This window comes from Vigna umbellata, chromosome 7, assembly GCF_029865625.1.
Source record: "Vigna umbellata cultivar VRB3 chromosome 7, Vumbellata_1.0, whole genome shotgun sequence".
Lineage (NCBI taxonomy): Eukaryota > Viridiplantae > Streptophyta > Magnoliopsida > Fabales > Fabaceae > Vigna > Vigna umbellata.
Genome location: NC_142171.1, coordinates 19,632,891 through 19,777,069, shown reverse-complemented (window position 1 = coordinate 19,777,069; position 144,179 = coordinate 19,632,891). Strand labels below are relative to the sequence as shown.

The 144,179-nt window shown below is 37.3% G+C and overlaps 7 protein-coding genes, 1 long non-coding RNA gene, 1 other non-coding gene and 2 pseudogenes across 15 annotated transcripts in view; 7 read left to right on the top strand and 4 right to left on the bottom strand.

The window, feature by feature from the left end:
* The window catches only part of LOC124844799 (uncharacterized), a 16,889-nt gene extending 5,360 nt beyond the window's left edge, over positions 1 to 11,529 (top strand). The window contains exons 2-11 of one of the 3 annotated variants that reach the window (XM_088094311.1): positions 1 to 1,530; positions 1,642 to 1,709; positions 1,790 to 1,864; positions 2,003 to 2,034; positions 2,133 to 2,206; positions 6,700 to 6,762; positions 7,247 to 9,552; positions 9,630 to 9,938; positions 10,028 to 10,112; positions 10,204 to 11,529. The exon at positions 1 to 1,530 is cut by the window's left edge and continues 1,106 nt beyond it. In XM_088094311.1, the coding sequence (XP_087950437.1) occupies positions 7,250 to 9,552; positions 9,630 to 9,938; positions 10,028 to 10,112; positions 10,204 to 10,938 (3,432 nt within the window). In that variant the 5' untranslated portion in view covers positions 1 to 1,530; positions 1,642 to 1,709; positions 1,790 to 1,864; ... (2 more) ...; positions 6,700 to 6,762; positions 7,247 to 7,249 and the 3' untranslated portion in view covers positions 10,939 to 11,529. Of the gene's footprint in view, positions 1,531 to 1,613; positions 1,710 to 1,789; positions 1,865 to 2,002; positions 2,035 to 2,132; positions 2,207 to 6,699; positions 6,763 to 7,246; positions 9,553 to 9,629; positions 9,939 to 10,027; positions 10,113 to 10,203 lie in introns of all 3 variants that reach the window. The other 2 variants (XM_088094309.1, XM_088094310.1) reach the window with 2 other exon arrangements.
* Positions 11,530 to 15,926: 4,397 nt separating this feature from the next.
* LOC148195351 (uncharacterized) lies at positions 15,927 to 17,945 on the bottom strand. Its single transcript, XM_088095167.1, has one exon. It carries the CDS (start codon positions 17,943 to 17,945, stop codon positions 15,927 to 15,929), a length of 2,019 nt encoding a protein of 672 aa, XP_087951293.1.
* Positions 17,946 to 18,024: 79 nt separating this feature from the next.
* LOC124839234 (uncharacterized) lies at positions 18,025 to 21,946 on the top strand (annotated as a pseudogene). The gene is made up of 5 exons (XR_015780781.1): positions 18,025 to 20,363; positions 20,445 to 20,571; positions 20,671 to 20,950; positions 21,033 to 21,137; positions 21,221 to 21,946. The product of XR_015780781.1 is annotated as an uncharacterized LOC124839234 (transcript).
* A 7,262-nt stretch (positions 21,947 to 29,208) lies between these two features.
* Positions 29,209 to 56,912, top strand: LOC148195350 (uncharacterized). The gene is made up of 5 exons (XM_088095166.1): positions 29,209 to 29,307; positions 29,463 to 29,621; positions 55,960 to 56,183; positions 56,273 to 56,518; positions 56,588 to 56,912. Exons 1-5 carry the CDS (start codon positions 29,209 to 29,211, stop codon positions 56,910 to 56,912), a joined length of 1,053 nt encoding a protein of 350 aa, XP_087951292.1.
* On the top strand, positions 55,011 to 55,082 carry TRNAC-GCA (transfer RNA cysteine (anticodon GCA)). Its single transcript has one exon. It is a non-coding gene; the product is annotated as a tRNA-Cys (tRNA).
* A 2,781-nt stretch (positions 56,913 to 59,693) lies between the features above and the next one.
* Positions 59,694 to 63,370, bottom strand: LOC148195349 (sucrose-phosphatase 1-like). The gene is made up of 9 exons (XM_088094511.1): positions 63,229 to 63,370; positions 62,727 to 62,808; positions 62,234 to 62,533; positions 61,999 to 62,100; positions 61,649 to 61,843; positions 61,269 to 61,550; positions 60,294 to 60,480; positions 60,064 to 60,110; positions 59,694 to 59,980 (listed from the first exon to the last, which is right to left on the bottom strand). The coding sequence occupies exons 2-9, from the start codon at positions 62,793 to 62,795 to the stop codon at positions 59,903 to 59,905; spliced, it is 1,260 nt and encodes a 419-aa protein (XP_087950637.1). The 5' UTR covers positions 62,796 to 62,808; positions 63,229 to 63,370; the 3' UTR covers positions 59,694 to 59,902.
* A 20,234-nt stretch (positions 63,371 to 83,604) lies between these two features.
* Positions 83,605 to 99,872, top strand: LOC148195348 (prolycopene isomerase, chloroplastic-like). Of its 2 annotated transcripts, none has more exons than XM_088095485.1 (13): positions 83,605 to 84,069; positions 84,608 to 84,814; positions 84,906 to 85,005; positions 86,458 to 86,540; positions 86,876 to 86,932; positions 87,761 to 87,913; positions 87,995 to 88,073; positions 88,202 to 88,350; positions 88,443 to 88,577; positions 88,686 to 88,799; positions 98,458 to 98,568; positions 98,670 to 98,778; positions 99,461 to 99,872. In XM_088095485.1, exons 1-13 carry the CDS (start codon positions 83,620 to 83,622, stop codon positions 99,532 to 99,534), a joined length of 1,821 nt encoding a protein of 606 aa, XP_087951611.1. In that variant the 5' UTR covers positions 83,605 to 83,619; the 3' UTR covers positions 99,535 to 99,872. The 2 variants fall into 2 exon arrangements, with proteins under 2 accessions (XP_087951611.1, XP_087951612.1); XM_088095486.1 differs by having other exon boundaries at positions 83,872 to 84,073.
* Positions 94,611 to 98,309, bottom strand: LOC124822039 (uncharacterized). The gene is made up of 3 exons (XM_088095487.1): positions 97,336 to 98,309; positions 96,030 to 96,194; positions 94,611 to 94,935 (listed from the first exon to the last, which is right to left on the bottom strand). Exons 1-3 carry the CDS (start codon positions 97,353 to 97,355, stop codon positions 94,752 to 94,754), a joined length of 369 nt encoding a protein of 122 aa, XP_087951613.1. The 5' UTR covers positions 97,356 to 98,309; the 3' UTR covers positions 94,611 to 94,751.
* Positions 99,873 to 113,366: 13,494 nt separating the features above from the next.
* LOC148195347 (uncharacterized) lies at positions 113,367 to 114,388 on the top strand. The gene is made up of 2 exons (XR_015780546.1): positions 113,367 to 113,890; positions 114,022 to 114,388. It is a non-coding gene; the product is annotated as an uncharacterized LOC148195347 (long non-coding RNA).
* A 6,323-nt stretch (positions 114,389 to 120,711) lies between these two features.
* LOC148195346 (APO protein 3, mitochondrial-like) lies at positions 120,712 to 127,807 on the top strand (annotated as a pseudogene). Its single transcript, XR_015780621.1, has 6 exons — positions 120,712 to 120,923; positions 120,997 to 121,126; positions 121,252 to 121,332; positions 126,046 to 126,442; positions 126,745 to 127,175; positions 127,268 to 127,807. The product of XR_015780621.1 is annotated as an APO protein 3, mitochondrial-like (transcript).
* Positions 127,808 to 136,858: 9,051 nt separating this feature from the next.
* Positions 136,859 to 142,614, bottom strand: LOC148195345 (prolycopene isomerase 1, chloroplastic-like). 2 transcript variants are annotated; one of them, XM_088093879.1, is made up of 3 exons: positions 141,514 to 142,614; positions 140,774 to 140,980; positions 136,859 to 140,682 (listed from the first exon to the last, which is right to left on the bottom strand). In XM_088093879.1, the coding sequence occupies exons 1-3, from the start codon at positions 141,952 to 141,954 to the stop codon at positions 140,545 to 140,547; spliced, it is 786 nt and encodes a 261-aa protein (XP_087950005.1). In that variant the 5' UTR covers positions 141,955 to 142,614; the 3' UTR covers positions 136,859 to 140,544. The 2 variants fall into 2 exon arrangements, with proteins under 2 accessions (XP_087950005.1, XP_087950006.1); XM_088093880.1 differs by having other exon boundaries at positions 139,392 to 140,682; positions 140,758 to 140,980; positions 141,514 to 142,607.
* Between the last annotated feature and the right edge of the window lie 1,565 nt (positions 142,615 to 144,179).

Here is a 144,179-nt window from a genome sequence, read left to right as displayed (position 1 = left end):
CGGGAATGAGGAGATGAAGTAGTTAAAGGCGGAAATGGAAAAACTGAGAGAGCAAAATGTCAGGTTGGCTAATGAATTACAAAGCGCACAAACGATTTCGTAGATATGAGGAATGCTAAAGAGGAAAAAGCAGGGCTATGAAGAAATTGTTAGAAGCCAGAAGGCCGAAAGAGACTATACATCCTGATTAAAGCAAGATCTTGCAGCTGCAACCATGGAGCTAGCAATGAGGGTTAAGGAGAGGAATGCGACGTTAGAAGAGGGAAAACAATGGAAACACCTCTACGAAGAAGCACAAATTTTGGTTGAAGAAGTGGGGCGTCAGAAGAAGGAGATAGCCATGTCATTTGAGGCAGATTTGAACCATGAACGCTAGAAGCTAGTGGAGGCAGAGGAAAGGCATCAGGCCATGATAAAGCGAATGGAGAATTATATTGAAGAGCAGGAGGTGCGGTGGAGGTTAATGGAGTTTGAAGAAAGGCATCAGGCCTTGATGAAGCGGATGGAGGATCACATCGCGGAACAAGAAAGGGTTGTGAAGCATTGTAAGGAGAGTTTCTCCCATTTGGCTGCTTTAGCAAATGGGGCAATTAAGGATATTCCCAAAATGGTGTTGGATGCTGAAGCGAGTACTCACTTTTGTAGCCCGCCTGAAGAGATAAAGCTTTTTATTAATCATTGTAAATGGCTAGTAGGTGAAATGAAAGCCTTCATCGCTCGAGCTAGGGAATGATGTAAAAAATGAGATACTCGTACTTTGTTCCTTTTAGGCAATGTAATGAACTGAGTTTCTTTAAATGAAAGATGTGGGATGTTTGTTTGGTATCGACTTGTGTTAATTTCCATCAGTAATGTCATTGTGATCCTGTGATTTCAACCTATCACTAGCATGCATCATGTCACTACAAGAAATAATGGATTTATATACAGAAGTTTATATACGGATTTAAATCTGTATATAAAGCAGATATTATATACGGAATTGATATACAGAATTTAGAAAAAATGTTATATACGGTTTCTTATATACGGATGTTTCGTATATAAATTCTGTATATATGGTTGGCACGTCATAGTGGGAAAATTACCCAAGGATGGAATCCGTATATAAGTGGTATTATCTGTTTGTAATTAGAGGCAGGTGTTACATGCGAATATTATATACGGATCAGAGAAATAATTATTTTAAAAAAATATATTTCTGATTAAGGGGAAGCTGGGTGTCATTTCTCAACCTCGAGCTTTCCTCTCTTTGTTGAACCCTGGACATTTCTTCTCTGTCGAACCATCACGCTTTACTTTCTCTTTCGAACCATCTTCGGTCTCAGTTCGGTGTCCTCCTGTGGAGCCATCTTCGGTGTGGGTGTTGGTCTTTGGAGTCGTCTTCGGTGTGGGTGTAGATCGTGCTTTGGTTCTTCGTCGCCTCTCTCTGTCTATTATTGTGACCTTCATCAATCCTTCATCAAGCACTGTGGTTGGGGCTCATTGTTGGGTGCGGTGTCGTAGTTCGGCGTTGAGTAGCTTAATCGGGTAAGTAAATCAAACCCTAATGCTTAGTAAATTTGGTTCTTCTCTGGCCATTCTTGTCATCAAGCGATTGTCATCAATCATAGGCTTAATCTCGCACTCTTCCAGTTGCAGAGGAACCCTAGGACTGTTGTTCTCGCACTCCGATTTTGGATCGCCGTCATTCAGTCTCAGTAACTGTGGTAAGTCCAGAATGTTGTTCCTTTAATATATATCTTTATTTCTTTGGTGTGTAGTGGTTTAATGTTGCGGTTATTCACAGAGAAGAAGAAGTTAGAATGTCTAAGCATCTTTTAGTGTTCGATGTTGTAGATATGCTGAATTGCTGATTGTTGTGGTAAGTAAATTTTGTTCATTCCTAAGTGATTTCATTTGTAAAAGGAGAAAATCCTAAACCTTTGTTCTTTGGTTTTTCGGGCACAAAATGGGGTTTGGTTTGGTTGGTGTGCTGTGGAATACTTTGGTGCATTGTTAGGACATTGAGTGAACATTAAGAGGCGTGTTAAGGTATGTTTACGCAATCTTTAAGGACTATAACATATAATTTATATTATTAATTATATATGTTTTATATGGTTTTCTCTGGTTGAATTTGTGTGATATAGGACTGCAAAGGATTCGAAGGGTAAGATAAGTGGAGGAAGCTTTTGGGATTCAAAAAGGAAAGTACCACAAAAGGGTAAGTAGTTATTACGTTTTGTTTAATGAGTAAATAGCTATTCTATTCAGTTTAATGGTTTTGATGTGATTACCATATACATTGTTAATTGAGAAGCCATAAGTTAAAATACTCTAGCTTTACATACCTAATCTACATCAGGTGACTGCTACACAAAAGATTGTCCTCTGCTAATTTTATAAACAAATAAAAACCAAGGAAGGAAAAAAAAATTAAAACTAAAAGCCATTGGCAATTCTCACTACTTGAATGCCCCTTTGCAAGAAATCAAATACAATTTGAAGGGTCAAAGAATATATGTTTAGAACCATTTACATTTCACAACTCCCTTTGCTTCAATCTCTGTCTGAGGTGTATTAGTTTTCCTTGGACCTGTTTAGGTATATCATCATCAGATAAGCCAATTTCAATCCCTTCTACTTGTTTTCTCTGTATAATATCATGGTACATTGGAAGAAACCGAGTTTGGAAAGACCTATAGGAGAAATAGGGTAGCAACACACACAACAACCAAAAGGGTTACTAGCCAATAGAGACCACTGGGAGCACATGCTTCTACAAAAACCCTGTAAGATGTTGTGGATATTGCTGCAGATAAGTAACCATAGACCAACACAAATACATACCAGAAAGCGATGCTGCCCCATATAAAAAAATGTTGTATCCAAGTAAAGTAATTTATGGATATTGCCATTTGGCAATTCACAGTCCACACCACACATGTATACATTGTCACCCCAAGTATTTCAAAATCAACCACTTTACCATCTCTTCTGAAGGCTTGATTGAACACAAAATTAGTGGTTAAGAAGAATATCAGTAAAGAACTAAGGACTCCATTCAACATCCACCCTAGAATCCGAGGCCAGCTGAACAGGGTGTCTTGTACTCCCTCTAGATATAGAAAGGGATATTGTAAGACAGACCGTTTGATTATTGATTAGCGTAGAATCTTGGCTTTCAACCAATCTTTATTTAAAATCAAGAGCCAAAAAAGAAATTCAGTACACATGTCAGCCACACAATAGCATCAAAACTTTACAGAGTAATGTGTTAGCTAGATTTCATCCTAAAATCAATGTTGCTATACAACCATTATAGTTCCACCATAATGCTTAAAATCACTGCTGCAAACCCCTTACGGCAGAACCAAGACTTTTACAAAAAGAAGTAATAAATATAAACTTTTGTGTGAACACAATTAATCAAAAAAGGTCAAAGATAAACTGGTAATATAAACAGCCTAGAGAAAAAATGCAAAATTTAAAAGAAAAATGTCTTCTAAGAAGAAGAATTGTATATGTCTACGTGTTGCTTCTTCAAGAACCTTTAAAAGCAAAATTTAAAGAAATAAAAGGCAATATATATAGTACCTTTAGGCAAAGTTTGGCAGAAAATCCTGATCAAAAACACCTAGAGCGATAACTGGAAGTGAAGTGAAGAAGACATTGTAAAGTGACATGTACCAATCATTGTAAGTAGCTTGACCAGAGAAAGAAGCATACGCCTCAAACCAAAAAAGGGTAAATCCAAATGCAATGTTTTTATAAAAAAAATCATTGGTAATATAAACTATATTATATATTCCTATATTTTTATAGAAAAAATCATTGGTAAATCCAAAATCATAAAAATTATATATTCCTATATTTTAATGAAACATTTTACTCTTTGACACCATTCACCATTGTTAAAGAATTTTTAGCAGTTTTCTCATAATAAAATAGAATAGATGGATGTTATTTGGATCATAGGAGTATTCTTTACATCAGCCATTTCTCACAAAAATAGTTTAACCAATTGCAACCATATTTGATGAGACTAGTTTTAGTTTATCTAATTTCTTTGAAGCTTACTGGAATAAAAAATAGCAGAGAAAAAACTTACCTTACTAGTAGTGTTTATTTTAAATGTTAATCATTTGATGTCATGAGTTAACTTCTCTTTTTTGTTTTGTATAGTTATTCCTTGCTTGTTAACTGTAATAGATCCTTATAGGTCATGGTATATAATCTTTGGTGATAACGAATTCTCATTTACACTATCAATTTCATTTCATAAAAATATTTTTAAAATGGGAATAAAATAAACAAGTTTTAGTTTTAGATGATAAATTATTCGGGGAAAAGAATATACACAAAAACGATAATATGATAATATAAAAAAATTGCAAAAATATTACTCATATTTTCAGAAACCTTTGGTTTTAATTATCCGGTAACGTGATTTGATTCTGAATAAGATGAATACAATGACTATAGGGGCAGGTATTGATGGTTTTGAATTTTCATGTAACATACATACACTTACATGCTTCTTTAAATATAGTACATTGCTCTGCTTGAGTTTCAGAGTTTTGATGTTCAATTGCTTTGTCCTGGTTTCTACTTCTCTTTAAGATTAATCAATGGTTGTTTTGCACAAGCTTATAGCATATGGTGATGTATTTATTAATGTAGCTGTTTTCCTTTCATCTTTGGTCAGGTTTTATTTTTGCCATTTTTTTTGTTTAAAACTGTCAAAATGGTTAAACTGTTATTAAACCATTAAAACATTTAAAAATAAGTTTCTAAAGACTGCTAAGTAAATAAGAACAGAGATCAGATCAATAGCTAAATAGGAAAAAAGAAATCCTCTTGAACAAATGGCTAAATCTGAAATACAAGTTTGATCTGATGATTGAATAAGTTGCTTTTTATCCACAAATCCATTGATTTCCCTCCTAATATTATTTAGAGAGCGAAATTAGTTTGAAAACTATCAAATGCATTCAAATATTAAACAAAAAAATCAATCTTATGTTAAATGTTATTACAATGAATTTTATAATTAATTTTGTAAATCCTAAAATTAACTTGAAATAGTAATAGTTCAAACATTTTTTAACTAATTGTTTCACTCAAAATATACTTTTTTTTAAGTGACAATGATCATATGAACTCTGTCATATCATTTGTTGAGTCACTGTTTTTTGCTAAACAACTCTGATTAACTTCAAGAGCATTTATAAACAACTGATGAAGATAAGTGTTTGTTTAGTGGTCATGCAAGATCTCAACCATTAGTTTATTATTAAGTAATCGAGGATAATATTATGGACAGTGTAATGTTTTTAACAGTATTGGTGGGGACTGGAATCTGCATGGCCTTGGTAATATTATAGCATTTTGATTTCATTTTGGGGTTTGTCTTGTGACCAAGGTAGCTGATCCTTTCAGCAGTGAAGAAGATGCCTTTAGCATCCATCATTTTCTTGTGTTTCTTATTACTTATGGGTGTCCAGTACACGCATTCACTGTCCCTCATTTCTGAATCAATAATAGGGAGATATATGATTCCATATCTTGTGTTTCTTATCACTTCCTTTGCCACTACCATTTCCACCCTTTTTTTTACTATTCACTTCAAATTTTATTACAGATGAGAGGAGAAACCATCTACTTCAATCTTTTTTAGTTCGAAAGTAGTCACTATAATACTAAAAGTTCAACTCCTCACTCCTTTAAACATGCACTGTTCCCACACTAATATCTACCCCAATATCTTCAAATTTTCATAGTATTACACAGATGCACAATAAACATGAAAAACAGGTTCTAAATTAAACAAACTAGTCTTCATTTATTCATCCGTTCCTTGGTGGAGAGCTAAGTTTGTGATTTACCAACCTCGTCCACTGCCACTGCTAATGACACATGTTTCTGTCCTTCTGCTAAAGAAGAAGAACCTGTTATTCTCCTCCACTTTTTTTTATCAATATTTCAACCTCATTCCTAAAGAAGAACCTCAATAAAATATTACTGTTTAATTAGAAAAAAAACAAAACACATGGGGGAATAGTTTTTATTATTACTTTGTATATTTAAAGACTTATATAATGAAAATTGTCCATTATATGATGAGATTTTGAAATATTTGATTAATTTAAACTTGAAGTATTTGACTTGTTTGAACTTCAACTTCAAGTACAATTTAGTGCATAACACAATTAGTCCATGAACTGTTGTTCAAGCATGGAATGTTGTTCAGACATAGAACTTGTGTTTGTAATCAAACCTTCGCATGCAAAGCATTGATATAGAGGAAATAAAAGTAGGCTTTTTTTTTCTCGGTCCAGAAAAAAGCCACCTTGAAAGCTCTTATATACTTTAGATACCCACTCTATAGTATAGCTTGGATTAAAGTAAAGACTATAACTTTTTCTGTACAGTTCAAGAAGTCATAATTTCTTGTTAGGTGATTAAATTTAAACAAATTCATATTACAATATAAATATAAATATAAATATAGAATAATTGTTGTTAGGTAATTTTTTGTTACATTTTAAATAATTTCACGTGCCAATTTTGGCATGGATTTTCCTATTCCTAATATTCTTTGGGTTTTACTTAGTGGAATGTTGTTAAAATGTTTCCCATTGATAGAAAAGTAGTTGAAATTCGCCTCCCCTCCAATACTTTGTTATAAATTGATATGCCATGTTTCTTTTGTAGTTGCACTCGGTACCAGCAATCCAGTATAGAACAAGTCATTTTGACAATCAACCAAAGCTCCTAGTAAGACCTAAACCTTCAAATAATTGTCCTTTTCCAAATGTATGCTTATGCAACTGTATGTAACATATTAGGAGGGTTGTTTAGTTCTTTAAATGTTGATTTTTTAATTAAAATTATTTAGCTAAACAATTAAACACATCAAGCACTATCTACTGTAATTTGATATTTCTTTAACTATGCTAGGTTGTAGTGAAAGTTATAGCTCAACTTGTAGGTTGGCCAATATCCTTCTATCTTGAAAGCTTAAAACAATATTGTACATAGTGATTAATATAAAACAATAACATTGTACATAGTGATTTACATGTACAAAACAAGTATTAAGATAGAGACATGTTGAAAAACATTCTAAGATATTGTGCAGAGAAGAGGACCTAAATTAATTTAGGTTATTGTTTAGGAAGCCATTTGATAGGGCACGTGTCCTACTATGGAGACGTGTATTAACCATTGGCTAATTGTTTTGTAATCGATTTATGTACAGAACATGGATGATGCTCAACCAAATCGTTCATGGATGTACGATAGGTGTCATAGAGGAAGAGGTGCTTTGAAAGAGTCTTTTGTATTGGGTGTTGAAGAGTTTATAAGTAAAGCTTGTGAACAAGAACGTTATCGTAGAGACGGGGGTCTTCGATGTCCATGTTTAAAGTGCGATTGTACAAAGATTCTGCACGAAAGAGTTGTAAAGGTTCACCTTTACAAGAACGATTTCAAGCCTAATTATTTCATTTGGGAGGATCATGGGGAAAGATTGCCAGAAGATCATGTACAAAATCATGAAAGTTCGATGGCTGTAGAGACGGAAGGTGGTCAAATTAACCAATTTCAAACAATGGAAGACATGGTGCATGATGCTCTTAGGCAAAATGAGTCGTGGCAAGCATCTACTTCTAATAACATTGAAGAGGCTCCGAATGAAGAAACACAAAGGTTTTTTAATATTTTGTTGGATGCAAACCAGCCGTTGTATGGAGGAGCATCAGACTCGAAATTATCAATGTGTGTCAGACTATTAGCTTGCAAGTCAAATTGGAATATTCCTAACCAATGCATAGATTTTATTGCAAAAATGGTTATGGATGCAACACCCATCAAATCAGGTTTGCCTAAAACATACTACGATGCAAAAAAGTGTGTATCAAAGTTGGGATTACAATCGCAGAGGATTAATTGTTGCGTGGATGGTTGCATGCTCTTCTATGATAATGAATATGGTAAGAATGATGGCGCGTTGCTTGAATGCAAATTTTGTGGAAAGCCAAGATATCAACCACGTAACACGGGAGCAACTACTAGCAAAAAAGTTCCTATGAAATCAATGTTCTATTTGCCATTAATTCCCAGACTACAAAGAATGTATGCCTCAACACAAACGGCAGGACAAATGACATGGCACTATCAGAACATGTCGACGAATGGTGTTTTGCGTCATCCATGCGATGGAGAGGCTTGGAAGCACTTTGATAGAGTATATCCTGACTTTGGTATCGAGCCACGCAATGTTCGACTCGGTTTATGCTCTGACGGTTTTAACCCATATGTACAGGCATCAAATATACCATATTCATGTTGGCCAGTTATTGTCACTCCTTATAATCTTCCTCCAGAAATGTGCATGTCTAAACCTTACATGTTCTTAACATGTCTCATTCCCGGGCCATTCAATCCAAAGGTTGGCATAGATGTGTACTTAGAGCCCTTGATAGACGAATTGAAGAAGCTGTGGACGGGTGTGATAACATATGATATTTCAAGGAAACAAAACTTTATTTTGAGGGCCATGCTAATGTGGACAATTAATGATTTTCCTGCTTATGGTATGTTGTCCGGCTGGAGCACTCATGGTAAACTGGCATGCCCACATTGCATGGAGCATACCAAGGCTTTTAGATTATATCATGGGGCAAAAAATTCATGGTTTGACTCTCATCGGAGGTTTTTACCGAAAGACCATGCTTTTAGGAGGAATAGGAATGCTTTCAAGAAGGGGGAAGTGGAGATGGATGACGCACCACCATATCTTACAGGACCAGAAGTTTGGAATAGAATCAATGGTTATCCTAAAATAACTGAAAATGGTGCACCAAGAATTGATGGATACGGTGAGTGGCATAATTGGACGAAAAAAAGCATCTTTTGGGATCTACCCTATTGGAAGGATAATTTGTTAAGGCATAATCTTGACTTCATGCACATTGAAAAAAATTTCTTTGACAACATCTTTAATACTGTGATGAATGTTGCGGGGAAGACAAAAGACAATGACAAGGCCCGAATGGATATAGGTTTGTACTGTAGACGAAAAGATTTGGAGCTAAAAATTCATAGCAATGGAAACATGTATAAGCCAAAAGCAAATTATACACTATCAACAGACCAAATAAAACAAGTCTGTCATTGGGTAAAAGGTCTTAGGATGCCTCATGGATATTCTTCTAACTTGTCAAGGTGTGTTGATGTGAATAGGGGAAAGCTCATTGGGATGAAAAGTCATGATTGCCATGTGTTTATGGAATGCTTACTTCCTATAGCGTTTAGTTCTTTACCGGCTCATGTTCTGAATCCCATTACAGAGATAAGTCATTTCTTTAGAGATTTGTGTTCTACAACATTGAACAAGGATGACCTGGCGAAGATGGAAGAAAACATTCCCATCATTCTGTGCAAGATGGAGAGAATATTTCCTCCCTCATTCTTTGATTCTATGGAACATCTCCCTATCCATCTTCCATATGAGGCACGACTTGGTGGACCAGTCCACTATAGGTGGATGTACCCATTTGAAAGGTACCCATATGACATGTTATTGTTCAATTTACCAGGCATAATTCAAAAACCCTAACACATCAATTTCAAATTTGTAGGTTCATGGGATATGCTAAACGTTCAGTAAAGAATAAGGCTAGGGTTGAAGGATCTATTTGCGCATCATACTTGCACAGAGAAACAACTCATTTTTGTTCCCACTATTTCAAAAACTTCATGTTAACACCACAAAGCAATAGAAATGAAGTAGACATTGAAATAGAAAGCTTTACGACAACATTATCAGTGTTTAACCAACCTGGCCGTCATTCTGGAAGGGAATCAACACATTGGTTAAGTGATGAAGAATTGAGATCAGCTCATGTTCATGTATTGATCAATTGCAATGAAGTTGAACCTTACCTTCAGTAAGCCTCCAAAATAAATTATATTTCCCAATTCTTTCATTTGATATAATTAATTTTCTTTGATCTAATCTGGACGTACATGTTGACAGCTCATTCTTACATGTCTATCAACTATCTGAGTCAAACAGTTCGACATACGTACATGCTAATTTCCCCTTGTGGTTCAGGCAAAAAGTATGACTTCCTATCAATCTTACACATTCATTTCTTCCTTAATTTTTTAAGATTACATTGTTGAATAGTTTCATATCATGAATGGTTGTAGGTTCATAACGATCCTTTAAGTGTGAGAAACCAACATCTTAGAGATTTATCACTTGGTCCTTTAAGGTGTGTAAAGGAATGGCACACCTTCTTTGCTAATGGATACAAATTTCATACCCATGCATGGAGTCAGGGCAAGAGGACAATAAATAGTGGGGTTCATGTTAAAGGGCTAACAGAAGGAGGTCAAGATGATTTTTATGGTGTCATTAAACACATCTATGAGTTGGAATACAATTCAACAACCACTGAAAAGAAAATTGTATTATTTTATTGTGATTGGTTTGATCCATCGAGAGTAGGTACAAGGGTGGATTCAAAGTATGGCATTGTGGATATTCGAATGGATAAAAGATATGTGTTGTTTGATCCTTTTATCATTGCACATAATGTACAACAAGTGTATTATGTACCATATCCTACATCACGCACGGACAAACGAGGTTGGTGTGTTGTGATAAAAACGAAGCCTAGAGGTCGCATTGATTCTAATGATGTAGAAGCCGATGTGCCATACCAAGTGGAGGAAATGTCACATGTTAATGACATCATTGAAGTTGAAGAAGTAGTCCGATTACAAGATGTAGAAGCTGGTCTTGAAGAAGTTGACCCTAACAATATTTCATCATTGCAAGGGCAAATAGATGAAGATACAACGGAATCAGAAGAATACAATGCAGAAGGACAGGGTGAAGATGACAATGAAGATGAATTTCATAGTTCTAGCACTGAATAGAGTTAGGGTGTATTGCTCCTTATTTTTGTCGCTTTATTATAATGATGTCCACAATCTTAAGAGTTAGGGTGTATTGCTCATTATTTATTTAACTTTATTAATTTAGAAAGTGTTTGATAGAAACAGTAAAACAGTAAAAACAAAAAAAAAAAATTAAATTACAGCAGTAAATAATAACAGTACAAACAGTAAGTACAGAATTTTCAAAATCAGTAAAACAGTAACAACAACATACATAAAACAAAAATACAGAAAACAGTAAATACAGAAAACGGTAAATTTGGAAAACAGTAAAAGGACCAATTTGAATTTTATTCTCCACAACATAAGCAAGGTGCACATCATTACATTCCACTGTATTCTTTCTCAAAAACACTAAAGAAGAGTCAAATTTAAATGCTAGAAAAGGTCCCTCATGGACTAAATGCTCATGAAATTTTAAGAAGAAGAAAGTTGATGACTTCTTACCAATCAAGGTTGCTTTTCACGTATCTACTTCCCACTAAATTACTTCTTCATCTTCAAACAATTAATTATATGCTTACCATTCCAGCCATGATATCAACTCTTTGGTTCGGGTTTTAAGTCCATTACGAATTGTGGGGGGGGGGGGGGGGGGGGGGGGTTTGATGGTTGTTTTTGTATAGAAAATTAAATTTTTGTTGTGAAATGCAAATGACGAAATTAAAAATTAAACACAACCGAATAAAATTAAAAACATTGAATTGCATGAAAACATCAAACTAATTCTGTAACAGATAAAAATTCATACAGAGCTACACAGTGAAATTTTAACACTTAAATCTTAGACAGAAAATGCACAAGGTTTTAAAAGTATATGTTCAAGGTTTGAATTGCAAATTAAAAAGCTTGGTTACACAGTTAAAAACAACAAAACATTACAAAATGCACAATTGACCAAGATTTGAATTAAAATACAGAAACAGTAAACGCGTAGAAAACATACAGTTACGGAAATTAAATTTTTAAAGTGAAATTGCTTCTAAAAATCATCTAAATGCCGTGACATAATTGCTTTGGTTTTATTAAAAGGAAAGATGCAAATGGGACATCCAAAACCGTGACCTTCTTACATCCATATCAACTTCATTTTACAATAAAACATTTGAATTCCACTTACATTTTTTTGTCTTTTTCTTAAATGAAAAGCAAATCTCCACATGCACACCCTTCTAGCTACGGTACTCGTTCTCCAAAACAACAAATTACAATTCAATGCAAGAAAAGGTTCCACATAATGCTAATGAAATTTTTTTAGAAGAAAATCATTGGATTACTTACAAGAGAAAGAAGGTTTTGCACGTACATAACACTATTCTTCTCAATAATTAATGATCATTCAAGAAACAAGAAGAGTTCAAAACAAAACAAAGATGCTGGAAATTAATTTTTAACTGAGAGCTTCATTAGCTACACATTCAAAACAAGTCATCTACTTCTTCTCCTTTCAACGTTTTTATCACTTTTTCTTTGCTTTCTTTTCACTTTTACAACAACAAAATAACATGAAACAAGACTTTATTCTCTCCTCTAGAACAACCGTGAACATTCAAGCTTTAAACAAGGAGAACATCCAACCAAATTCATCAAAGAAAAACAAAATGAAAGAAGCATAAATAACACTACACAGCCGTGACTTTTATAGCACAAATGAAGAAGAAATGAAGTACTTCAAAATGAAATTACAAGGCTTCAAATTACAATAACAACTAGCACAACATAATATAAGTTACAGTTCATAAAATACACAGCTGAATATGTTACGTGCCTGACCACGTAACTTGCCTCTCACAGTGAACAAACATACTTAACTGAATAAAAACTCTTTATTATTGCAACTTTGGTAATCACAAAACACAACCAATGACTGGGAGCAGGGTCTCCTTCAGTCACACGAGAGCATAACCTCTCTTACAGTACTCGAATAATCAAAAACATACCCTAAGCTCTAGGTGCCTCCTTTATTAATACTAATCACTCCTTCCAGAAAAGGTAGGGAATAATAGTAATTGCCTATTTATTATAATTATCTGGAAAGAATCATTCTATCCTTATTTACTATAGTAATTGCCTATTTATTATAATTATCTGGAAAGAATCATTCTATCCTTATTTACTATATTTATTGTATTTATTACTGTAATACTCTGTTGACGTCCCTTGGGTCCCGCCTGTCCTTCCGCTTGCCAGTTAGACGCTCGTTGTCGTCTTCCTTTGTTCAAGACGCTCGTCCTCACTTAGGACGATCGTCCTCACTCCCTGTTGTCCCGTTCGCTCCGACCGTACGTCCTCGCTCTGCTCGCCCAGGGCGCTCGGCCTCACTCCTTGTTGCCCCGCTCGCTCGGCCTCCCCTCGCTGAGGACGTTCGTCCTCGCCCCTCGTCATCTCCGGCCCAGAACGCTCGTCCGTTACCGTACGATTCCCCTCTTGCTCAGAACGCTCGTCCTCTCCCCTATCCCTCCTATATCTTCTTCTCTCGTACACTCGCCAGGCCCTAACATTACCCACCTCCTGAAGATCAACCTTGCCCTCAAGGTTGAAGTCGGGATATTGATCTTGGATGGTGAGGGCATCTTCCCATGTCGCCCCGTCAGGACCTCCCTCTTGCCATTCGATCAAGACTTCCTGCCGCTCGTCCTCTCCCTGATGCACCTGCCTTCTATCCAAAACTCTGACCGGCCGTGGAGACGGTTCCTCCATCTCTAAGTCTATTGGTAACTCCTGTTCGATCCGGTGGTCCCCTACTGCCTTCTTCAGCTGTGACGCATGGAATACGGGATGTATCCGTGCGGATTCTGGTAATTGCAGCTTAAAAGCGACTGCCCCCACCTGCTGAATGACCAAGAAAGGTCCAAAATAACGAGCGGCCAGTTTAGATTGTACTGTGGTCGACATCGTAGTTTGTCGGTGAGGTCTAATCTTCAGATAGACCCAATCTCCCACCCCTACCTGGGACGGCCTCCTTGCCTTGTCGGCCTGCCTCACCATTAATTCTTGAGCCCTGGCTAGATGGAACTTTAGTTGGTGGAGTGCTTCATCTCTTGTTTGTAACTCCTGATTGACTGCTTCCACTAAGGTTTCCCCCGGAACGAACCTGTGCAGTGAGGGAGGCGGCCTCCCATAGACGGTTTCAAATGGAGTGCATTTGGCCGACTCCTGGTAGCTGGTGTTGTACCAGTATTCCGCCCATGGTAATACGATGCTCCAGCCCTTGGGCTGTTCGGAACAAAAGCATCTTAAATACCCCTCCAAGACCCTGTTGACAACCTCCGTCTGCCCATCAGATTCAGGGTGATAGGCGGTGCTCATCTTTAGTTGAGTGCCTTGTAATTTGAACAACTCCTTCCAAAAATTACTCAAGAACAGTGGATCCCGGTCACTTACTATAGATAGCGGCACTCCATGCAACCGGACGATCTCCTTCACAAAGACTTCGGCTATGGTGCGTGCGGAATAAGGGTGTTTTAAGGGTATGAAATGTCCGTATTTGCTGAGACGGTCCACCACCACTAACACAGCATCATATCCTCTAGACTTGGGTAATTTGACGATAAAATCCATGCTTATCTCCTCCCAAATTGCGTTGGGAATGGGTAACGGTTGCAGCAACCCTTGCGGTGATGAGGTCAAATATTTATGTTGTTGACAGACCAGACAGCTTGCAACGAAGTCGGTCACGGCTTTCTTCATTCCCACCCAATAAAGAGATTGCGCCACCTTGCGGTACGTTCGGTAGACCCCCGAGTGGCCTCCTGTCTGTGTGGTATGGAATTCGGCTATCAATTTGGGCACCCAGGCCGAACGGGCTGACAGCACGAGCCTCCCTTTATAGTGCAAGCGCTCGTTCTCCAGCGTGAACGAAGGGTGGGAGTTGGGGTCTGTCTTCAAATCGTCAATCACATTCCTTAGCTCCTCATCCGCCTCGACTTCTTCCAAGATTTCCCTGAAATCTTGCCAGTACGGGCGAGCAATCACCGTCAATTCCTTCTCTTCCTGCAGTTCATCCTCATCCTTGCGTGATAGGGCGTCCGCCACCTTGTTGGTTACCCCGGATTTGTACACAATCTCAAAGTCGTATGCCAGGAGCTTTGCCAGCCAATTCTGCTGATTCTGAGTGGTGATGCGTTGCTCCAAAAGATACTTCAAACTCCTCTGATCAGTGTGGACCACAAACCGTTGCCCTAGCAGGTACGGCCTCCAGTGTTGTATGGCTAAAACCAGCGCCATTAATTCCTTCTCATATATTGACTTCCCCAACGACCCCTCAGATAGCGCTTTGCTGAAGAAAGCTATGGGCTGCTTCCCTTGCATGAGTACCGCTCCAATTCCCCTTCCGGATGCGTCACACTCAATGTGAAACGGCTGGTCAAAATCAGGCAGAATCAATACAGGAGCAGTCGTGATTGCCTTCTTCAACCTTAACATGGCTTCCTCTGCTTGTTCCGTCCATGCAAACTGCCCCTTCTTAAGAAGGTCGGTCAAGGGTCTGGCAATCTTTCCATAATCCTTTACGAACCTCCTGTAGTATCCCGTCAGTCCCAGAAATCCCCTCAAAGCCTTCACCGTCTTCGGTTTCTCCCACTCCAGCACAGCGCGTACCTTGTCTTCGTCCATCTCTACACCCTTCTCGGATATCCGGTGGCCCAAATAACCTATTTGAGTTCTGCCGAACTCACATTTCTTCCTGTTGGCTACCCATCTATTTGCCACGAGCTCCCTTAGCACCGTCCCCACATGCTCCAAGTGCTCCTCCCAGGTACGGCTATACACCAGTATATCATCAAAGAATACCAGTACGAATTTCCGCAGATAAGGCTGCAATAGTTGGTTCATGGCACTCTGAAAAGTGGCTGGTGCGTTGGTTAGGCCGAACGGCATCACCATGAATTCGTAGTGACCCTGGTGTGTCCGGAAGGCCGTTTTCTCTATGTCGCCTGCTCCCATTCGTATCTGATGATAGCCTGACTTCAAATCCACCTTTGAAAAATATTTGGCCCCCTTAGTTCGTCTAGCAACTCCTCTATCAAGGGAATCGGGAATTTATCAGGTACAGTGGCTCGGTTTAAGGCCCTGTAGTCCACACAAAATCTCCAGCTGCCATCCTTCTTCTTTACCAAAATTACAGGGCTCGAATATGGACTGTTGCTCGTCCTTATAACGCCCGTTTTCAGCATTTCCCCCACCTGTTTCTCAATCTCCCCCTTCATCACATGGGGATATCTGTACGGCCTTATATTCACGGGGTCCGTACCTTCTTTTAAGGGAATTTGATGAACCATTCCCCTATCTGGCGGTAGTCCGGACGGCTCGTGAAATACGTCCCCGTACCTGTCCAAGATTCGTATCATGTCGAGCGTCTGCTTCCTTGTCAACTCCGGACCGAACGTTTCTTTTTCCTGAGCGTACGGTCTTTGCTCCTCTTCCTTTTCTGTCTCCCTAAGCTCCCACATTAGCAACCAGACCTCTACTTCCTTCATCTTAAGCAACGCTGCAGGTTCCACTAATCTCCGAGTTAGAGTCGGGTCTCCTTTAATTGTCATTTTGCGCCCTGCTTGCACGTACGCCATAGTTAGCTGCCCCCAATTTAAGGTTACCTCGCCCAGCTTGGCCAACCATTCTACCCCCAGTATCACATCCACTCCGCCCAATTCGAACAGGTGAAATCGTTCATTGATCACCACCTCTCCCATGTGGATCGTTACTGCCTCACAGCACCCCCTCGTCTCCTTTCTCTGTCCATCCCCCAAACTCACCCTGTAGGGTGGTGTATCTACTACGGGTAATGCCAGGTCTTCTACCAATTTCCTGCTTATGAAATTGTGGCTGGCGCCACTGTCAATCAGAATCAGAACCTGCTTCGTCCCTATCTGCCCATACAGCTTCATCGTTCTGGGCTGGGTGAGCCCTCTTGCCGAGAAAGCAGATAGCTCCATTTGTTCGAGTTCAACCTCGACCTCTTCTTCCCCTCCTGGCTCCTCGTCTTCTGCCAATATCAGCATCCGAAGTCCCCTTTCTGGGCAGTGATGCCCCGGACCGAACGGTCCTCCGCACCTGAAACACCTCCCTTCCTCCCTACGTTTGACGTACTCAGCGTACGGTAAATCCCGTACGTTCCTGCCTTGAGCGTTAGAGAACGTACGTGCGCCTTCTCTCCTTGGGCCTCCTTCCTTCTCAACTGTACCCGTTCGGTTCTGATTGTGGCGGCTAGGATCCACCCTTGCCACTGAACCGCTCGGTTTTCCCCACGTTTGTCCTTTGCTGCTGATTCCCCCTCTTGCCCTTGCTCCAGCTTGGAATGCCTCCACGTCCCTTGCTAGTCTCATGACGTCCATGAACTCCTTCGGGTCAAGCAACCTGAGTTGGTTACGAATCCCCTCCTGTAGTCCGGCCATGAAATACCCCATCAACTGTGCCTCGGGTATTTTTTCTGCTTGGCCCACCAACACCTCGAATTCTTGGATATAGTCTCCCACGGACCCTGATTGTTTACAGGATGCTAGCCTCTCGAAGACCGTTCCTTGATTTCGGCCTCCAAACCGAACCACCAACGCCTCTTTTAATCCTGCCCATGTTCGGTTCCTGGCTTTCTCCCTCCAAAACCGAAACCAGTGTCCTGCTATCCCTTCCATGCTGATGTATGCCAGGCGCAACTTTTCGTCCTCTGGTACCCCTTGTAGTTCGAAAAATTTATCCGCCCTATAAATCCAGTTCATAGGCTCGTTACCTTCGAATACGGGTAACTCAACCCTCCTCCTCCAGTACGGCTGCTCCTCTCGGTGGCCACCCTCCAAGCCGCTACCGTCCTTCTCCTCCTCGTCATTCCTTCTTCCATTGACCGATCCCTGACTACCGTCAAGGTGGCCATCCTCCCGTCGACCTCGCTCCCCTATCACCCTCACCAGTTCCTGGACTGCCGATTCCAGACCGCCCATGGAGATTTCTAGGGTCTCCATTCTTCCTTCCATAGCATTCAGCCTTCCTTCCATGACGCTTTCCTCCCTTCAATAGGATCCGGCAGGTCGGACCAATTGTTACGTGCCTGACCACGTAACTTGCCTCTCACAGTGAACAAACGTACTTAACTGAATAAAAACTCTTTATTATTGCAACTTTGGTAATCACAAAACACAACCAATGACTGGGAGCAGGGTCTCCTTCAGTCACACGAGAGCATAACCTCTCTTACAGTACTCGAATAATCAAAAACATACCCTAAGCTCTAGGTGCCTCCTTTATTAATACTAATCACTCCTTCCAGAAAAGGTAGGGAATAATAGTAATTGCCTATTTATTATAATTATCTGGAAAGAATCATTCTATCCTTATTTACTATAGTAATTGCCTATTTATTATAATTATCTGGAAAGAATCATTCTATCCTTATTTACTATATTTATTGTATTTATTACTGTAATACTCTGTTGACGTCCCTTGGGTCCCGCCTGTCCTTCCGCTTGCCAGTTAGACGCTCGTTGTCGTCTTCCTTTGTTCAAGACGCTCGTCCTCACTTAGGACGATCGTCCTCACTCCCTGTTGTCCCGTTCGCTCCGACCGTACGTCCTCGCTCTGCTCGCCCAGGGCGCTCGGCCTCACTCCTTGTTGCCCCGCTCGCTCGGCCTCCCCTCGCTGAGGACGTTCGTCCTCGCCCCTCGTCATCTCCGGCCCAGAACGCTCGTCCGTTACCGTACGATTCCCCTCTTGCTCAGAACGCTCGTCCTCTCCCCTATCCCTCCTATATCTTCTTCTCTCGTACACTCGCCAGGCCCTAACAGAATATAACAGAGATGAATAAAAACTTTAAATGAAAGGGTTGTACAAAACCACATGAGAAGAGAACAAGATCTTCAAGCCATCTTCCATTCCAGCAGTAGTGGTTTGTTCCTTCTTTCAACTCCCCATGGAGCTCACGGCCTCCTTCTCCCAGACTCACGGCCTTCCACTCTCTCCACTCAAATTGTTTCTTCCTCACACTCAGAATTTTCTCCCTGCCTACCGTCCACCACTCAGAACCCCAAAATGTGAAAACTAAAACTTCCTTCTTGACCGTGCACTTTCCTCTGCTATATGGAGTCTCCACTCAATTTGCAGAATGATGATTATCTCTTAAGTGGATGGAGCCCTCAGGATTAATGGCTATAACACTAAGGATTAATGCATGGAGCACTGAAGATAATGCTTTGAGCACTTAGGATTAGATGACCTACCTCCACTAGCTGCCTTATCTGCTGGACAAAGAAGTGATGCAGTTTGGAACGTGAATTTTTCTGGATGAAGCTCCCTTGCTGGATGAAGCTCCTTTGTTGGACCGTGTGTGTGAAGAGTGGTGCAGCTGGAACGTATGAAGGTGTGAAGGCTGGATGCTTTCCTTGTGTGTGTAGCACTTCCTTAGTGTGTGAATGGTTGGACTATTTTTTTGGCAGCGGCTGTATGCTTTGTGTTGGTTAAGGAAAATGAATTCCCATTCAAATGTGCAGTTGGAAAAACCGTGAGGTGCTATCCTTGGTGGTCCCTCCTTTTGTCTTATGTGCTTCCACATCTACAAGGAACGTTATATTCCTTTGCTGACTACCGTGAGGTGCTTCGAAATGTGGACCTCCACCAAATTCTTTCACTAATCAAAACAAAACAAGGAAGACCCTCCACTTTGTTGTGTGCCGTGTGGTTTGTTCCAAGTCAAATTGTCTAACACTTTTGTGAAACCGTGGCATGTGCACACCAATTCAATACACACCCTTTGAAATTCTGAAAAGCTTGCTCCCCATGTGCAGCATGTACTAATAAAATAAAGGAGACAAGACTTCTTACTTTCTTGCATGCAGTACACTTGTTCCTTACATATCATTGTGCAGTAATTTTAGAAGAAAGAAATCATGTGTTGCTTCATGCTTTTGCTAGCTATGTGCAGTAATTTTTGAAATAACATTAATAAGTCTATTTCTAAATTTTCTTTTCTTGTATTGTATAAAAATATATATTATGTTCAAGAATATGGCATCAGGTGGTTCTGGCCCTCCTAATCCACCTTCAGGAAATCCCGATAAGGGGAAGGGGAAGAAATCTTATGTAGTGAAGTTGATGACACGTTTCAATAATGAAATTGGTTCAACCAGTCAGCCAACTACACCTACCTCTACCTCCACTGCTAGATCTGTTCCACCTCCATTAGTTGTTCCTGCCTTCACTCCCACTCCACATCAAGTTCCTACATCTACACCCACTCCATACCAAGTGCCTCCTCATGGAATGGCTTCACTCTCTCCCAATGTTGGTTCTAACCCATCAACTCCCACAAATATTGCACCATCACCTGGTACAGACGATGCAAATCCACATTCCAGTTCAGCCGCCAATTATGTCGAAGAATGTTTCAATAGTCGTCCAATGATTACACCTGTTGGAGGAGGGTAAGAAAAAAATTAACTCAACTAATATATAGACAAATCATTGTTGTATTACTGTAATGTTTGAGTTCAATTTTGGTTTAGGTTTTATCCTACAAAAACTGCATCGAAGGCAATCACAGCCACCATCAAGCAACAGTTTGATGAGCCATGGCTAACATGGGGCTCAATCCCTAAGTCAACCAGAGATGTCTTCTTCGAACGTTTTAAGGTACACACTTTTCAATCCCAATCCTATTACACTAAGCAATTATTCTCTGTATGTGTAAATCAAACATATTATTCAAACCTATTATTTTTAATATAACAGAGAAAGGTTTCATGGAAGCCTGAAGATGAGGAAAAGGTAAAAAAGAATTATCACACCAAGGCATCTCATAGACTCTCTGAGATGTATAAAAAAGCTAGAACTATTGGAAAAAAACCTGATTGGCTGGGGGACGATACTTGGAATGCTCTTTTGGAAAAGTGGAACATGCCACTTTATAGACAAAAAGTGTGAAACAACAAAGAAGAATCAGACATCTGAAAAGGGTGGTTGTTTGCACATTGGAGGGTCTATAAGCGTGCATGAGCATGCTATTCGTTTGGTATGTAACTTGTACATTTTTTTTCTTATATTTGTAATCATAAACTTTAAAAATATTTATTAACAACTCATTTTGTTTGCAGTCACAGGAGCTTGGTCGGTCTGTGCATGTTGATGAAATATTTCAGCAGACACATATTCGTCAATCAACAGGGGAATTTGTGGACGAAAGGTCTAGGCGGACCCATGTAAGTTTCTACTAACTGTATCCCATTACAAAATTTTGGTTTTTAAACCTCATGTTTAATATTAATATTTATTCATTTAACAGGAACAATTTGTTGCAAAATTTTCTCAAATAAGATCTGAGACTGCATCTGTTGGTGTCTCAGCATCTTCTTCTCTAGACCCTACGGAGGAGGAAAGATTGAGAAACCGATGTTGGTTAGAGGCTGCTGGTGGAAGATACAAGGGACGCGTATATGGCATTGGAAATGTCAGTTCCCAAGATGACTGTGTCGATAGTTACATCCAACAGACACAAGCATCTTCTTCTGCTCAACAACAAAATTTAGAAGAAATTGTTAATCTGAAATCGCAGTTACAACAATATGGTCAGCAGCTTCAAAAGTTTGAAGGCTTTATTGGCGTCCTCCTGCCATTCCTTCCGCCTTCAGCAGTCGCAGCTGCACAAGACTTTTTAAACCTTCAAAATCCTCAACTTCAAAATGAAGTACCCAATGATGTCCAACCAGAACAGCAACCTCCAGAACAGCAACCACCACACCAGCAACCAACAGATGAACAACCAGAAGATGGAAATGATTATATGCATTATTAGGCATTTTATAGAACTTATTTCCATTATTGTTGAACTTATTTAGAAGCACAATCACAATCCGTTTATGAACTTACCTGATGTTTATTCTTGCACTTATATTGATGTCAACAATATTTATGTATTCATATACAATGTTTCCTTTATGGATTAAGTGTATTTGAAAAGCTTTATGGATTTATATGTCAATGTGCAATGTATAATGTCCAGGATTGCTTATATCAATTGTGAATGTTCACTATAATGTCCAGGTCTGTTTGTATATTGTGTATGGGAAACTGCCATATACAGAGTATATATTTAGCTCTGCTTAAACCATTATATACGGATATATCCGTATATACTGTTCGTATATAAATTATATACGAAAATTATATACGGAAATTATATACAAAAATTATATACAAAAATTATATATGGAAATTATATACGAAAATTATATACGGAAATTATATATGGAAATTATATACAAAAATTATATACAGAAATTATATACAAAAATTATATACAGAAATTATATACGGAAATTATGTACGAAAATTATATACGGAAATTATATACGGATAAATCCGTATATAATTTCCGTATATAATTTCCGTATATAATTTCCATATATAATTTTCGTATATAATTTATATACGGATTTATCCGTATATAAACCTAGCTACGATGGTATTATATACGGATTTTTGCCCGTATGTAATCCGTATATAACCAAGTATTATATACGGATTTTAGGTCTTATATATGAATTTTGGCTGTATGTAATTCACTTTTTTCTTGTAGTGTGTTTTCTTTTGTTTAACATATTTCATTCTCACCTAATTCAAATTTATTTAAATAATAAATAGTACGAAAGTGAAGAACAACGACCAAATTTCCACAACATCCTTACAGGACTCAGGAAAATTCGAGAATTATGAATAATTGGGAGGATGCACATGAATCCATCAAAGCTGATGTTAGCCAGCTGAAGGACCAAGTTGGCCAGAGTCTGTGAAAACTACTAGAGAGTCCTCGTCGGCACGAGTTGAGGGAACTGCCCACTCTTATCCCCCAATGTTAAACGTCCTAGGCTAGTCGATTCCTTTCCCAATGTATGGTTTACCCCCGAGTTACACTCCTCCCATAGGAGATTTTTCAGAAATAGAGCATGCTTCATTTTCCTTTCCCACAACTGTTAATGTACCGCCAATCGGCACTCGAGGTCTTGTTAATGTACCACCAATCGACACCCATGGCGAGTATAGGGATGAATGAGACAACTACACTTGTGGGAACGCGAGTGACTGTAATGCCACACATGGTCACTGGGGAAGACTCTTCAACCAGGGCCATACCGCATACTGCTTTACATAGGGTAATTAATAGCGTTGATGGGGCTAAAATCAGGCTGGAAATTCTAGAAGAAAGACTGAGGGATGTTGAAGGAGTTGAAAGTTATGGGTCCAGTGATGTTGCAAGATTGAGTTTGGTTCCTAGTGTGAAAATACCGCATAAGTTTAAGTCACCGAAATTTGAGAAGTACAAGGGTAGTACATGCCCAAGAGGCCACTTGACCATGTATTGTAGAAAGATGGCTGCATACGCTTATGATGAAAATACTCATCCATTTTTTCCAAGATAGCTTGGCTGGGGTGGCATTGAACTGGTATACTCACCTAGAGCCGTCTCGAATCCGTTGCTGGACGGACCTGGCTAACACCTTCGTGAAGCAATATATATACAATACGCATGTTGCACCGGACCTTTTGAAGTTGCAAAATATGGCAAAGAAGGACAATGAAACTTTTAAAGAATATGCCCAAAGATGGAGAGACTTAGCTGCACAGGTCGAGCCTTCTTTGTATAAGAGAGAGATGATGGCAATGTTTGGAAACACGCTCCAACCACCATTTTATGATTACATGGTAGGGAATGTGTCCTCCAATTTTGTCGATATCATCATGTCACACCCGGAATCGCGACGGGACGACGATCCAAAAAAGGAATGGGTTTTGAAAAGAGATTTTGGAGTCGCCACCATAGTTTATTCTGGAAAACTACGGAAAAACCATAAAATAATAAGACACGGTCCACGAAAACCATATTCTGGGTTCGAGAGTCGGTTACGCGTAGGGAAGGTGTTAGCACCCTACAATGCCTGCCCTAAGGTAGTACCTTTAACTAGATACGCGAATGTGATGTGGTTCTCAAAATGTTTAACTATCCCCTAAAATAAAACTTTACAGAAACAAAATATATTTTTAGTTTTTGGGCCCGACAAGGATTGTCCTTGCTCCTACGTATTCTCATTCAGAATGAGAAATCAGGGTTACGTAGTTCTTTTAAACTGTTTGAGAAGTTTGTTTGGAAATTGTTTTGGAAATTTGTTTTGAAATGATTTTGGATTTTGGGAAGTGAAAGAGAAGAGGTTTTTAGCACAAGGACGATGCGTGCGATCACACATGTGCCTAAACCTTTAAAATATATTTTTTCATCATTTCTTATAAAAGTGCATTTAAAATGAGGATAAATATTTAAAATGGGAACAAAAGAGAGAAGAAGAAAAATAAATAAATTAAAAATAAAAATAAAAATAAAAAAAAGAAATAGAAATAAAAATAAAATAAAAGAGTAAATAAATAAATAATGAAAATAAAGTACAAAGTAAAAGGATAAAATAAAATAAAGGTAAAATAATAAGTAAATAATATATATAAAACAAAGGTGTGGAGGTGCTAAATAAGAAACTGGGATGCTTAAACAACAATAAAAAAAAAACAAATTGGGCCAAAGCCCAGGCGGAGAGGGGTGTGAAAACGAGAATAAGGGGGCGTAGGGAAGAACTTCGTTTTTTTTTGTTTTTGGGAACAGAACGGGCCTGAGCCCAAGGAAAGGAATGGACGTAAAGGTGTAAAGGTGAGGAATGGGGGTGCGCGTAGGAGAGAAAAAGTTTTATTTTTATTTATTTTTGGATCAGAAGACCCAAGGCCCTTTTCACTTCTCAGATCTGGAAAACCCTAGGGGTTCTCACATCCTAACTCATTTCCAATGCACCCAGAGGCTCGAGTTCCTCTACTTGAACGAGAAAACCTAGAGGCAATCACCACCCATTCTGCCTCAGTCTTCGTTCAAACGGTCGGCCACCGTTAGACGCGACCCCGGCTCAATCCAAAGCGACACCGGCGACCAGGCGCCACCGGAGCCGCCGTCGGATCTTTCTCTTCCTCTTCGTGCGCGGGAAGTTCTCTCCTTCTTCTCTGTTTCTTCGCGCGCGTACGGCTGTCTCCGCCAAACCGGCCACTGCTAGACGCGACCCAGGGCGTTGCCAGCATCGCCGCTCGCCGTCAAGATCGTCGCCGGCCCTGGAATCTGGTTCCTCTCTTCTCTTCTTCTCGCGCGCAAGAGAGACCGTCTTCTCTTTCGTGAATCGCCTCTTGGGCGAGCTCGACCACCGTGTTGGCCAGGGCTCCGCTAGCGTCACCGGTCGTCGCCAGAGATGCCTCCGGTCACCATGTCAACGTTCTCTTTCCTTCTCTGCTAGTAAGCAGAGGAACCCTTTTCTCCTCCTTCGAACTCAAGACCAACGAGGCCGGACGTCGCCGCAGCTGCCTACAAAGCCAGCCGCCGCACAAGAATTCTCTTCCCCTCCTCACACCGTAGTCGCCACCACCACAGAGGCGGAAACTGCCGCCACCGAGGCTGCCGCGATGGGCTCTCCAATTTCTCTTTCAAGGGTTCTTTCCTCTCCAGCATCACCACCGGACTGACGCATCCTTCCCTCTTTTTTCTCATTTTTTATTTACTCATTTATTGATTAATGGATTGGGAACGATGGATGTCTGTTGTGTTCGACTGAGTATGAGTGCGAGTGTGAGTAGCGGTGGCCATTTTTGGAATTAATCTGATGGATGTTTATAGCATAGAAACATTGAGGGAGTGGGCTAAACAGATAAGTTGTGTTACTGGCTAAGGATGACAGAAATTTTTACGCTTGGTGTTGAAGTCAATGAACTTGAGGATGTTGAACTAAGGATGTAGTCTGAAGTGTCAATTTGCCATCGTTGTTTGAATGTGTTGTATCTCCGTTTGCTTTTTATCACATGTTTTCTGGGTGCTAAAGGGTATTGAAGCTTTGATGTTGGGGAGTATATGCTTATTTTCTATTGTTAACAAAATAGATGAAGTTTGCAGGCACTGAAACTGCATTTTGGGTGCAGTTTGGGTGTAGTTTGGATTAACAGGGGAAGGTAAACAAACGCAAATCATCGATCATTCGTCTCTCAACATGCATAGGGAAAGCATATCTACGAGAAGCATGACCAAAGAGCTTAGGTATATGAAGACTTACCTTCGCAGCTTCAAGGTGCCTTTCTTCTTGGGTTCTAATTCCCTTTGTTCTCCTTAATGCCGGAAAGTAAAGTTGACTGGGCAGCTAGGTTCACACAATAGTCGGTTCTCCTCTTTCGGTTCTCCTCTTTTCTCTTTGGTCTCAGGTCTCTTGCTCTCTCGTGGTAATGGTGGTGATCAGTGATCCCCTCCAATATGATTATCCCCTTTTCAAAACCAAAGCCCCCTCCTTTCTGTTGTACACTCTGAGATCTCCTCTGGCACCAGATTTCCTTTCTCCCTTTTTTCTTCATGTTTTCATGTTTCCCTTTTGCAGTTGGCTCATGCTCGTTCAAAACTTTTTCCTCTTCCATGTATGTCTACTGCTGCCGTTTAAGAATTTTTAGCAAGGAAAACCAATAACTTTTTCATGCTGCCACCCTATAAACACATTCTAAGCATTCACTGCAACTGATGGCTTCATGAGGAGGGAACAGAGTTGACTTGTGATTTTACTTTTCCTTTTCTTTCACTTCCCTTTTTTTTTATATAAAAAGGTAATCTTTTATTGAATTAAAAAAAATAGAAAAAATAAAACAAATAAAAGGAAAAACGACAAAACAAAAAAATAAAAGTAAACTTAAAAAGAGAAATAAAATGAAATAAAGCAAAATAGAATAAAATAAAAATAAAGGTAAATCAAAGAAAAGATAAAATAAACAAAATAAAAAAATAAAACCAAATAAAAATGAAATAAAAATAAAAACAAAATAAAATAAAATATAAACAGGAGAGGAAATAAATAAAAACGAAACAAAGTAAAAACAAAGGATAAAAATAATAGAAAAAAGAAAACAAAACAAAACCACCATTTTTTTGAGATTTCGTATCAAATTTATCTTTGCCCGTTTATTTTAATATATTACATCTTCTTAACTCTAGATACTTTTTTTAACTATCCGGACGAAATTGGGTATTAACACATCATAATAGGCAAAAGGATAGAAATTGGATTGAAAAATGGGAAAATTGCATATGGCCCATTCGCGGTTGCAAACTCCAAAAAACCTAGTTTCAATCCGTGAACGAAGAAGGAAGGGGATGTGCATTCAGCGTCGGTAATGCCCGTGTGGAGAGGTCAAGCTCCTACTCATAATTATCAACCATACTTAGGCCAACCTCCCTATGCAGCTAACACAACGTTTGCCCACTAAACCAGGCCTCAACAACAACAAGGGTTTTACCAACCACAACATATCCCAAATGATGCTTTGAGGACTAGGGTGAATGTGAGTCCAAATCAGAATGTGGGTCAAAAAACTTATCCAAGAAGGAACCAAGAAAGAAGTTTTTGTGCATTTCTCCCCTATCCCTACAACTTACACAAAATTGTTAAGTGTGTCAAATTTGAAGAGATTCTGCAAGACTTGCTTGACAGAAGTTTGATGCAAGGATGCTTCAAGGACAAGGAGGAGGAAGTGTTTGCACAGATTGGTGGAGAATATGATGTAACTTTGCCAGAACCGTCGGTGACCCATTTCCCCAGGACCACCCCTACACCAACAACTCAAGAAGGGTCACCTGTTGTCATCCGTGTATGATGACAAATTTATGAACACCGAAATACGGCGCCACAAACTTGTTTAACAATCGGCAAGTGTGACCGAATCGTTTCAAGTAATAAACTCGGTAAGACCAAGTATCGTTCTCCCAAAGGACTCACGGCCTAGTTTAGTTATGTGATTCGTTGATTAGCTAAGACTTAAGAACGAAATAAGTGGAGTTTAATATGCAAAACAGAAAATAAACATGTATGCATGAGTTTTGATCAATGGCTAAAACAAAATACAAACACTTCAATGGAATATATGGATGAGTATGTTGTTGGGGTTTATCAATTTCATCTTATCCACTCTCATATATTTTAGGAATTCAACATTCTTTTCATCATTGTTAATGCCACTCTCTAAATTACCTTGCAAGAAGGCCTATCCCTAATTACGAGTTCATACGATTCCTAGCATTCCTAATAATTAGTTCTTTTAGTGCAGGAGCTTAACGACAACCAATATACTATTGGGAGAAATTCCCCGGATCTAGACTTCCCCGTACGTTCCCGTATCGACAAATCAATAATCATGCATTGAATAAGTTAAACAAAGCAAGCATCGAGCAAAGAGGAAAAACCCTAACTATTGATGAAAGAAAGCATAGGTCTTAAATATAAGATGTAAAAAAAAATTCCATATATGAGAGTTTCACAAGACTACATTGATTCCCCAACAACAATACAAGGTTTAGTTCACCATATTCATGGTGAAACTAGATGAACAATAATGAAAGAATGAAGGATAAAACCCTAAAAAGGTGAAGAGGTAGCCTGAGCATCCAAGATCCTCCTTCAAAGGGGTGGAGAAGAGAGTGTTTGCTTCGTTTCTGCCAAAGATACAAGCCCTAGGACGTCCTAAAGCTTATATACTATTCTAAAAATACAGAAAATTAGGCCCAAGCCCAAAATAGTGCCAGAAAACCGGTCCAAGCCCATTTAGAATGGCGCTCAGCGGTACTAGCGCATGATCCATTTTGCCCCCCAGCTGTTGTTTTGCCCCTCAGCGGTGATTTCGGCACCTGAAAACTGCCGCTCAGCGCCAAATTTCCGCTCAGTGCCACTCGGTCACATTTTTTTCTGCATTCTGGTTGACTTTTCAGCATTCTGGTTGACTTTTTTGGTTGACTTTTCTGGTTTCTGGTTTACTTTTCAGCACTCCAATCATTCGGTACTTCAATTCTTCTTTCAAATCATTCAATTAGCCTACAAAATCAAGGGAATCTTGCACAAAACCATTAAATTCACTTTCAACTCTCTTATTCACAAAACTAAAGCAAAAATATGAGTTCAAGCTAGTTTCTAAGTCTTAAAGGTTGCTTTTGGTATCAATTTTAAGCATAAAAATAACAGTTTTTCAACTGTTATCAGTGTACCATCCCCTATTCCTTACAAGAACGAGAAGGCGGTCCCTTGCAGATATGGGACACACGCGTTAGGTGAGGGGCAAGGTGCAAATCCAGCTATTGAAAACATATCGGGCATAGGTGGAATGACGAAAAGTGGTCGAATTTTTACACAACCAATGTTCATGAAAAAAGGAACTAATAATTATGAAACAATGATGGCAGCAAAAGCTAAGGAGCTTCCAAAGGGGAAGGGTGTGCAGACAGAGGAGACCCTGACAAGGAAAATAAGAAAGAAATATATGAGGAAGAGGCTGGTGAGTTTTTAAAATTCATACAACAAAGTGAGTACAAAGTGGTGGAACAGTTAAACTGCATGCCTGCCCGGATCTCCTTGTTAGAATTGCTCATGCATTCTACTTCCCATAGAAAGTTGTTGATGAAGATACTTAATGAGGCTCATGTGGAGCAGGTTATTTCACTAAACAGGTTTGAGGGTATTGTGTGCAACATCACTGCTAATAATTACCTCACCTTTACCGATGAGGAGATACCTACTTGGGGGAGAGGGCATACCAAGGCTCTTCATGTTTCTGTGAAATGCTTATATCACATCATAACACGTGTTTTGGTATGGCTCCTCCCTGAACGTCATGCCAAAAGCGATATTAGAGAAGTGATAACAGTTGAATTTACCGTTATTTGATACTAAAAACATCCTTTTTTACTTAGAAACTAGCTTAAAATCATAGTTTTGATGAATAAGAGAGTTGAAGGTGAATTGAATGCTTTGGTGCTAGATTTCGTTGTTTTTAACAAGAATTGAGACGATTTCGAAGAAGAGTTGAAGTAGTAAGGAGTTGGAACTCAGGAAGAACTAGAAAACCATTAGAAAGGAGGATCGTAGCAACGCTGAGCGCCACTTTAGGGGCCCTCAGCCCTAGAGTACACTGTCTCACGCTTGGCTGCCCTTTTTCTAGAGCCCTCAGCACAGGATGCCCCTGGCTCGTGCCTGGGCACCCTTTTTAGGGGTGCTGAGCACCACTTCCTCGAGTCGCACCATGCCTACTTGCCTTTTGAGCTGACCCTGAGCAACAGTTTTGAACCGCACAACGCCTGAGCGCTAGTTTCGTGGGCTTGGACACATTTTATGTTATTTTTATGTTTTATTTAAGGGCTTGGATGTCCTAGGGTTCACATCTTTTGACAGAATAGGCACAGAACCACACTTTTTCCTCCCTCGAAGGCGGATTTGGATGCGGAAGCTCCTATCTTCAATTTCTAGGGTTTTGTCTTTCATTATTTTTCCATTATTCATCTAGTTTCACCATGTCAATGGTGAACTAAACTTTATTTGTTGTTGGAGAATGATGTAACCTCTGTAAACTCTCGTGTATTGAATTGATTCTTGATTATATATGCTTCATTCATTAATTGTTAGGGTAATTCTTCTTCGCGTATTGCTCGCTTTGTTTAACTCATTCATTAGCATGATGTATGATTTGCATGAGTACCGGAAGGTATCTTACAATTCATGTTTTGGAGTATTATTCCTAGAAGCAGTATTGCACAAGAATGGGGGTATGAATTCTGGTTGTCTTAAGATTCTGATCTTCAGAATTAATTATTAGGAATGCTAGGAATCGTATTAACTAATAATTAAGGATAGGCTTTCTTAGCCGAGGAATCGGGTTTTAAGTATTTTAGATAATGACATTGACATTAATGAAGAAGTAGAAGGCGTATATACGTGAGAGTAAACTAGGTGAAATCTAACCCCAACAACATATTCATACCATAATATCAAATCCGTTTATCATTGCACTTTTGTCCAATTGATCAAATTGCATGCATATTTTACTTTTCAGTATTTGAATTCTAAACCAAAAGAGTTTGTTTTCAAGTCTTATTTAATCAAGAAATCACATAACTTTTTAGGCCGTGAGTCTCTAGGGAAACGATACTTGGTCTTACCATGTTTATTACTTGATACAATTCGATACACTTGCCGGAGTCTTAACACGTTTTTAGCGCCGTTGCCGGAGACTCGTGGTTTAACTATTCTATTTGTGTGATTGTTGATTAGCTTTGACTTGATTTTTTTTTATTATTTTGTTTGTTTTGTGCTAATAAGTGTTTTCTAGGGTTTTGTTTTCTTGTGTATGCAGCATACAATTTGTATTAGAAGCAAGAAAACCTTGGAACCTCTTCGTGAAGGATTGGACGAGAGTCGAAGAAGGAGGAGAATCCGAACATCTAGGGAATTGTTCCCTTCTCCAGACAGATTTTTACAACCTCCACTGCAAGGATCTAACAAAGCACTAAAGAGATGACTGGAGAAAATAATGGCAGACGCACTTTAGCAGATTACACAATAGTTGTTGGCCCTCATCATTTTAATAGCATTGCAAGGCCGAGGGTTAGTGCTGCAAACATGGAGGTAAAGCCTGCGTTGATACAATTGGTGAAGAGCAACGAATTTAATTGACTGTCTCATGAAAGTCCATATGAGCATCTAACCATATTCAATGAGATTTGCAACACTGTGAAGATCAATGGAGTGTCGGATGACGCTATCAAGCTTAGTTTGTTTCCGTTCTCAATGAGAGGCAATGCTAAGTTGTGGTTGAATTCTTTCCCGAAACACAACTTTACTGAATGGGAAGCCGTGGTGGCAAAATTTTTGAACAAATACTTCCCACAGTTGAAAATCAACAAAGGTAAATTTCCTCTTTCAGGCAGGGCATGGAGGAGACTTTAAGTCAAGCATGGGATAGATACAAGAGCTTGTTAAGAAATATGCCCACGCATGTCTTTGATGTAGCAACAATATTCATTCTTTTCCTTAGAGGTCTTGGCTCACAAACCAAATTGATGCTAGATGCCTCGGCTGGAGGTAATATTAAGTGCAAGACTCCAAAGGAAGCCTATGAATTGATTGACAACATGACTACTAATAACAATGAGATGCATAATGGAAGAGGAGCTCCACCTCAGTAGAAGGGAGTCCTATAGTTACAATCTCATGATGCTATACTTGCATAGAATAAGGTTATCACTCAAAAATTGGAGAATTTGACGAAGAAACTCTCTCAATTGCCAAAGGAGCTACAAAATGTTTCACAGGTTCAACAGAAATTGTGTGAATTATGTGGTGGTGATCATATCAATGGTCATTGTGCTTTTCCAGTGGAGGCCCAAGAAGACGTCAAATATATGGGCAATCAATTCTCCCAAGGTAATTTCAATCAAGGGTGGAAACCTCACCCAAGTATGGGTCAAAGTCAATTTGGGCAATCTGGGCAAGTAGGACAATTCAATAGACCAATAGCAACAATAATCACAATGGCAACATATATCTGCGTTATCTGACAGAACTTTAAAGCTTGAAGAAACCCTTCAACAGTTTATTGATAACAGTTGAAAAACTGTTATTTTCATGCTTAAAATTGATACTAAAAGCAACCTTTATACTTAGAAACTAGCTTGAAATCATGTTTTTATTCATATTTTCATAAATAAGAGAGCTGGACAAGTTTATGCTTGATTTCAGTGTTGTTGAGCAGGTTTTAAGGTGAATTTAGTGAAAGAAGTGAAGAAGGAGAGAGATGGAATCAGAAAAGATATCAAAAAGTGCAAAAGGAGAAGCCGAAGTTACCGCTCAGCGGCAGTTTACCGCTGAGCGGCACTCAGGAGTTCACGTTGGAACCGCTGAGGGGCAAAATGGCCGCTGAGGGGAAGAAACTACTCACGCACTCACCGCTGAGCGGTACTTTACCGCTGAGCGGCACACTTATGGGCTTGGGCCTAGATTTTCTGTAATTTTAGAATAGTATATAAGCTTTAGGAAGTCCTAGGGTTTGTATCTTTGGCAGAAACGAAGCAAACACTCTCTCTTCCACCCCTTTGAAGGAGGATCTTGGATGCTCAGGCTACCTCTTCACCTTTCTAGGGTTTTATCCTTCATTCTTTCATTATTGTTCATCTAGGTTCACCATGAATATGGTGAACTAAACCTTGTATGTTTGTTGGGGAATCAATGTAATCTTTTGAAGCTCTCATATATGGAATTTGTGCTTGCATCTTAATCTAAGACTTATGCTTTCTTTCATCATTAGTTAGGGTTTTTCCTCTTTGCTCAAGGCTTGCTTTGTTTAACTCATTCAATGCATGATTATTGATTTTGTCGATACGGGAACGTACGGGAAAGTCTAGATCCGGGGAATTACTCCCAATATTATATTGGTTGTCGTTAAGCTCCTGTGCTAAAAGAACTAATTACTAGGAATGCTAGGAATTGTATGAACTCGTAATTGGGGATAGGCCTTCTTGACAAGGTAATTTAGAGAGTGGCATTAACAATGATGACTTGAATGTTGAATTCCTAAAATATATGAGAGTGGATAAGATGAAATTGACCCCCACAACATATTCATATATATATATTTCATTGAAAGTGCTTATCTTTTGCTTTTGCCATTGATCAAAACCTCATGCATACATGTTTATTTTCGTCTTTTGCATAATACAATCCAATTATTTCGTCCTTAAGTCTTAGCTAATCAAAGAATCACATAACTAAACTAGGCCGTGAGTCCTTTGGGAGAACGATACTTGGTCTTACCGAGTTTATTACTTGAAACGATTCGGTCATACTTGCCGATTGTTCAACAAGTTTGTGACATCATATTTTGGTGATCATAAATTTGTCCATCAAGTTTTTGGCGCCGTTGCCGGGGACTCGTGGTTTAACTGGTTAATTTGTGTGATTATTGATTATCTTTGACTTTAATTTTGAATTTCTGTTTTTATTTTTTGTTTTTATTTTTTCGGTTTTTATTTTATTTTATTTTATCTTATTTGATTTGATTTTATTTGATTTGATTTTATTTTATTTTATTTTATTTTATTTTATTTTATTTTATTTTATTTTATCTTCTGAATCTTTTATCTTCTCCTATATCTTTTTGTGCTAACAAATATTTTTTAGGGTTTTGTTTTCTTGTGTATGTAGGAAGCAATTAGAACAAAGAGCAAGAAAACAACAGAACCTCTTCTTGAAGGTCTAGACGAGAGTAGACGGAGGAGAAGAATCCGAACATCTAGAGAACTTTTCCCTTCTCCAGAAACTCTCTTACAATCATCACCACAAGGTTCTGTTCATAGCACAGAAAATATGGAGAACAACAATGTTAGAAGAACTCTTGCTGACTACACCAATATAGCTGGACCTCAGCACTTTAACAGTATAGCTAGACCTAGAGTCAATGCAGCTAATATGGAGGTCAAACCAACACTGATTCAACTGGTGAAAAGCAACCAATTTAATGGGTTATCTCATGAAAGCCCATATGAGCACCTCACTACCTTCAATGAGATTTGCAACACAGTAAAGATTAATGGGGTGCCAAACGAAGCTATCAAACTTAGCTTGTTTCCTTTCTCATTGGGAGGCAATGCTAAGCATTGGTTGAATTCTTTCCCTGAAGAAAGTTTCACAGAGTGGGAAGCAGTGGTCACAAAATTTTTAAACAAGTACTTCCCACAATCTAAGGTAACAAAAGGCAAGAAAGAGATTTCTTCATTTAAGCAGGGCATGGAAGAATCACTGGGGCATGCATGGGACAGGTATAAAAGCTTGTTACAAAAAAACTCCCATGCATGGTTTCAAAGAAGAAGAAGTAGTCCTAACTTTCCTTGGAGGTCTTGGTTCACAAACTAAGATGATGCTTAATGCCTCAGCAGGAGGAAACATTAACTGGAAAACTCCAGAGGAAGCAACAGAAATTATTGAAAATATGGCTACTAGTGACAACGAACTCAACATTGAAAAAGGATATCTTAATCAGAAGGAGTTGTTACAATTAAATGATGCTTTGCTTATTCAAAATAGAATTACCTCTCAACAGCTGGAAGAAGTAATTATGAAGCTTTCTCAAATACCACAAGAAATACAACAGGTATCAATGGTTCAAGTGCAACAGCAAAAATGGCAAATGCAATCTACTCCATCTGAGAAAACAACAAAACTTGAAGAGACTTTCCAAAGATTCTTGAAGACGAATACGTCTTATTGTCAGAATGTAGATGCTGCATTTAAAAATATGGAGGTTTATGTTGAGAGAATAGTTGACAAGATGAAACATGATAATCTCAGAAAGGAGTGTAAAATTGTTGTGACTAGAAGTGGTAGAGTGTTAGAGGAGAGAAAAAAAGAAAGAGAGGAGAAAGAAAATGAGAGTGAGAGTGAAAAAGAAACATGTGAGTGGAAAGAAAGAGTTGAGAGAGAGAAAAAGAAAAAAGAAGAAGAGGAGAGGAGAGAAAAAAAGAGAGAGAAGAGAGAGAGGAGAGACAAAAAGAAAAAGAGTGTGAAAAGCCACTTCCTTATCCAAAGAGTTATTCAAGGAAGGAGAAAGAAAAGCAGTTGGAAAGATTCATGGAGTTGTTTAAGAAGTTGGAGATTACTATACCATTCTCTGAAGCATTGCAACAGATGCCAGCATATGCAAAGTTTTTGAAGGAACTCCTCACAAAGAAACACAAGTACATTGAAAAGGAAACTATCAATGTACAGGGTAATTGTAGTGCAATCATACAGAAACTACCTCCTAAACTTAAAGATCCAAGAAGCTTCACTATTCCATGTACCATAGGAGATGTGAAAGTTGGAAGAGAATTGATTGATTTGGGAGCTAGCATTAATTCAATGCCGTTATCCATGTGCAGAACAATTCAGGGGTTGGAAATTAAACCAACCAAAATGGCTCTTCAATTGGCGGACAGGTCTCTTAAATATCCATATGGAGTGGTTGAAGATGTTCTAGTGAAGGTTGACAAATTTGTATTCCTAGTGGATTTTATTGTGATGGAGATGGAAGGGAATAGTGATGTTCCTCTTATTCTTGGGAGACCTTTTATGAAGACTGCTAGAGTTTTGATTGATGTAGAGAATGGTAAGCTTAAATTGAGAGTTGATGATGAAGAAGTCACTTTTGACGTATCCAAAGCCATGACATATCCAAATGATGACAAAGCATGTTTTCAATTTGATGAACTTGATGAAATTTGTATGGTGCAAGAAAGGATGGTGCGAAATATTTCTCCATTGGAAAAAACTCTCATTGATGCATGTGAGGATTTAGATGAAGAAGAAGAGAAATTGATTGATGAATGTCTGATGGACTTGGAAACATTGAAAAAGAGTCCGGAGGAAGATCCAATATTCGAAATAATTGATAAGGAAGAAGCAGTCAAAGCACAGACACTAGAATTAAAAAGATTGCCATCACATCTGAAATATGTTTTTCTAGAAGAAGATGGAACAAAGCCAGTCATCATCAATAACTCTTTATCTTTACAAGAAGAAGAGCAGTTGATAGAAATTCTAAAAGCCAACAAAGAAGCAATTGGGTGGTCAATATCAGATCTCAAAGGTATTAGCCCAACTTATTGCATGCACAAGATCTTTATGGAAGAAGATTATAAACCAAGTGCTCAACCACAGAGAAGGTTAAATCCTGTTATGAAGGAGGTGGTCAGAAAAGAAGTGTTGAAACTGCTAGAAGCTGGTATCATCTATCCAATCTCTGACAGTGAATGGGTGAGTCCAGTACAGGTGGTTCCAAAGAAAGGTGGGATGACAGTAATTTATAATGATAGGAATGAACTTTTTCCTACTCGGACAGTTACTGGCTAGCGTATGTGCATTGATTACAGGAAGCTGAATAAAGCTACTAGGAAAGATCATTTTCCTCTTCCTTTCATGGATAAGATGTTAGAAAGGTTATTAGGGTAGGCTTTCTATTGTTTTCTGGATGGATATTCGGGGTACAATCAAATTGTGGTAGATCCAAAAGACCAGGAGAAGATGGCTTTTACTTGTCCTTTTGGTATCTTTGCATATAGAAAGATGCCTTTTGGATTATGTAATGCTCCAGCTACGTTTCAGAGGTGTATGCAGGCAATTTTTGCAGATCTCTTAGAAAAATGTATTGAAGTATTCATGGATGATTTCTCAGTTTTTGGAAATTCTTTCCAAAGATGTTTGGCTAATTTGAACACTGTTCTCAAAAGATGTGTTCAGACAAACCTTGTTCTTAATTGGGAGAAATGTCATTTCATGGTAACTGAAGGAATTGTATTGAGGCATAAAATTTCTGCTAAAGGAATTGAGGTAGACAAAGCTAAAGTAGAAGTCATTGAGAAACTACCTCCACCAACAAATGTAAAGGGGATTAGAAGTTTTCTTGGTCATGCTGGGTTTTATAGAAGATTCATCAAAGATTTCTGAAAAATTGCTAAACCATTGAGTAATCTTTTGATGAAGGATGCTCCTTTTGTGATGAATGAAGACTGTTTGAAAGCTTTTGACACATTGAAGAAGAAGTTAGTGTCAGCTCCAGTAATTGTAGCGCCAGATTGGAATCAAAATTTTGAATTAATGTGTGATGCAAGTGATTATGCAATAGGAGTTGTCCTTGGCCAGCAGAAAGAACAAAAGTTTCACCCAATTTATTATGCTAGCAAAGTTCTGAATGATGCTCAATTAAATTATGCTACCACAGAGAAATAATTTCTGGCCATTGTATATGCTCGTACACCCTCCACGAGGTTAGTACACCTCATAGCATTCATCCATAGGGTTTGTACACCCTCCAAGAGGTTAGTACACCTCATATCATTCATCCATAGGGTTTGTACACCCTCCACGAGGTTGGTACACCTCATAGCATTCATCCATAGGGTTTGTACACCCTCCACGAGGTTAGTACACCTCATATCATTCATCCACAGGGTTTGTACACCCTCCAAAAGGTCACATCATTCGTATAGGGTTTGTACACCCTCCAAGAGGTTAGTACACCTCATATCATTCATCCATAGGGTTTGTACACCCTCCACGAGGTTGGTACACCTCATAGCATTCATCCATAGGGTTTGTACACCCTCCACGAGGTTAGTACACCTCATATCATTCATCCACAGGGTTTGTACACCCTCCACGAGGTTAGTACACCTCATATCATTTATCCATGAGGTTAGTACACCTCACATCACTCATCCATAGGGTTTGTACACCCTCCACGAGGTTAGTACACCTCACATCATTCATCCACAGGGTTTGTACACCCTCCACGAGGTTAGTACACCTCATATCATTCATCCATAGGGTTTGTACACCCTCCACGAGGTTGGTACACCTCATAGCATTCATCCATAGGGTTTGTACACCCTCCACGAGGTTAGTACACCTCATATCATTCATCCACAGGGTTTGTACACCCTCCAAAAGGTCACATCATTCGTATAGGGTTTGTACACCCTCCAAGAGGTTAGTACACCTCATATCATTCATCCATAGGGTTTGTACACCCTCCACGAGGTTGGTACACCTCATAGCATTCATCCATAGGGTTTGTACACCCTCCACGAGGTTAGTACACCTCATATCATTCATCCACAGGGTTTGTACACCCTCCAAAAGGTCACATCATTCGTATAGGGTTTGTACACCCTCCACGAGGTTAGTACACCTCATATCATTCATCCACAGGGTTTGTACACCCTCCACAAGGTTAGCACACCTCACATCATTCGTTCAGGGTTTGTACACCCTCCACGAGGTTTGTACACCTCGTTCCCCTCAAGCACGGTTTTGGTTCAGCGTTTTAAGCCCAGTCTTGTCTGGCGCCTCTAGTTTTTCTTTGATTTTGGGCCCCTCTGCTCGGCAATGATCGTTTATGTTGCAATCTCACATTCTTCATCGATTTGTTTAACTTATGTTTCGTATTCATTTTGCTTCCTTAGAAATCCAGACGAAATTAGTATTTATATCTTTACTTATCTTTCACAATATAATATGAAAACATCACTTTGTCATATTATATAGTAAAATCTAAGTAAAGAGGGGCAGCTGTCAATACCGAATTTCGTCCGGATTGGGGTTTTGGCTTTACCGTAGACTGTTCTCCTTTGTTTTATTATTTACCCCTTTTATTATTTTTTTTATTTTATTATTTTATTATTTTCGTTTTTATTATTTATTTATGTATTTTCTTATTAGTTTACTGGTGTCTTTAGTTTTTGTTTTTTTTAGTTTTTACCTTTTTATTTTATTAAAAAAAAAAAAAAAAAGAATTAGGAAAAGGGGACGTTTTGTCTTTAGTAAAAATATGCGAGAAAAGAAAAGTGTTTTGGTTGGGAGTACGACGTGTACGTGTGTTGGAGGGAGAGGGTGCAAGAAACCGTTTCTGCAGAGTGTGCGGGTGGCAGAGACGTTTTGGAGCCTACATGGCATATGCACGGTTTGGTATACGGAGGGGGAGGGTAGCACAGAAAAGCGGAGAGAAAGGGGATTTGTGGGGGAGAGCTCCACGGGACCTTCAACTTCACTAGATCATCATCCATTGCCGAGAAGGAGACATTGGCACCTGCAAAGAGAAACAAGAGACACCATTCAACAAGGAAAGGGAAGAAGAAGCCAGTCAAGGGAGAAGAGTACTCATTGGAGGCACGAGATTGACCATAGCAAGCGGATCTTCGAGAGGTAAGTAATGCTGTTTAGAGAGTTGTTTGTTTGCCCTTACACATATCTTTGTTGAAGTTCCTGTTTGTGTATGACTGTTGTTTGAATACATTCCACTGTATATGTTCACTGTTGCATCAACCTTCCAACCACATCATCAATTTTCGTTTCCGACACCATCCACCGAGAACTCCCTCGGCGTGTCACTCCACCTCACACAACACTCAATCCTCCTACATTCTCTGTCGCCCAATCTTCAATCTTGATCCCAGGGGCACTGACTCCAGCCCTCCGCCCCTCTGATTCGTAACCATCCAGACCATTTTTCCTCCTTCACTCCCAACCCCATTACTTCCAACAGCGTCCATCTTTCTTATCTCACAAAACTTTTATTCCCCCATTCATCTCTTCAACCTGCACACAGAAACCACAAGAACCATATCACTCTCCCCTAACAGAACATGCTCAAAAAAAAAAAAAAAAAAAGAAGAAGGGGAAGAACAAAACACATCAAAACAAGGTGTCAAATAACCCCGCTCTTCATCAAATTTCGAGTTCATTCTTCACCTGTGACCAACAACTAAAATCTCAATCCAAACACCAAAATCTCAATTTCAACACCCGAAGCAGATAACAGATAATCAGAGGATATGGGGGCAATCGTCAAGAGCAATTTCTAATATTAAACGGGGAGGCCGAGATCTGGTGGCATCAGTCGCGGCTCGCGATGGTCGGGTTCCCTCCGGTGGCTTGCGGCGGCTCGCAGCTGCCAGTCGAATGGAAGTTTGGGGTGCACGGTGGCCGGCTCTGGCAGAGGCGGCGGCAGGAGGTGCCCAAGGTGGAAAAGCCTCAACCCTAGACTAGTGCGAGAGAGAGAGGGGGAGAGAACGCCGTGGCCGGCCGTGGTTCCGGTGGTGCTTGGGGTCGCCGCCGACGCCGAGACGGGCGGAAGGTGGTGGCGCGGTGGCTGGTTGGAAGAAGTAGTGGCGTAGGTGTTCAAGGGAGGCAATCCCAGCCCTAGACTAGTCCGATCAGAGAAAGGGACCCTGGGTTTCTCATGTGCTGATTGTGAATGAGAATGGGAAGGCAAAACCCCTAGGGGAATTCTAGGTTAGAAATCACCCGGGTGGGCCAAGCCCATAGTGAACGCACGTTTTTCGGCCCATTTTTCCGAACGTTCGTCATATCACCCAACGAACGCTCGTCCATAATGAGCGTTCGTCATCACGCCTCATCTCCCCAACGAACGCTCGTCCCCCAACGAGCGCTCGTCGACCAGCCTCCTCTTCTCAGCGTCCTTCGCACATCACCAAATGAACGCTCGTCATCTACCCTCTTGTACTCAACGTACGTTCGTCATATCACCCAACGAACGCTCGTCCATAATGAGCGTTCGTCATCACGCCTCATCTCCCCAACGAACGCTCGTCCCCCAACGAGCGCTCGTCGACCAGCCTCCTCTTCTCAGCGTCCGTTCGCACATCACCAAATGAGCGCTCGTCATCTACCCTTCTGTACTCAACGTACGTTCGTCATATCACCCAACGAACGCTCGTCCATAATGAGCGTTCGTCATCACGCCTCATCTTCCCAACGAACGCTCGTCCACAACGAGCGCTCGTCTTTCGGCCTCTTCCCAACGTCCATATGACCTTCACACCCACGGACGCTCGTTATCCAAAAGAACGAGCGCTCGTTAACCTTAAGCTTTTCTCGACTGACCATTCAACCTTCTCACCAACGGACGCTCGTTATCCAAAAGAACGAGCGCTCGTTAACCTTAAGCTTTTCTCGACTGACCATTCAACCTTCTCACGAACGAGCGCTCGTTAACCTTGAACCTTTTCGACCGTGCGCGTTCGTTTTCTCCCCTTTCAAACGTTCTTCCCGTATCCTACGCGACCGTTCGCCATCAACTGTGCATGCAACCGTTCGTCCTTTAACTTTCACGAACGTTCGTCCTCCACCATTCGTACTTTGCTTTTTCGAACGTTCGTCCATACTGATCTTTAGGACGTTCGGTCATACAAAGAGTCAACTGTTCGGTCATAATGTTTTAATGAACGTTCGGTCTTCATGTGAACGTCCGGTTTTGTGTTAGTGAACGTTCGGTCATGTCGTATGGGGACGTTCGGTCATGTTATGTGAACGTTCGGTTTTGTTTTGTGTTAATGAACGTTCGGTCTTCATGTGAACGTCCGGTTTTGTGTTAGTGAACGTTCGGTCATGTTGTATGTGGACGTTCAGTCATGTTATGTTAACGTTCGGTTTTGTTTTGTGTTAGTGAACGTTCGGTCGTGTAATGTGTTAGTAAGCGTTCGGTTTGTATTGTTTAATAAGCGTTCGGTCTTCGTTTGAACGTTCGGTCTCAATGACGTTTGTCTCCAAGCGTTCGGTTTTAATCTTTCGTTCAGGAAGCAAATAGCGCTCGCGCAGGTCACTCCTTATTCTGGCGCTCGTCCTAATCACTCTTCTTCTGCCGCTCGTCCAATTCATGTCTTCCACGGACCGCTCGTTAACCAAGCTTTTCGACTGACCGTTCGAATTTTATCTATTTTGGCACCCCATTTTGTTGTTTTTATTTACTATTTATTTATTTATTTGCCTTTTTATCTTATTTCATTTCATTTTATTTTATTTATTTCTTTTAAATATCCACTTATTTCAAAATATATATACAATAATTTTACTTATAAAAAATAAAATTAACAAAAATATTTTAAAAGGTTTAGGCACATGTGTGATCGCACGCATCGTCCTTGTGCTGAAAACCTTTTCTCTTTCTTAATTAAAATTCCAAAAATATGTTTTAAAGGTTTAGGCACATGTGTGATCGCACGCATCGTCCTTGTGCTGAAAACCTTTTCTCTTTCTTAATTAAAATTCCAAAAATATGTTTTAAAGGTTTAGGCACATGTGTGATCGCACGCATCGTCCTTGTGCTGAAAACCTTTTCTCTTTCTTAATTAAAATTCCAAAAATATGTTTTAAAGGCTTAGGCACATGTGTGATCGCACGCATCGTCCTTGTGCTAAAAACCTTTTCTTTTCCTTAAGTAAAATTAACAAAATATGTTTTAAAGGTTTATGCACATGTGTGATCGCACGCATCGTCCTTGTGCTAACAACCTTTTCTCTTTCTTAAACAAAATACAAAAAAAAGGTATAAAATCTTCAAAAAACCCGAAAACATCAACAATTTTAAACAACAAATAGTCTTGCTACCCAGAACTACGTGATCCTTGATTCTCCATCAAAAGTGGAGATACGTAGGAGCAAGGCCAGTCCTTATCAGGTTCACTTTCCCAAAAATCCAAATTTATCCGTAATCATTTTCTCAAACAAATCTTTCAATCAATTTCTCAAACAAATCTCTCAAACATTTTCAAAAAAGAACTACGTAACCCTGATTTCTCATTTTGAATGAGAATACGTAGGAGCAAGGTCAATCCTTGTCGGGCCCAAAAAACTAAAAAAATATGTTTTGTTTATTTTAGAATTTTATTTTAGGGCATAGTTAAACATTTTGAAAATCACATCATATTCGTGCATTTAGTTAAAGGTACTGCCTTAGGGCAGGCGTTGTGGGGTGCTAACACCTTCCCCACGCGTAACCGACTCCCGAACCCAATCTTTGGTTTTCGTGGACCGTGCTTTATCGTTTTATGGTTTTTCCGTAGTTTTCCAGAATAAACTATGGTGGCGACTCCAAAATCTCTTTTTAAAACCCGATTTCTTTTTGGATCGTCGTCCCGTCGCGATTCCGGTTGCGACAAGAAAGAACAAAAGTTTCACCCAATTTATTATGCTAGCAAAGTTCTGAATGATGCTCAATTAAATTATGCTACCACAGAGAAATAATTTCTGGCCATTGTATATGCTCTAGAGAAATTTAGACCTTATCTTATTGGGTCTAAGGTGACTGTCTATACAGATCATGCAGCTATCAATTATTTGTTGACAAAACCAGATTCTAAGCCACGTTTGATTAGATGGGTACTGCTATTGCAAGAATTTGATGTAGAAATCCGTGACAAGAAAGGAAGTGAGAACTTGATTGTTGATCATTTGTCACGGTTAGTCAACAATGAGGTCACTAGCAAGGAGTCTGAAATTTGGGAATCTTTTTCAGATGAATCACTCATGTATATTCAGCAGAGGCCCTGGTTTGCTGATATGGCTAATTTCAAAGCTGCAAGGGTCATACCGGAGGACTTAACTTGGCAACAAAGAAAGAAATTTTTGCATGATGCCAAGCAGTTTGTTTGGGATGATCCTTATTTGTTCAAGATTGGAGCAGATAATCTTCTGAGGAGATGTGTTACGAATGAAGAAGCAGAAGGAATTCTCTGGCATTGTCATGATTCACCCTATGGAGGACATTTTAATGGAGAAAGAACAGCAGCAAAAGTCCTTCAATCAGGGTTTTATTGGCCAACTTTATTTAAAGATGCTCATAATCATGCTAGAAATTGTGATAAATGTCAAAGAGCAGGGACAATCACTAAACGTCATGAGATGCCTTTACAAGGTATTTTAGAGGTTGAGGTTTTTGATTGTTGGGGTATTGACTTTGTTGGACCCTTCCCTCCATCTTTCAACAATGAATATATTCTGGTAGCAGTGGATTATGTGAGTAAATGGGTGGAAGCATTAGCTTGTCCTAAAAATGATGCTAGCACGGTAATTAAATTCCTGAAGAGGCAGATATTCTCACGTTTTGCCACTCCAAGAGTGTTGATCAGTGATGGAGGATCTCATTTTTGCAATTATCAGCTAGAGAAAGTACTCAAACACTATGGAGTAAAACATAAGGTAGCTGCACCTTATCATCCACAAACCAATGGACAAATGCATGATATTATGATCGTGATTGTGAGATTAAGCAGGATGTGTATGTCAAATGTGAATGAGCTTATATGTGAGGTTTTGAGCTCTAGAGTTTTTGGTATGATTGAATGCTATTACTTTGAAAGCATGAATGACTTTGCTCAGGTTTTTTATGATTGAATCAATTGCCTTTTTTGCATCATATGATCAAGGCCGTTTGTTGGAACCCTTTTTATTGGCCAAATTCATAAAGTTAGCCCACTAAAAGAGAACGCTTTGTGTTCTATCCTTTGAACCCTTAGCCTTGAACATAAATTGAAAACCCTTGATTGAAAATATTTACCTTGAGTTAAGTAGAAGATCTTGTGTGGTATTGTTTAAATGTTCAAGTTTGGGGTTGTTGGGAAAACATGAAAAAGGAAAAGCATTGAGCTAAGAGCTAAAAAGTAAGAATATGCAAAGAAAAAGAAAGAGAAAAGAAAAGAAAAAGAAGCAAAGCTCAATGCAAATGCAAAGGCAAGTTGGGAATGAATAAGAATAATTGTGTTATTATGATTCTCTTAACTCAAGGATTTTGTGATCCAGAAAAACCAATTTTCTTGTTAGCCCAGCCACATTATAAGCCATTGAAAAGTCCTTGTGATGATGCATGCTTGTGAATGTTTTTGATTGTGGTAAAACGAAAGGCAAAGTTGATTCATGTGACATTGTGATAGTAGAGTGACTGAGTGATTACCTCTTATACACTTGTGTGTGAGTAAAACATTTTACCTGGTGAGGAAATATTCCATGAGCATATGAACATCCATGCTTAATTGATTGATCATTCATGAAAAATAGCATTTGTTGGATATTAACTGACTTTGTGAAACACTAAAGCATGTGCATATCTTGATTGAACTCTTGGTCATAAGTTTGAATGAATTTTTTACTTATCTTGAAAAAAAGGATTTTTGAATGAGTGAACCATCATATGAATTGGTTGAAGATTGAGTTACATCTTGTTTGCTTGAGGACAAGCAAAGTTTTAAGTTTAGGGTTGTGATAATAGTTGAAAAACTGTTATTTTCATGCTTAAAATTGATACTAAAAGCAACCTTTATACTTAGAAACTAGCTTGAAATCATGCTTTTATTCATATTTTCATAAATAAGAGAGCTGGACAGGTTTATGCTTGATTCCAGTGTTTTTGTGCAGGTTTTAAGGTGAATTTAGTGAAAGAAGTGAAGAAAGAGAGAGATGGAATCAGAAAAGATATCAAAAAGTGCAAAAGGAGAAATTAACCAGTTAAACCACGAGTCCCCGGCAGCGGCGCCAAAAACTTGATGGACAAATTTGTAAGCACCAAAATATGATGTCACAAACTTGTTTCACAATCGGCAAGTATGACCGAATCGTTTCAAGTAATAAACTTGGTAAGACCAAGTATCGTTCTCCCAAAGGACTCACGGCCTAGTTTAGTTATGTGATTTGTTGATTAGCTAAGACTTAAGAACACGATAATTGAAGTTTAATATGCAAAGACGAAAATTAAATATGTATGCATGAATTGATCAATGGCAAAGACAAAAGATAAACACTTTCAAGGAAATATATGAATGAATATGTTGTTGGGGGTCAATTTCATCTCATCCACTCTCATATATTTTAGGAATTCAACATTCAAATCATCATTGTTAATGCCACTCTCTAATGTACCATTCTAGATGGCTTCTCCCTAATCAAATAGTTCATACAATTCCTAGCATTCCTAATGATTAGTTCATGAGTGCAGGAGCTTAAAGGCAACCAATATAATATTGTCAGTATAATATTGGGAGAAATTCCCCGGATCTAGATTTCCCCGTACGTGTCCGTATCAACAAAACCAATAATCATGCATTAGAATGAGTTAAACAATGCAAGCATTGAGCAAAGAGGAAAAACCCTAACTAATGATGAAAGAAAGCATATGTCTTAATTCAAAGATGTACTCAACAAATCCATATATGAGAGTTTCAAGAGATTACTTTGATTCCCCAACAAACATACAAGGTTTAGTTCACCATATTCATGGTGAACCTAGATGAATAACAATGAAAGTATGAAAGAATAAACCCAATAAAGTGGAAGAGGTAGCCTTAGCATCCAAGATCCTCCTTCAAAGGGGTGAAAGAGAGAGTGTTTGCCTCGTTTCTGCCAAAGATGCCTAACTATAGGACGTGCAAGCCCTTATATACTAATCTAGAGTTACAAAAGATTACAAAAGTCCAAGCCCAAAAAGTGCCGCTCAGCGGTATTTACCGCTCAGCGGTGATTGCGCGTCTTCTTTCTTCCCCTCAGCGGCCATTTTGCCCCTCAGCGGTTCCAACGTCACCTCTTGAGTGCCGCTCAGCGGTAGTTTGCCGCTGAGCGGTGCCTTCGACTTCTCCTTTTTGCACTCTTTCTTGTCTTTTCTAATGTCCTCTCTCTTATTCTTCACTTCTTTCACCAAATTCACCTCAAAACTTGCACAAAAACACTTAAATCAAGCATAAACCTGTCCAACTCTCTTATTTCTGAAAATATAAACAAAAGGCATGATTTCAAGCTAGTTTCAAAGTCTAAAGGTTGCTTTTAGTATCAACTTTAAGCATGAAAATAACAGTTTTTCAACTGTTATCACAACCCCAAACTTAGAACTTTGCTTGTCCTCAAGCAAATAAAATGTAACTCCATCTCCAACCAATTCATATGATGGTTTACTTATTCAAAAATCCTCTTTTCAAGATAAGTAATAACTTCACTCAAGCTTAAGACCAAGAGTTCAATCAAGATGTGCACATGCTTTAGTGTTCACAAAGTCATTTAAATTCCAACAAATGCTATTTTTCATGAATGATCAATCAATTAAGCATGGATGCTCATGTGCTTATGGAATATTTCCTCACTAGGTAAAGTGTTTCACTCAACACACAAGTGTATAAGAGGTAAAGTGTTTCACTCATTCACTCCACTATCACAATGTCACATGAATCAACTTTGCCTTTCATTTTACCACAATCAAATACATTCACAAGCATGCATCATCACAAGGACTTTTCAATGGCTTATAATGTGGCTGGGCTAACAAGAAAATTGGTTTTTCTGGATCACAAAATCCTTGAGTTAAGAGAGTCATAACAACACAATCTTCTTATTCATTCCCAACTTTCTTTTGCCTTTGCTTTTGCATTTGCATTGAGCTTTGCTTCTTTTTCTTTTCTTTTCTTTGCATATTCTTACTTTTTAGCTCTTAGCTCAATGCTTTTTCCTTTTTTTTCATGTTTCCCCAATAACCCCAAACTTGAACATTTAACAATACCACACAAGATCTTCTACTTAACTCAAGGTAAAGATTTTCAATCAAGGGTGTTCAGTGTATATTTAAGGCTAAGGGTTCAAAGGATAGAACACAACGTGTTCTCTTTTAAAAGGCTAACTTTATGAATTTGGCAATTAAAAAGGGTTTCAAAAAAACACGGCCTTTGATCATATGATGCAAAACAAGCAATTGATTCAATCATAGAAAACCTGGGCAAAGTCATTCATGCTTTCAAAGTAATAGCATTCAACAATAACAACTCTGGAGCTCAAAACCTCACATATAAGCTCATTCACATTTGACATGCACATCCTGCTTAATTTCACAATCACAATCATGATATTATGCATTTGTTCACAAAGCTTGTGAATCACCTGTATAAGCATTTTAATGTGCACATCATCTCAACATCAATCAATCAATAAGCATCATCAAGCATTACTTATCACACAATCACAGTTAATAGCAAACCATCACAAGAAACCAGGTTTCACATAGAGTACATCAAACCCTAATCTAAAAACAAAAAACAAATAAGTTCAGAAAACTTAAACCACAAAAGCATAATCATATGATAGCATTCATCAGTAAATGCTATCTCAGCTCCTCATCAGTCTGAACTGTCCTCTGTATCTTCCTCTTCTTCCTCATCATCATCATCATCAAACGCATCCTCCTCCTCAACTTCATCTTCATCCATGTCTCGGGCTGAAGCTTCAGCTGCTTCAGCTACTCCATGCCATGGTTCTTCTGGCCAAGCTACCACATTATGGAATTCATCCATAGTCCACCTGTGTGCTGGAGAGATATCATACATCCCCACTATCATCTCAGCCGTGGCCACCTGCCCTATGTGGATGGACTGCAACTGAGCACCTATAAGAGACATATACATGTCCCTCATCTGGAATGGTTCTGCCTCATGAGTATCAGCAGAAGTCCTGCTCTGTGCTGGCCTTCTCTCTCTACGAGCCTGGCGTGGTGGCACTGGCTGGGCTGCCTCCTCACCTCCACAGTACTGTCTGTAATAGGCCTCATCTATAGCTTTTCTTGGCCTCTCAAATGGTGGAACAGAAGTGTCCACCCCAGCTAGCTTGCAAAGGTGAGTGATCAAAGAAGGATGTCCCAGTGGTGCTTTGTTGTTTGAGGTGTTAGCACACACACTAATCTCATCAGCTATCACCTGCCCAATATTAACATTCAAGTTTCTGATAGCACAGTAGATGAAGAGTGCCCTGCTGAGAGTAATATCTGACACATGTGAACATGGCTGAGCATGAGAAAATGCCATCCAATACTTTGCAAGAGGAGTCAAATCTGTCCTCCTAATATTAACCACTGAGCCAGATCTATTCCTTTGGAAGTGTCCTCCAGGTATGCACAATACTCTCTCAACATCCTCAAAGTCAGCACCTTCCTCCATGCTAAGAGCAAACCGGCATTGCTCACCAGCCCACACAGTATCCAGAAAGTTATTGATGGAGTCAGGATCATACCTGATAGCATGTCCTCTAACATAGCCCAAATAATTCTCAGCTGGATAATCACCAATCTTCTTTGCATTGGTGTAGAATTCCTTCACCACAGCTATGTTGGCAGGTGCTGGATAAGTGGCTAGCTTTCCCCAATCATTCCCTAACACTTGCTCTCCAAATTGAGGAGCAAAGTTAGGTATCATTCCAACCTTTCTCTCCATTAGAAGTCTCCTGTCCTGAACCACCCTAAAGTGCTTCTCATGTTTCCTAGAGAGGAACCTGCCATTATGGGGCTGCTCTGGTTCCTTTTCCTTTCTCTTGGTTGCCATGGTTTTCAATCTCTTTCCTGAAGAGGATGCCATTCCTGCATTCAAACATAAATCCAAAACCACAGAACATGATGTTAATCATTAGTAAACACAAAACAAAACTCCTTTTGAAGCTAAACCACCGCTGAGGGCCAGAATTTCCCCTCAGCGCCACCAGTGCCACATTCAAACACGCAACAAACCAGAAAAAGCAAATCTGGCAGAGTGCCGCTCAGCGGTAAATGCCGCTCAGCGGTGATCTGCAGATTTTTGCAAATCTCGTTTTTAAACTGTCCTAACTCCACCCAAATGCAATTTTCAGTTTTCCAGTTCATAATCAAGCAGTTTAATCGGTTCAAACATCAAATATATCATCAAATCATGCATAGAAATCAAAACCCCTAAATATTCATGCTTTGACAATCACAGTCAATTTCAAGAACCCTAGAATGAACAAAATGCATTTTACTTACTTGGGTGGAGATGCTAGATGATATGAGAATGCTTCCAAACTAGAATGCTCTCTTCCAACCCCAAACTTTGATAGCACACTAGTGTAAAAGTGAGTGGAAGAGAAATTTTCTAAAGAGGGAAGAGTAAAAAGATGTGGGAAACCTAAGAGGAGATATGTGGGAGTCTTAGTGCAGAGAAGAGCTTGAAAGAATGTAAAAACGCGCAGCTTAGGGTTTAAAAATACCCCAATGGGCTCGGGTTCCGCTAAGGGGAACTTAAGCCCATCTGCGATAGTACCGCTCAGCGGTAATTGCCGCTCAGCGGCACTTTCTTGATGTGCCCTTCTCCTTCTTTTCTTGACCTACGTGCCTTCCTAGCATACCCCTCATAGGTTCCCTGCAATTCAATGTTAAAAATGCTTATGCAAATCCTAAAAATAAACAAACAGAAAACAATCAATCAACTGGGTTGCCTCCCAGGTAGCGCTTGTTTAACGTCACGAGCCTGACCCAAAATCCACCAACACCCATCAGTAGGTGTTTCAAACTTACCAGCACCCATCAGTAGGTGCAAAATCTTCTCACCAACACCCATCAGTAGGTGTTACAAACTTAGTATCCTTCAGTAGATACTTAACCACCTAGCATCCTTCAGTAGATGCTAAATCCAACAAAAATAATTACAGAATAATATCCACAATTTAAAAGTTACAAAACCAAATCAAAAGTTTTTAAATCCACTGGGTTGCCTCCCAGCAAGCGCTCTTTTAACGTCATTAGCTTGACCCAGTAAAGCTCATGTTCCTTCTTCTTTTTCTTCTTTCTACTGAACTTCTTTAGAAATTTGATCAAACCAGGAATCTGTTGCAGTGTCTCAATCATAGGAACTTTAATCTCCAATTTCTTGAAGATTTCCATAAAGCACTTAAATTTCTTTTCCTTCCTATTATTCTTCTTTAGATGAGGATGTGATTTTTCATGTGATTTCTTCTTCTTTCCTCTCATCTTCTTTTTCTTCCTTTTTCTCTCCCTAAATTTTCTCTTTTTCTCTTCTTTTATTTTTTTCTTCCTTTCTCTTTTTCTCCTCAACTTCTTTATCTTCACACAAATTTTCTTTCTCTCTTTTCTCTCAACCAATTCTTTTTCTTTTTCTTCATCTTTATCTTTCTCACTCAACTCTTCTTTCTCTTTTCTCTCTACCCTTTCCTCATCTCCCCCTAATTTTTCCTCATCAAGAATCTTGTCACTTTCAGTGATAATGACTTGCCCTTCCTCCTTAAGGTTAACATCAGTATTAACATCATCATTTAATATCTGACTAATGTGACGAAGTTGCATCTCCATTCTTTTACATGATTCTTCAATGCTTTTCTGAGTAGAGTCAGAATTTTTCAAAAATCGTTGAAGGGTGTCCTCCAACCTATCCAAACTTCCTGATAGAAAGGGTTGTTGCTGCCATTGTTGTTGTGGTTGGTTCTCAAATTGTCCAGCAGCTTGCCAAAATTGGCTTTGATCCATGCTTGAGTGAGATCCCACCAGTGATTGAAATTACCTTAGTAGAATTGAGTGCCTATTAAATTCTTGTTCGAATTGCATCCTGCAAACATTAGGCACAAAACTCTAGAAAATATTTGTTAGTACAAAAAGATATAGGAGAAAATAAAGATTGAAAAGATATAAGAAGATAAAAGATTTAGAAGATAGAATCAAATAAAATAGAATAAAACCTAATCTAAAAAATAAAATCTAATCTAAAAGATAAAATAAAATAAAATCTAACCTAACCTAAAAGATAGAATAAGAATAAAATAAAATCTAACCTAAAAAGATAAAAAGATAAAATCTAATAAAATAAAATAAAATCTAATCTAAAAAGATAAAATAAAATCAAATAAAAACCGAAAAATAAAAAACAGAAAATAAAAACAGAAAACAGAAAAACAGAAAACAAAAAAAAATAAAAATAAAATCAAATAAAATACAAACTGAAAAATATAAACAGAAAAATAAAATAAGATAAAATAAAAATTCGAAATTTAAATTAAAAATAAAAAAAAAATAAGTCAAAGATAATCAATAATCACACAAATTAACCAGTTAAACCACGAGTCCCCGGCAGCGGCGCCAAAAACTTGATGGACAAATTTGTAAGCACCAAAATATGATGTCACAAACTTGTTTCACAATCGGCAAGTATGACCGAATCGTTTCAAGTAATAAACTTGGTAAGACCAAGTATCGTTCTCCCAAAGGACTCACGGCCTAGTTTAGTTATGTGATTTGTTGATTAGCTAAGACTTAAGAACACGATAATTGAAGTTTAATATGCAAAGACGAAAATTAAATATGTATGCATGAATTGATCAATGGCAAAGACAAAAGATAAACACTTTCAAGGAAATATATGAATGAATATGTTGTTGGGGGTCAATTTCATCTCATCCACTCTCATATATTTTAGGAATTCAACATTCAAATCATCATTGTTAATGCCACTCTCTAATGTACCATTCTAGATGGCTTCTCCCTAATCAAATAGTTCATACAATTCCTAGCATTCCTAATGATTAGTTCATGAGTGCAGGAGCTTAAAGGCAACCAATATAATATTGTCAGTATAATATTGGGAGAAATTCCCCGGATCTAGATTTCCCCGTACGTGTCCGTATCAACAAAACCAATAATCATGCATTAGAATGAGTTAAACAATGCAAGCATTGAGCAAAGAGGAAAAACCCTAACTAATGATGAAAGAAAGCATATGTCTTAATTCAAAGATGTACTCAACAAATCCATATATGAGAGTTTCAAGAGATTACTTTGATTCCCCAACAAACATACAAGGTTTAGTTCACCATATTCATGGTGAACCTAGATGAATAACAATGAAAGTATGAAAGAATAAACCCAATAAAGTGGAAGAGGTAGCCTTAGCATCCAAGATCCTCCTTCAAAGGGGTGAAAGAGAGAGTGTTTGCCTCGTTTCTGCCAAAGATGCCTAACTATAGGACGTGCAAGCCCTTATATATTAATCTAGAGTTACAAAAGATTACAAAAGTCCAAGCCCAAAAAGTGCCGCTCAGCGGTATTTACCGCTCAGCGGTGATTGCGCGTCTTCTTTCTTCCCCTCAGCGGCCATTTTGCCCCTCAGCGGTTCCAACGTCACCTCTTGAGTGCCGCTCAGCGGTAGTTTGCCGCTGAGTGGTGCCTTCGACTTCTCCTTTTTGCACTCTTTCTTGTCTTTTCTAATGTCCTCTCTCTTATTCTTCACTTCTTTCACCAAATTCACCTCAAAACCTGCACAAAAACACTTAAATCAAGCATAAACCTGTCCAACTCTCTTATTTCTGAAAATATAAACAAAAGGCATGATTTCAAGCTAGTTTCTAAGTCTAAAGGTTGCTTTTAGTATCAACTTTAAGCATGAAAATAACAGTTTTTCAACTGTTATCATTGGTGTGAGAGGAAAAAGAAGAACTCTAACATGAAAGAAGTTACTTGAGCTTTATTGGGTCAAGCTAGTGACATTAAAGAAGCGCTTGCTAGGAGACAGCCCAGTGATTTGAAAACTTAAATTTTTGTTATTTGGTGATGTAATTTTAAAATTTTGTTTTCTTATTTTGTTTTGGTTATGAGCCTACTGTGGCACAACATCTACTGATGGATGCTAGGTGATTTAGTATCTACTAAAGGATATTATGCTACCAGAAACTTATTGATGAGTATTGGAAGAGTTATTGAGTCAGGCTCGTGACGTTAAACAAACGCTTACTGGGAGGCAACCCAGCTTTCTAACCTTATTCCTTTTGTCTTTGTAATTTTGCTTCTGTTATTAGTATAGGATGTGATGTACTTGGCTTAAACTTTATCTTTGATGCAATGGTTTGATGATGATGATGTTTGTGATGAGTGTTGCTTCATGATGGTGATTATATTGATTGATGTTTAGATGATGCATGATGCTAATATACAAGTGGTTGCTCACAATATTGTGAAACAGATGCATGATGATGATTGTTGGATTATAAGAAAGGTGAAGGGTTATAGGCTAAGGTTTTTGTTGTGCAAATTTTAAATTTTGGGTCTATAAAATAGGTCTAGGGAAGCTAAAGGAGTTTTCTTTGAAGATATAAAGATTGATGAGAGATGTAGAGGTTATCTAATGGTCACGGTTTTGTTGTTAAAATAGGATGGAATCTCGATGTGAGTGTATAAAACTAGTGCATTGATAGGTAGTGTCCAGAGAAATATTCTCTCTCTAATACATCAATATCTCTTTCTTTAACCATTAAAAGTCATTTACATTTCTCTTTCTCTGCATCTAATTCTTCAAACATCCGTATATGTTTCTCCATGCATTTAATTCTTTCAACTACGTATTCATCAAATTGCATAACTCACTCAGGTAACCAGGATGACATTTGCACCATTATGTTTTTAACAGCGTGAGCGAAAAGGACGAGATTGAACATTTTTTAACAAAATATGAGGTCTTACTGAACTTTTCTAAAAAGTAGAATCACTTTGAACCAAAGAATAAATGATGTATTAAACCTTTATATTATCTAAGAAATTTTTAATTATTTTTATTTCTTCATTTATTATAAATCAATATTATATGCAAATAACCACATACAAAACGTACTCTCTTTTTTCACAATTAAAGTTGATGATATAGATAAATTCACTCCGTAAACTACACGATGAAAAATAAACTAATACATTTAGGGAACTGTATGAAAAACCAAGGTTATGTACTGTTTAGAAAAAAAAATACGGATAATTAAATTTAGAGAAATTTTTGATTTTATTTCTTATTTTTGGACAAAACTGCTTTTTAGTTTTCGTTCCAAACAGAAGAGTAAGTCTTTAAATAAAAACATTTTAAGTTATTTTTTTTCCAATATTATCACAATAAATTTTATCACCAAATATAGTTCACACAATTATAAAGAACTAATTCATTGATTCTGAAATTGATATATCAAAACTAAATTTGATAAAAAAGCATAGACTTAAAAAATTCTAATGCGCATCTGTCGAGGGTGGAAAGGTGACAAACCACAGATAACTAGTTTAATAGCATTATAAACATCTTGTCATCAAACAGGGTCCGTAGCTCAGTGGTAGAGCATTTGACTGCAGATTAAGAGGTCACCGGTTCGAACCCGGTTGGGCCCTCTTCCTTTTATTTTTAACAACCCTTCCTCTTTTATGACATTTTCCCAACTGTCTACATACAATTAGTCTTTAATTATATGTATTTATTTTCTTAACTCTTATCCTTTATAATTCTTTTGAGAATCTTTCATTGATCTTAAAATAGATCTTTTGGAAAATAAATAGCGTGTTAAAAACATTTAGAGGAGTTAAGAAAGAAACAAAAATCTATTTTTGTTCATTCCATTTATTTTGTTAAAGAGGGTCTTATTTTGTTGCATCCAACATTTTTTTATGTGATTTTTGCATGAGATAACTCATTATTGAGAGCTGTTTTAATCCATCTATAGTGAAAGCTTTATCATTCATATACTTTATAGGCTTAATACCTTTTTTTGTCTCTCTTTATAAGGGAAATGTTCAATTTCGTCCTACCTTTTTTAAAAAGTTCAATGTGGTCCCAAGTTGTGAAAAAAGTGTCCAATTAAATCATTTTTTGTCACGACATTAAATATTTAACGATCCAGCTGACAGCGTGGACTGATGTGTGCAATGTGGCTGTTAACCTTCATAACGTGACAGTGACAATGTTTTTCATTAACTGAGAACGTGGCAGTGGCAGTGATTAAAATTATTAGTTAGGGTTTGCGTATTCGAAATTGCGATTTGGGGATAAGCATTTTAGAGGACCTGCAAATCCAAATTGGGTGATCTTGAAGGTGAAATCTGCAGAGCAAATCCAATTCTGCAAATTAAAGCAGGTTAGAGTTTACATTTGATAATTTGAAGTGTTTGAGGTTTTTCTATATGTGCAGAAGGTATAATGTGTAGCTTATTTTCATTTTTAGTTAATGCTTTTGTATAGGATATGGTTTTATTACTACATTTAATTGTGCAGGGGTTAGTCTTAGCTATCCAGGAGCTTTTGCCTCGGGCAGAACAAAGATACTATTTAAGGCACCTCTATGCAAACTTTAGGAAAAGGTTTGGTGGGCAGGTATTAAAAAATCTGATGTGGAGTGTTGCAACCACCACATATCCCCAGGCTTGGGAGAGAGAAATGCTAAAAATTAAAGAAGTCAATGTTGAAGCATATAAATACCTCATAGTCATTCCCCCAAGGTAACCCATTAGCCATTATATACACTTTAGTGTCACAAATGCATTGTAACCCATTTGAGAATTCTTTTGTGCAACATGTTTTGGTCAAGGTCTCGCTTCACAGCTCAACCAATGTGTGATACCCTTGATAACAACATCACTGAAGCTTTCAATAGTGTCCTCATTCATGCAAGAGGAAAACCAATTATCACAATGATGGAAGATATCAGAGTGTATCTCATGAAAAGGTGGGCCACCAACAGAAGCAAGGTGGCATCTATGGACTTCACAATATGCCCAAAGATAAAGAAGAGGCTTCAGAAAGAATGTAATTTGTCAAGATTTTGGCTGCCAAGGTAATGTTATCACCACAATTTATATACATTTTGTTATTTACGTGCATGGATGTGCTTTATTTCTTTCAGCTGGGCTGCACGAAAGATTTTTGAGGTTAGGCACACTTCATCTGTTGGGAACAAATTCACAGTGGATCTGGACACTAAAGAGTGTAGCTGCAGAAAGTGGATGATCAGTGGCATCCCATGTTGTCATGCAATTGCAACAATGAACTATTGTAATGTTCATCAAGACAATTTTATACCCACTTGCTTCAGAAGATCCACATATGAAGAGGTGTATGCGTCCATAATTTTTCCACTCAATGGTCCCCAACTATGGCAATCCACAAATTTCAATGATGTACTACCACCACTGATAAGGAAGTTGCCTAGGAGGCCAAAGAAAAAATAGAAGTTGGAGGCATGGGAGTTAACTAAGGACGACACTCAAATGCGTGTTGGAGGGCATAGGAAAAACTGTAGCATTTGCCGTCAGACAAAGCACAACAGGAATAATTGCCCTTTATGGCCCCAACCAGCAGAAGCAACCCAGCCACCAGAAGCAACCTAGCCACCAAAAGCAACCTAGCCAACACAAACAACCCAGTCACCAGAAACAACACAACCAACCCAGCCACCTCCAAGTTCCCAATCATCTCGTCCAACAAAATTCAGAATCAGAAGAAAACATAGATAAATAGATGAATTGGTTTATTATGTATTGTACTATCTTTATTTTGGTCACAGACATGTATTGTATTTTTAGATGAATTGGAGGTTATATGTATTCACTATCATGTACTTTAGTGACAAACCTATACTGCCTTTATTTAATGAATCAAAGTGGTTTCATCATGTTTTGGTCAAAGCTTGTACTTAGATTTGTAATATGTGCCATTAGTCCTCATTCATATGCATTATTGGGTTGACCTATTTCAATATTTTAAAACCAAATGGGGGACTAATTCGAATAATCTCCACTGAATTTAACTTCATCTATTGAATTTTTAAACCAAACGGGGGACTGATTCCAACATTTTGTACATTGCATTGCATAAATAATGTTACATCAACCAAAACACATTCGCATTGTCAACGTACTTTTTTCAAGCATCCAAATACATAGCAGGTATTAAGCCAACTTATAACAAACACCCAAATTCACGATCTAACTAAATCAACCTAAACACAACTTGAAAATTACAAGGTCAACCACAATACACACACAAAGCTACAACTAACAACTTCATCCTTTTCTACATTTTCTGCAAATCCTTCACTGCATTTTCCAGCTCACTTATTCTCTTCATAATTGTGCAATCTTTTTCATCCACGTTGTCTTCACAACACCACTTGAAAAAGTTACAGCAGCTCCCAATTGAAGATCCACATTGTTGATCACCATGTTAGGGAATCTATGAACAAATGCATCAAATCAATTCAAGAAAACATTAACTGAGAAGGGTATACTTCAAACCTTGTAATGAGGACAACCGCAAAAATTTCTCCCAGCATTCTTCGTAGTTCTGGCCACTTTGATTACTGCAATATCACCACAGTAACAAGTAGGGATTAACCCACCTCCCCTACAAGCACCACCATGGGACGAACGAGAAGATCCTTTGGCCCAACTTTTCGAAAACGAAGAACACCCTTGGGAACCCATTCCTATGTCTCCCCAAACACTTCCCAATCCTCAAAGACTAATTCGGAGGAAACCAAACCCTAACACTTTATTTAATGAAAATCACTACCCACTGCCACGTTCTCAGTTAATGAAAAACATTGTCACTACCACGTTATGAAGGTTAACAGCCACATTGCACACATCAGTCCACGCTGTCAGCTGGATCGTTAAATATTTAACGCCGTGACCAAAAATGATTTAATTGGACACTTTTTTCATAACTTGGGACCACATTGAAATTTTTAAAAAAGGTAGGACGAAATTGAACATTTCCCTTATAAAGAGGGACAAAAAGAGGTATTAAGCCTACTTTATATAATAAATATACCTAAGGGATTTTCTTCCTCATATTTTTAGAATTAGACTTTGAAGCTCACAATTCTTTTCCTTTCTTATATAATTCTTCTACTTTTATTTATTATCCTCAATAGTGAAAATTTATTATTTAACCATACTATATCACAACAATTATAAGTGGCATTGAAAACTCTTCATTAAATATAAAAATGAATGAAAAGTTTTATAGAAATGAGATAATTAATTGGTATGCAAGAAAAAACAAGATCCATAAACATAACATTTTAAAGTTTTATATTGAAAATGGTATCAAATTTTGTATACATACAACTCATACTTCAAAAGATGGTTAATATCTCTGTCTATCTTAGTAAAAAAGTTCTCAACACTCTTCAATGATATTTTTGTTGTTAAGTCCAACATTACAATAAAGATTACTTCAGAATTCTCATTGTATATATCCTATAATGACAAAAGTTCTAAAATAATTTCACTCTTTTTTTTCTCTACTCCCTTGCTTGTGTCGTCTTGCTCTTTTGTTCCTATCCATTGCATTAACATCATCACTTTCTCATTTTGTTTGCACCATTGATGCATCCTCTCCTTTACTTTTTTTTCGTTTTATTCAATTTCATGAGTGTGTTTTCTCTTCTATTTCATTTAGTGCTCTTATTCCAAATAGATTATTTTCTGTTATTTTGATAGTTTTTGCTTTATTACCTTTTCAAACTTAGTTGACATCGTCCATTTTATGGTTTTTAAATATATAGTAATTGCATTTGAATAATTTGCATAACACACTAACATTATAGAAGTGTTCAATCCCTTCCAAATTGGATAATTTTATTTTTGTGATATTCATATTTTAGGTGTCATATCCATCAAAAGTTAAAAAAAAGTTGTGTAATTAAAATTATCAAAACTTAATAGCTTATATAAATTTGTAACAGTTTTGTAAACTCAACTTATAAAATCAGAAAAGTTTATTTGATATTAAAAAATACATTATAAAGTATGTAATATGTACTTTAATAATTACAAACTAATACCAATGAGTATAGATGAACGAAAGTTTCTCATTACAATAATCACAAAAATGTTTAACAATGGTTAGAATTTAAAATTTTACAATCCGGGACGTTAAAATTTGATGCAAATGATGAATCCCATTCCGTAGAAAGGATGAAATTATCTATAGTCAATCCGGGATGTTAAAATTTGACTCTCATCAGAGTTATGCAAGCACCAGAAAAATATACAGCTAATTTCAAATACATGTGAAATAAGACATCTTCACATGATGAAAGGTCTTTAGAAATATAAGTAAAAATTAGTTTGTCCTTGGATTGATCAAATTACATTTATTGCAGAAGGTATCACAACCAGGAGGGAGCTTAGATAAGCCATATAGGAACAATCTAAAGAAACCATTCACCTTTGGCTGAGTCTTCCAACCAGGTCTGGTGCACGTGCACCAAATTGAACCAATCCGAATCCTGAAACTCAAATTTCATTCTTCTAAGAAAATGGATGAAAGACATCACATGAAGAATATAATAGTTGATGCATTAAAACATACCCTACTGCTCATTATTGAGGTGGAGGCACAAGCCTTCCGCTCTTCACCTGCAAAGTTGGCAAGTTAGCAGTAAGTTAAAAGGCCAAAATATGCAATGCAAAATTTTCCAACACTGCAGATGTACTACCACAAATTTCCAGAAGATGGATAAAAAAACAAGAATAAACAATTGCTTGTTTTCAGAGAGACAAAGGGGTGGGAAGAGCATAAACAACAAAACTGATACATACCACATAACTCCCACTTGTCAAACTTCACTAGCCATATACCTGGAGCTAACTGTGTAGCCACTACATCATCCACCCAAATCCTGTACTGTTTACCCTTTTTGTCACCATACACCTTCCGGAACGTATTTAAATACTCCCGGGCATTATGGGCCGAACCAGAAGGATGGATGATAATAGCAGATGGGAACTGCATATTGAAAAAAGGAATAATTTACATACTTCTTTAGAAATAAACATTTACGTAAAGACTTGACAGTCAAAAAAGTCAGGTCCAAGTGCATCAGTGGAAAAATAGAGCTCTCAGATCAAGAAAATGCAAAAGGGGAAATCCAACTAGTTATGGTGTGAAGGTAGAGTGAGTAAGAGAGAGTACGAGAGAGAATGAAGCTTTTGCAATGACTTAAGATAGACTTTCTTGGAAATCAACCATGGAAATGTCTTATTCAAGTGGTTGACATGGTTAAACAGTTTAGTCAGAATTTGGAATACATTAGAAGATGTAGTATGGTCATATGGGATATTATACTCAATGTTTTTATAGGAAATACCTTACTATTGAAGGAAGATGTTCAAGAAAGAAATATGTGTCAAAATACATTCTTCTTCATACACAACATGCACTCAGAAAAAGGGAAATAGAAAATCATACCAAAACAAAGCGAACACCGTACCGAAAAGCTTAGAACATGTAAAAACATTGGAAAACTTGAGTGGTTGCTCCCTAGATATGCTATTATGGATTAAAAAAAATTCTACTTCACTATTTAGTTTTCCGTTGGTAAATCGCAGAACTTGTTAGTCCATGAAATAGGAATATAGAAATAATGCAGAGAAAAGGGTATACACTTCATTTGAAAAGAAAATGATTTGGTAAAATGGAGTTAATTTGGATAGTTTTTCACATGCTCGGTAGTCTGCATACACAAATAGAACACACAATAGGTAATTTGTAAAGATAAAGGATATCAGACATACAACTGTTGCCTTTATACCAGCAATAAACAGCTCGGAATTCTCAACTTCTGCACGCCTCCACTTTTCAAGTAACAAAGCAAAATTCACTATTTCAAGATATGGAGATAAATTTTCTTGTCTACTGTCTGAAACATCTCTTGGGGACAGGTTTTGGCCTAACTTAAAATGACCAATGGCTTCTATTATGCCAGATGCACAACGCTCTGAGGCATGGAGAATCTTGGGGTTATCTTTTGCATTTTCTGAATGCCACTGCAACAACTCCTCTTGGGCATTGCTTACCTACACAACGAACAGAAACAAATGCAATACGCAAGTCAATCTCAATATTTTACCACCAAGGCAAAATATGCAATAAACACATGCTAAACCACACCAACCATGACTCCATACACTCCCGGAATGCTGAACAGCTCGGCATCATTTCCAGAATCACCACAAGCAAGAGTGTTAAGTGGTGGTTTTCCCTCGGTCTCAAACTTTTTGAGCAGATAGGCAAGAGCTTGACCTTTGCCAGCACCATTTGGTAATACATCCAAATCAATACCTCCACTGTATATTATTTTAACATTCAACTGGCCAAAAATTAGGCTATGTTATGGAACTATATACAATATCAAACAAGAAAAGTAAGGTGTCAAAAAATCCAATTTACACACTCAAACTAAACTAAACATGTTGAAACTTTACATGAAAAGAAAGCAATGAATATAAACGTATTATAGCTTACCCCACGCTCTTCCAAAACCTTAGAAAGAGCCTGTGTTACACTCTTAGCCTTGTCTTTCTGAACATAAAAGCTGACCTTGTGCGGCCGTTGTTCTGTTTCTGCCTGCACCATCAGTCATTAAGCAAACCATTAAGGAATTGCCACAGAATCAAACAAGACAAATTATATACCCGAATCAAATAATACAATCTAGAAACAAATCATCCCCATCACCATCACCACCTATAAACCATACCTGAGGCTTAAGTTCAGGAAATTTGCTTGTTTCCTCAATGACTATGTTCTTATCCCATTTCTGGTTCAAAAACTGAACCCATCCATCATCAGGCACCATTGATCTCCCATAAGTAATCTCAGTCCCCACAGACATAATAGCTATATCAGGAGTTATCATAGGCTTCTCTTTCCTCAGTTGTTTGTAGAGTGTAGGCGACCTCCCAGTTGAAAACACCAGCAGAGAATCTTGGCGATAATAAGCTTCCCAAAGCGCATTGAACCTTAAAAGTGAACTATTCTCCGGGTCATGATGATCAACCTGCAACCAAAACACATCAACCATTCAAATCACGACCATCAACAACACTAATAACTAGGTTTTAAATAACAACGCCTGCAATTCAGGTGGAATGTCAAGATTTTTAGGGTGTCTGAGACTGCAATTGCAGCTGCATCATAATATCAAGAAATACAACGAAACCATGACCGCAGTTTAAATTCCTGAATAATACCATCGTGTGATCGAGATCCGAAACAAGCATCAACCGCGGAGAAGAATTTAGTCGATCCATGATGTCCATCACCAATTCAATCCTGCAAGCAGGGATTCAAAGAGAAATGGGAAAAAGATTACCATACAAAAAGAAATTATGCAGAACATTAATTTCTGAAAGTAAATTAACAAATAATCCAAAATGATAAAGCAACAAGTAACTATTTATGTATCCGTGTGTATGAGCTCCCGCAACTCAACACAAATTCTGATGATCACGAAAGGGAGAACTATCTATCTATTAACGTATCAAACAGTTTATTTTCCAGTCACCGATTTTTCCAAATTCGTCCGAATCAAAAACCAAAATCATCAACCAGGTAAGAATCAAAAACCAATTCTACTAACAAATTTTCAAATGATTTAAACAAAACAGAAATTTCTCATTACATTACATGCATCGTACTCACAAGCATCTAACATCTGAAATAGAGCAAATAAAATAAGCATAAAAAGAGTACCAATTGGAGAAAGGAGATATGGAAATTGAGACGAGAAGGAAGAAGGTGAGAGTGATGAGAAGAGCTTTGAGAGAATGAGCAGCGATTGTGAGTAATTATATAGAGATAATATTTATAATAATAAATATTATAATTATGAATAAAATATAATGTAAAGACGGAAGAAGATATTAGAAAGTGAGTTTAAGCCTAACTCAACCCCACAAAACCGGCTTGTAAGGTGAGGTTTGCACCTCACTTATAGGCTCTGATACCATATTAGAAAGTGAGTTTTTAAGCCTAACTCAACCCCACAAAACCGGCTTGTAGGGTGAGGTTTGCACCTCACTTATATATTATAATTTGGCCTTATCTCTAGTCGATGTGGGACTTCCAACAGAAGACATTGCAGAGAATGCAAGAGAAAAAATGGATCCAAACCGATTACCTCTTGCTCTGCACCTGTGATTCTGAACTCTCACTCACGCACGCACGCGTCACACACTGGGTATCCATTGCCACCTTTTTAAAAGATAGAAACAAAACTAGAGTTTTATTGGGATTCTTTTAGTGTAAAATAGATTGCACTCTTAAATTATCGGACCTATTTTTTAAATGCTCTTTTAATATGACTGTATTAAAATATGTAATGATTGTTAGAATCATGGGATAAGATATAAGTTTCAATTTTATTATATATTTTTTCATCTTATATGAATTAGAGGAATTAGTGATTTGTTTGTGTATAAATAAGTATAAATATTATCTTTTAAATTAATTTGGTAAATGTATTGTATGGTTGTTTGGTATAGGATAAGACTTATAATCTACACACTTTTGTGATTATGTAATAAATTATCTAAAGAGTGATCGGTTGGACAATTCGGATTGAATAATTATTTTTAAACAATAATTAAGATGATGATGATTAACATAAGCTAAAACATTATTATTATCTATTGAGTGGTAATTAGATTGATGTTAATTTGAAACTTATTTTAAAATTTATAAATATAAATTTGAGGTAGTAAAGATAATTTCTTATTATGATCCCAATTAAGTGAAAAATGCATATTTGAATGTAAAGAACTTGAAAGATTTATATAGTTAACTTCATAATCAAAATAGTAAAATTAAATTAATTTTAATATTTATTTTTTAATAATATCATAGTCTAGTTTTAAAATATATTTTAAGTTTCAATTTTAAAATTTCAAAAATTGTCATTTATGTTTAATTATGAATAAGAAATTTTGAGATATAAGATGAAGACAAGATAGTAATGTGAATATAAAATTTCAGTGACAATATAAAACATATTCAATATGAAGAATTAGACTACACAGAATCTTTCGAAATGTACATACTTCTTATGTACATAAGATATATTGTAAAATGTAAAATGTTTGAGTTGTAATAAGTTGAAGTGGAAGTTATCTCATGGATGGTTATCACATAGTTCATCAATCATCACGGTTTATATACTAAATCTGGTGTTGCGACAATAGTGGAGGAGTTTCACAAGAAAATTTTGTCCTTAGTAGTAAATCACTTTAAGTAAAATAATATAAGATATCAATCAAAAATCAAATATATTTTAAAAAAAATTATCGATGCAATAACAAACTACACTAATGTTTTATGAACTGATATGTTTACTCAACTCTTACATGGATTTATAACATAACAAAATCTTACTGCAGTTGAATCTTACTATTATATACTTGTTTTTGTATAAGTCGATACCAAAATAAATTATTAGTTCAGATATTAGATATTACTTGTTGAAATATTTTAATAGAATACATTAGATAGATTAACAACCTTTTATATTAGTGTTAAATATTTCTTGAGATAAAGTGAACAAATTAATCACCTTAAAAATATGGGTTATATATATATATATAAAAGAAATATTGTTTGGTTGTGAAGTCAAATCACCAAACACTTTTACAATTTGTTGTCTTTCACTGTCTGGTTTCGTTCCCAGAATTCCTGTCTCGTTCTTCTATTCGGAGGTGTACCTCTGATGCTAAAGTCAGTATGTGTATCGTTCGGCAATTCAATGTAACAGTACTAAATGCATAGTAAATGCGAACCACCTACCTCTTACTTTGACATGTATTTATAGTGAGATGTTAATCATTATCATGGCCCAATTTTGGTCCAATGACTTTAATCGTTGTTTATCTTAATCTTTGCCTAAATGATTACATAATTTTTACGGTCGTTCGCCCTTGATCGTCCAGTCAAAGTGAAAGATAATTCCATGATTGTCCAATCAAATTAATCACCCGTAATCATTATGACTGTCCGGACCATATAGTACAAATATGATATCATATCAAACATAAAACTTTAAGCTTATGGATTTTATTTTTCTTATTTATTACTCAACTTTTTTAATTTTATTTAATATGAAACTTTCAATTTATTAATATTTTTATTAAGTAATGTTGAACAAAATAATAATTTTATATAAAAATGAGTATAAATTTAAAATATAATTTATTAATATAAGATATATGATATCAATCTTATATTCTCAACCAATTTAATTACATCATTTTTTTTTTTAATTTTGGATTGATTTTTCAAGAATAAAACTCTTAAATTCAAAAGAAACAAGGTATATGAAAGAAATTTAGGTTGAAAATTAGAAATTATAGAATGCAAACAAAAACGTTATAGATGGATGTCTACCAAAAAGAACTTCCTTCACACAAATTAGTAGGCAGGAGATAATGAAAGAAAGGGCCACCGTTCAATTTAGGTTTGGATTCCATCAATTATCACGAATTGGAGTGTGGCAATCTTTTATAGGTACAATTTTTAAGTCTCTTTTTTCATTTTCCTTTTCGTATTTCGGTTAAAGAAGGTGTACGTAGCTTTGATGAGTAATGGCACATTCGGTGGAATTTGGCAATAGAGCATATTCCTGGGGAATATGTTACCAATCAATTTTAAAATATTTTTACATATTATATATTTTTTAAAGGTTATATATATATATAAGCTATAAACTGTTCACTGTTCACAGTAGATATAATTCAATATTCCTTCAAAATTTTGTAATATGACAATTTTAGAAGTAATCTTGCGATTTTGACTACTTACCTAGAAGATAGATTGTTCATACTTTTTACCTATAAACCTATCTATCGTTACCTTTTATTTGTTCCCTTCCCCACCAAAAGTCTGGGTCAGTGTTAATTATTAATACGGTTTTCAAACTTTAAACACGGATTGAAGTTTTTCCTTCCCTTCATACTCATTGTTAATTCCATCTCAAACTCAATGAGAATCCCGTTGTCACGTCTCATTAATTAGGTGATGACTCACCTCTCTGCTCCATTAATGCACTGTGACACGTGAGCAGTGCCATCATGAAACGCACACACACCACTCTGCTTGCAGTTGCCAAATGTCACTTTTAGAACATTCTAAAACGTTAATGGAAGACATGTGGCAGCAGAAGAATGGACACACGTCCTACCTGGGAAGAGAAAATTTATTTCTGGAAAACTCTTTCCCTTTCTCTGCACACTTCATCTTCTTCCTCAAACTCTCTATCTTCCAAATTCTCTCCCTTCTCTCTAGAAATCATTCTCCTTCTCTCTTCTGCAACTCACCATTCTCTGCTCCGTTCACGTTTCAGCACCGTGAGGACGTCCCCTGCGCCGTGAGCTTCATTTTGAACCGAACGGTTTTGGATTCTGAAACGGGTAAGTTGCACATCCTCAACTACTCTTCATTTTCAACATGCAAGTCTCATTCTGAATTTGCATGCACCTTCTCTGAACCAATATTGGTTTTCTGTAATTTTTAGTTTAAGGAGTTTTGGGTTGAACGTTAAGGGTAGAAAAGATTGTACTGGAATCGGGTGTTCTTTTTGAAGAACGAACGCACACTGATAAATCCGGGTAAGGGAAGCTTATTTGATTTAATTCATGTGATTGTGTTGTACTGCATGTGCGTTTAAGTGTTGCTTGAATGTATGATTCATGATATTGTATTTTGGTATGCGAATATGATTCTGAAATGATGCGTGTAAATGATGAAATGTGCTATGGTTGGATTAAATTGAAAAATGAGTTGTATGATGAGATGATGTATGAAGAAGTATGAATTTGTGCCATGATATGAGTGATTAAATGCATGAAAGTTTATACTGAAAAATATGGTTACTGTATGTTGAAATTGAATATGAAAATCATATGAAAATGAACGTTCGTTATCGAAACGGTCTTTGACAGTTCGATAGTTATAACCAATTCTTTGATGTATTTGAACCCTTTCATTTGGAAATGATTTCCCTTTTGAGGACGAACGCCCTCTTATACATAACTTACGTTTGAGCGTTCGGCCAAACGTAGACCTCATGAGTGTTGTGTGAGGAAGTGAGAAGCTTGAAAATCTACCTTTGTACACTTAGCCAAATTGTTAAAACATGAACTTTAAGTATCCCATCTTATGTAAATTCCAAATTTCTATGATTTTGAATCAGTGAATAAGTTCAGACTTAAAAACGTACGTCCTAAGTGGCGCTCGGTCTTAAACCGAACGCTCGTCCCAAAGCGTATGTATAAGTAGCGCTCGGTCTTATACCGAACGTTCGTTTTTCCGTAATCGCCAACGAGTTGAAATGGCGTTCGTCTTGAATTTTCATAACGTTCGTCCTGAATTATCCTAGCGTTCGTCCTAAACTTCAGCAAGTTAGCGAAACGCGTTCGGTCATTTACTGGCAGTCGTTTCTTCATAAACGAATGGATCTTGATCCAGTTTTTAATTCTTCTCTTGATGGTTATATTCTTGTGGATTCGACCTAGAGTCCTCATACTAAATTTTTCCAAGTATTTTTCAGATCGTACTAGACTCAGTTCATCTAACTGATTCAAGTTGTAATGAAGTCCGTCTAATAACCTGTATTGGTTTTATTCTGCTCGTGAACGAACCTTCTTGGTATTGTAGTAACGTTCGTCCTCTATTACAAAGAGGGTTGGACGTTCGTCTTTTTATGAAAGTGGAATTAAGAACGAAAGTATGAATAAGAGGAAAGATTAAGATGTGCGAATGATGTAAGAGATGAAATTATGATTGTTGAATTTGAACGAGCGTTCTAGGGAGGAACGACTCTTGGTTGAAAGATTGAGAATTGTAAAGTATGAATGTGGTAAGCTTAGCTGGCGGTTCATCCTGATATTCCGTGAGTGCTTGTTCTCAAGTAGAGAGGAGTATGTCATGTGTGGGAATGGCAGGAGGTCTTAGTCCATAACTGTAACTTGGCCAGAACGGACTAACCTCAGGTGGCAGCTGACGAGTATTCCAGCTCTTCCACCTGGGTGCACGGACGTCGTAGCTACACAGAATTCATACAGTCCGGACGGTCGGTCTAGTACCAGGATTTTGATTGAGTTAATGGATGAATTGAATGTATGTGTTGTTATTCATTTGCTGTATTTGATATGTACGAAATGTATGTTTGACTTGAATTAAATTCAATAAGCTTACCCTTGCATATTTTTTTTCTTTGTGTTGTCTGTATATGTATATCCGTCTTGTCCTTGCAATGATCATCCGTGTGGATGTGAGCAGAAGGAGATGATTCACTGGAGCAAACTCTTGAAGAGGAATTTATAGCTGAGGAGAATCTTGTAGAGATTGAAGTGAAAGCCGAACAGTGAAACGTTCGGTTAGTTTAGTTTTTTATAGTTAGGAGAGCGAGCGGTGGTGAGCGAACGCTCCTTTTGGCTGTGTAAATATATTTGGTCGTTCGGTATTTTATTTTGTAAACCGTTCGTCCTCATTGTTTTGTAAACGCTCGTAACTTATGAATGCATTTAAGGCCGTTCGGCCATTCTCGAATTTAATCCGTTAATTGTAAAACTGTTTTGACATATTAATATATGTGATTATTCTAAGTATATAGTTGCTGACGGTATAATTTTGGGATGTTACACCCGTAGTATTAATAATAAATATAACTCTTGTCACAATATCTAAAACTTGTATTTATAGAATTTAAAATAAGTTTTAGATTAATATCTGTCTAATTATAGTCTGATTAGTAATAATTACACTTAGTTTTAATATAATAATCTTAACATTAATCTTTGTTTAAATCAACTCTTCAATTAGTCGATCAGTTCATTTGAGATTTTAGCATTTGAGATTTTAGATTAATAGAACTATCATATCTTCAACTAACCGGATAGTTATATTATACTATATATATATATATATATATATATATATATATATAATGTTGTCAAAATGGATTAGAATTCGCGGGTCAACTCAACCTATCACAAGTTTGGTTCAGGTTGGACTTGAAAAAAATAACATTTTTCTATACGAGTCAATTTTCAACCTGGCTCACTAATAACAGTTGAAAAACTGTTATTTTCATGATTAAAATTGACACTAAAAGCAACCTTTACACTTAGAAACTAGCTTGAAATCATGCTTTTCTTCATGTTTTTAGAAATAAGAGAGCTGGACAGGTTTATGCTTGATTTCAGTGTTTTTGTGCAGGTTTTAAGGTGAATTTGGTGAAAGAAGTGAAGAAGGAGAGAGTTGAAATCAGAAAAGACAACAAAAAGTGCAAAAAGGAGAAGCCGAAGTCACCGCTCAGCGGCAGTTTACCGCTGAGCGGCACTCAGGAGCTTGCGGGAGGTCCGCTGAGGGGCAAAATGGCCGCTGAGGGGAGCAAACAAGTCACGCACTCACCGCTGAGCGGTATTTTACCGCTGAGCGGCACTTTAATGGGCTTGGACTTGACTTTTTGTAATTTACGAATGATATATAAACTTTAGGGTTTCCTAGGGTTAGGCATCTTTGGCTGGAACGAAGCAAACACTCTCTCTTCCACCCCTTTGAAGGAGGATCTTGGATGCTGAGGCTTCCTCTTCACCTTTTTAGGGTTTATTCTTTCATTCTTTCATTGTAATTCATCTAGGTTCACCATGAATATGGTGAACTAAACCTTGTATGTTTGTTAGGGAATCAATGTAATCTTTTGAAACTCTCATATATGGAATCTGTTTTTACATCTTTTAATTAAGACTTATGCTTTCTTTCATCATTAGTTAGGGTTTTTCCTCTTTGCTTAATGCTTGCATTGTTTAACTCATTCGATGCATGATTATTGGTTTTGTCGATACGGGCACGTACGGGGAAGTCTAGATCCGGGGAATTTCTCCCAATTTTATATTGGTTGTCGTTAAGCTCCTGCACTTATGAACTGATCATTAGGAATGCTAGGAATTGTATGAACTCGTGATTAGGGAGAAGCCTTCTGGAAAGGTACATTAGAGAGTGGCATTAACAATGATGATTTGACTGTTGAATTCCTAAAAATATATGAGAGTGGATAAGATGAAATTGACCCCCAACAACATATTCATACATAAATTTCATTGAAAGTGTTTATCTTTTGATTTTTGCCATTGATCAAAACTTCATGCATACATGTTTATTTTCTGTCTTGCATATTAAACTCCAAATATTTCGTCTTTTAAGTCTTAACTAATCAGTAACCAACACAACTAAACTAGGCCGTGAGTCCTTTGGGAAGAACGATACTTGGTCTTACCAAGTTTATTACTTGAACGATTCGGTCATACTTGCCGATTGAAAACAAGTTTGTGACATCATATTTTGGTGTTCATAAATTTGTCCATCAAGTTTTTGGCGCCGCTGCCGGGGATTCGTGGTTTAACTGGTTAATTTGTGTGATTATTGATTATCTTTGACTTATTTTTTTTATTTTTAATTTAAATTTCGAATTTTTTTATTTTATTTTATTTTTCTGTTTTTCTGTTTTTCTGTTTTCTGTTTTTATTTTCTGAATCTTATATCTTCTCTTATATCTTTTTGTGCTAACCAAATCTTTTCTAGGGTTTTGTGTTCTTGTGTATGCAGGAGGCAATTCGAACTAGGAGCAAGAAAACAACAGAACCTCTGCTTGAAGGATTAGAAGACAGTAGACGGAGGAGAAGAATCAGAACATCTAGAGAACTTTTCCCTCCTCCGGAAACTCTGTTGCAACCATCACCACAAGGTTCTGACAATAGCACAGAAAATATGGAGAATAATAATATCATAAGAACTCTTGCTGATTACACCAATATAGCTGGACCTCAACACTTTAACAGCATAGCTAGACCTAGAGTCAATGCAGCCAATATGGAGGTCAAACCAGCACTGATCCAACTGGTAAAGAGCAATCAATTTAATGGGTTATCTCATGAAAGCCCATATGAGCACCTTACTACATTTAATGAAATTTGCAACACAGTAAAAATCAATGGGGTGCCAGATGAAGCAATCAAACTTAGTTTGTTTCCTTTCTCATTGGGAGGCAATGCTAAGCTTTGGTTGAACTCTTTTCCAGAAGGAAGTTTCACAGAGTGGGAAGCAGTGGTAACAAAGTTTTTGAACAAGTACTTTCCACAATCAAAGGTGACAAAAGGCAAGCAAGAGATATCTTCATTTAAGCAGGGCATGGAAGAATCACTGGGGCATGCATGGGAAAGATACAAAAGTCTGCTAAGAAAAACACCCACACATGGCTTCAAAGAAGAAGAAGTAGTCCTAACTTTCCTTGGAGGTCTTGGTTCACAAGCTAAGATGATGCTTCATGCCTCAGCAGGAGGAAACATTAAATGCAAAACTCCAGAGGAAGCAACTGAAATTATTGAAAATATGGCTACTAATGACAATGAACTCAACATTGAAAAAGGAGATTTTAGTCAGAAGGAGTTGTTACAATCAAATGAGGCTTTGCTTATTCAAAATAGAATTATCTCTCAACAGCTTGAAGAAGTAACTATGAAACTTTCTCAAATACCACAGGAAATACAACAGGTCTCAATGGTTCAAGTGCAACAACAAAAATGGCAGATGCAATTTACTCCAGTTGAGAAAACAACAAAGCTTGAAGAGACTTTCCAAAGATTCTTGAAGACGAATGCGTCTTATTGTCATAATGTGGATGTTGCATTTAAAAAAATGGAGGTTTATGTTGAGAGAATAGTTGACGAGATGAAACATGATAATCTTGGAAAGGAGTGTAAAACTGTTGTGACTAGAAGTGGTAGAGTGTTAGAGGAGAGACAAAAAGAAAGAGAAGAGAAAGAAAATGAGAGTGAGAGTGAAAAAGAAACATGTGAGTGGAAAGAAAGAGTTGAGAGAGAGAAAAAGGAAAAAGAAGAAGAGGAGAGGAGAGAAAAAAAAGAGAGAGAAGAGAGAGAGGAGAGACAGAAAGAAAAAGAGTATGAAAAGCCACTTCCTTATCCAAAGAGTTATTCAAGGAAGGAGAAAGAAAAGCAGTTGGAAAGATTCATGGAATTGTTTAAGAAGTTGGAGATCACTATACCATTCTCTGAAGCATTGCAACAGATGCCAGCATATGCGAAATTTTTGAAGGAACTCCTCACAAAGAAACACAAGTACATTGAGAAGGAAACTATCAATATACAGGGCAACTGCAGTGCAATCATACACAAACTACCTCCTAAACTTAAAGATCCAGGAAGCTTCACTATTCCATGCACCATAGGAGATGTGAAAGTTGGAAGAGCATTGATTGATTTGGGAGCTAGCATTAATCTAATGCCGCTATCCATGTGCAGAACAATTCAGGGGCTGGAAATTAAACCAACCAGAATGGCTCTTCAATTGGCGGACAAGTCTCTTAAGTATCCATATGGAGTGGTTGAAGATGTTCTAGTGAAGGTTGACAAATTTGTATTCCCAGTGGATTTTATTGTGATGGAGATGGAAGGAACTAGTGATGTTCCTCTTATTATTGGGAGACCTTTTATGAAGACTGCTAGAGTTTTGATTGATGTAGAGAATGGTAAGCTTAAATTGAGAGTTGACGATGAAGAAGTCACTTTTGACGTATCCAAGGCCATGACATATCCAAATGATGACAAAGCATGTTTTCAATTTGATGAACTTGACGAAGTTTGTATGGTGCAAGAAAGGATGGTGCGAAATATTTCTCCATTGGAAAAAACTCTCATTGATGCATGTGAAGATTTAGATGAAGAAGAAGAGAAATTGATTGATGAATGTCTGATGGACTTGGAAACATTGAAAAAGAGTCCAGAGGAAGATCCAATATTTGAAATAATTGATAAGGAAGAAACAGTCAAAACACAGACACCAGAATTAAAAAGATTGCCATCACATCTGAAATATGTGTTTCTAGAAGAAGATGGAACAAAGCTAGTCATCATCAATAACTCTTTATCTCTACAAGAAGAAGAGCAATTGATAGAAATTCTGAAAGCCAACAAAGAAGCAATTGGGTGGTCAATATCAGATCTCAAAGGTATTAGCCCAACTTACTGCATGCACAAAATTTTTATGGAAGAAGATTATAAACCAAGTGCTCAACCACAGAGAAGGTTAAATCCTGTTATGAAAGAGGTTGTCAGAAAAGAAGTGTTGAAACTGTTAGAAGCTGGTATCATCTATCCAATCTCTGACAGTGAATGGGTGAGTCCAGTACAGGTGGTTCCAAAGAAAGGTGGGATGACAGTAATTTATAATGATAAGAATGAACTTATTCCTACTCGGACAGTTACTGGTTGGCGTATGTGCATTGATTACAGGAAGCTGAATAAAGCTACTAGGAAAGATCATTTTCCTCTTCCTTTCATGGATCAGATGCTAGAAAGGTTATCAGGGCAGGCTTTCTATTGTTTTCTAGATGGATATTCTGGATATAATCAAATTGTGGTGGATCCAAAAGACCAGGAGAAGACGGCTTTTACTTGTCCTTTTGGTATCTTTGCGTATAGAAAGATGCCTTTTGGATTATGTAATGCTCCAGCTACGTTTCAGAGGTGTATGCAGGCAATTTTTGTGGATCTTTTAGAAAAATGCATTGAAGTATTCATGGATGATTTCTCAGTTTTTGGAAATTCTTTCCAAAGATGTTTGGCTAATTTGAACATTGTCCTCAAAAGATGTGTTCAGACAAATCTTGTTTTGAATTGGGAAAAATGTCATTTCATGGTAACTGAAGGAATTGTATTGGGGCATAAAATCTCTGCTAAAGGAATTGAGGTAGACAAAGCTAAAGTAGAAGTCATTGAGAAACTACCTCCACCAACAAATGTAAAGGGGATTAGAAGTTTTCTTGGTCATGCTGGGTTTTATAGAAGATTCATCAAGGATTTCTCAAAAATTGCTAAACCATTGAGTAATCTTTTGATGAAGGATGCACCTTTTGTGATGAATGAAGATTGTTTGAAAGCTTTTGACACATTGAAGAAGAAGTTAGTGTCAGCTCTAGTAATTGTAGCACCAGATTGGAATCAAAACTTTGAATTAATGTGTGATGCAAGTGATTATGCAATAGGAGTTGTCCTTGGCCAGCGGAAAGAACAAAAGTTTCATCCAATTTATTATGCTAGCAAGGTTCTGAATGATGCTCAATTGAATTATGCTACAATCGAGAAAGAATTTCTTGCTATTGTGTATGCTCTAGAGAAATTTAGACCTTATCTTATTGGGTCCAAGGTAACTGTCTATACAGATCATGCAGCTATCAAATATTTGTTGACAAAACCAGATTCTAAGCCACGTCTGATTAGATGGGTTTTACTATTGCAAGAATTTGATGTAGACATCCGTGATAAGAAAGGAAGTGAAAACTTAATTGCTGATCATTTGTCACGGTTAGTCAACAATGAAGTTACTAGCAAGGAGTCTGAAATCTGGGAATCTTTTTCAGATGAATCACTCATGTATATTCAGCAGAGACCCTGGTTTGCTGATATGGCTAATTTCAAAGCTGCAAGGGTCATGCCGGAAGACTTAACTTGGCAACAAAGAAAGAAATTTTTGCATGATGCCAAGCAGTTTGTTTGGGATGATCCTTATTTGTTCAAAATTGGAGCAGATAATCTTCTGAGGAGATGTGTTACAAATGAAGAAGCAGAAGGAATTCTCTGGCATTGTCATGATTCACCTTATGGAGGACATTTTAATGGAGAAAGAACAGCAGCAAAAGTCCTTCAATCAGGATTTTATTGGCCAACTTTGTTTAAAGATGCTCATAATCATGCTAGAAATTGTGACAAATGTCAAAGAGCAGGGACAATCACTAAACGTCATGAGATGCCTTTACAAGGTATTTTAGAGGTTGAGGTTTTTTATTGTTGGGGTATTGACTTTGTTGGACCCTTTCCTCCATCTTTCAACAATGAATATATTCTGGTAGCAATGGATTATGTGAGTAAATGGGTGGAAGCATTAGCTTGTCCTAAAAATGATGCTAGCACGGTAATTAAATTCCTGAAGAGGCAGATATTCTCACGTTTTGGCACTCCAAGAGTGTTGATCAGTGATGGAGGATCTCATTTTTGCAATTATCAGCTAGAGAAAGTACTCAAACACTATGGAGTAAAACATAAGGTAGCTGCACCTTATCATCCACAAACCAATGGACAAGCTGAGGTATCTAACAGGGAGATAAAAAGGATCCTGGAAAAAACAGTGACTTCATCAAGAAAGGATTGGTCTCTCAAATTGGATGATGCTCTTTGGGCTTATAGGACAGCAATGAAGACGTCTATGGGATTATCACCATTTCAATTAGTCTATGGGAAAGCATGCCATTTGCCTGTAGAATTGGAGCATAAAGCATTATGGGCTTTGAAATTCTTGAATTTCGATCCTTATGAAACTAAATGCACACGCAGACGGCAGATTTTGGAGCTTGAAGAAATGTGATTACATGCATATGATTCATCCAAGGCTTACAAAGACAAAATTAAATTTTATCATGACAGAAAGTTGGTGAATAGAGTTTTCAATCCAGGACAACAGGTATTATTGTTCAATTCAAGATTGAAGATATTTCCTGGGAAGCTGAAGTCAAAATGGTCAGGACCATATGTGATAAAAGAAGTGCATCCGCATGGAGCAATTGAAATATTTAATCCAGTTGCTGCTGATCCACAAAGAAGTTGGGTGGTGAATGGTCAACGTCTCAAACCTTATCTAGGGGGAGAGGTGCAACAATTTTCCACAATGATGTTGTTGGTTGATCCTTGAAAGTTTGGGTCAGGCTCGTGACGTTAAACAAGCGCTCACTGGGAGGCAACCCAGTGTTTTGTAAGTATTATCTGTTTTTAGATTAGGGTTTGATGTACTTTATTTGAAACCTGGTTTGTTATGATGGTTTGCTATTAACCGTGATTGTGTGATAAGTAATTCTGAATGATGCTTATGATTGATTGATGTTGAGATGATGTGCACATTAAAATGCTTATACAGGTGATTCACAAGCTTTGTGAACAAATGCATGATATCATGATTGTGATTGTGAAATTAAGCAGGATGTGTATGTCAAATGTGAATGAGCTTATATGTGAGATTTTGAGCTCCAGAGTTGTTATTGTTGAATGCTATTACTTTGAGAGCATGAATGGTTTTGCCCAGGTTTTCTATGATTGAATCAATTGCTTGTTTTGCATCACATGATCAAGGCCATTTGTTGAAAACCTTTTTATTGGCCAAATTTATAAAATTAGCCCACTAAAAGAGAACACTGTGTGTTCTATCCTTTGAACCCTTAGCCTTGAATATACACTGAAAACCCTTAGTTGAAAATCTTTACCTTGAGTTAAGTAGAAGATCTTGTGTGGTATTGTTAAATGTTCAAGTTTGGGGTTGTTGGGAAAACATGAAAAGCATTGAGCTAAGAGCTAAAAAGTAAGAATATGCAAAGAAAAAGAAAAGAAAAGAAAAAGAAGCAAAGCTCAATGCAAAGGCAAAAAGAGAGTTGGGTATGAATAAGATGATTGTGTTGTTATGATTCTATTAACTCAAGGATTTTGTGATCCAGAAAAACCAATTTTCTTGTTAGCCCAGCCACATTATAAGCTATTGAAAAGTCCTTGTGATTATGCATGCTTGTGAATGTTTTTGATTGTGGTAAAATGAAAGGCAAAGTTAATTCATGTGACATTGTAATAGTAGAGTGAATGAGTGATTACCTCTTATACACTTGTGTGTGAGTGAAACACTTTACCTAGTGAGGAGATATTCCATTAACACATGAACATCCATGCTTAATTGATTGATCATTCATGAAGAATAGCATTTGTTGAAATTTAAATGACTTTGTGAACACTAAAGCATGTGCACATCTTGATTGAAATATTGGTCATAAGTTTAATTGAAGTTTTTACTTATCTTGAAAGAAGATTTTTTAGAATGAGTGAACCATCATATGAATTGGTTGAAGATAGAGTTACATCTTGTTTGCTTGAGGACAAGCAAAGTTCTAAGTTTGGGGTTGCGATAACAGTTGAAAAACTGTTATTTTCATGATTAAAATTGACACTAAAAGCAACCTTTACACTTAGAAACTAGCTTGAAATCATGCTTTTCTTCATGTTTTTAGAAATAAGAGAGCTGGACAGGTTTATGCTTGATTTCAGTGTTTTTGTGCAGGTTTTAAGGTGAATTTGGTGAAAGAAGTGAAGAAGGAGAGAGTTGAAATCAGAAAAGACAACAAAAAGTGCAAAAAGGAGAAGCCGAAGTCACCGCTCAGCGGCAGTTTACCGCTGAGCGGCACTCAGGAGCTTGCGGGAGGTCCGCTGAGGGGCAAAATGGCCGCTGAGGGGAGCAAACAAGTCACGCACTCACCGCTGAGCGGTATTTTACCGCTGAGCGGCACTTTAATGGGCTTGGACTTGACGTTTTGTAATTTACGAATGATATATAAACTTTAGGGTTTCCTAGGGTTAGGCATCTTTGGCTGGAACGAAGCAAACACTCTCTCTTCCACCCCTTTGAAGGAGGATCTTGGATGCTGAGGCTTCCTCTTCACCTTTTTAGGGTTTATTCTTTCATTCTTTCATTGTAATTCATCTAGGTTCACCATGAATATGGTGAACTAAACCTTGTATGTTTGTTGGGGAATCAATGTAATCTTTTGAAACTCTCATATATGGAATCTGTTTTTACATCTTTTAATTAAGACTTATGCTTTCTTTCATCATTAGTTAGGGTTTTTCCTCTTTGCTTAATGCTTGCATTGTTTAACTCATTCGATGCATGATTATTGGTTTTGTCGATACGGGCACGTACGGGGAAGTCTAGATCCGGGGAATTTCTCCCAATTTTATATTGGTTGTCGTTAAGCTCCTGCACTTATGAACTGATCATTAGGAATGCTAGGAATTGTATGAACTCGTGATTAGGGAGAAGCCTTCTGGAAAGGTACATTAGAGAGTGGCATTAACAATGATGATTTGACTGTTGAATTCCTAAAAATATATGAGAGTGGATAAGATGAAATTGACCCCCAACAACATATTCATACATAAATTTCATTGAAAGTGTTTATCTTTTGATTTTTGCCATTGATCAAAACTTCATGCATACATGTTTATTTTCTGTCTTGCATATTAAACTCCAAATATTTCGTCTTTTAAGTCTTAACTAATCAGTAACCAACACAACTAAACTAGGCCGTGAGTCCTTTGGGAAGAACGATACTTGGTCTTACCAAGTTTATTACTTGAACGATTCGGTCATACTTGCCGATTGAAAACAAGTTTGTGACATCATATTTTGGTGTTCATAAATTTGTCCATCACTCACTTAAAACCCGGCTCACCAAGGTTGAACCTGATGAGTTGGGTTGGCACCAACCCACCCAGTTTGACTTAATTATTTTTTATTTTTTGTTTCAATATTATTTGTTAACATTTTTTATATTGGATTGTAAATAGAAATAAAGAAAAAGATGTTTCAAGAGAGTCAAATATTATAAATTTATCCACTCAAGACTATAATCTTCTTATAAATGGATAACTAACACAAAAATTATCTAATATAAATTTATTTATTCACTTTTTGAGTTTGCTTTTAGATTACATTTGAGTTTTTTTTTTAATTGTGGGGAGTTTAAAATCATTTTAGTGTGAAGTTTATTTAAATTTAAATTACAAAAAAATGTAATTTTGTTTGGATTTAAAAAGAAACTTATAATTAAATGAGTATCCACCAACTTTTGGTAGACGACCGAGTTCGAAAATTTTCGACTCGAATCGGGTTGGATTGACTCACTAAGTGATTAACTCATGATGAGCTAAGTCGGGTGATGTTGGATGACCCGTTTTGAGAGTTATAATAAAAAGAATGAACAATCTATCTTTAAGGTTGTCAAAATCGCAATATTACTTCCAGAATTGCAAGATTACAAAATTTTGAAGGAATATTGAATTATATTTAAGCTAAAAATATTTTTTAAAATGGAAGAATATAATCTTTTGCTCTAATTGTAATGATTTGATATTTGTTTCCAGAAACAATTCTAAGTTAAGTTTTACATTTTAAATGAAGATAACGTTTTGGATCATAAGTTTAAATTTTCTTGATTCCGTGTCAAATTATGCTTAAACACGTTATTGTTGGATGAAAAGTGGATCTATTTTAATAATTGAACATGAACATAACCAAAAGATATTGAGAAATGTTTTGAACTAAATCGTGGATAAAGAGATACGTGTCTTGTATGATTTGATTGAGAAATGATAGATGTTTGAGATTATAATTTAGCTTAGTTTATGATTATGGCATTAAGTATTGAAAATCATTATTGAAAAGAGATTTTTATTTATTTATAATAATTGTGAACCCTCTATCCATTATTTTTTTTCTCTTTATCTCTCTCAATAAATCTCTTTTCCTTTTTTATAATTTTCTTTTTCCATAAGATCTCATCGTAGTAATCAATATTAGGTAATAATTTTTTTTAAAGAGAGTAAGTTCCTCTTAATTTAAAGATTTTTTGTTCTTTTATTATTTTTAATAATTTTATCTTCAATCTTGATGGAGTCAATTGAAATATTTTAATATTTTATTTTTATATATATAATAGAAACCATTCACGGCATTATTTTTTCTTTCAAATATGTTGTTTTAATAATAAATCATATTTTTATTAAATCATATTTTAAAAAATATTTTCTTCCTTACTAACTTAATTGATTCGGTCTTATTCAATCAATTTTACAGATTCTTAAATTTTATATTAATTATATTTTTTGTGTTAGAAAAAAATATAATAATATTTCACTTAAAGAAATTATATAAAGTTAAATTATTTAATTTAATTAATAATATGTTCTTATCCAATAAAGAGCATAATACTTGTTAGTGTGTGATCTCACATGTTCATTATTAAATTGGTAATAAATTAATTTATTAATTAAGGTTGACATTTAGTTATCAACACTCCTTAAGAGTTGTATAACAAAATAACATGAAGTGTTTTTTTTCCTTTAAAACCATTAAAAAAATATTATTTATTTCCATGTTTACTGCTCTAAATTAGCTTTATAATATGGTAAAATTGTTAAATTAAGTTAAATATGAAGAATAACTTAAGAAACATTTTTCTTATTTCATTTATAATACCCTAATCAAGGTTTTTATTTCTATAAAACTCAAACTCATTACTAACAGTAGATGAATTATTTATTGATTAACCATTAATCCCACAAAAGTTTAATCATAACCAATATAAAAAAATGTAAGATCTCTGGTATCAAAGTGTAATAAACTACTTAGTAATTACATAATAATCTCAAAGTCTAAGAAAAATTATATTTTTCTTCAAATGACTTTTTTTTTGACAATTTAAAGATAATATTAATCATTAAATTCTCTTTAAATTAGTTTAATGGTCATATATATGCATCATTTATATGTGTAATTTAAAAAAACAATGAGATATATTTAATCTATAAAGACAACTAGACATATATCGATCTATATATGGAATAGTGATACTTTTTCTCAATAATAATCAAGAACAATTTAAATTAAAATTATATAAAACTTATATTTCATTATTATAATTTCTATTATAATATCTTTAATTTTAATAAAGAACCTCATCATATAATATTAATAAATATGACAATGAAATAAATAATAATAAAACCAATTTATTATTACTAACATGACATATTTTTAGAACATACTTCAAATCCAACATGTGGTTCATTTTACATTGGCTCAACTTAAACATCATCATGTGGTGTGGTAAGATCATGAATAATTCTTATAATTAATGTACTCCTCCTATGAGAAAAAAATATGCATCTAAAATATCATAATCTACCACATTAGCCAAGCCATGTGCAATAGTAGGTCTTATATATATATATATAATCTAATTCACTTAGTTCTATTAGTGTACTTGGTTCCACTATCTCATTCTCATCACAGCTTTTCTTTTGAAAATGATTAAATGTACTTATTATCTGTTTAATATATTTGATGAAATGTTTCATCTAAGATAAAGAAAGTGTATTAGTAAAATAATTAAATTAGAGTTAATCTCAAATAACGTGATTATTAACGCAAGACTTAATTTATAAAGTGAAGGAAGTATCATGCTGCAAAAATTCTTCTAGCGATCAAACAATCACTATACAAATCTCTTTGAGAGATGATAGTGATATTTCACTATTATTAAAATCAACCAAATATATTTGATTAATCATAAACATTTTTATAAATATTTATATATTCTATTGAAAATAAGATAACAACATGTTATTTTTACAATAAAATTAAGTCTTGAAATGTTTACAAGAAATACCATGTTATTTCAATATTGTTAAAATGAACTAAAATCATGTTACTTCAATTAATATTCTTAAAATGAACTAAAATATATTTAGTAAATCATATAAATGTTTCCTATATTAACGATGGTAAAACTAACATGATACTTTTACTAGAGTAAAACATTAATTTGAAAAAATAGATTCCAAATTTGTTTTTTCATTAAGAAAAAATGTTTAGTAAAACAATATTTAACTTCGAGTAAGACCAATTTATTTGAACTAACCCAACATTGCAAACTTAGGTTTAGGATTGTCTTAACCCTCTATGAAAATTTGACATTACAACCGGAACTTGAGTTCTAATGTTGTCAAACTGGGTGATTGATGAGAATACTTGAAGTAAAGCATAGGTGATAATTTTAAAAAATTTATTAATTATAAATGTAAAATCTCTAAATTCACTCAATACATATGTATCTTTTAAAAATAGAATAAAATATCTAAGTCTTGAGAGTTAGTAAACTGTAGTTTCATGTATATACTAGTAAAAACAAGTTTAGATATTTAATTCTTGTATATGTGATTGGTTGATTATGATAATTAAAAATTTACCTTAACTTATTATGAAAAATAATTATTATTATTCAGATATATAATTTTTATATTGTATAAATTCTCATGAAGTATTAATTATCTTTCAAAAAATTAATTTTTATTTTCTTTAAGAAGAATTTGTAAATACATTTTATATACTTATAGGTTAATTTTTGATTTTTTTTATTAATTATGTAATGCTTTTTATTAAATTGGGTGTTACAGTCCCACCTTCTCTTTTCACTTGTTGATTTTTCACTCACTCGAGTGTATTTCTCCCTTAACCTTAACTTCGAATGGTGTCAATTTTCCTCAAGTGTATTTCTTGGTACCAAGTTCATGGGAAGCGCAACCAATAAAATAAATAAATAAATAAATAAGAGGGATGGATTGACATAAGAAAGGGGAGAAGAGGGGATTTGAATGATAAGGAAAGGAGAAGAGGCAAAAATAATCACCAAAGAAAAGAAAACCAACAAAAAAAAAATAAAACTAAAAAAATCAAAGAAAAGTGCAATGAAATATGACATTTTCTAAACCACATTAGGGCTAATTTAATAAACGAACTAAAATAAATTATTTAATAAATATTAAAACTTAATTGATTAAAACAATATAAACCAAAATAAATCATAAACTTAAATATATGAAATAAATTAGGCTAAAATTATTAAATAATAAGCTGTTAAATTTAAAATATTTTAGAAGTATGAAGCAGACATCAATAATGAATTTTTTAAAAGCCTAAACATGTCACAATAAATAAATAAGCTAAGAAAAAATGTAAAATATTTAAATGATAGGAACCAATTATATATTTAAGTTCTTTATTTAGTTATAAATTACGTAAAATAAGTGCACCATTACACATAATTCAATAATATTAAATGTAAATATAAACTGTGATAATGTATAATGAATATTCACACATGCACTTATTAAATTAAATATTTATAACAATTTAATGATTTTTTCTCATTTCAATTAATTAAATTTAATAATTTGTCAGTTTTTGGATAAACTAATAAACTAATGACAAACCAAACATTGTGTGTGTTCGGCAGGAATCAAATTTACATGTGAGTGGAATCCACACATATTAACACCATTACAAAACATTACCAGCATCCATGCCAAAGCAAATGCCAGTTTGTCGCACTTCCACTTTCCACCGGACCACAACCTTCTCCTCCTTCTAATCATGACCACTTCCCCTTTCCTCTCTCTTTGTCGTCACCCCTTTTCCCACACTTCTCATCGTTTCCCAACAGGGGCTGCTTCTCAAAGTTCAAACTTTCTGCCAAAGTTTCAATCTTTTGCTTCTGGAAACCATGCAGGGAGTGAATTTCCATCTGGGTTCTGCTCAAATGCTCTCAGAAGAAAAAGGGTGTCCGTGGTGTGCTCAAAGTCAACTCTGAATGTGGAAGAAGTGGCAGAGAGAGGAGTGAAGGGTAAGGGTGAAGAGTTTGATGCAATTGTTATAGGGTCTGGGATTGGAGGGTTGGTTGCAGGAACACAGTTGGCAGTGAAGGGTGCCAGAGTTTTGGTTTTAGAGAAGTATGTGATTCCTGGTGGAAGCTCTGGATTTTACCAGAGGGATGGCTATACTTTTGATGTGGGCTCTTCTGTCATGTTTGGTTTCAGTGATAAGGTCAGTTATTTATTTATTTAATTTGGGTGCATGCCATTTTTTGTGTGTAATCATTTACTTTAATTTCATTATTGATGCGATGAAATGTGGATGGTATAGAAACTTTAGGGGTGAGCTCATGAGCTAAATGTTACGCTGAAGGAATATGGATGCTTTGCTTGTGAGAGGGACTTTCTGTTTCACTCTGGTTGCAATGCATTCGATTTTTTATTTTTTTATTTTTTTTGGAGACATTTATTTGTAAACAACACTCTATTTTGTGTTGCCATCAGTGTTATTGTGCTTAGCTGGTGCCTGGTGTTCATGAACAAAATGATTGCGTCTAGTTTGCTCTTTTGGTTAGTTTAATATTAAGAAAGATTTGGTTCATTATGTGAAGCTTGACTTTTGATCAATTAAGCTCCAAATAAATGTAATTTGCTCATCTTCTAATAATACCTTAGCAGCCAGTAGTAGATTCGAACACTTCTAATTGTTCTTTATGTTGAATGGTATGCTTCCTAGGATCATGAACACCATGTGCCTTAAATTTGTGTAGGGTAATCTCAATTTGATAACACAAGCGTTGGAGGCAGTCGGTTGTCAGATGCAAGTAGTACCTGATCCAACAACTGTTCATTTCCATCTACCAAATAACCTTTCTGTTCGAGTGCACAAAGAATATGATAAATTCATTGATGAACTGACCAGTTACTTTCCGCATGAAAAGGAGGGTATTCTTAAATTCTACAGTGAATGCTGGAAGGTTTGTCTAAATTGAGGTGATTGCAGCCCCCTTAAGGCATTTTTGCCTCTCCTTGAAGTTTACCTTTTAAGAGCTTTTGTGTTATGGCTAGATTTTCAATGCGCTGAATTCCTTGGAGTTGAAGTCACTGGAAGAGCCACTCTACCTTTTTGGACAGTTTTTTCAGAAGCCCCTGGAATGCTTGACACTAGGTACTTTCATCATGTTTATTTTAAACTGTAAGGCCACAAATTTTAACTCTTAACTATAATTCCAAAGGTAATATTGTTTTTTAGTTCCACTTGGTTTATCTTTTCTGTATTTTGGTAGATTGGAGAATGTATGTTTTAACTTATGAGTTAAAAGAATTGTTGAGGGAAGCAAAGGGTGAAAAAGTGAACAAATACATCACTCAACTCTGCAGTTTGTTGCTTAATTCCACTGCATATAACTAGTTAACTCAACAAATTTTACCCTAACCATGAAGATCAGAGCAAGATTTGAGTAAGACATGCTTATGCAATCCAATTAGTTTTTTATCTTCCAAGTAGTGGAACCCTAGACCTAGAGAATCACATCTCATGTACATAGTCTGGTTCTTTTTGCTGGGTGGAGAATTTGAACCAAACAAACTGTTAGGAACCAAGAATTGAAAAGAGAAAGAAAAGAAAGGTTTTTTTATTTAATAGACTGAAAAGAACAAAAATAGGAGAGCACTCCGAGGGTTTCCCCTTCACAAAGAGCTGAAGCTCAATCTACAAAATTCACTTCCTTCCCCTCTCCTCTCCTTCTTTCCTATATATATATATCTAACTAACGCCTCAAGTGACTCACTCTAACTATCTTAACTAATTTCTCTAACGCAAGCATTTTAGAAAACCTATATTGATCTCCTAATTCCTAAGGGGGGTCTCAGCATTTGTGATTAATTTGCTCAAATCTTTGAAATGCATCAATTATTGCAATACCAAAGTTGTGATAGTGTATATATGAAAAATTCTATATGAAGATTTCAATCAATGTGAGCTTCTGATAAACTTTTGCTATGTCAAGAAGATTAGAGCAAAGGATGTGATGAACCACGATCATTCTTGGCGTGTGTGTGATAACTTCCTTTCGTGGAAACCAGAGAAAAAAGAGAAGAAAATACAGAAAATGCACCAACTCAAGGTTGGTGAACTAAATGTAATAGAAGAACCTTGAAAGTTTACAAAGGAGGTTTGCTCCTTTCCCACAATGATCTCACTGTCAGCCTAAATCAAAAAACACTCAATGCCCCCACTCAGTGAGGTTGGTCTTAATAAATAGACCCCTCAGCCAACAATAGAAAGGCACCGAAACACACATCCACTAACTGCCACACTCTTATGTATCCCACTAACCCACACAAATCATTTCTTCTTAAATAAATTCTTCGTATAATACACCTTCCAAACCCGTTCTGTCTCTATAGTTCTAACAGTGTGTGTATTACAACATTCTTGTGGTAGACTATCTCTGTTAACCAATAAGCATTACATGCCTATTTCCTAATAACAGTACATAGTACATAACTGATAGGGGTTGCTATTGAAGACCCATTTGCAGCTCCCTCCATATTTGTGCTTTTTATCAGTTTTTTCATATGTTTTCGGCATTAACCTTCTTAACATATCTTTTGACAGCCTATTATTTGCCTCAAAATGCTGGAGCCATAGCTCGGAAGTACATTAAAGATCCAAGCTTGTTGTCTTTCATAGACGCAGAGGTAGCTGTGATTACTTATTTGATTCAGCTTGAAGTTTCATGAATTTATTAAGGAAAATGTGTCTTGAATAGTTACTCAGTGCAATGTGTTAAGAGAGACAACATGTACTAAATAAGTGTGGAATCCATTCTAGTGGATCTCATAGAAGAGGTTGAGGACAATTGTCGTGGGTCCCATCATAGCATTTGAGTCTTAAGCAAACTGTGCCACATGTTTTGTATCTTTGTCCAACCTATTTTCAATTGAGATAGCAGTCATGTTACTACTCATTTACACTTTGATTAATTATTCAATTGTTGGTACGTGATTGGTAATTTATATCCATGCTGTTGCAGTGTTTTATAGTGAGCACAGTCAACGCTATACAGACACCAATGATCAATGCTAGCATGGTAACCTTTTTTCATTCTTTCAGTTCATTAAATTTTTGTATTACATTTATTAAATTGTCTAGGAGAGGAGGTTTCATGCTTGCATTCATAGCTTCTGCTTGTAATGAATGGAGGATTAGATTGCAAAAAATAGAACTAGCAGGAATTTGACCCAACATTGACTGCTTTTAGTCCTAATAACATACAAATATTTCAGTATCTTTTTTATTTGAATGTTAAGTGTGTAATTTTAAAATGTAAAGGTCATCCTTCCATTAATATGAAGAATCAGTCATGTTTGTTAGACCTGTTATTTTTCTAACTCGTAACTGATTTTAAAATGATGAAAGGGTTAAATATGTTTTTAATCCTTAAAGATGTAGTGAATATTGGTTTTAATCCAATTTTTTGTTGTTAGATTTGGTCCGTACAATTCATTTAACTTTAGAAAACAGTCCTTACAATTATTTTGGTGATGACTTGACATGACATGCATCTTATTGTCAACAACCACTTAGATGCATTCTGTATTATGATAGATAGCAAATCAATAGATAGCAAATGGACTCTGTTCATGACTTTTAAAAGTTATAAGGACCAAAAGCAACAATTTCTTTTTTAAGAATAAGCCAAAATTCACCACATGTTCAGGGACTAATCATACCAACCTCTTGAGGAACTGTCAGGGAGACTGCTAAACAATATTTGAGTTAGACATTCATGTTATGCCAGTCAAAACAGTGAAAAATAAAAGTACTTATTTCAAATATGGTGGCAGTACTATATAGTTCACCTTGGCCTCAAATGCTCTATATTTCCTGCATGGCCTGACTCTTTTTTTCCCTCCAGGTTCTATGTGACAGACACTTTGGTGGGATCAACTACCCTCTTGGGGGTGTCGGTGGGATTGCAAAGTCCTTAGCAAAAGGTCTTGTTGATCAGGGTAGTGAGATAGTTTACAAAGCAAATGTCACTGGTATTATAATTGAGCAGGGCAAAGCTGTAAGTGAGACTTCATAATAGAAACAATGACATTTTGGAAAGACGCATTTTTTCTTCAAGAACTGACTATGCTTTTTGCAGGTAGGTGTGAGGCTTGCTGATGGGAGAGAGTTCTTTGCCAAAACCATAATATCAAATGCTACTAGATGGGATACATTTGGTTGGTTTCAAATTCAAATTTGAATTCTTATAAGATATTTTGTGTGAATATTTTACTGATAATCTCCGTGATGTTTCTCTGCCCTCGTCAGTTCTTAGTTAGTTAAATCACATAATGTTACACTGTAGGAAAGTTGCTGAAGGGTGTTCCACTACCAAAAGAAGAAGAGAACTTCCAGAAAGTTTATGTTAAAGCTCCATCTTTTCTTTCAATTCACATGGGGGTTAAAGCAGAGATTTTACCACCAGATACAGACTGTCACCATTTTGTCCTTGAGGTAGTTGAAGTTTGCTCAACTTAAAATTTCTTAATAGTCCTTGTACCTTAAAATGAATATTAGCTTAATGCATTTCATTGGTTCTTCTCTAGAGCAACTGGTCCGAATTAGAGGATTCATATGGAAGTATCTTTTTAAGTATACCAACTGTTCTTGATTCATCATTGGCTCCCGAAGGTCGCCATATCCTTCATATATTCACAACTTCTTCCATGGGGGACTGGGAGGTAGGCAATACTGATAAACAAAGTTCAAAACTTTCACATTGCATGCTTGTGTGACTTCAGAATCTGTTTTTGTCTTAAAATATCTAGTGTCACTGTTTTCTGTACCAGGGTCTCTCAAGAGTAGAATACGAGGCAAAGAAGCAGCTTGTAGCCGATGAAATCATAAGCAGATTAGAGAATAAATTGTTTCCAGGTCTTAGATCATCCATCGATTTTATCGAGGTATTGGTTATAACCTCAGACCTTATATACTGAATGGTATTTCTGTGATTTCCTATTGTTTGAAAATCAATTAAATATAAATCTAGGAGATTTGATTGTATTTTACTTATCTCTTCATTAGTCCAATACCACATTTACCAGTTATTTGGTAAATCTTGCATTGTGTTACTTTGGCTTGCCAATCTCTCCAGATAATAGCCTTTGAGTAATGCTATTTTCCTGTTGACAAAGAAAAATCTGGTGTTAATATTTGAGAAGAACTAACTATTGTCTATTTGACTGCTTGTGGACCTAAATTCTATCATGCTAAAGGTGATAATTAGACATAAATGTTTGTATAACTACATTTGTTTTTGAAAGATCCAAACCCCAATTACCTTTCAGGATAATGCTGCCTGACAGATCCTTTTTTTTATATAAAACTCTTGCTAGGCATTTGATAGGAACCCGGAAATAGTTAGGCCCAAACCCAAAATATCTAAGGTGTATGTTAGACAAAGAAGGAAGGGCAAAGTAGGGGATCAAAATGGTCAGAGAGAGAATGAGAAGAATCTTTCTATATAACAAACTGCTGAGCTGGCACAGTAGGAAATGAGTGATTATGTTGTTTGGGGTATAAGGAGTGGAAAGAGAGTGGGGAGAAGGGGGGGCTGGAATTGGCTGGGAATCGGGAGAGACTAGACACTCTCTAACTGTCTAGAAATACCTTTTTTGTGCTGTTACAGATCTGTATTCTCTTTCTGGGATATGCACTCTGTTTTTCTTTGATAATAAAGTGACTATTCAGCTATTGTGTGCTTCCTTATTTCTAGTATCTATCAATTGGTATTCAGAGCCCGCGCTTCTTGGGGTCTGGATGGTTATTACAAGAACAACAATGGAGTCGAGGATTGAAAATCTAGAGAAAAGTATGCTTGAATGGAAGCATGAGAGTCAAATTCAAATGGACGAAATCAAACAGCTATTGAAGGAGAAAAATCGCGGAGACACAAGGGGTCGATCACGATAACGACGTTCTCCGAGACGTCACGCGGAGGGGGAGAGTCAAGGTAGTCGAGCTATTTCATCACGAGTTTCTGAACCCTATTCTAGAACTCGCGATTCGCGGAGAGGGAGTCGACCACCGAAAGGGGATTACAGAGGGCGAAAATTGGAGGTTCCTATATTTGCTGGTGATGATGCTTATGGATGGATTACCAGAGTTGAACGCTACTTCAAGGTGAACGATATGGATGACTCTGAAAAGATGGGTGCGGTGTTAGTAGCATTAGAGGACCGGGCATTGAATTGGTACCATTGGTGGGAGGAACAAACACCTTCACCAAGCTGGGTCCAGTTCAAGGAGGCAGTGATTCGGAGATTTCAACCGGACTTAGTGCAGAATCCTTTTGGGCCATTGTTGAGCATTAAGCAAACTGGGACAGTAATGGAGTATAGGGAAAAATTTGAGATGATTTCAGCTCCATTGAAGAAAGCGGACCGGGTGATGTTAAAAGGAATTTTTCTAAACGGACTCCATGTCGAATTGCAAGCCGAACTGAAGCTGTACAACATAGAATCGTTATCAGAACTCATGGATCGGGCCTTATTGTTGGAAGAGAAGAATTGGGCTTTGAAGAAAAGGGTGTTAGGCTCGGGTGAGAAAGTAAGCATGGGTGAGAAGGAGATTTCTCCAATGGTGACTAAGATGGGTAGATCGTATAATGCAACAGTAGATTTTATGAAGAATAAATTGAATGCTAAGAAGCCCAATTTTGGAAGTGCGGGTACAACGGAGCCCAAACCACAAAATGGGCCCAGTGGAGAAAAACAAATCACTATGGGCAGAAGGCTTTCGCAAGCTGAGTTGCAAGAACGGAGTAAAAAGGGGCTGTGTTTTAAATGTGGGGAGAAATGGGGACCTGAACATGAATGCAAGCTGAAGCATTATCAGTTGGTTTTGATGGAAGAACGTGGAGAGGAAGAATCGGAGGATGAGGAGGAGGAAGGGGAAGAAAAAGCAGAGTTGGAGCACAAGACACTTCAATTGTCTTTGAAAAGTAAAGTGGGGCTGACCTCTCACAAATCTTTTAAGATTTGGGGAACTATTGGCCAAAGACGAGTGCTGATATTGGTGGATTGTGGAGCAACCAGCAGCTTCCTTTCTAGAAAATTAGTAGATGAGTTGGATATTCCAGTGGAGAATACCCCTACTTATACTGTGGAGGTAGGAACAGGTGAAAAGGTGAAGGGTAGAGGACTGTGTAGAGGAGTTGATCTTGAGGTGCAGGGAGTCAAAATTAAACAAGATTTTTTTCTGTTTAATTTGGGTGGAACTGAGGTGGTATTAGGTATGGACTGGTTGGCGGATCTTGGTGACATTGAAGCTAATTTTCGAAACATGATCATTAAATGGGGAGATGAAGGAGGCAAGAAGGTGTTAAAGGGAGACCCTTCCCTAAGCAAGGCGCAAGCATCCTGGAAGAGCATGATTAAAGCCTTACAAGATGAAGGAGTGGGCTACTATATTGCATATCAGCAGTTGGAGGATACAAAGGAAAATCAACAAATATTATCTGATGAGATGAAGGCTGTCCTAGAGGAGTATAAGGACATTTTTCAAGACCCACAAGGGCTACCGCCAAGGAGAGAGCATGATCATGCAATCAATCTCAAAGAAGGTGCTCAAATACCAAATATCAGACCTTATAGATATCCCTATTATCAGAAGAATGAGATTGAAAAGATAGTAGGTGAGATGATGCATGCAGGGATTATTAGGACTAGTACTAGCCCTTACTCTAGTCCTGTTATTCTTGTAAGAAAAAAAGATGGTGGTTGGAGATTTTGCGTGGATTATAGAGCACTTAATAAGTTGACAATACCTGATAAATTTCCTATCCCTGTAATTGATGAATTATTGGATGAAGTAGGATCGGCTGTACTATTTTCCAAACTGGACTTAAAATCTGGTTACCACCAGATTCGAATGAGGGAAGAAGACATTCCTAAGACAGCTTTTAGGACACATGAAGGGCACTATGAATTCTTGGTCATGCCATTTGGGTTAACAAATGCTCCTTCTACCTTTCAAGCTCTTATGAACAGGGTCTTAAAACCATATCTAAGGAAGTTTGTGTTGGTATTCTTCGATGACATTCTAATCTATAGTCCGGATGAGGGAAGCCATAAAAAACACCTCAAATTGGTGCTCCAATTGTTGCGGGAAAATAATTTATTTGCAAATTCTAAGAAATGTAATTTTGGGCAGCAACAGTTGAGATATTTGGGACATTTGATTTCGGGAAAAGGAGTTTCCGCAGACCCAGACAAGGTGAATGAAATGATAAATTGGCCAGTTCCGAAGGATTTAAAAGGGTTGAGAGGATTTTTAGGGCTCACGGGATATTATAGGCGTTTTGTTAAAAATTATGGCAAGATTGCTTGGCCACTCACACAGTCGCTCAAGAAGGACAATTTCAAGTGGGGAAATGATGCTCAACAAGCTTTCGAACAGCTCAAGGATTCAATGACCACTTTACCTGTCTTAGGTGTTCCAGATTTTGAGAAACCTTTTGTAATAGAGACAGATGCCTCTGGAAAGGGAGTAGGAGCAGTGCTTATGCAGGAAGGCAGACCCATAGCTTACATGAGTCAATCATTGTCTGATAGAGCTCAACGTAAGTCTGTTTATGAGAGAGAATTAATGGCTATAGTGTTGGCTGTTCAGAAATGGAGGCATTATTTGATGGGTAGCCATTTTGTGGTGCACACGGATCAGAAAAGTCTGAGATTTTTGGCTGACCAGAGGATTATGGGGGAGGAGCAGCAAAAGTGGATTTCAAAATTAATGGGTTTTGACTTTGAAATAAGGTACAAACCTGGTTGTGAAAATAGGGCAGCAGATGCCCTTTCTAGGAAGCTACAATATTCTGCACTTTCCACGGTACAATTCAATGAATGGGAGGGGTTGGAAGATGAAATTCAAGCTAATGCTCGATTAAGGGGGATCATCCAGGATTTATTGAAACAACAGGATGCACATCCGGGGTTTCAATTAATAAAAGGAAGATTATATTACAAAGGACGAATGGTACTACCAAAGAATTCTTCTAAAATTCCTCTAATACTCAAGGAATTTCATGATTCAGCGTTGGGTGGGCATTCTGGATTTTTCAGAACATATAAGAGAATTTCGGGATTAATATTTTGGGAATGTATGAAGAAAGAAATACAACAGTATGTGTTGAGTTGTGCAGTTTGTCAACAAAATAAGTATCAAGCCTTGAACCCAGGTGGGCTGTTACAACCTTTGCCAATACCTACTCACACTTGGTCTGACATTTCGATGGATTTTATAGGAGGATTGCCTAAAACCCAAGGGGTTGACACCATTTTTGTGGTCGTGGACAGGTTAACAAAATATGCTCATTTCATAGCTATTGCCCATCCTTACACTGCTAAGGACATTGCTGAAATTTTCATCAAAGATATTGTTAGGTTGCATGGGTTTCCCTCCTCAATTGTGTCTGACCGAGATAGAGTTTTTATCAGTCATTTTTGGACAGAACTATTTAAAATGGCTGGCACTAAGCTGAAATTCAGTTCTGCCTATCACCCTCAAACGGACGGGCAAACTGAAGTGGTGAATCGCTGTTTGGAGACTTACCTTCGGTGTCTCACTGGGACTAAGCCTAAACAGTGGCCTAAATGGATTAGCTGGGCAGAGTTTTGGTACAACACTAACTATAACTCATCTACCAAAATGACTCCCTTTAAGGCTTTATATGGGAGAGAACCTCCAGTATTAATTAGAGGAGATATGACACAGTCTTCCGTGGAGGAAGTCAATAGGCTGATGGCAGATAGGAATCATATGTTGGATGAGTTAAAAGAGCATCTTGTCCAGGCCCAAAACAGAATGTGCAAGCAAGCCAACAAGCATCGACGGGAGGTGGAATTTGAAGTTGGAGATGTAGTATATTTGAAGATACAGCCTTATAAGTTAAAAAGCTTGGCTAAAAAGGTCAATCAAAAGTTAAGTCCGAGATATTATGGGCCTTATGAAATTGTGGAGAAGTTTAGTCCTGCTGCCTATAAACTGCAACTACCTTCAGGAAGCAAAGTGCATCCAGTTTTCCATGTTTCTGCACTTAAGAAATCCATTGCTGCAACAATTACTAGCCAACCATTACCCTTATTTTTAGCAGATGATTGGGAATTGAAGGTTCAACCAGCAGAAGCACTTGCTGTTAGAAGGAATCAACAAGGGGATCTCGAAATTCTTATTAGGTGGAAAGATTTACCAGATTTTGAAAATTCGTGGGAAGCTTTATCTATAATCAAGGAGCATTTTCCTGATTTCCACCTTGAGGACAAGGTGCATCTTGTGGAGGGGAGTGTTGATAGGAACCCGGAAATAGTTAGGCCCAAACCCAAAATATCTAAGGTGTATGTTAGACAAAGAAGGAAGGGCAAAGTAGGGGATCAAAATGGTCAGAGAGAGAATGAGAAGAATCTTTCTATATAACAAACTGCTGAGCTGGCACAGTAGGAAATGAGTGATTATGTTGTTTGGGGTATAAGGAGTGGAAAGAGAGTGGGGAGAAGGGGGGGCTGGAATTGGCTGGGAATCGGGAGAGACTAGACACTCTCTAACTGTCTAGAAATACCTTTTTTGTGCTGTTACAGATCTGTATTCTCTTTCTGGGATATGCACTCTGTTTTTCTTTGATAATAAAGTGACTATTCAGCTATTGTGTGCTTCCTTATTTCTAGTATCTATCAGCATTACTATGATCTTTGGCATCTCAGCTAGGCTAACCCCTAGGACATATACCATTTGTAGGGGTGGGCAAACTGCACTATTTGCACTGCACTATAAATCCATTACAATTAACTATAAAATAGTTTAAAAAAACTGAACTGAACTAAAAAATAGTTCAAAAAAACTGAACTGAACTAGTTTTTAGTTCAGTTAACTCCAATACAGTTCAGTAAACTGTTTTGCCAAAATCTTTGAGGTTCTGTAGAAGGAGCAGTTGTGGAGACTGTGGCTGCTGCTGTAGTACCATTGTTACCGTCGCTAACATGCTCTGTCGAATCCTCGTTTCCTCCATAAACATTCCGAGCAACAGAATGACAGATTTCACAAGTCCTGTTAAAGTTTAAGCAAACAGAAATTATCAGAAAAACACACAACTTAAAACTTCATGAGAAATCTGTTCAGGTGAATTGCTATTTTTGCAGTAAACAACCAGATTTTCTGCCGAACATTGTTATAAATTCAGTAGAAACTTCACATCATATACATCAAAAGCAACATTAATTTTGCTAGCCACTTCAAAACGGGATGCTTCAAATAAACAAGCAGGCTTGCAAATGCAAAAGGCCATGCTGTTCATATGCCAGATATGAAAATATCATTTCATAAAACCATGATATTTTCGGCTCATACACAAGACGTAATAAACTAGTAATAAATGAACCTTCATTTAAATTTAACAAAGATAATCATCAACCAACCTTCTGTTTACACTAAGTTTTTTACATGAAAAAAATCGTGTTCCAGATTAAGAATATCTCTCACATAACTTGTGCAAGTATGTTTTCTCATCTGTAAAATTGAATCAGTCATATTAGTGTTTTATATATAGAATTATTTAACATATTTCTCATCTGTAAAGAAACCAAAGCATGGTCTGTGGAGTTTTTTCCAATTAATCTGACCCTAAACCCATCCCTTATACAGCAAAAACATCAATGTCAGGTAAAATCTCCCATAATTTTGAAGAAAGATATTGGAGTTGATTTTATTCATTAAGCAATTTGGAGGGAATTGAAGGGGGTGTATTTCTCTTTTGTAACTATCAATTTTCATACATAAATATAAGAAAGCAGTTTACCATGTCCTTAACAGACTAAAAAAGTAAATTCATGACGCCTTTAACAAGATAACAGAATCAAATTATCATATTTAGACTTAGGGTCTTCAAGAAAAACTTCTTAACATGCACTTCTAAGAGAATAAAATAAGAACAATTTTTTTCCATTAGTTAAAATTAGTTTGTATATAAATTAATTGTAGTTTATGGAAAAAAATTACTTTACTTTTATTTTTATTTTCTTCACCTAAAAGTATTTATGAAGAAATCTTAGTCAAATGTAATCCTTAATACAATTGAGATCTAACTAAAACTCAGTCACACTTATATCAGAGTCACTATTTCTCTAGGCCAGGTAGTAACAAACCTCAAAAATTTCGTTTGCCAGTTAGCTGTTTCTTGCATTTTGGACCACAGATTGATATACCACACGCCCAATTCATTTGCGACCTCAACACAGGCATTAGCATATTGACCAGTTACTTCATTTGTTCTTTCAGTCACTTTGGTAGCGTTCTCACCATATTGGGATCTGCAAGACCCAACAAAATCATTCCAAACATGAAGTTAACTTTTGTTGAACACTTAGAAGCCAATCTAATTGTAAACATAAGCTTTAAGAAAAACAGTAATGTGACACAGTTTCAATACAGAAGCTTTAGTCATATTAGCTACAGCAAAATCTTTCCCAATTAGGTACTGATAGTCACTAGCATACTGTGAGATTACTAATCATCTTGATCGTGCAAGTCTCATCCAATTTAATCATTTTCCACCAACATTAAGTACTACAGTACACAATGTTTGATAAAAAGCAGTGACTTTTGTAAAGTAGGAAGTAGCCTGAGCTTATAACCTCGGGAATTAAAGGGACTAAAATAGGGATTTACACAAAAAGTAAATCTACTAGTTAATCAGGAGAAACAATTCCATTTGGTGATATAAATAGTCAAGCACATAAGACGAGGTCTATACAGGAAGGCAGATTATGAATACTAAATCTAACAGAAGCAATTCATAAGTACTTTGCATATTCCAGGCGTCCTTCCTCGCTGAGTGGAGGTATTCAGAAGCAATTATGAATACTAAATCCAATTAATGTGTGAAACTGTGTGAAAGAATTAATCAAATAAATGGAGGACAGTAAACATAGGAAGACAAATGAATCAACCAGATTTTCGCTTCAAAACATTAGGAAATGAAAACAACAGTTATTCATTGTTAACACAACATCATTAAAAGAAGAAGCATCAGCTAAAATATTAGAATCATGAACAATAATAGCTGGCATGCTATCCTGTTTTTCACTCCAATCTGCAGGTTCGAGAGGATTCTTCTGCTTGCCTCAACCAAACTTCTTAAAAACACGATTATAACGAAGGAATCGTTATGTGATGACTGAGATGATTTGGTAGCAAACAACCACGTGTAATATCCAAAAGGGTCTCACATAACTAGTTGAAAATTCAAAGAAGTCTTACTATTTTCCTTAGGGTTAAGAGACACAATCCATAAAGTAAGAAGTACCAACATTATATAGCACCATAAACACCTTAAATTCATCAATCAAGCAGAAAAATAAGCACAAAGAATGAAAAGGGACAATAAAAATGGCGAAAAGAAGAAACCCCACAACATTAAAATTTCATAAATCATAGGTTTAAGGAAAATACAGAGTAAGGCGGCAGCACATAGAGGCAGAGACAACACAGACAGGTAGAGACAACACGGAGAGGCAGGGTCACCGTTGGAACTCTCCTTTGTCGACAGAGTCACGGTGGCAGCGGCCGCGCGTCACGGTAGGGCTAGGGCAGAGTCACCGTGGGTTTTCGTTGAAGCTCTCTTTCGACGACAACGGTGGGCAGCGATTGGGTCACGGTAGGATTACTGTGAGTTTTCGTTGGAGATCTCCTTTGCCAACAAGATCATGGTGGTCAAAGCCGCATCCAGCCAAGGCAGGGTCACGTTTCAGAAATAATTGGAAAGGAGAGAGGGATAGAAAAGCAAGGCAATGTTACGTTTCAGAAATAATTAGAAAGGAGAGAGGGATACAGTTATCTTATAGTTAACTGAACTAAAAATGTGATCAGTTCAGTTTTAAAAATTAAACTATAAAACAGTATATTTAAGTTTTTAGTAAAAATGGATTAGTATTTTTTAGTATTATACAGTACAGTTAACTATAGTTAAGTACGGATTAGTTTATTTTGCCCAACCCTAACCATTTGTCATCACATGAAAATATCATTAAAAACAAAAAGAAAGATACAAAGAACTCATGGGGGGACCCAACCAAAACCCATGAACAGAAAACAAGCCAGCTATAAAGCTATACACAAGCTAAGAAGCTCTATACATAGGAAAAAGAAACCTATTATGACAAAAGTCCAAACTTATAAAAGCTTGCATAACCATATACCATTTAAACATTTCTCTGACAGGCCTAAACTCCCCCAGGTTATCAGCACAACGACTTTCTTCTCGAAAAATATGTGACACCGTAAAATCAATACCACTACGAAACTTAATGGATTTCCTCCAACGACCTTTAATAGACCACAGTACAACCTCTTGATGAGAGAAAGCTTTACAGACCAAGGATGGATCACTTTCCAACCAGACTCTTCTAAATCTGGCTCTTTTTTGTTATGCTTGTAAACATTCTTGCTATCATGTAAGCATATGAAGTATCTGCATAGATGGAGGAAACTATCATGCTTAGATATTCTTTGGCGTTTGGTTCTTGTGCTTTTTTATTATATGTATGTTTTCTGAAATCTTAAGCCTTGCTACAGGTAGGGACACCAAAGACACACAGGCGATACCTAGCTCGTGACAAGGGGACGTACGGCCCAATGCCACGTGGAACACCAAAGGGGTTATTGGGAATGCCATTTAATACAACAGTAGGTCCTTAAACGAATAACTGGTTCAGTTATAGAAAATATTCTGCTATGCTTTCACAATGCTCTGCTTAAAGCAAGTTACAAACATATAAAACTTGCAGGGCATAGCTGGTCTTTATTGTGTTGGTGATAGCTGCTTCCCTGGACAAGGTGTTATTGCTGTAGCTTTCTCCGGAGTTATGTGTGCTCACCGAGTAGCTGCAGATATTGGTAAGCCAAAACACTCCTTCACATAATAGCAAACAGTCCTCCAAATTCTGGCAAACCCTTACATAATGCTAATATGCAAAAAGTTCAAGCATTCCGAAATTGTTGTATACCCTTACAGATAGTGTGAAGGAATACTATTGTGTTGTTCCTCAAAATGGTAGTAATAGCAAACATTTGTAAGCATTCCTTTAAATGCATAGAGTTGGTATTTCTATAAGAAGCAATATTAGTACTGCTTTGTAATTATTAAAAAGTAGATTTTAAATCTAACATGTAAATTGGTCTTATCTTTAGTTTAGTTGATGTGATAGACTCTAATGCATAAATCCATAACTCTAAAAATTGAACTTTAAATGTAACTTATTCATGCAAAACCAACTTATAAGTAAGGTTTGCAGTTACTTATATATTATAAAATAATTTTATGTCTAGTTGATATGGGATTTAACATATTTAGTGTTCCTGTAATAAGTTGCATAATGAAGGATTCTATTAAATATCAATGCATATTACTGAGGTGAAATATTGATTCTAATTTGAGAACAACATGGACAATACCAATGGTATTGAACATGTATTTGTCTCATAGTATATAACAGTGAACTGCTCTTGCTGAGAATGGTGGATATAATTTCATTTCATTTTTCTTACACTTATGTTATTTTGTTGTTCTTTCAAATAGGGCTGGAGAAAAAGTCACCTGTGTTGGATTCCATGCTGCTTCGGTTGCTTGGTTGGATAAGAACAATGGCATGAGTACATGGCAGCTTTTGTTTGATCACACCATTGTTTCACTGCAGATTTCCTCCTCAATGTTCAAGACTCAGCAGTTTGCCACAGAAGATAGGTGGTGTCAGTTGCAACTCAATCCATGGAGTGCCATAGCTTGGGAAAAAAATAATTTGGAGGGTGCAAAATAAATAAGCTTACAATGTATAAATCAAATGTGATGGTTTTGACAATAATTTATTTTAAGTGATTCAAGTAACTATTGGTAACATTTAATACTGATTATTTTCTTAAGTAATAGTCGTCTATGATATACAAATATTTTTTTTTTTACTTTATTAATAATAATACTCCTTAGAACTTTACCACCTTATCTGCCACCAAGTAAAATTTAATGCAGAACTTATTCACATTTTTTATTTTTTAGTTTTTCTTAAGACACCTCAAGTTTATATATATAAAGTGAAATATGTATGAAAATATACAAAAAAGAAAAAAAAATTAATGAATTTTTTTTAATGAATTGAATAAAATAATCAAACTTTTATCAGGATCAGAACAATTTCTGCATAATTTCAGGAACATGCCGATAAATTTGCAACGAAAATCTATAATTTCAAGTTATATCTTTGCAAATACAGCTATCCAAGTATATGAGGACTTTAATTTTTTTAAGTGAAGTCTTCATGCATGTGACGATTTCACATTTTGCATATTCTCTGGTTTCAAAATACATTTATGTTAAGACATCATCATGTATATTGATATCTCCAGTTTAAAATCTTAATCTATTTGTATAAAATGAAAATGTATACTTCAGTATAAATATTTAGCATAGTTTACTTTTATTTTTAATCATCAAAACTCAAATTAGCTTGGTTTACACAAATTTTATTCAAAATTTATTATCTAAAAAAAAGTCTAATTACATCTCAAAAATATAAACAACTAATGATTATTTCTAGAAATATAAAAAAGAAATGTATAACTATAAAGTTTAATTTTTAAATTTAAATTAATAAAAGTTACTAAATATGAAAAACTCATTTAATAAAAAATGTAGTAAAAAGTCTCCATATGTGTAACATCCCAATAAATAGTAATTACTATTAATCAGAACTAATCACATTTACAGAAATTACAGTGCAGTCTTAATATTTACAACAGCTGCTCAAAATAAAAACCGAACGTACAAAGTTATACAGCGTTCAGTTTTCTAACTACCAGGCTTCAAAAATCTGGACGAACGGCCTTACAAAATGAATAACCGAACGTCTCAAAATACCGCACATAAACGCTAGCAATTTCTAAAGAACGAACACTCTACTGTTCAGCTTTAACCTCTACTTCTACCAAGTTGGCATCCTCCAAATTTTCTTCTTCCAGCATTGCTTCAAGGGGTGCCTCACCATCTGCTCACATCCACAACGGATGATCATTGCATTGACAAGACGGACATACAAAAACAGTAGACAACACAAGGAAATTGCAAGGGTAAGCTTAGGTAATTTAATTCATACCACCAACATAAACTTTAACATATAAAATCAATCGTACAAATCAATAACAGTACATACACAAAGCATATTAGAAATTATCCAAATTCTCATAAACGACGACTGTCCGGACTGTATGAAGCCATGTATCTACAGGCGTTCTTGCACCCGGGTGGTGTAGTAACTGGGATGCCCTCAACAGCTGCCACCCGAGGTTAACCCTATCAGTCCAAAGTACTCAGTAGGACTAGGGCCTCCTGCCATTCCCACGCATGACCTACTCCCCTCTACATGAGGATGAGCACTCACGGAATATCAGGATGAACAGCCATCAGCAGCTTTACCATGGTCATACTACATAACTTCTAACATTCACATCATGGAGACGTTCCTCCTTGGAACACTCGTTCACAATCCAATCCAATAAAAATTCATTCAGAATGTCATTCGTACATTATTATCCATTCCTCTTATTCAGATTTCCATTCTGTGTTCTACTCTCTTAATTTAAACAAAAGTTTTTCACTTAATAGATCAGGATGAATGTATTACAGTACACTGCAATCACGTTTCTGAACAAAAGAAACGAATCATTATCCATTCACGAACGTTAAAACGAATGAGTAATTTAATTGAGATTGAGTCTAGAAGATCAGAGTAATACTTAGGAAAATTCTAAGTATAAAGACTTGAGGTTAAATCAAAAGGACAAACACATTTTAAATATATTCAAAGAATAATCAGAGCATTATTAAATTCGGAAACGAACACTGCCAGTCAATGACCGAACGTTAATTCAGAATTTCGAACGAACGCTAGTTACGTTCACTCACGAAGCAATAATAAGGACGAGCGTTCAGTATAAACCGAACCCTCCTTAGGACGTACGCCAGGTCAATGACCGAGCACCAAAATAGAACGAACGCGCATTTGAACGAACGTTCAGTATCAGACCGAACGCTAACTAGGACGAACGCTCAATCTAAGACCGAGAGCTCATTTGGACGAACGCTCAATCTAATACTAAGCGCTACTTATGACGAACGCTGGTAACAAAACCGAGCGTCCTAATTACTCTACAATTTATTTTAAATGGTTGGACACTCTAAGCTGAGCCGAACGCTCAAAACTAGCTCTTCACACAAATAACGCTCGTTCTTAATCAGAATCCTCTCCAAATGAAAGAAATCTTATTCTAAGTTATTTTCCAGGGAAACCGAACGGTATAAGACCGTTCGATGACGAGCGTACATCATCAATCAGAAAAGATCAGATTTCCAGATTTTTCATTCACATTAACTTCAAAATTTTCATACGATCCATAACTTAGAATTTATCTTTAACACAAATCTCATACATTACAGAATTCATATTATCATTTCATCAATACAGAATCTTCCATTTTCCAGTTTCAAACGTATCATCATCAACATCCAGTTCCAAGTATTATCATTCCAAATCATACAGAAATTCAATCATATTCCAAATCATACATCTCATTCTCTGCATACGGTTCAAACAACATTCATAATATACATCCAGGGCAACCATACTTATTCAGGCACACTCAAAATTCATATATTTCATACGTTTTACACAACCAGTACACTTCATTACTGTCATAGACATCAAACCAGTATTAAATTAAATTACTAAAGCTTCCCTTACCTGATCTAGCAGTGCACTTCCAAATGCTTATGGTTTCTCTAGTGCTCTCACGGCTTTCTACCCAACGAGTCACTCCACGATTTTCACTAAATCTAAGAAACCAAAATGACATAAGGTTCAGACCTATAACTCATGCATGCACACCAGAATTTGGTTCGCAGAAACAGAAGAGGAGAACGTTCAGGGACAAGAACTTACCAGCCACAGAATTCTAATGTGTTCGGTTCAAATGAAAGCTCACAACACCGTGAATGATTCTACGGTTTCTGAAATGGAAGCAGAGATGTTGGTGGTGAGTGATCTTAGAGAGAAGATGAAAACGGTTTAGAGAGAGAGCAGAGAATTTGAAAGCAGAACTTCTGGGAAGAAGATGAAGCATGCAGGAGGAAGAGGGAGAGTTTTCAGAATTATTTTTCTCTTCCCATGCAGAATGAACTCCCCATCCTCCACACGCCACTTGTCTCCCACTAACATTTCTCATAATGCTCCAACCGTGACACATGGCAGGCGCATGCAGTGGAAGTGTGAGTGCATTTAGACGTGGCACGGTGCATTAAATGAGGATCAGAGAATAGATTTGTGTGCTAATTAAATCAGGTTCTCACATTCCCCCTAACTACAAAAATTTTCGTCCTCGAAAATTCTAAGCTTACCAGGGAATAGGTGCGGGTACAATTCCTTTACAGCCTCTTCAACCTCCCATGTTGAGTCACCAGTCTTTGCATTCCACACCACTTTCACGAGACGAACATTCTTTCCTTTGTAGAGTCTGGTGCGGCTGTCTTCCACACAAACAGGTTGCATCTCCAGTGTCCGGTCTGGGCGAATTTGGATGTCTTCTAACTCCAGTACGTGTGATGGATCAGCTATATATTTTCGGAGTTGAGAAACATGAAAGACTGGGTGGAGGTTGGACAGTTGAGGAGGTAATGCTAGCTCATACGCCACTGATCCAATCTTCTTCAGAATCTGATATGGCCCTACGAACTTGGGTGAAAGCTTCTTTGGACGAAGGATTCTTCCCACTCCAGTGATTGGATTCAGCCTTAGAAAAACATGATCTCCAGCAGCAAACTCTAAGGGTCTTCTTCTCTTATCAGCATACGATTTCTGCCTGCTTTGAGACGTCTTCAATCGTTCTTGAATCAGCTTCACCTTCTCGGTTGTTTGCTGGATTAATTCAGGTCCGGTTAATGCAGTCTCGCCTTCTTGGAACCAACATAAAGGAGTTCTACACTTTCTTCCATAAAGAGCTTCAAACGGTGCCATTCCTATGCTTGCTTGAAAGCTGTTATTATACGTGAATTCAACAAGCGGCAGAACTTCATCCCATACTCCCATATGATCTATAACACATGTTCTCAACAAGTCTTCGAGTGTCTGGATGGTTCGCTCAGATTGGCCATCCGTCTGAGGGTGATAGGCAGAACTCATCTGCAGTTTGCTTCCCAATTCTCCTTGCAATGACTGCCAAAAACGAGATGTGAATCTCGTGTCTCGGTCTGAAATAATGCTTGAAGGAACTCCATGCAATCTAACAATCTCTTTAACATATAATTTGGCCAAGTTTGTCATGGACATCTTCAAATTAACGGCCAGGAAGTGGGCGCTCTTAGTTAATCTATCTACAATCACCCAAATTGAATCATGGTTTCGGACTGTACGTGGCAGATGAGTCACGAAATCCATGGAAATGCTGTCCCACTTCCATTCTGGAATTTCCAATGGCTGCAGCAATCCTCCTGGTCTTTGGTGTTCAGCCTTTACACGCTGACAAGTTAAACAAGAAGACACAAAACGTGCAATGTCACTCTTCATCCCAGGCCACCAAAATGATGAACGAAGGTCTTGATACATCTTAGTCATGCCAGGATGCATGCTAAGACGGCTGTGATGTCCCTCCTACAGTATGATCCTCTTCAGCTCCCCATTATTTGGGACGCACGTTCTCCCCATATATCGCAGTAGACCGTCCGTTCCAGCATTAAATCCCTTAGCCTGATCTGTACCAAGCACGCTCAAGATTTTTACCAGTTCTTCATCCTCACGTTGCTTCCTCCAAATTCGGTCAAACACATCACTGGAAATTCTAAGGTTACAGCACCTGATAACGTTCGTTCCTAAGTCGAACTGTAACCTTAGATCTCTAAAACTCTCCACCAAGTTCAGCTCCTTAACCATCATTGCCGAGACCCTTACTGCCTTCCTACTCAAGGCATCCGCCACCACATTAGCTTTTCCAGGGTGATACAACAATTCGAATTCATAATCCTTCAAGAATTCAAGCCACCTCCTTTGCCTCATATTCAATTCCTTTTGATCAAAGAGGTACTTGAGACTCTTGTGATCACTAAACACTTGAAATGTTGCACCATACAGATAATGTCTCCATATTTTCAAAGCAAACACCACTGCTGCCAGCTCCAAATCGTGTGTGGGGTAATTCTTCTCATGGATTTTCAATTGTTTGGAAGCGTAAGCCACTGCCCTCTTTTCCTGCATCAGTACACAGCCCAAACCTTGATACGATGCATCACAATACACTTCAAATGGTTTGGCCGTGTCTGGAATGACCAACACAGGAGCACTCGTTAATTTCCTCTTCAATTCTTGGAAGCTCTCCTCACAACGATCCGTCCAAGCGAATGGCTGATCCTTCCTAGTGAGGTAAGTCAGAGGGGCTACTATCTTAGAAAATCCCTCAATGAATCTCCTATAATAGCCCGCGAGTCCCACAAAGCTTCTAACCTCCGTGACTGAACGTGGACTCTCCCAATCCAGCACTGCTTTCACCTTGGCTGGATCCACTGCAATACCACCAGCAGAAACAACGTGCCCCAAGAATTGGATCTCCTTCATCCAAAATTCACACTTTGAACGTTTGGCATATAACTCTTTCTCCCTCAACACGCTCAAGACGATCCTCAAGTGTTCTTCATGTTCGTCAAAGCTCTTGGAGTAAATGAGGATGTCATCAATAAATACCACAACAAATTTATCAAGGTACGGCCTGAAAATTCTGTTCATGTAATCCATGAAGATTGCAGGTGCGTTCGTCACTCCAAAGGGCATCACCACGTACTCGTAATGGCCATAGCGAGACCGAAATGCAGTCTTCTGAATGTCCTCCTCTTTCACTCTAATTTGATGATAGCCCGAACGTAAATCAATCTTAGAAAACACACACGCACCATGCAACTGATCCAGCAGGTCGTCTATCCTTGGAAGAGGATACTTGTTCTTGATGGTCAGCTTATTAAGTTGCCTATAATCAATACAAAGACGGGAGCTGCCATCCTTCTTCTTTACCAATAATACAGGTGCTCCCCAAGGTGAAGCACTTGGACGGATGAACCTCTTGTCCATCAATTCTTCAATCTGCTTCTTGAGTTCCAATAATTCAGCTGGTGCCATTCTGTAAGGTTGAACCGAGATTGGTGCAGCAGTAGTTACAAGATCAATCGTGAATTCAACCTCACGAATGGGAGGTAGACCCGGGACTTCATCCGGAAAGACATCTGGAAATTCATCTATTATTGTTCGTCCTCTACTGCTCTCATTGTTGGACGAACGCTCTACCTCGTTGTCTTCATACGTCATGATCAAGAAACAACTTGCTCCCTCCATGATGTCCTCCTTAAACTGTCCGAGAGTAATAGACAGTTCTTCTTCTTCTTCATCTGGAAAGACTAACTCCTTCTTCCCACAATCAATGAGGATCCGATTGGTAGCCAACCAGTCCATCCCCAAAATTACTTCTAAGTCTTGAAGGGGTAAGCAAATAAGATTGACCTTATATCTACGCCCCTCAACTTCTATAGGACATCTTACACAAACTGTAGATGTCTTAATCCCACCAGCTGCTGGGGTAGACACCACCAAGTCGAACTGTAATTCACTCTCCACTATCCCCAGTTTCTCAACACACGCCTTCGAGATGAAGGAATGAGTTGCCCCCGAGTCATACAGTACACAACAAGGCTTTCCATATAACATGCAAGTGCTGGTAATGAGTGTACCTGAACGAGCAGCTTCAGCACCCGTGATTGCGTACACTCTCCCTGTAGCTTGCGCACGTCCACCTCTCCCTTGTTGTGTTCTCCCAGCGTTCGGCGGCCTCATTGCCGCACGTCCTCCCATATTGCACTCGTTCTCCAAGTGCCCATTCTGTCTGCAACGAGTACAATACTTTCCTCCTGGTAATTGTGGACAAGCCCATCGATAGTGTGGTCCTCCACACTGATAGCAAGTTAAGCTTCTCGGCTGTCCAGATTGGTTAACAGTGACCAAAGCTTGTGATCCGCTTGCATGAGATGACTGGTTTGGACGAGCGTAAGGTAGTCTCCTTTGAACAGAACCTCCCCTAGACACTATTGGTCCCCTATTCACTTGTTGTTGCTTCTTGTGCTTCTCCGCCTCTGCCATGTTCTTCTCCAACACCTTTGCCCTCTCAACCATGGCAGGAAAAGTTCGTATGCACAAGCTTGAAATCATAACCTTCAAATCACTTCTTAAACCGTTCTCGAACTTCCTGCACTGCCACTCTTCACTGGTGGCCATTGTATTGAACCGAACAAGGTGCTTGAACTTGTTGGTATACTCAGAAACGGACATACTGCCTTGAACGAGCTGTAAAAATTCAACCTCTTTTGCAAAACGTACGCTGTCAGGGAAGTATTCTTCATAAAACTTGTTTCTGAAAACTTCCCAAGTGATTGGCTGTTGAGCATCCGTTAGAATGGCCCTAGCGCTCGCCCACCAGTGGCTCGCCTCTCCCGTCAACAAGTATTCAGTGTATGCCAAGCGGTTCTCATCCGGACACCTCTTGGCATTGAAAAGTCTCTCCATATGCCTTAGCCACTGGTCCGCCTCATCAGGAAGACATTTGCCACTGAACTTGGCAGGGTGATGCTGAAGGAAACTCTCCAAACTCCATTCAGCATTCGGTTGAGCAGCGTTTGAAGAAGATGCTCCAGGCGCACCTCTAGTTGCAGCCAGGATCTCCATCAATTGCCTTTGCGTGTTTTCAGAATTGACACGCGATGCCTCCAAACCTTGCATAGCAGCTTGGTTTTGCTGCATCAGGGTGGCGTTCTGCTCCAGTAACGTTGTGTTCTGTTGATGCAGCCTTTCAACCACGGTTTCCAACAACCTAGTGTTGCTGGACGTATCGGACTCATTCGGTTGGGGAGGAGGAGGAAGTCTAGGCGCCATTAGTTCTCCGGATCAGAGAAAACGAGCGTTAGTAAAGTTCAAGAGTTAAAACAATAACTCATTAACACATAATAAGCACACAGCAAAAACGTAGTGCACTCATAACCTACAGTGTTCCTTAAAAGAACAAAACTGCTCTGATACCACTAAATGTAACATCCCAATAAATAGTAATTACTATTAATCAGAACTAATCACATTTACAGAAATTACAGTGCAGTCTTAATATTTACAACAGCTGCTCAAAATAAAAACCGAACGTACAAAGTTATACAGCGTTCAGTTTTCTAACTACCAGGCTTCAAAAATCTGGACGAACGGCCTTACAAAATGAATAACCGAACGTCTCAAAATACCGCACATAAACGCTAGCAATTTCTAAAGAACGAACACTCTACTGTTCAGCTTTAACCTCTACTTCTACCAAGTTGGCATCCTCCAAATTTTCTTCTTCCAGCATTGCTTCAAGGGGTGCCTCACCATCTGCTCACATCCACAACAGATGATCATTGCATTGACAAGACGGACATACAAAAACAGTAGACAACACAAGGAAATTGCAAGGGTAAGCTTAGGTAATTTAATTCATACCACCAACATAAACTTTAACATATAAAATCAATCGTACAAATCAATAACAGTACATACACAAAGCATATTAGAAATTATCCAAATTCTCATAAACGACGACTGTCCGGACTGTATGAAGCCATGTATCTACAGGCGTTCTTGCACCCGGGTGGTGTAGTAACTGGGATGCCCTCAACAGCTGCCACCCGAGGTTAACCCTATCAGTCCAAAGTACTCAGTAGGACTAGGGCCTCCTGCCATTCCCACGCATGACCTACTCCCCTCTACATGAGGATGAGCACTCACGGAATATCAGGATGAACAGCCATCAGCAGCTTTACCATGGTCATACTACATAACTTCTAACATTCACATCATGGAGACGTTCCTCCTTGGAACACTCGTTCACAATCCAATCCAATAAAAATTCATTCAGAATGTCATTCGTACATTATTATCCATTCCTCTTATTCAGATTTCCATTCTGTGTTCCACTCTCTTAATTTAAACAAAAGTTTTTCACTTAATAGATCAGGATGAATGTATTACAGTACACTGCAATCACGTTTCTGAACAAAAGAAACGAATCATTATCCATTCACGAACGTTAAAACGAATGAGTAATTTAATTGAGATTGAGTCTAGAAGATCAGAGTAATACTTAGGAAAATTCTAAGTATAAAGACTTGAGGTTAAATCAAAAGGACAAACACATTTTAAATATATTCAAAGAATAATCAGAGCATTATTAAATTCGGAAACGAACACTGCCAGTCAATGACCGAACGTTAATTCAGAATTTCGAACGAACGCTAGTTACGTTCACTCACGAAGCAATAATAAGGACGAGCGTTCAGTATAAACCGAACCCTCCTTAGGACGTACGCCAGGTCAATGACCGAGCACCAAAATAGAACGAACGCGCATTTGAACGAACGTTCAGTATCAGACCGAACGCTAACTAGGACGAACGCTCAATCTAAGACCGAGAGCTCATTTGGACGAACGCTCAATCTAATACTAAGCGCTACTTATGACGAACGCTGGTAACAAAACCGAGCGTCCTAATTACTCTACAATTTATTTTAAATGGTTGGACACTCTAAGCTGAGCCGAACGCTCAAAACTAGCTCTTCACACAAATAACGCTCGTTCTTAATCAGAATCCTCTCCAAATGAAAGAAATCTTATTCTAAGTTATTTTCCAGGGAAACCGAACGGTATAAGACCGTTCGATGACGAGCGTACATCATCAATCAGAAAAGATCAGATTTCCAGATTTTTCATTCACATTAACTTCAAAATTTTCATACGATCCATAACTTAGAATTTATCTTTAACACAAATCTCATACATTACAGAATTCATATTATCATTTCATCAATACAGAATCTTCCATTTTCCAGTTTCAAACGTATCATCATCAACATCCAGTTCCAAGTATTATCATTCCAAATCATACAGAAATTCAATCATATTCCAAATCATACATCTCATTCTCTGCATACGGTTCAAACAACATTCATAATATACATCCAGGGCAACCATACTTATTCAGGCACACTCAAAATTCATATATTTCATACGTTTTACACAACCAGTACACTTCATTACTGTCATAGACATCAAACCAGTATTAAATTAAATTACTAAAGCTTCCCTTACCTGATCTAGCAGTGCACTTCCAAATGCTTATGGTTTCTCTAGTGCTCTCACAGCTTTCTACCCAACGAGTCACTCCACGATTTTCACTAAATCTAAGAAACCAAAATGACATAAGGTTCAGACCTATAACTCATGCATGCACACCAGAATTTGGTTCGCAGAAACAGAAGAGGAGAACGTTCAGGGACAAGAACTTACCAGCCACAGAATTCTAATGTGTTCGGTTCAAATGAAAGCTCACAACACCGTGAATGATTCTACGGTTTCTGAAATGGAAGCAGAGATGTTGGTGGTGAGTGATCTTAGAGAGAAGATGAAAACGGTTTAGAGAGAGAGCAGAGAATTTGAAAGCAGAACTTCTGGGAAGAAGATGAAGCATGCAGGAGGAAGAGGGAGAGTTTTCAGAATTATTTTTCTCTTCCCATGCAGAATGAACTCCCCATCCTCCACACGCCACTTGTCTCCCACTAACATTTCTCATAATGCTCCAACCGTGACACATGGCAGGCGCATGCAGTGGAAGTGTGAGTGCATTTAGACGTGGCACGGTGCATTAAATGAGGATCAGAGAATAGATTTGTGTGCTAATTAAATCAGGTTCTCACAATATGCATCTAGACTTTATTTAAAAAAAATGAAAAATTGAACCAGTCATATACATGGCAACTTTTGTTTTGAAAAAATAAGTTCATCTTAAAAATTGTGGTTTTTTCACAGTTTAATGTACAAGTATATGACCGTAATTTTTTTTTTAGAAAAATATTACATTTGTAAATTCTAAACAACCTTGAACATTTCAATACACAAGACATATATATAAAGCTTTCTTTAACTTGTATATTGTGTATTCTTTTTATCTTACAAATAAGAGTGAATTTGACATATATTTTAAATAGTCAACATATATATTTTTTTGACAGTGATTGATCTTAATTAATAATTTTAGAGGTTCAAATAATATTTTTAAGGTTTAATCCTGACAACTTTTCTCAAATAGATTCTTTATATTTTTCTTTCATCTTAATTGAATTCTAATTTTTAAAAAATTGAAACAATTCAGTGTTTGTTTTTAAGTTCCATACTAACATAGTTAATATCAAGGGATAGAATTAGATCATATTTTATTAAATAGATTAGATTGAACTATTTATTAAATAGTTAATATTGAACACCGATCTTATGGGTGGTGATATACTCACCTAATATGTCAATCAAGTGGGCAATAAACTCCAAATTAGTAAACATCTGAATTAAAAGCAATTTTCTTTTTGGTCAAATCAAACATTTTTGTCGATGATTTCTTGAGAATTGTCATTTCAGAAAGGCTTAATCAACTTAACTAGGCTAGAATCATAGCAAATGGATAAACTTCAGTCAATTAAACATTGTTGCAGAGTTAAGAATATCTCCAAAACAAGTATATGAATTCTTCAGATAAAGCTGCGCCTATGATCATAACATGTGATTGCTTGCACTATTGATGTGTTTCACCATTGTAACTTTCCGGCAATTTATTTTGGAAAACTTTTCTGAAGGGCTTTCGTCAGGTGTCAGTCCTCACTCGCACACTTTTCGGGAAAACTTTTCAGAAAGTCACTTATCTTTTTTCAATGTTCGGATGTCACATGTCTACCAGCTTTCGTCTAATTCATTCTCAAACCACACCTTACTGGAAAAGAAGAGGTTAAGCTCTAATACCACTTGTAATGCCCCGACAATTTACAGGGAATATCGATTGCCAATGTGCTTTGTCCTCACCACACCGTACTGGGAGAGGCTAGGCTCTGATACCACTTGTAACGCCCCGACAACTTATAGTGAATATCGATTGCCAATGTGCTTTGTCCTCACTCGCACACTTTCTGGGAAAACTTCCCAGAAGGTCACCTATCCCTAAATTACTTCAGGCTAAGCACGCTTAACCATGGAGTTCTTATGAGGTAGGCTACCAAAAAGCAAATGCATTTGGTGATATGAGTAGCCAAATCAATCCCTTTAAGATATCCTTCAAATGTATAGTCTCATACCTATACAGTCTCTAGATCTCTCTCATTCCGGTGTATGTTCGATTCGTTCATGTGCCTCTTCCACTGAAAGCCTGCCAGGAACCGCTCCTTGTCAGTGCCCCTTGCACTTCGTGTCTCTTGCATCGACGATCACTCCCCGCCTTCATCAGTGCCGGATGTCACACTAATGCTAAGTGAAATACAATATTCACAAGACTAATCAAAAAAGCCAGAAGCTCTAGCTACCTCGGTGCACCATTTGGTGTTCTTAATGTTCTTAGTACTTTCAACAACTTTAAATATATAGAAAAGGATTTGATGTAACAATTAAAAGTATTAGTATTGTTGAATCTTTATATAAAATATATATATATATATATATATATATATGTATATATATTATATTGCTAAAATTATTGTTATGTCTACTCTTTAGATACCAAGTATACTATGTTGTTTAAACTTTTTCATTTCAGAAAAGTAACATTTTCAATAAAATAAATTATGATTTCAACCTATTTAGACATTTATTTAAAAAATTGTTTTTTATAACTAAGGTACAACAGAGACAAACTTAATTTTTTTTTCATACATTATATCAAATTTTTATATGAATATTATAAAAATTATTAAAAAAATAATCAAAATAAATAATAATAATTATATAAAAATAAGATAAAGATATAGATAAAGATTAGTAAAGTGAAATAAATAATAACAAAAATATAATTCAATTATAATTTAAGAAAAGAATAAAAATATTTTCGATTGAAATGCGTGTTACATATTTTCTCATATGTGTGATATAAGTAGTATTTATATTGTAGAGATGATCAAAATTATATTAATGTTTTGCAAATGTGAGAAAATTCCTTAACTTTTACTTTTGTAAAAAAAAGTTTTGTAAAACATTTATAATATATGATTTCATAACTTAACTAATTAATCGATACCAAATTTATTTATAAATATGTTTTGTTGATTTTATTCTAATAGATATAGATGGTATAAAATATTAGTATTTTCTCACATCAAATTAGAGATATTATTTTTAAATTTAAATTAAATGAATTAAATATTATATATATATATATATATATATATATATATATATATATATATAATTAGGTTTGGTTGAATTGACTACATTTTATTTTGTTTTTATAGTTAAAGACTAAGAAATTTACACTAGCGTCTTGTTGAAGTGGAAATGTTTCATTATCTTCTACGGAAAGAAATTTAATATCTCCTAATCCAAGAAATGAATAAAGAAATCTAAAGATAGATTTAGGTAAAGAGTCTTTAATCATTCAAATAAGGGAGTTTTTCATTTTTCGAGCCAAACACTTTCTCTTTCTTTCTTCGAGAGTTCGATTCTTACCATCATTCCCCTTCGTTCACCAGCATTTCACTAGCAGAGGCCCTCTCCATCAGTTAGCGTGACCGTCAGTCACCGTGTTGGTGATTGGCTGTGTCGAAATCATGTGCCCGTGATTGGGTGTGTCGCAATCGTCATCGGAGTTCGTCCATCGCAAAGGTTGGTTCAGCGCTTGGTTTCGCAGTTAAACGATGAGTTTCACCGATTGTCATCGAGGGATGGGCTTCCACTTGCTGTGATGTGTTTGTTCTTCTTACAGAGTTGTTGTTCGAGGGTTGTTCTTGGAGGGGTCTTGCTGGAGTGTGGTGTGGTTTGTGCATGTGAGCGAGCTTGTCTAAATCATCTTGGTGGAGGTTTTGGGTTGTCTTTCTTCCCCTGCCGTTGAGGTAAGTAGGTTTTTGATAAGTGTGAAAATGAATTGTTTTTATACTTATAAATAAGTTCAATCTTATAATTATTCATGTTGTTCCTCATTGAAAAGTTATAATAGTAAATTGTTATGTAAAATATTATACAGGAATATTATTTAGACTGTCAGCCAATTTTCGCAAAGCGAAAGCCAAAATTCGCACTGCCAGAAGAAGGAAATTCGCATAGTGCACCAGTACATTTGATTTGCACTGAGCGAATTAATGAAGTTAAGTGGCTTTAAAAGACAGAAAGACAGAAACATTCTTCTAACAGAAGTTCCGGACAAAAAAAGAAACGAAAACATCTCAGAAACTTCCAGAGACTACTTCAAGGCATCAAGACACCATTTTTGCAAGGGATTGCTTCAAATGTGTACGTTTAGATGACTAGGAGTAGTTTTTCTTTCGTTGGAATTGGATGTAATGAATTTACTCTGGTGTAATTTTCTTGTTTAATATATCGTTGTTCGTTCATATGCTCTTTCTTGAATTTACTATCATTATATGGAAATATAATGTTATTTGAATGTTTCTGATTACTGGAAAGTAACTTTGAACATGGACATAGATAGAGCACCTAAGTGATTTGGGATCTAGAGATAGACTCAATAACTTGGTCATTCTTAACATCGGACTTAATGCAAATTGTATGTTAAATTGACTAAGGAATTAGCATTTTGATATATTAATTTAGAACTAATTGCTAAGGGATTAGGACTAGTATGCCTTGATGTGAATGTTTGAATGAAATAATAATATATTGTACAGAGTTTTATCTTCATATGATTCATGAACCCAATTCCAACAAAGTTTCTTTTATGTCTAATTGAGTTATAAAAGAAAGAATTGTCATGTGTTGCACAAGTCCCATAGGAGAACGATACTTTGAACTTACTCTATATTACTTGGAACGATTTGGTATACTTGCCAAAAAGTTACAAGTTTTTGATTAAACAAGAAAATTACACCGGAGTAAATTCATTACATCCAATTCCAACGAAAGAAAAACTACTCATAGTCATCTAAACGTACACATTTGAAGCAATCCCTTACAAAAATGGTGTCTTGATGCCTTGAAGTAGTCTTCGGAAGTTCCTGAGATGTTTTCGTTTCTTTTTTTTTGTCCAGAACTTCTGTTAGAAGAATGTTTCTGTCTTTCTGTCACGTCTTTTAAAGCCACTTAACTTCATTAATTCGCTCAGCGCAAATGTGTTAGAATCGCTGCAGCGGAATTATTAGCGTGGTAACAAACCAAGAGGGGGGGTGAATTGGTTATATCCTTTTATTATGCCTTTTTAATATTTTTCTCTTAATTTCTTACTAAGCAGATAATTAAACGTAAATAAGAGAGTAAGGGAAAGAGAAAAATTGCACAGGTATTTTATCCTGGTTCAGATCACTAGGATCCTACGTCCAGTCGCTTATCTCAAACAAGATAAACCTTTTTCACTATCACAAAACAATTACAAATATTAGTCACACAGAAAAATAATTTGTAACAGTTTAGAAATTACCACCTCTCTTGAAACCACAAGAGATGAACTTACACCTCCTTTGAATCTTCACAAAGGATGACCACCTCCTTCGAATGCTTCACGAAGGATGATTCTCTTCCAAACACTTCCTCAGACACACCAAGGATGAACCAGCTATTCCTCTGTCACCGCAATACCACTTCAGGACTTCGCAGACAAGAGTTTCCTTAGCTTCAGCAAATTCACAGAGTTCTCAAAAGAGTTCAGAGTACTAGAGCACTAGGGAAGAGATATTTTTGAGATAAAGAGTGAGCCATTTTATAGACTCAGCCTAATACCCTTCCATTCTTCGAAAACGGGCCATCTAACGCATTTAATCGATTAACATAAATATTAATCGATTAATAATGAGTACAACGACTAGTTTTTCAAATCTGAAACCCCCAACGGCTAGTTTTTCAAATCTGAAACCCCCAACGGCTAGTGTTAATTGATTATTCTCAGGAATAATCGATTAACTAAATAAATCAAATATAATTTACAAGAATAAACCCTAATACATATTTGAGCACTATTAGATCATCAACTTTGATTATTATAAAAGCTTTATAAAATACAGAGATCCTCAATTTGTCTTTATGGATCTTGACTTGTGCAAATCTGTTCATCATCAAAACTTCATCTTTGATTTTTGCTAACAAAATGTACTGGTGCGATATGCGAATTTTCTTAACTCCTCGAAAACTAACACCGCTAAAAATTTGGTCCTCATTTAGTCAACAAAATGAGGACTAAAACCAAAGTTTTGAGGACTAAAACGAACGTTTCGAAAAGAATGAAGACCAAATTGTACCTTATTTTGAAAGAGGGACGAAAACCAGAAACGACCAATAACTTAGGGACTAAAAACATATTTAACCCAAATCAGATATATGAATGATGAGAAATGTGATCATCTACAAGTAGCATGGGAAGAACTTCAATGTTTTAATTTTAACCGGCTCCAGCCATATGTTGATTCTGCTATGGAGATGAGAAATCACGTTAAGAGTTTCGCAAGGTAAAAGAAATGGAAGCAAATATCAACATACTGGAGAACCGAAAGAATCATTTACAGAAGCAACAAAATATATTGAAGAAAAGGTTTTCTGACATAAGTCTAAGCCTTCAAATAATGAAAAAAGCGATGGCGACAAGAAAAGAAGGCTTTGTCGAATTGGATATGGACGAAGAACTTGAATATCCAGAATAAATTTTTCTAGCCTTTGTTATTCCCAGTGTTTTTAGTGGGTTTAGCATAATCATGAGATACTCATTTTGTTTTGAATTCATTTTATAGATATTAAAGTTCACCGATACTGTTAATGAATTCATTTATGAAAATTTTTGTTTAAATGGATGAGATTTCACCAGCAATTGCTACCTTCACACCTTTTACTATCAGTTTTTAGTAAAATGTTGTTCCCTACTATTTACAAGGTTTAATCATTCACGAAGTTCCTATTTTCGTGTGGAATCTCAATTTATTCCCGTTGTTTCTGGAAACCTCAATTGAGTCCCAAATTTATGAAAATTGCAACAATTGGATCCTTTCTGTTAAATTGTCTCCAACGTCGTTAGTGTGTGTTTGACGTGGCACGCCGTAGTCAGTTTCTTAACTAACGTGGCTGACTGAAGCAGGGGCAGCTGAAGTACGTGGATAATAAAATTTTTTAAGTAAACAGAAAATGAAAGTTTTAAACCAAACTTGGGATTTAGATTTTTATTTGATCGAATTAGGGATTGAGATTCTTCTGAGTATTTTAGGGTTCGTCCACCGTTCATTCCATTTCACAAATTGGGGTATCATTTTGGGGATTTAGGGTTTAATCCAAGTTGACCTTGACAGAGTGTGTGCAATTGTCGTCATCATCGGATATAAGTGATTTGAGAAGTTTCTGTACAGGGAAAAAGATCCCAATTTTCAGCGACCTAACCTTTTCTCTCTCCTTCCTCCTCTCACATACACCCGTATAAATATATACCTTCTGGATCTCCTTCCACCTCTTAACGGATAGCAGATTCCATCAAGCTCATTTGGGTTTCCAAATTTTTGTTTCAGTTCCGAATGCTCTTAAATTCTGTTGTTTTCTTGTGTTCAAAGAGAAAACATGGCTGAAAGCAGGTACCTTTGCAGTCAACAGTGAACGGTACATAGCAACAAGTTCTTTTTCAACTTTGGAGAGTTCACTCAGCAAATTTCTTTCTTTTCTTTCACTCTTTTACACTTTCTTTTTGGGAATTATTTATTGTCATTGACAATTTGCTGCTCTCTGCAAATCCTTTTCCTTGTACCCGTTTCTTTTTCTGCTCCTTAAGTTCACTTTGTTTGAGTCTTCCTTTTTCATGGTTGCTTTACCATAATTTGACAAGGTGGCTGCTTAAAAATCTCATTGTTGATCCACACGGTGTCGAAAAATTTGGCTCTTTTCTTGTCTCTCTATTCTTGAGTTGAAGATGGAGTGTTGGAGAAAGAGGGATAATCCAAAATCAAACTCCACTTTTCCTTATGAGGTATTGGAAAGAATTATAGGGATGTTAAAATCTCAAAAGGACAAAAGCTCGGTTTCTTTGGTTTGCAAAGAGTGGTATAACGGCGAGAGTGATACAACGCAAAAAGGTTTAATCATTCACGTGCTTGACCTGCCCCTCCTTTAGTCAGCCACGTCAGTTAAGAAACTGACTACAGCGTGCCACGTCAAACACACACTAACGCCGTTGCAGAAAGTTTAACGGAAAGGATCCAATTGTTGCAATTTTCATAAATTTGGGACCGGATTGAGATTTCCATAAACAAATGGACTAAATTGAGATTCCACGCGAAAATAGGAACTTCGTGAATGATTAAACCTATTTATAAATTTAAAAGTTCAAGACAATATTAATTACTATATTTTGAAAATTATAAAATATAATCTTTAATTATTTTACACATTTATCATGAAATTGCCACAAAAGACGAATAATAAGAGATGGAGAAATTTTTATTTTTATTTTTTAGTTTTTCTTAAGACACCTCAAGTTTATATATAAAGGGAAATATGTATGAAAATATACAAAAAAAAGAAAAAAAAATTAATGAATTTTTCCAATGAATTGAATAAAATAATCAAACTTTTATCAGGATCAGAACAATTTCTGCATAATTTCAGGAACATGCCGATAGATTTGCAACGAAAATCTATAATTTCAAGTTATATTTTGTAGGTTTTCTCACACAAAAATTACTTTCATATTTTTTAACTTTTTTATTATATAAAAACTCGTCTATATCTTTGAAAATACAGCTATCCAAGTATATGAGGACTTTAATTTTTTTTAAGTGAAGTCTTCATGCATGTCACGATTTCACATTTTGCATATTCTCTGGTTTCAAAATACATTTACGTTAGACATTATCATGTATATTGATATCTCCAGTTTAAAATCTTAATCTATTTGTATAAAATGAAAATGTATACTTCAGTATAAATATTTAGCATAGTTTACTTTTATTTTTAATCATCAAAACTCAAATTAGCTTGGTTTACACAAATTTTATTCAAAATTTATTATCTAAAAAAAAGTCTAATTACATCTTAAAAATATAAACAACTAATGATTATTTCTAGAAATATAAAAAGAAATGTATAACTATAAAGTTTAATTTTTAAATTTAAATCAATAAAAGTTACTAAATATGAAAAACTCATTTAATATAAAATGTAGTAAAAAGTCTCCATATGCATCTAGACTTTATTTTAAAAAAATGAAAAATTGAACCAGTCATATATTTAACTTGTATATTGTGTATTCTTTTTATCTTACAAATAAGAGTGAATTTGACATATATTTTAAATAGTCGACATATATATTTTTTTGACGGTGATTGATCTTAATTAATAATTTTAGAGGTTTAATTCTAATATTTTATTAAATAGATTAGGTTGAACTATTTATTAAATAGTTAATATTGCATACCAATCATATGGGTGGTGATTATTCACCTAATATGTCAATCAAGTGGACAATTAATTCCAAATCAGTAAACATCTGAATTAAAAGCAATTTTTTTTTTGGGTTAAATCAAACATTTTTGTTGATGATTTCTTGAGAATTGTCATTTCAGAAAGGCTTAATCAACTTAACTAGGCTAGAATCTTTATATATATAAAATATATATATATATATATATATATATATATATATATATATATATATATATTGCTAAAATTATTGTTATGTCTACTCTTTAGATACCAAGTATACTATGCTGTTTAAACTTTTTCATTTCAGAAAAGTAACCTTTTCAATAAAATAAATTATGATTTCAACCTATTTAGACATTTATTTAAAAAATTGAAACAGAAAAAAAATTGTTTTTTATAACTAAGGTACAACAGAGACAAACTTAATTTTTTTTCATACAATATATCAAGTTTTTATATGAATATTATAAAAATTATTAAAAAAATAATCAAAATAAATAATAATAATTATATAAAAATAAGATAAAGATATAGATAAAGATTAGGAAAGTGAAATAAATAATAACAAAAATATAATTCAATTATAATTTAAGAAAATAATAAAAATATTTGGATTGAAATACGTAAAAAGTTATTTTAGAGAGAAAACATTTTTATTGCATAGAATAAAACAAATTTATTTACATTTTTCTTCTAAAATATATCAATCAAGTATAGTGAAAAATCTCTCAATCTTTTAAAGTCAAATATCTTAAAAGACAATATATAATTGAAGATTAAAAAAAAATTATGAGTAAATGCGTGTTACATATTTTCTCATATATGTGATATAAGTAGTATTTATATTGTAGAAATGATCAAAATTATATTAATGTTTTGCAAATGTGAGAAAATTCCTTAACTTTTACTTTTGTAAAACATTTATAATATATGATTTCATAACTTAACTAATTAATCGATGCCAAATTTATTTATAAATATGTTTTGTTGATTTTATTCTAATAGATATAGATGATATAAAATATTAGTATTTTCTGACATCAAATTAGATATATTAATTTTAAATTTAAATTAAATGAATTAAATATTATATATATAATTAGGTTTGGTTGAATTGGCTAACATTTTATTTTGTTTTTATAGTTAAAGACTAAGAAATTTACACTAGCATATCTGTTGAAGTGGAAATGTTTCATTATCTTCTACTGAAAGAAATTTAATATCTCCTAATCCAATAAATGAATAAAGAAATCTAAAGATAGATTTAGGTAAAGAGTCTTTAATCATTCAAATAAGGGAGTTTTTCATTTTTCGAGTCAAACACATTCTCTTTCTTTCTTCGAGAGTTCGATTCCTCACCAGCATTCCCCCTTCGTTCACCAACATTTCACCATCATTTCACCAGCAGAGGCCCTTTCCATCAGCTAGCGTGACCGTCAGCCACCGTGTTGGTGATTGGCTGTGTCGAAATCGCGTGTCCGTGATTGGGTGTGTCGCAATCGCCATCGGAGTTCGTCCATCGTAAAGGTAGGTTCAGCGCTTGGCTTCGCAGTTAAACGGTGAGTTTCCACTTGCTGTGACGTGTGTGTTCTTCTTGCAGGGTTGTTGTTCGAGGGTTGGAGGGTTGTTCTTGGAGGGTTCTTGCTGGAGTGTGGTTTGTGCGTGTGAGCGAGCTTGTCTAAATCCTCTTGGTAGAGGTTTTGGGTTGTCTTTCTTCCCCTGTCGTTGAGGTAAGTAGGTTTCTAATCGAACCTGAATGTGTTTAGCCCCTTTTGCTGGGTAACAGGGTGTTTTTGATGATTAATATTTGTTCCTGTTAGGTTTTGCTAATGTCATTTTTCCATTAATTTACAAGGTTTTGGGGCTTCGATCAGGGTCTGAGGCGTGTCATTGCTGAAGGGCTGCACTGAAGTGTCCAAGAGTTCATCATTTCCAGGTAGGTGAAGTTCGTGCTCTTGTGTTTGGCTTGCTTTATTTTGGGTTTTAATTGCGTTTAAAATGGGGAAGTTGAAGTTTTGTTAAGATGGAGCTGATTTTGGTCACTGGTTTATGTGTTTGAATGTTTGATATCCATGAGTGAATGCCCATGATTGTGATGCTTATAATTTTTTGGTGTCCTTCGTGGTTTATTTGTGGAATTATGCTAGCTGTTTTGGGCAGATCATAAGTGGTTTTTGATGAGAAATTTTATGAGCATGTGTTGATATTAGTGTAGGATACATGTGTTGAATCTTGTAATAAAAGAGAATAATTGTTAATTAAATTACCTTCCCAATATTCACATCATTCAAACTACTTGATGTTATTATGCTAGATTGACCAGTATTTACAGTGACCCTGCATTCCCTCAAAATAGTTGGAACTTTCATATTTAGTCATATCATAAAAGATACACTTCAGCTTCAACCACAAAAAGAAGTGGAGCAAAATTAACTAAACTTTGGGTTACATAACCACAATAGTTGAGACAAACATTGTGACAGACATCCTTGCGCTCAAAATCTTCAATTTCCCACAACTGGGAAAGAAAAAAATAGAAGAAAAAGGATGTTTAGCATTATTAAATATATATATATATATATATATATATATATATATATATATATATATATATTATAACTGGTATGAGGACAGAACTATATTTAAAGTCACAAGACCTTCAAATTCTGGCGTATAGACTTGCAAGGCATTCTCTTCCTCAAATAACCAGAAACAGCTTTCACAGTGTCAGTAAAGCTTTGGTCTCCTTCCATCTTGCAGTGACTCTGTAAGAATTCACTTAAGGATTTTGCTTTTGATTCCAAAGATTCAAGTTCCTGCTTCTTTTCCAATACTTTTTGCAAGAAACCTAGCAATGAACAATAAAATATTGCCAATTGAAATGCAATGGAACAGCACAACAGGTTGATCCTTTCATGATCAAGTGACACCATCAAGCATTCTACACAATATTGGTTGATCAGAACAGAATTATTTATCATTATTGATTATTGCAAGGTTAATGATGGTTGTATATTTAAAATATCAAAACTTAAGCATAAATTGTTATAATGTTCTGACCATCCATCATTTGTAATAGAAATCGTTTACATTTTGTTACATATAAAGAAGAGGATAACAAGTCTTTGAAACAAGCAAAAAACAAAAGTTACAAATCTTTAAGATTGTATTGGTTTCTCCCATAACCAAAAGGAGGAGAAATGTTTAATATGAAGTTAGTAACCAATGCTAAAAAAAGCTTAAAGAAATCTCTACCTATTTACAATACAGCAGTGAAAGTTAGGTTAGATATTAAAGTTTGACAACTTAAAAAACAGAGGAGATTAATGCAAAGAGACTGGGTGTAGCTTTCAAAAATTGAGAGTGAACCAGTATAAAAGGATTGTGTGATCCTTTCTCTATCATTACTATTCTTTCATGAATATTTTGATATGAAGGCTTGGGAATGTTTGTACCTCAACATCTGAAAAGAAAAGTGATGATATAGAAGTTAGCACATGACAAGGTAGTGGCTAGTGTAGTCCTAATCAAATTTGTTAGAAACGAATTCCTAGCACATCCCTTCCCTAACGATAGTATAAAAATCACAGCACAAGTGCTTGATCTATTCTGAACTTTTCAAAACATCCACATATGACTGATCCTCTTGAAGAGAGTCTCAATCATGAGCAAAATTAGTTCAGAAAAATCTGTTTCAGCAACTTGTTTTTTACCAGAAACATGCCTAAAAATCTGTTTCCATCAAGCTTTTTCACCGTGATTGCTTTCTTTGACTGTGTCTTAGGTGCTTATAATCTTCTAGCTGATTATCTTCAGTTAGCTCTAGTGCATTAGGCCTTCCTAGAGTCCTGGTTGCTGTTATCCTCTTTTTCATTCTCTCAAATCTGATTTGTGGTGCTGTTTTTGGTGCATTTTGCTGCATATTTGACTATAACAAGAGTGATTTGTTGAATCTTGCTGTCTTTGTGCATTTCCAACGTTTGAGCAAGTTTAAATTGCCATTTCAAAGTTGTTTGCACTGATCCTTTGGTCATTTTTCAGCCTATATGCAGAATCACCTTTTAAACCATCAAAATTTGATTTAAATGGAAGTGAACCAGTGATTTTTCATTGCAATTTGTTTCTTGGCTGTGTAAGTTGTAACGTCCCGGCAACTCACAGGGACCGTTGACTGCCCCCACAGACCACCACCAGGCTTTCCAGTGTGCTTTGTCCTCACTCGCACACTTTCCGGGAAAACTTCCCAGAAGGTCACCCATCCCAGAATTGCTCCAGGCTAAGCACGCTTAACCATGGAGTTCTTATGAGTCAGGCTACCGAAAAGCAAATGCATTTTGGTGATATGAGTAGTCAAATCAATTCCTTTAAGCTATCCTTCAACTGTATAGTCCCATACCACTTGTGTGCATCCAAATATATAATAACCACAATCATATAACTTACGCGTCCACATTCCAATAAAAGAACAGTCATAGTAGAATAGTAGTTCAGTAGCTGATATTACAATCATCCACAAAAGGACAGAACTTAAAACTTAATCAGTTTAGAGTATTTCAAAATAACACCAACTTAAATTTAGAAATCCTAAAAATATTATACTGCATCATCAGCATCCTCCAACTCTTGCTCCAAGGGAACCTCCTCAACAACATCTGCTCCATCCAAATGGATGATCATCGCAAAGGAAAGCATACACAAGCAGCACACAACAAAGAAGCAAGGGTGACAATTTGGTGACAAAGCTCGATTGGGTAATGGGGTGGATGACAATTGGATGTCGCTAGCATACAATAACATTCTCGACCACCTACACTAATCTAATTTAGTTGGGTTAAACAAAAATAATATAAAAAATAGACAAAAGGTGTAGAAGGATAAATGGCAAAAGATTCATGACATATTTAATGGATTAAGTGGATTATCTTGGAATGGCTCAACTAAGCATTTTTATGTTAAAGATGAGCATGATAATGATAAAGCCATAGAGACTTTGCATGACAATTTCCTTTTTGAAACGAGTAAGTTTTATCTATCCAAGTATTGTTTCTTTTTTGAAGTATTAAATAAATTATGGTCTTTGTGCCTGGTTATATGAAATGGAAAGATTCATGGAAAAGTTCTGCCAGTGTTGAAAATATTTCTTGCCATGGCTCAATTTATGTTGAAGGTTGGCTATACTTATGGAACATATGTTGTTTTTGATTTGCCCATTACCGTTTTGGATCATTAGCTGAGATATTGGGAAATGTCGGCCTTGTTTCTAATTTGTTGCTCTATTGTAAAAACGAATGTGTTTGTACTTTTTTTAAAGGGCATCAATTGATTTGTAAATAAGAGATTTTGAATTTATGTTAACTGCAGGTCTGATAGTGCTTTTGATTAGTTCATTAAGGATATGTGTGTGCGCATGTATGCCATGACCTTTGTTCCTTTTTGAGTGTCTTTTATGGTTGATATAGTAAATGAGAAGTACAATTAATGTTCTCATTACTATTAAAATCATTATCTGATTTCATATTATACCATTTACCCCTCTAATTAAATAAATAAATTTCTCCATCTCTTATTATTCGTCTTTTGTGGCAATTTCATGATAAATGTGTAAAATAATTAAAGATTATATTTTATAATTTTCAAAATATAGTAATGAATATTGTATTGAACTTTTAAAATTATAAATAACAGGGAACAACGTTTTACTAAAAACTGATAGTAAATGCTGGTGAAATCTCATCCATTTAAACAAAAATTTTCATAAATGAATTCATTAACAGTGCCAGTGAACTTTAATATCTGTAAAATGAATTCAAAACAAAATGAGTATCTCATGATTATGCTAAACTCACTAAAAACTAAAAACACTGGCAATAACAAAGGCTAGAAAAATTTATTCTGGATATTCAAGTTCTCCGTCCATATCCAATTCGACATACCCTTCTTTTTCTTGTCGCCATCTCTTTTTTCATTATTTCAAGGCTTAGACTTATGTCAGAAATCCTTTTCTTCAATATATTTTGTTGCTCCTCTAAATCATTCTTTCGGTTCTCCAGTATGTTGATATTTGCTTCCATTTCTTTTACCTTGAAACTTCTTAACGTGATTTCTCATCTCCAGAGCAGAATCAACAGATGGCTTGTGTGGCATCCCAAATATATAATAACCACAATCATATAACTTTGGCGTCCACATTCCAATAAAGAGAACCGTCAGAGTATAATAGTAGTTCGGTAGCTGATATTACAGTCATCCACAAAAGACAGAACTTAAAACTTATAAGAGAATGTTGGTTGTCCCAAAAGCTGCATGATTAAATGGTTTCGATCCAAGCATGTGAATAATAATTGCTTGTTGATTGAGTTTACAATTTTCATAATCTAAGTAGGTTATGTGTATGAAGTTAACTGCTGAAGCTCATATTTGTGTGGGTGTTTTTTCCTAGCTGTAGTCATGATTCTGTTACATGTGTAACTTCGGCCGTAAAGTTTGGATTTAACAACCTTCTGTTTTGTTGGAAAGCCAACATGAAGACATTAAATCATAATGCATGTTTTTTCAACGAATTGGATTTTACTTATAAAAACATAAAATAAATAATTGCCACAAATTTTTAGTTTGCTTAAAGTATATATAAATTTGTCCATGTATGTAGGTATCCTCTTGTAATGAGCAGTGATGCTGCCAAGACATGTTCAAACTCTTAGTGATCTCCTTGAGAGAGTTAAACTTGTTCGATTTTCAAAACTCAGAGGTATACATGGACATTTTTGTCTTTGGTACTCCACTCTGTCGACTTGCAATGAGATGCCAAAAAAGCTCAACAAGTTTGAGCGGAAACCGCTAGTGACAAGTTTTAACGAGCTTAAGCGAGAAGCTAGACTAAAGAAAAAGGAGAGACAAAAGGTGCATGAGACTATATTACAACCTCCTGAAAATGGCATGCTGGTTAAGAATCTGATTCCTGTTGCTCATGAAGTTTTTGCTGCCAGATGTGAACTATTATCCTGTGTTTCAAGACTCGTCAACTATACTGCTATTTATGTATGCAGGTAGTGCTGTAACCCTAGTATTTTTCATTGTGGTTGTTTAAGCATTTAGCATTTTGCCTACAAAACTTCCATTCAAGTACGATCGAGTTCCAATCAGAAGTATTTTTCTTTTTCTGGTATTTTTGGAATTGACTTGTATTTTTAACTTGTCAACTAAGTAATATTATACCATTTTTCAATGCATTCTGGGTTTTAGAAGAATTCATAATGTGAACAAGATTTATAACATGAATAATGTTAAAATGATTCATCACTTGGTTTAAATGTGCATTATTGTTGCTTTAATGTTAGATGCTTTGCAGCTTATGTGGAGAAGTTCATGTTGGTCATCCGCCACATAAAATTAAAACATGTGATGTTAGAGGAAGCCCATCAAGCAAAGAACATAGTTGGGTCAAAGGTGGTGTTGAACATGTTCTGCCACTTGTAGAATCATTTCATCTGTATGATAGAATAGGGAGGGCTGTTTCACATAATGAAATGCTTGAAGTCGACCGAATTCCAGCAATTGTGGAATTGTGTGTCCAGGCAGGTTTTGACATACCAGAGTACCCTACCAGGAGAAGGACCTTCCCTGTTTACTGTGTTGCTGGTAGGATTATAGATTTTGAGAAAAGATTTCCGAAAGAAATGTCTCTTGGGGCAGATATAGAAGCACATGGATTTTGGCATAAGAAAAAAAAGTTCAATAAAGACACAAATTCCATGGTGATGCATTCTGACGATATCCAAGGTTTTTGGAAACAAATACTTTTTTCTTTTCCCAGACATTACTAAGTTGTATCCTTTGTTAACTGTATTGACTATGTGCTTGCTTCTGTGCAGCTATTGCTGTTCTGGGCATGAAAGCCTGGGAAAAAATGTGCACAGGAGCTTCAAAACTTATGGAAGTATGATGTCCAAACTTGTGGATATTGTCCAGAGGTACAAGTGGGGCCCAAAGGTCATAGAGTTCGTAATTGTCAAGCTTTCAAACACCAGATGAGGGATGGACAACATGCATGGCAGAAGGCAACAATTAATGATCTGGCACCTCCAGTGTGTGTCTATCACATTCGAGATCAGCAAGGAAATAAACCTTTGGTAAATGAGTTGAAAAGGTACTACGGTATGCTGCCAGCAGTGGTTGAGCTATTTGCTCAGGCTGGAGCACCGGTTGGAAAGAATTATGCATCTATGATGAGGGAAGATGTTGCAATCCCTGAAATGGATGAGGAAAAGTGGGTTGTTTAAATCATTGGATTCAGTGACTTCTTCTGCATGGACACAATCGAACACTTCTTAATCATGTGTTACCACTCTTTTAATAAAAATTTGTATCAAGACATATAATATAATATCTCAAGCTAAACCAAATCAATCTTATATTTAGGGTCTAATTTATATTAGTGTATAGGTTTTCATTTTTCTTTTCCCCCCGCAAATATGCTACATTAAGTTAGCCTAACTATGTTACCACTCAAAATCAAAATACATAATGCATAGAAGCTTTGCAATTATCCATATAAATGCTATATGGATGGAAGTTGAATACAAGAAACACAGCAGAACACAGACACAAAACATATCTTTTTTAGGACTCGTGTATATGTCACGCGTGTCAAAGGTTTATCTTTTTCTTCTCATTTTTAATTATTTTCTGATCAATAAAAAAAAATTCTGGATAATCAGACAAAAATCACTGTCGCGATTAAGTGTGAAACTATCACGGTCTTTAAGAATTATGACCTTTTCATTTATATTGTGAAAAGATTGTAGTATTAAATACAAGTCCAACTGATAAAAAAAAAATTCCAACAAATTTCTACATGCTACCACATTTAGTCAAAGTCGTTGATTTTTTCCCTCTAATGTTAGTATTGTTTCCAACTTTTGGAAATACTTTTCTCATGTTAAGACTTCTAGGCAAGTTTTGCAAAATTAATCTAAATGAAATGTTTCAATTTTAACTTGATTTAAACAATAGAGTATTCATATTCATAGTCTATACATATGATTAATTTTTTCAATAATTATTCTATAAAACATAACTCAAAATTATTTACATTGAAATTAACCATATACAACGATTCAATTTAGGTTAATTTTTTACCTAATATAATATTATTTTTTTTAACTAGAAGGCCATTTTTATATCTATAACGAAAACTAAGGTAGGCTAAAACCTAAAAAGAAAGTTATATTAATAAGAGGTAACACGTGGAAGCAAAAATGGAAAATTGTTGTGCCATGTGTCAGAGATTTTAAGGTGGTGGCTTCTGCATTATTTAATGACAACTTTAGTTGTCCACACATTTTCTTTAAACTTATAACATCTTTTTAAAACACTTATAACTTCATATTTTGGCCATTAATAATAATAATAATAATAATAATAATAATAATAATAAATAAATAAATAAAAATAATGATACCCAAATTCTTTTAGTAAAATATTTTATTCGGTTCACTGAAATATCACGACAGTAATCATTGGTGGAAATTATTAAAAAATTAATAAATACTTTTTCATTCATCAAAAACTCTAAACTCTTAAAAGATATACTTAAATAACATAATAACTCGACAGTTATGAATATCATTGATTTTATTATGATAAATATTAATTGAAAGTTTCATATATTTACTACAGTAAGCCTTATTAGTTTTATGTCGTAGAATTTTGATTTCTCTATTTTATTCGGTCTGTACGATTTTGATTCTATTTTAAATATAAAGACAATTAGTCACCTATTTCATATAATTCATAATTTTGGTCAAATCCAAATTTTGCCCACATTTATTTGAATAAATTTTAATATAAAAACTTTTACTAGAGAAAAGTAAGAAAAATAAAACAAAATAATTTTTTGATAGACTAAAATTCTTCTGTACTCAACTTAAAATAATTACTTTAAGACAAGTTAAAACTTTTACAAATTAGTTTGTATAACCTAATTTTGACAAGTTAATTAGTTTATTTGTTTTTCTTAGTTGTTCTCTTATAAGTCCTTAAAAGAATTTTAATATTTTGCCTTGATCATAGTCTTAAATCTAAAAATAAAATTCAACATTTATACATAAACACTTTAACTTAAACATATAACATAATGAAGATTTACATTTTGTTTCGGTGTACATTTGTTCGGTGTGTCTTTATTGGCTCCTGGCTGTCTGGGACGCTGTCTGGGACGCTGTCTGGGACGCTTGCTCTTCTCCAATTGTTGCTCTTCATACTTGCCAAAGGAGGGGGAGGTACCTGCAAAGATACTCCGACGCTCAAGTCAGATGTGAATTATGGAACCTCAGCTCTCCAGAGAGTAATTATGGTACTGCTCTGAGATATTATTCTAGAGTCTCTAGAGCATAAAGAGAACGTACCTGGACTTTGGTCCTGTCACTGTATTTATAAGCAAAATAAAAATAACCACCTTACCTAAAAATGTGGTTAGTGGCTTTGATAAATATCTTAACTGTCTAAAATATCTAAGATATTTATGTTATTACATAAATATCCTTACTACATAACATGCCCCCCAAGTCCGAGTTAACCGTTCCGTTTTATGGACGTGGTAACTATAGGACTTATGGGTTTGAGGGAGGCTGTGTTGGGGAGCGTGTTTGTGGTTGTCGTTCATGTGTGGATTGAACGTTTTAAATCAAGGATGACCGAGCAATTGGGTTTGATGAGCCAAAAAGAGGCGAAGACGAATGGTAAAAAGCTGGAACAAGTGAGGCCGAGCGTGAGGATACGTATGACCGAGGTTGAAACAAAAGGGAAGTCGAACGTTCGTGCACCTGGGTTGGCGAGCGCTTAAAAAACAAAAGGTCGAACAAATTTGAGGCCGAACGGCCAGCTTCTTGAACGCTCGAAAACATGGATTGACGAGCGCTCGTTGATGTGGATTGACGAGCGGTATTTGAACACTCGTTGACATCGGTCTGACGAGCGCTCGTTGAAATGAATTGACGTGCGCTCGTTGAAATGAATTGATGAGCGACATTCGAACGCTCGTTGACATGGGTTGACGAGCGCCCGTGTTGAAGTATGGTCGAACATCTTCGAGGCCGAACGTCCGACAGCAAGGACGCTCGCACACAGTGATTGTCGAGCGTTCGAATTCTGAGGCGAGGCCGAGTGCGGGACGTTTCAGGACGAACGTCATTGACGTACGCGAGGCCGAACAAGAGTATGGCCGAACGATTGAGTGTTGAGATCGTGCATGACCGAACTCTAGAGGCCGAACGTCAAAGAGATGGAACGATGGCCGAATGATCACTGAGTGAGTGTTGAGCCCTTGAGGCCGAGCGTCGATGATGGTCGAAGCGACGAACGCTCGAACATCTAATGGCCGAATGATTGGCCCCAAGAGAATGAACGTCGTTGGCGTCGAGTGGCCGGATCCAAATGGAGTGTCGAGCGGTTGAACGTGAGGGCGGTTTGGACGCTCGACACGTAGGTTGAATGCGTGGACGGTTTGAACGCTCGTCACATGTCTTGTCGAGCGGTATTTCAACGCTCGTTAACAAGGATTGTCGAGCGGTGTTGGAGCGCTCGTACACATGAATTGACGAGCGGTCGAGAGGTGTTCGAACGCTCGTACACACGAATTTGAGAACGATCGCTGAAACAAATGACGAACGCTTTTGAGGCCGAACGGCCGACTCTTTGAATGTTCGTTGATATTGATGGTCGGGCAGTATTTTTGAAAATTTGATGTGATTGGGCGAACGCTTTTGATGTTGAACGGCAGTATTTTTGAAAATTTGATGTGATTGGGCGAACATAAGATAGACTAGAGGATGGTCCCCTAGGTTTGATGGTCTGGGTGTTCTAGGGCGAACATCTACCAGCGGGAGTGTATCCCTTTGTTCAATGTACCTGGGTGTTCTAGGGCGAACATCTACCGGGTCTAGGAGTGCTTCAGGATGAACGGCTCTCAGGTGTCCGCTTTTATGTACAAGATACGATTATCTGCACTGTAAGAAATAATATTAAGCATATAGGTGAGACCGTTTGGTCAAATTGCAAACCTGGTGGCCGAACGTCCATTAGGCCGAATGCTGGACGCCAGTGAGTCCGAATGACCGAACGCTTCCTGCGGGAATTGTCGAACGTTAAGGAAGTTATTGCCCGAACGGTTGAAGCCAAGATGCCGAACGTTCAAGGTCGAGCGCTAGAGACCGATCGTCAATGTGAGTGAAGTACGGAACGCTTTAGGCCGAACGGCCGTTAGAATGAATGCTGAAACGCTTCATGCTGATTTTCAGAACGAACGTTATTAAGGACTCAGGCTGGACGATTGATGCTCGATGAGATGGATTGCTCGAACGGTTGAGCTTAAGCGTCCGAATGTCGTTGAGAGGGGTGGCCAACATTAATGGCGTCGAAGGGACGAACGTTAGAGCGTGTAGCGGTCGTAACCAGAAGGCGAGGACGAACGGTCTTCTGTTTGAACGCTCGTCCACAGGCATTGTCTAGCGTCCAAGTCCGGAGGACGACGACGAACGGTCCGAGGACGAATGGCTCATTTTTTCTGACGCTCGTACACACTGATTGTCGAGCGTTCGATTCTGATCCTCGAGGCCGAACGTTGGCTGTTTGGACGCTCGTACACACTGATTGTCGAGCGTTCGAGCACGAAAGTCGAGGCCGAACGTTAGCGAGGTTGTGTGCGTGACGTTTTGAGGACGAACGTCATTGACTTCGGATGGCTGATCATTGAGAGCAGAGTTGAAGAACGGCGCTGGTGACCGAGTGGGCGAACGTTTTGGACTAAGTGGACGAACGTCAGGGATGATTTGAACGTTCGTCCCATTGTTTGTAGAGCGGCCTAAACCAAGTGGAGTGTCGAACGGCTGGGCGTGAGGACGGTTTGAACGCTCGTCACATGGCTTGTCGAGCGGTTTGTTAACGCTCGTGTTGAAGTTTGATCGAGGGGTAGAGATCGAACGTCCTCGAAACCGAAAGGCCGAACGTACGCAAGGCTGATTTAGAGACGTCTCAGGACGAACGTCCTTGACGTACGCGAGGCGGGCTTGAGACATTTCAAAACGAACGTCCTTGACGAACGCGAGGCTGAGCTTGGGGCGCCTCAGGACGAACCGCTTATTGCTTGAACGCTCGTCCACAGGCATTGTCGAGCGTTCACGTCCGAATGGCGAGGACGAACGGTCATTTGTTTGAACGCTCGTCCACACTAAGCTTCGAGCATTCGAATCCAAAGGGCGAGGACGAACGATCTCTTGTTTGAACGCTCGTCCACATTGATGTCGAGCGTTCGAATCCGAAGGGCGAAGACGAACGCAGGGCTGCTTGGACGCTCGTACACAGTGTTTTTCGAGCGTTTGAATACGAAGGTGAGGACGAACGGCTGGTGGACGAACGGCTTGTTGGTTGAACGCTCGTACACACTGTTTGTCGAGCGTTTGTATACGAAGGTCGAACGTCAATGACGTAGCGAGGCTGAGCTGTTTGAACGTTCGACACATATGTTGTCGAACGCTCGTACAGATGTTGAACGGACGGCTGGCGTTTAAAGTTTGGGGAATAGAAATTGGGTTGGATGACGTGGAGGCAGAACCGCATGACGCGTGGATGACGCGAGTGTTGCGGAAGACGTGGATAATGGGTCTGACAGGACGCCGAAAGGGTTCGTCCCTGGGTGACAACCGTCTTCTTCTCGCTTCTCTGTCAAATCCATCTTTACCCCCAAAAAAACCCTAGAATCAGTCACACTGTGTAACGGCTGATCATGAGGTTGTCGCCGACAGAAGCTGTGATCCAAGATGATCGAAGACCATGGGGTCCCCAGGCTTGGCGGATATGTTTAGCGGCTTTGCGGTGGAACTTTGATGGCGATGGCCCTGGTGTGGTTGTCGCTTGAGCCGCACCTGATGGAGTTTGGAGATGACGGAGGTGGCGCCACCGCTGCGACACCGAAGAGGATAAGAGCGCGACAGTGGCTTTTGAATCACGAGGGTGATGCGTGGTCAGGACAGGGCCCGGTTTGGGGTTTTTCTGTTCTCGGTCTCGATTATGATCTTGGGGGTTTCGATTCATGTGTGAAGAGCTCGCAAATTCGAATGCTGTGCAGATGGCGAGGGCAGCGACGCTGTGATCGGAAAAGACGGCGGCGACATGGAGCTTTGAGGGTTCCTGTTCTTCTCCGATTTTGGGAATTGGGGTTTGTGAAAATTGGGAAATTAGGGATTCCTGGTGTAACTGGATTTTCATTGGTTGGAATTGTGGTTTTGATCGTTTTGTTTTTGCGAGTAGAGGTTGTGAAGTTTTCGAATTGGGGTTGGTTTAGATTGCGCGTTTTGGATCTGAAGAGTGGCGCTAATGAAGGTGCTGGTGTGGGTTGTTCTTGTTTGAGACGCATCGTGGATAGGAGTTCGGTGGTCTCCACCACTGTCGTAGGATCAGCGTGACCGTGTTTGGGAGACGGTGGGGATGAATTAATAATCTCCCTGTGACAACGGTGTCCGGTGGCGTGACGGTGGCTGATGGATGGACTTGATCTGGGGGCGTTCTCTGCGCTGGGTCTGACCCGTAAAGAGGCACAATTTCGCAAACGGTGCTTACAGTGGTGCTAATGGCTCAGGGGGAGAATCCTTGTGGCGATGAGGCAGACGTCTCCATGGAGTAGCTTTATCCGAAGAAATGATTCATCAAGGCCGAGTGCTCCTCTTGTGGTTTTTGTGAGATGACACTCGGCCCCACGGTGGGCGCCAAAATGTTTCGGTGTACATTTGTCCGGTGTGTCTTTATTGCTCCTAGCTGTCTGGGACGCTGTCTGGGACGCTGTCTGGGACGCTTGCTCTTCTCCAATTGTTGCTCTTCATACTTGCCAAAGGAGGGGGAGGTACCTGCAAAGATACTCCGACGCTCAAGTCAGATGTGAATTATGGAACCTCAGCTCTCCAGAGAGTAATTATGGTACTGCTCTGAGATATTATTCTAGAGTCTCTAGAGCATAAAGAGAACGTACCTGGACTTTGGTCCTGTCACTGTATTTATAAGCAAAATAAAAATAACCACCTTACCTAAAAATGTGGTTAGTGGCTTTGATAAATATCTTAACTGTCTAAAATATCTAAGATATTTATGTTATTACATAAATATCCTTACTACATAACACATTTAAATTTTAAAATATTATATTAGAGATGATATCATGAATAAACTTGACTAAATAATTTGTACGAAAGAAATAAGAATATTTTGGTTAAGAAATAAACTTTAAATTTAATTTAATTTTATAAAATTGATTTATAAAATAATATATATTCTAAATTGATTTTATTTATAGTAAACGTAAAATTTCTAATATATTAAAATAAAAAATAGTTTGATATTTAAATGAAAGGACAAGAATGGAGTGTATAGTGTGCAATTCTTCATCACTCTCACCATGACACTTTTTACGAGTCAACGTCATCTTCATCTTTCATTACTTTCCCTCTCATTTAGGGCACCGCCCCCTTCAACTTTTCATTTCATTGTTATTATATTATTTTATTATTATTATTATTATTATTTTCTCTAAACCACTACTCTTGTCATTTATAAGATTTCAGATAACTGATATTAAAACCCTTTTTATACTCTTTTCTGAATAATTTCAACTTTTCAAACAATTCCTATACTATATTATATTTTTTTATGGTTTTTTCTTCAGTATATTAATTAGAGTGGGAAATAACCGAAGTAGAACTTAGAGTATATAGAGGACAAAAAGATTAAAAAAAAATTGAAAAGAGATTGAAAAATAGGAAATGTTATCATTCCCCTTTTTGGTATATAAGAATGAAAAATGGTGGAATTTATGTAGTTACTATTTTAAATTCATTTGAAATGAATATTGAATAAGACATCGATTATAACTCATGTTCTTCCTCTAGATTTTTCAAATTTGCTTCCCATGAAACAATTTGTTTACTATTTATTATGAGTTACTAATTATTTGTTTAGAAAAAATTCAATACCACACAGATGAATTATGATGTGGTCAACTAGTTATATGCAGTGGAGTTAAGCAACAAACTGCAGAGTTGAGTGACGTATTTGTTCTCTTTTTCACCCTTTGCTTCCCTCAACAATTCTTTTAACTCATAAGTTAAAACATACATTCTCCAATCTACCAAAATACCGAAAAGATAAACCAAGTGGAACTAAAAAACAATACTACCTTTGGAATTAAAGTTAAGAGTTCAAATTTGTGGCCTTACAGTTTGTTTCGGTGTACATTTTCCTGCGTGTCTTTACTGTTCTTGGCTGTCTGGGTTGCTTGCTGATCTTCAATTGTTGTTCTTCATACTCGCCAAAGGAGGGGAGGTACCTGCAAAGATACTCCGACGCTTAAGTCAGATATGAATTATGGAGCTGAAGCTCTCAGGAGAATGATTATGATACTGCTCTGAAATATTATTCAGGATCTCTAGAGCATAAAGGGAACGTACCTGGACTTTGGTCCTGTCACTGTATTTATAAGCAAAATAAAAATAACCACCTTACCTAAAAATGTGGTTAGTGGCTTTGATAAATATCTTAACTGTCTAAAATATTTATGTTATTACATAAATATCCTTACTACATAACATGCCCCCCAAGTCCGAGTTAACCGTTCCGTTTTATGAACGTGGTAACTATAGGACTTATGAGTTTGAGGGAGGCTGTCTTCGCTGTAATTAGAGAGCGTGTGCAAGTGAGGAATTTGATGGACCAAAAGGAGGTGAAGACGAACGGCAAAAAGCTGGAGCAAGTGAGGCCGAACGTGAGGATACGTATGACCGAGCGGTAGAGGTCGAGTGGCATGCGAGGCCGATCATGAGGACTGTTTGAACGTTCGACACAGAGGTTGTCGAGCGGTCGAGTGGCACGTGAGACTGAGTGGTTGAAAGCAAAGGGAAGTCGAACGGCCGACTGTCTTGAACGCTCGTACACATGGGTTGTCGAGCGCTTAAAACCAAAAGGTTGAATAAATTTGAGGCCGAACGGCCAACTTCTTGAGCGCTCGTAAACATGGATTGCCGAGCGGTTGAGCGTGAGGATGGTTTGTGAGCGCTCGTAAACATGGATTGTCGAGCGCTCGTTGATGTGGATTGACTAGCGGCTCTTGAGCGCTCGTTGTAATGGATTGTCGAGCGCTCATTGACATGGATGGACGACCGGCTGTTGAGCGCTCGTTGTAATGGATGGACGAGCGGCTCTTGAACGCTCGTTGAATTGGAATGTCGAGCGATGTTAGGACGCTCGCTGACATGGATTGGCGAGCGCTTATGGAACGCTCATTGACATGGATTGGCGAGCGCTTATGGAACGCTCGTTGAAAACGGAATGTCGAGCGATGTTTGGACGCTTGTTGACATGCATTGGCGAGCGCTTCTTAAAACGCTCGTTAAAATGAATTGACGAGCGGCTCTTGAACACTCGGTAAAATGGAATGTCGAGCGATGTTTGGACGCTCGTTGACATGGATTGGCGAGCGGTTATGGAACGCTCGTTGAAACGGAATGTCGAGCGATGTTTGGACGCTCGTTGACATTTGATTGTCGAGCGTTGAGGCAGAACGACTGACTGAGTGGACGTTCGTTGGCATTTGTTTGTCGAGCGTTGAGACCAAATGACGAACACTTTCGATGTTGAACGACAGAATCTTTGAAAAGTTGATGTTCTTGGGTGAACATAAGCTAGGCTATGGGGATGGTCCCCTAGGTTTGATGGTCTGGGTGTTCTAGGGCGAACATCTACCGGCGGGAGTGTGTCCCTTTGTTCGATGCACCTGGGTGTTCTAGGGAGAACATCTACCAGCGGGAGTGTGTCCCTTTGTTCGATGCACCTGGGTGTTCTAGGGAGAACATCTACCAGCGGGAGTGTATCCCTTTATGCACCTGGGTGTTCTTGGGCGAACATCTACCGGGTCTAGGAGTGCTTCAGGATGAACGGCTCTCAGGTGGCCGCTTTTATGTACAAGATACGATTATCTGCACTGTAAGAAATAATATTAAGCATATAGGTGAGACCGTTTGGTCAAATTGCAAACCTGGTGGCCGAACGTCCATTAGGATGAATGCTGAAACGCTTCATGCTGATTTTCAGAACGAACGTTATTAAGGATGCAGGCTGGACGATTGATGCTCGATGAGATGGATTGTTCGAACGGTTGAGCCCAAGCGTCCGAATGTCGTTGAGAGGGGTGGCCAACATTGATGGCGTCGAAGGGACGAACGTTGGAGCGTGTAGCGGTCATAACCAGGAGGCGAGGACGAACGGTCCGAGGACGAATGGCTAATTGTTTTGACGCTCGTACACAATGATTGTCGAGCGTTCGATTCTGAACGTCGAGGCCGAACGTTGGCTGTTTGGACGCTTGTACAAACTGATTGTCGAGCGTTCGAGCACGAAAGTCGAGGCCGAACGTTAGCGAGGTCGTGTGCTTGACGTTTTGAGGACGAACGTCATTGACTCCGGATGGCTGATCATTGAGAGCAGAGTGGACGAACGTCGCTGGTGATCGAGTGGGCGAACGTTTTGGACTAAGTGGACGAACGTCGGGGATGATTTGAACGTTCGTCCCATTGTTTGTAGAGCGGCCTAAACCAAGTGGAGTGTCGAGCGGCTGGGCGTGAGGACGGTTTGAACGCTCGTCACATGGCTTGTCGAGCGGTTTGTTAACGCTCGTGTTGAAGTTTGGTCGAGCGATAGAGATCGAACGTCCTCGAAACCGAAAGGCCGAACGCAAGGCTGATTGCGGGACGTCTCAGGACGAACGTCCTTGACGTACGCGAGGCGGGCTTGAGACATTTAAAACGAACGTCCTTGACGTACGCGAGTCTGAACTTGGGGCGCTTCAGGACGAACCGCTTATTCCTTGAACGCTCGTCCACAGGCATTGTCGAGCGTTCACGTCCGAATACAAAGGTGAGGACAAACGGCTGGTGGACGAACGGCTTGTTGCTTGAACGCTCGTCCACAGGCATTGTCGAGCGTTCCAGTCCGAAGGGAGAGGACGAACGGCTGGTGGACGAACGGCTTGTTGCTTGAACGCTCGTCCACAGGCGTTTCCGAGCGTGCGAAACCTTAGGTTGAGGACGAACGGTCCGAGGGCGAACGGCTGATTGCTTGAACGCTCGTCCACCGGCATTGTCGAGCGTTCAAGTCCGAAGGGCGAGGACGAACGCCCGGCTTTTTTGACGCTCGTACACACTGATTGTCGAGCATTCGGTTCCGAAAGTCGAGGTTGAACGTCCGGCTGTTTGGACGCTCGTACACATGAGTTGTCGAGCGGTCGAGTAGCACGAGGGACCGAATGTCGATGATGAGCGAAGAGACGAATGCTCTAGGCCGAACGTCAATGTCGTACGAGAGGCTGAGTTAGGGACGTTCCCAGACGAACGTAATTAGGGTCGTTCCAAGACGAACGTCATTGATGAGCGAAGTGACGTTGGCTGTTTGGACGCTCGTACACACTGATTGTCGAGCGTTCGATTCCGAACGTCGAGGGCGAACGTTGCTGATCACTGAGAGCGGAGTGGACGAACGTCGTTGGGGACCGAGTGGAACGTTCGAAACCAAAGGGCGAACGTCAGGATCAATGGTCGAGCAAGTTAAGTGGAATGGCCGATCGTCACTAAGGTCAAACGTTAATTGCACCGAATGGCGGACCATCAATAGGGTCGAATGTCCGTGAACCGAACGCTCTAGGCCGAACGGCCACCAGAGAGAATAGTGGCCGAACGTTATGGTGGTTCCGTAACTGAGCGTCAGTTTGGTCGGATAACCGAACGCTGTGGCGTCGAATTGCCGAATGGTTGAATTTTGGGGAATAGACTTTGGGTTGAATGACGTGGAGGCAGAACCGAATCACGTGTGGATTGCGCGAGGGTTGCGGAAGACGTGGAGAATGGGTTTGACCAGAAACCCTAGTTTTGTGCACCAGCTCTGTATGGCGGATGACGCGGGGGCTCAACCAAATGAATTGACCCTTGCAGCAGCAGCAATGGGTCGTAGGTTTAGGCTTGAATCTTGCTCCTCAAGGCGGGTGAGGGTGGCGCCGGAGGCAATGGCGGTGCATTCCAGTCATCAGCGCTCGCACGGGCGAGGGACCTCCAAAACCGATTATGCCTCCAAATTTCAGTCTATGAAACCCTGCGCGACAAACCTTATCTATCAAGTTTGATGCTGGGAAACCATGGCGGCGTCGATGTGTGGAAACGTCGATCAAGACGATGGTTCTGCGGTGGAGTGTAATGAATTTGGGGTATAATGAAATCCCTGGCTTTCACAGTCAAAAGTAGAAGTGGTAAGTATCATCATCATCATAGAGATTGTCTTGTCAGCAATCACCGCCAGAATGCGATGACCCTTAGAATTTGATTCTTCATTCATAACATTGACTTCTACCTTTTCCTTCCCTATTCCCGTATTCAAGATTCTTCTAAACCTTTTAAGCATGATAAACTATAATAAAATGGAATAAAACAAATGCAAAGCGAGCTTTTCGTGCTGCCTGATCATATTATTATGGAATCGTGGGAGGGTGAGATTATATATTATATTATTATAATATAAAAGAAGTGCGTCAGTATATAATACTTATCTTGTTGATGAACTTCCACATAGAGATCACCATATGATGTATTTTTCGCTTTACTGAAAATTCCTAATGTTCCTCCGAAGCAATGATGTAAAGATTGAACGCTGGTCTTCGTTCCTTGCAGTTTCAGTGGGATGCCATTCGGCCCCACGGTGGGCGCCAAAATGTTTCGGTGTACATTTTCCTGCGTGTCTTTACTGTTCTTGGCTGTCTGGGTTGCTTGCTGATCTTCAATTGTTGTTCTTCATACTCGCCAAAGGAGGGGAGGTACCTGCAAAGATACTCCGACGCTCAAGTCAGATATGAATTATGGAGCTGAAGCTCTCAGGAGAATGATTATGATACTGCTCTGAAATATTATTCAGGATCTCTAGAGCATAAAGAGAACGTACCTGGACTTTGGTCCTGTCACTGTATTTATAAGCAAAATAAAAATAACCACCTTACCTAAAAATGTGGTTAGTGGCTTTGATAAATATCTTAACTGTCTAAAATATTTATGTTATTACATAAATATCCTTACTACATAACACAGTTTAAAATAAACAACATGAAAGTACCTAGTGTCAAGCATTCCAGGGGCTTCTGAAAAAACTGTCCAAAAAGGTAGAGTGGCTCTTCCAGTGACTTCAACGCCAAGGAATTCAGCGCATTGAAAATCTAACCATAACACAAAAGATCTTAAAAGGTAAACTTCAAGGAGAGGCAAAAATGCCTTAAGGGGGCTGCAATCACCTCAATTTAGACAAACCTTCCAGCATTCACTGTAGAATTTAAGAATACCCTCCTTTTCGTGGGGAAAGTAACTAGTCAGTTCATCAATGAATTTATCATATTCTTTGTGCACTCGAACAGAAAGGTTATTTGGTAGATGGAAATGAACGGTTGTTGGATCAGGTACCACTTGCATCTGACAACCGACTGCCTCCAACGCTTGTGTTATCAAATTGAGATTACCCTTCACAAATTTAAGGCACATGGTGTTCATGATCCTAGGAAGCATACCATTCAACATAAAGAACAATTAGAAGTGCTCGAATCTACTGCTGGCTAAGGTATTATTAGAAGATGAGCAAATTACATTTATTTGGAGCTTAATTGATCAAAAGTCAAGCTTCACATAATGAACCAAATCTTTCTTAATATTAAACTAACCAAAAGAGAAAACTAGACGCAATCATTTTGTTCATGAACACCAGGCACCAGCTAAGCACAATAACACTGATGGCAACACAAAATAAAGTGTTGTTTACAAATGAATGTCTCCAAAACAAAAATAAAATAAAATTTAATGCATTACAACCAGAGAGAAACAGAAAGTCCCTCTCACAAGCAAAGCATCCATATTCCTTTAAGTGTAACATTTAACTCATGAGCTCACCCGTAAAATTTCTATACCATCCACATTTCATCACATCAATAATGAAATTAAAGTAAATGATTACACACACAAAAAGGCATGCACCCAAATTAAACAAATAAATAACTGACCTTATCACTGAAACCAAACATGACAAAAGAACCGATATCAAAAGTATAGCCATCCCTCTGGTAAAATCCAGAGCTTCCACCAGGAATCACATACTTCTCTAAAACCAAAACTCTGGCACCCTTCACTGCCAACTGTGTTTCTGCAACCAACCCTCCAATCCCAGACCCTATAACAATTGCATCAAACTTTTCACCCTTACCCTTCACTCCTCTCTCTGCCACTTCTTCCACAGTCAGAGTTGACGTTGAGCACACCACGGACACCCTTTTTCTTCTGAGAGCATTGGAGAAAGACCCGGATGGAAATTCACTCCCTGCATGATTTCCAAAAGCAAAAGATTGAAACTTTAGCAGAAAGTTTGAACTTTGAGAAGCAGCCCCTGTTGGGAAATTATGGGAAAAGGAGTGTCGACAAAGGGAGAGGAAAGGGGAAGGGATCATGATTAGAAGGAGGAGAAGGTTGTGGTCTGGTGGAAAGTGGAAGTGCGAAAAACTGGCATTTGCCTTTGGATGCTGGTTATGTTCTGTAATGGTGTTAATGTGTGTGGATTCCACTCACATCTAAATTTGATTCCTGCCCAACACACACAATGTTTGGTTTGTCATTAGTTTATCCAAAAGCTGACAAATTATTAAATTTAATTAATTGAGTTGGTCCACCTGAGTTGGTCTCCCACGAGCCCCCATCTGGCACCTGTACTGATTCCGTCTGGCATCTGAAACGCGTGCAACACCCTGCCAAGGCTATTTTCTTCTCCGCTCATCACCCTCATCTTCATCTAGATACCACTTCCTATCATCACCGATCCTTTTCACTCTCAACACCTATCGTCCTCACCAAAACCAGACTCAAGCTCCAGCTTCATCACCTCAGCATAATCATCTCGACCAACACAAAAAGGCCACCACCTACCCTCACCGAAATCACCTTCATCCATATGCACCAGTCACCATAACTATATCCTCACTCACGGCTATCACCCTTACCTTTTCGCTTTCACGGCCTGCGCCCATCACCATATCCAACATCTTAACCTCACAGCCAACGTCCACATCTTCATTCACCAGAGAGAGGAAACCACTAGAGAGGCTACGGGAAGGAGAATGCCATAGAAAGAGGAAGGAACCGAAGTGGAAAGGAGGGACCCGAAACGAGTAACTCTGAGTGTTGCGAAGAAGCCGCAAACGGAGAGAAAGAAGAAAGGAAGATTACAGGGAGGGCAAAGAGAAAGCTACTGGAAAGAGCAAGGGCACTTGAAGGAGGCTACGGAGAGCGGAAGAAACTAAAGGAAGCTTCAAGAGGTGTGTGTTTAAATTGTGATTGTATTCATTGTTGAAATGCATCTCTGAGGTACGTAAAACTATTTAGCTATGATATTGGACTGCACGTCAAAGATTATCTTGTGTGTTGATGTTACTGTGAATTATAATGTTGCACTGAGTTCATGTTATCTTTCCCATGCCCATTATTCAATCTGAATTTTGAAGATTCATGCATAATCCACCAATTCACTGTTTCGTCTTTCTATCATTAAACCATATCCATATCCATGCATCCGGCGATCCTTAACACAAACCAAATCACCCAGCCATCTTGCGCCATTATCACCGTGACCACTTCACTCATCAGCCACTAGGTAGCACCTCCACGGGACCACCAAGAACCCATCTTTGAGTCACAGCCACACTCCCAGCCAATATCATCATCTTCACCTTACCACAACCATCACAAGACCTTCTCCATTTTTTTTTACCATCCTCACACCATCTCCACCATGATCATCATCATCTGACTCTCTCATCACTTTCCAACTTCGATTCACTTCCAACATTTGATGATGATCCCCCATTGAACTTCACACGGCCAAACACCCATCCTCCATATTCACACACAGCCCACAACTCACGGTCAGGGTTTTTGCACCAAACTAGGCATATTTGCCTTTAATATTACCGAAATGGGCAAATTCAACCAAAATTGCGAAAATGGGGAAGTTGTGGGGGGACCCAAACGACTTCAATTGAAGAAGTCGTGCCCTCCCTGCATGACTTCACCCTGTTCATTTGACCAGAGTTGAAGTCGTGCACCCCAAAAAACGACTTTAGGGTATGGTAATCGATTACCACATGTTGTAATCGATTACCATACCGTTTTTAATAAAAAAATATAAAAAAAAATTGAAATCGTAGGGGGGTTCACGACTTCAATAAGAGAAGTCGTGTACCCCAACACAACTTTACTTTATTTTAATTTTTAACTTTTAGTAATTAAAATCATTTATAATTTCTAAAAAATATTTTTAAATGTATTTAAAATAATTAAAATCATCTTTAATTAATAATTAAAGTTTTTAATATTATTAAATAAATAAATTTTATACTTTTATTTAAAACCAACTAAAGGCCGAACGCTCAAGATCCAAGTCTAAGAATACCAACTTAAGACCGAACGCTCACAATCACAATTCACCAAGGCCGAACGCTCAAGATTTAAACCTAAGAATACTATCTTAAGGCCGAACGCTCACAATCACAATTAAACAATCACTAAGTCACAAAGACTGAACGCTCAACATTTAAACCGAACACTCAAGATTGACCGCACGCTCGCGATCATTATCCGAGAATACCAAATTAGGACGAACGCTTATAATCAATATTACACC

Coding starts and splice junctions, on each gene's coding strand:
- LOC148195351 (XM_088095167.1), bottom strand. CDS start 17,945: ATGGAAGGAAGGCTGAATGCTATGGAAGGAAGAATGGAGACCCTAGAA.
- LOC148195350 (XM_088095166.1), top strand. CDS start 29,209: ATGGCAGCAAAAGCTAAGGAGCTTCCAAAGGGGAAGGGTGTGCAGACA. Junction 29,308..29,462: donor AATATATGAGGAAGAGGCTG/GTGAGTTTTTAA, acceptor CATGTGGAGCAG/GTTATTTCACTAAACAGGTT. Junction 56,184..56,272: donor CTCATAGTCATTCCCCCAAG/GTAACCCATTAG, acceptor GTTTTGGTCAAG/GTCTCGCTTCACAGCTCAAC.
- LOC148195349 (XM_088094511.1), bottom strand. CDS start 62,795: ATGGACATCATGGATCGACTAAATTCTTCTCCGCGGTTGATGCTTGTT. Junction 60,481..61,268: donor CTGGTATAAAGGCAACAGTT/GTATGTCTGATA, acceptor TTCAATATGCAG/TTCCCATCTGCTATTATCAT. Junction 59,981..60,063: donor CCTCAATAATGAGCAGTAGG/GTATGTTTTAAT, acceptor TTTGAGTTTCAG/GATTCGGATTGGTTCAATTT.
- LOC148195348 (XM_088095485.1), top strand. CDS start 83,620: ATGACCACTTCCCCTTTCCTCTCTCTTTGTCGTCACCCCTTTTCCCAC. Junction 84,070..84,607: donor TGTTTGGTTTCAGTGATAAG/GTCAGTTATTTA, acceptor AAATTTGTGTAG/GGTAATCTCAATTTGATAAC. Junction 86,541..86,875: donor TGTCTTTCATAGACGCAGAG/GTAGCTGTGATT, acceptor ATGCTGTTGCAG/TGTTTTATAGTGAGCACAGT.
- LOC124822039 (XM_088095487.1), bottom strand. CDS start 97,355: ATGTGCTGCCGCCTTACTCT. Junction 96,195..97,335: donor ATGTGCTGCCGCCTTACTCT/GTATTTTCCTTA, acceptor TGGGTCTTGCAG/ATCCCAATATGGTGAGAACG. Junction 94,936..96,029: donor TGGCAAACGAAATTTTTGAG/GTTTGTTACTAC, acceptor AAACTTTAACAG/GACTTGTGAAATCTGTCATT.
- LOC148195345 (XM_088093879.1), bottom strand. CDS start 141,954: ATGATCCCTTCCCCTTTCCTCTCCCTTTGTCGACACTCCTTTTCCCAT. Junction 140,981..141,513: donor TGTTTGGTTTCAGTGATAAG/GTCAGTTATTTA, acceptor AAATTTGTGAAG/GGTAATCTCAATTTGATAAC. Junction 140,683..140,773: donor TCTACAGTGAATGCTGGAAG/GTTTGTCTAAAT, acceptor TGTTATGGTTAG/ATTTTCAATGCGCTGAATTC.